Below are 144,179 nucleotides of genomic sequence, written 5' to 3'. Positions count from 1 at the left end.
CATTTACAGCCAACTGAACAGAATTAAGCAGGGCAACCCCATTATTTCCTCCTGATGAGCTGAAGAAGTTATTGGCATTTCCTTACAAGTCATCGAATGTCTTAAAGTACTCTAATGTGAAACACCTGGGTATCATATGGGCAAGGGATGGAAATTCATTTGATTCGGTAGCAATATATTACTGAGCTATTATGTTGGAAGAAGTGAAAGGTTTGCATAAAAAGCATTATAATAAAAAAAACAGTTTGGTTAAAAAAACTTCTATCCAAAGGGAAAAAACTGTACACTGAGCCAAGCTGACTGCAATTTAAAAGCGGGGTCATGAAAAAAGGTATATAGCCAGCAGAGAAAAAAATGCAAAAACAGTTACATAATGAGCTCAATACCATTGTTATCTTTCATTTATAACAAATAACTTCAAAAAAACGAAACAAAACTTGTGTTGACTCCAACAAGAACCTCGGCAGGCTGTCAGTGTGAGCTCTGCATGTGTCAAGGCACATACAAACAAGTTTCATTCATTCAGCCATTGCATCTGTGTTGACCGAAGGAAGCCTGAATACATTATAGAAAAGAGTACGATGAATGAAAATCCTGCTCTATGCGTCCCTGTGGTGACCCCTCGCCTGTACACTGTATAAACAGTCTATACTGTTCCCAGTCATTTGCCATAGCTTCGGTCTAAAACTAGACTATTACACGATTTTCTAAACACAGAGCATCCAGTCACAAGTGCCAGCATGAGTGAGAAAATGGGAACTTGTTTCCTCGGTGTTCCACAGAGGGAATTAGCATTAGCCTTGTCACAGGGTCAGGGTTCACATCAGAGCTCTGGTGGTAGAAGTCACATGACCATATCATCAGCAGCGATTGTTTGCTGCCAGGATCTGAGCTGGTAAACAAACAATTTACAACATATGCATACATCTCCGTTTCTGGGGAGCTGATGTTGTCATCACCTGGAAAACAGCTTTGGCTATTTTTGCATCTTGTCATAATAGGGGTTTTATTGTTAGTATGTGGACTTTCTTGCCCCAGTTGGGTTGTTTTTTGGGTTTTTTTTTGTGCATCTCATCTTGCATTTTTGTGGTTTTATATGTGTTTGAGATAACTGTTGTCTCTTCAACAAAACGAAAACGAAAATGGCAATTCTGCTGATGCACTTTTCACAACATATAATTACGATATTCTCAGCCTAATAATTGACTCACAACACATGTGTTTCGCCCAAAAGGGCTTTTGCCATGTGTTTGCCAGACATAGCTGGCATTTCCTCTGAATGGAGCACTCTAACCCAAAAAACACATGTTGCAGAACAAAAAATAAATAAGGACCAAGGGTGTATATAAAGTTTCAAAAAGTTTCTGTCTTCCAAGGCCTTGGTTTGTTTGTACTCTGTCCCAGGCTGCCTGAATTCATTAATACTCAGTGCTTGGCAGCACCCACTTTGGCAGAGGGTCGAGCTGGAAGATGACCACAGCTGTATTGCCTCGGCACATCATGAGATGAGGACATGTCTTCTCCAGCCACGCATACATACTGTACCCTAACCTCTCCCAACAGAGCAACCACCACTGGCATGCAACAATTTCACCAAATCACGCGCCAGTGTCTGGAGTCCTAAGTTACAAAAAATGTCATCTTTACGTCATCCACACTCACACTAAACAGCTTGAGCACTTGCAATGATGAACAATTCTATAAATTATCCCATCTTTGCTTCCTTGTAGATGCAGGCATATGCCAACTCTTTTTTTCAACAAAAAAAAAGAGGACAGGAGAACAGTAATCTCTTTACTTTAATGTCTGTTGCATTCTGCAGCATCAGACAAAGCTGCTCATTTCAGGTGTCATGTATTTATTTCCTTCAATTTATTTATACCCTTGATAGAATAGCAACTGGACGAAATACAATCATCCAAAACAGCGAAAATAGAACAGAACTGACAGGTTCCTCATTCAGTGATGTTTTCTGTTGATCTTAAATATAAAATACAGAACTATAGAAATCCAATTTCCACTAAATAGAACATGAAATCTTTGCAGGACTTGCAAACTGCTGACATTTCTTGAGTTTACCCGAAGCAAAATATCAAATAAACTCATGAATCATCCTACAGCCTGAAGAGAATATCTTGCGCATACTGCCCAGCTCGACTAAGGAGGCGGTCTTGTTATGTTATGTATTCCAGTCATTACTGCCTTGCTTTGTCTAAACCCCTGCCGCTCGCCAGGTACTCCCCCTCCACTCCTCACAACCCTCACTCTCACCCACAATGCACCTGGAGCAAGGCCAGGGCTGCTGTTAATTTGGCTTCATTATTAAGTTAAATGCAGCACGGGCGGCAGTGCTAGAGCTAATGAGCAGTGCAGAGCGGGCTGTGCTGCTCCAAGCCTCCTGTCCCAGCCATTAGAAAAATAAGAGTGGAAAATGAGTGAAGGGTTGTTGGAGACCTTAATTGAAGTCTTGAATGAAACTGTCTCTCAGCCCGAGATATGATGTTTAAACTAGTATGCTCTGCACAAATGTAGTGAGTGAGAACAAAAAAATGCATCACCAATAATAATCTTTTTAGTCCTCCAGCTACTGCATGTGCATGAATGTGTTCATTTGTACATGAGTGTATTCCAAAAGCCCTTTGTGTTTATCAACAACATGTGTTAATGTACAAGATGGTATCTAAGCTGTGTGGGTGGCAGGGTTTCTGTTTAGGTTGAGCTGTGGCCGTCCAGGAGGTCAGAACAGGGGTGCAAAGAAATACACATGCACGAAGCAAGTGGGACAAACAAAGTCTTTTTCTTTTTTTTTACATGAGTTTTAAAGGATGGAGTACAATGCTGATATGACACAAACTATTTTGATCTATCTGCTACTTGGTGGCAGTATCTAAAAGGCACTCTAACTTCTAACCCTAAATCAAGACCGTGAGAGAGTGAGAGGTTTAGGAGTCCCTTTGTTTAGATGACTTTGAGGATTTTTTCCCCCTGCTGCCTTGCTAAATTGTCCAAACACGACCACACTGGCATTCATTTGCACTCCTTCTCAACACAGCTTATCCTGACCACACAGTGACAATGTTTTTTCTGGGAGATACTGAGGAGATAGCTGGCCAACTCTTTGAAACCAAATCAGCAGCTTACGGAGATCTCCATTTCGATATTAAATGGGAGAAAAGATCAGTTCTCTGTTTAGGCTTGGCTCAACTCTTCTTGGAGGAACGAATGGCCCAAGGCTAGAGGAACATGGATGGCAGACGATGACAATAATAGAGTATGTATATATGTTTGTGCATGACCCCAAATTAAGATTTCACACCAGCGACATTAGTGCCACCATTGTAGGAGCACTCATTACAAATATTGTATTTCTACTTTGTCATTTCATATTGGAATGTGTCTTATCTTAGAAATATATTTACTACTTTTCAGCATTGCAAATGTTGATCTTTATGACTTTGGCAAAACCTTTATTGATGCATGTCATAAAAATAGTGGTCAACACAGCAAGGGTTGTTTGAATGTTGGAGGAACAGGAGCGCGGATGGTTCCAGATGAAGAAGACAAATGCATGTTTATAAGGTAGGCACACTTTCACTTCAATCATTGTTATAATAAACCAAGTAAAACCATGTGCAAATATTGCAGGAATCAAGTTGTTTTGAAGAGAAACAGAAGAATTGCTTTCAACATCTCAACCACAACCAAAAAGGATTTTAAACACAAGGAAAACTAAAAAAAAAAAAAAAAAAAAAGGCAACAGTAGGTCCTCTGGGTTTATGATATTCATCCAACTGAATGTGTGTGCGCGTGCAATCACTTCATTGTTTCTCGGTGATGGCACAATGAAGTACATAGATGCATGCTGGTAAATCTTCTCCACAACATTGCTTTCTCACTCTCCAGGCCAGTTCTATTGAGTTAAAACCAATAGAAAGCGATCAACTTTAAAGCAAAGCATACACATTTTGTGCATCTGCACATTTTCATTGGTCATTAAGCCTTAAAAAAATCTGTTTACCTCTGATAACACTGTGACCAGCAACTAGTATAGTATTACTAGTAGGTCAACATTGCTCACTTTCTGGAAACTTGTGTCTATCCAAACTATATCAGTTATGCTATAAACGAGGTTGCAATGTTTGTCATTTATCCAAAGATTTGCCTGAAGAATCAGAATTTGCAGTTCAGCTGTGTTAAACAGACTTATCCTGCCTCTCGTCGCCCTCTCTTCTCTGCAGCAGCGTGTGGAAATGGACAGTGTGAGTACATTCCTGTCACAGTATTGTCCTCCTGCAAGTCTGCTTCTGATGAAGAGCACTTAGCCATGTTTATAGCTGTACAGGTTCAAAGAGAGGCCAGCAGCACAATGGAGCAGGACAAGTTGGCTGCAGCACCACTATGTGGGAAATACCACCACACACCGAAGAATCAAAACAAAAAAAACGAAGAAGGGGAAAAACTCTGCAAGCAGTAAGGAAATTTGACAGTGTGTTTTTTCCACATGTAAAATCTGCTGTGAACGTGTCTTTGAGACACCAGACAAAGCCTAAAGGATCATGTGGTACGATAAAGGACATTCGGAAAAACTGACTACAAACATTCAGTTCATTAGTAAATAATCATGTGTTCTGTCAAAAGTGACACCGCCCCCCCCCCCCCCCCCCCCACACACCTCCCTCTTTTTTCTTTTTTTTTTTGTATCTTTCAGGAAAACTGATGCTCTGATTGGAGAATTCTGCTTCCTCTGTGAGCCAATTGTTGGGTAAGTGGGCGGGGCCATAAGGCCATCTATCGTACAAAGTTTTCAAAATTACTACATCAATGCACATGACACGGCTGACTCCGTGTGACAGTTGTTGCTTTATGCTGACTTCCTGTCATAAGAACAGCATGCATACTTGGCATCGGTGGAAGCGAAGGGCAAAGCATGAATGCCACATTAAAGGGATATAACTGGAGTTTGGGTTTTGAGTAAATGTTTAGCTAGCTCAGCTTCATCACACGTCCGGCATTTAAACCAAATAGTGCACCGACATTGACCATCACATATAATCAAGGCGGCCAGTCTTTTCATGGTGGCCTTCTCACCCTGACCAGCCCCTGTGACCTGTCCTTCAGCCCCCCCCCCCCCCAAAGCTTTAATCCAGCTAACCTTGTCAAAACCACCAGACCTCATTCAGAACAAGCAGATGACTCTCTGCACGCCAGTGGCCTCTATAAATAGAAATTTCATTGAAGAGCAGCGGCCTGATGGGGGGTATTGTAAACAGCGGGCCAGGCCAAAGCCTTGCACAGGGCTAACCTGGGAAAGTGATGGAAAATGACATGCAGCAGCCATAAGGCACGCAGTACAAAAACAAAACAGACGCTACTGTACTGCTGTCCTTCACTTCAGGTCTGCGTCTGCGATATTAGTAACTTTTTAAACTTCTTTCTCATCTCCTCAAACTATACTAAAATATAGATTTTTGGAGGACAAAGTGAACTGTTCACACTGATTGAAAAAACATGTATTTTCCGTGCCATCCTCAAATGATTGTGAAAGATATATCCACTCTGTACATATAGGACTGGCTCTACTAAACAGCCATGTTGGATACATTGGTGGATTATTTGGCCCTTTCAGACTAGAATCTAATACTAGTAGTCTGAATTTGTAGACTAATTCCTGTGGATTCACACACAAAAAGGAGGAAGATCGGTGCAGCCAAGCGCACACTTTATTTCTGGGTGTGCTTTATTGCCGGTGCAGCAGAGCAGCAGGGGTCTGACTAAACTGGTGTCTGGGGGGGAAAAAAAGCAAAGTGTTAGAAAACTCAGGAGGCACTCTTTTGGATTACAGATGGTTTTATCCACCTCTGGTTCTTTTTGTTCTTCAAATTTGTACCACATGGACATACAGCCTGTAAAGAAGGTGAAGCAGCCATTTACCATACTGCACAGAGACATAGAGACTGAAAGACGGTGAGAAAGTGTGTGAGAGAGAGTGAGAGAGAGAGAGAGAGAGAGAGAGAGAGAGAGAGAGAGAGAGAGAGAGAGAGAGAGAGAGAGAGAGAGAGCGAGAGAGAGAGAGAGACATACAAACGTTGAACCTTTTTTTAAAGCACTCATTTTATTCACAATCCACATCGAGATCCCAGCCAGGGGGAGGGATTTTGAGGCAGAGAGATCAGTATCCAGGCTTAACTTAAAATGTCAAATGTTTTACTTTGACTTCATGGAAGAAAGAGAAAAGAAAGACAGTTCAGAGGACTTGACAAACCACATCGTACCAAGCATTTCTGCCTCCTCACTTTAAAAACAGGTACAGACTGGCTCTTTCATGGAGCTGCAGCAAAACAACGAGGTGCTTCAGCCCTGGAGGCCAGTGATACTCGATCATCAAAACTGCCACCAATTAGAGCATTAGGAGAAGTCATTTATTTTGCCTATGTTAAAGAAGGTGCTAAACTCCATGAACCATTCCCTCATACCCTTGCTGAAATTTCATCCAGAGCTGCTCTGGCCCCACAGAGAGAAAGAGGGATATTGAGGGCTAAGTGAAACGAAGGCCCCGGAGACCAGGCTCACCAGAGCAGACCTTGCCAGGCCAGGGCCAGCCAGAGAAATGACAGCCCCCTTTCATCATCCCTCCCCCCTCCTCTCCTCACAGCCGGGCCGGGGAACCGGGTACTACAAATTCATTGTTCGCGACAGAAAAATTCTGCATGCTCCAAATGATCGGTCATGGAGGGGCAACCAGACACCCTCCCCCCTTTTCAGCCTATGACCTAATGCAGGTAAAGAGTGAGGCGCTACACTGCTCCCCTCTCTTTACGCCCACGTCTCCCCAGTTGGGTATTTGTTGAACCCCCTGCACTGAAACCAATGCCTGTATATGAACAAACTGAGTGCTGGGCAGCACACCAGTTTCCATGCATGGCAGGCAGTGAAATAGAGCACTCAATAAGCTGAGCGGCTTGATGCACAACTGTCGACACGAAAAGCAGCCAACCTAGTTTCATTATATTGTCCACCCTTAATGATATAATAATAATTTAAAAATAAATAAATAAATAAATAAATAAATAAATAAATAAATAAATAATAATAATAATAATAATAATAATAATAATAATAATAATAATAATAATAATAATAATAATAAAATAATAATAATAATAATAATACAGATGGGTTCAAAATGTTACTTGAATCAATAAAAATCTGTTTTAAAAATGTTCTTGTGTACTAACTTAAGAGTACAAGGTTTTCAAACATGAACTCTTCAGACAGACTATTTCACGGGATAGTTTGGACATTTATAGTGCAAAAGCTCTATCAGATTCATGTGAAACCCTGCAGAATAACCAACAGCGATGCATCAGAGTATCGTAGGTATCTTGAAATGGAATCTAAAAAGCGCAAGGTGGAGACTGTTGGTTGACTGAGATGAATTAATTGTCTTATTTAGAAATGTAGACACTGACATTCCAGTAAGTGAACCAAATTACACGATGGAACGACGTATTGCAGGATGCACTTTGACAGTCTGTCTTTCAGATGCGAAGAAAACATTATCATTGCCTGGTGTCTCCCCGCAGAGGGGTTCCCAGGTATTGCTTAAGTAGTTCCAACTGATTTAACCCCCTGAAGCCTTTCAGCTAACACCTAAGCTGTCATGGGTTTATCCGGTTTGATTTATTACATCAACCGTCACTGTGAACACCTTAAAGCTAAAGCTCGGTACAGAAGCTTGAAGACAGAAGTGTTTTGATTGATGGGCTGCATACATGAAGAAATATTGCTCGTGGCATTCGGAGAGTACAAGCCAAAAGTGTCTTGTTTTTCAACTTCTATAGAAGTAATGGCAGCCAAACTTACAGAATAACCTGTCTTATCATCACAGTAAATGCACAAACTTGTTACTCTACTGTACATGTGTCGAACTCCGGTCCTCGAGGGCCGCAGCCCTGCACGCTTTGCATGTCTCCCTGCTTCAACACGGCTGATCCATGATGAACCATCAGGAGAATCATGTGTGTTCAAGAAGGGAGACATGGAAAACCTGCACGGCTGAGTTTGACACCCTTGCCCTCCTGTATTTACTCTCCACAGGCATGAAGGGTTCACCCTGTCTGACGAGCAGCGCCCTCTGCTGCTCCACCCAATAAATACACCCAGTTTTTCTTTCTCCACAAGGCTTCTGCTTGTTACAATCCCATCAAGGGACCTCAGGCCAATCCCAGCATTGCACGAAGTGTGACCATGACATTACTTCAGTTTCAGATTTAATTTTACCTCGACACGACTTTTTGACAGTTAATAGGTTTCACATTTTAGTTAATGACTTCCACATTAAGAGGGGTGCTCTGCTCCAGAATAAAGTATATTTTCTCCAACTTAGCAGAGTAGACTCTAACTTACATTTCCATATATATTGAACATGCTGCTCATAATTTTCGAAATATATATTAAGTACATATTGAATGCATCATGAATTTACATGGGGAAAGGGGAACAGATACTAACAATAAACTGTAAAATAGCCTATCAATAACATCTGAGTCCAGCTGCAGATACATAAAAGAATTAGAAAACTGATCATGAGGAATCCCTATTTTGTCCTTGAAAGAAAAGAAAATCTACATACAATTTAGTGTTGGTTCAGCTTTGGTACATAGGATGTAAGCGCTTACATTTCCCATTTCAGAGAACAATTATTAAAACAGCTAAGCACTCGCTTATAAGAACAAAACCTTCTCTTGTCTTGACTGGAGCACACAGTTCTATTCATCCTACTACTCTGACAATGAGGTCATTTCACTACATTTTCCTTCTTTTTTAACATAGCAGCAATTAAAATTGTGGCATCTCTCAGTGACAGAAGCCTTACTTTGGAGGAAATATTGTCTGGAATATAACTTTTCTTGATAAAACAATCACAGATTTAAGGATTTCAGAAGAGGACACTGTGATCCCTGTGTAGTGGTTTCTGGAGCTGCAATTACAGGCTTCTGTTGTGGTGGGGGAGCGGGGAGAAAGCGCGATGAGCAATGGAACAGACAGAGATGTTGTTGAGAGCTGCGTCCTGCCAAAACCGACTCTGATCACTGCCCTGAAACCATCTGATCGCAGAAGCAGGCAGCCTGGACTTAAGTGGAGGTGACAGTGTGTCTGAGAGACACATTACAAGTCAGAGGAAATTGGAGATAAACAGATAAAAGAATGCAATCTCTGCTGGAAGTGGCGAGGCACAGGGGGCAGGAAATAAACCTGTATTTAAGCTGATTACCCGAACAGAGTCCCAGCCCCTTTCAGCAGCTCCGCACTGCCTGGCCTCACTACTGCCAATGTTGTTAATTAGAGATTTGCTGAGGGGAAAAAAGGCAGCCTTGTCAGACTTGCAGGAGTGTTAGTGATGGCTGGCTGGAGGGGGACATGCAGAGCTCTTAATTGGGTCTGTATGCTGTATCGGTGGCTGGCTGGAGCGCTGGTGATGATTGCTGTGAGCAGGTGGCCATGGTGGCAGCTCCATGCAGGCCGTCCCAGGCCGGCCTGTCCGTTCTTGTCAGGACCTGGAACACTGAGCAGACAGCTCCTGAGCCCCAAACTCATTACGCCAAGCTGCCCACCCTGTTACCTAGCAACACCCTCACAGCCCCTCCACAACACCCCCCCCCCCCCCCCCCCCCCCCCCCCCACAATGTGACCCGCAGTCATAAAGGACCGTTTCCTCACGGTCTGGCCACGGGGAAAAAAAAAAGAAATGCACATATTTCTCTACATATTTCATATATCCAAGTCATATTTTCCTTTTGGTTCCAACAATGGGAATTAAGTACTGCTGTGTCAGTGGGAAACCATGAAAGATGCTAAACTGGTCCTTGTGGTCTTCTTCTTCTTCTTCTTCTTCTTCTTCTTCTTCTTCTTCTTCTTCTTCTTCTTCTTCTTCTTCTTCTTCTTCTTCTTCTTCTTCTTCTTCTTCTTCTTCTTCTTCTTCTTCGTCTTCTTCCTCCTCCTCAAAGATATGAGTCTCTGCATGCAACAGCTGGTTGTACATAGTGCTTGAGATTACAATCTGTTTCCTAACACTTAAAGTACATGAGCTCAAAATTGCATAAGCATGCGCCCCCCCCCCCCCCACACACACACACACACACACACACAAGATCTTGAAAGCATTCCTGCTAATCCTGTGTGCAGCCGTTTTTTTCTGGTAGTAATCTTCATTTGCACCCAAGTGAAGCAAAAGCGGGAGAACAGGGGCAGGCGATTTTATGCAACAAACTTTGTTAGTGACTTTGATTTCAACCAGGAAGCTAATCCAAAGGCTGCAGAGAGATAGTCAGAAATGTAGAAGTCAGCTGTCCCAGATTGAATTTTTTTCCTCCTCAAGCCAATGTGAATACTGTTGGCACGTTATAGCAGTTCAAACCTTTGGGACGATGCAACTCCATGATGCAAACTTTACAGGAAAACTCTGGAATTCAAAACTGAAGGTTGGGGGATGGCTGATTTTCACTGCAGCATTTCAATTTTCTTTGTATTACGACATGCCACCTGTTCATTTGGGAAATCTGTGTCCCAGGAGGACCTGGCATTTCTTTTGCTGCAGTTGGATATCGATGGATGATAGTCATCCAAAGTTTCATGAGTCAATGGAATTTTGATGAATGCTACAAATGAAGTGTAAAAGAATCAATCATGTCGGGGTTTGACTGGAAAGATTTTGGAGAGGGGCACGGTGGACGCTGCCTGGCTGGAAAATGACAGGAAACAGCAGAATGACATCAGTTATGGCACAGTGCGAGGCCTGTTTAATGAAATGGAGAAATCAATGGGCTTCTATAACTACTTTTTAAAACATGGAGCACACTTCAAGACTCCAGTTGTGAATTAAAAAAGAACATATTTCATGCAACCACGAAAGAAATTGGAGTTGAGTTGGAGTGCAATCAAAACCAACATCACCCCTAATATGCAGTGACTAATCTGGCAGTAATAAATGTTATTTGCACTTCTCACTTCTAAAAGGGATATAGCCCGAAAATATATGAAGCCAACATCCAACTTTTTTTTTCTTTTTTTTTTTAGCTGGGTCTGGCATCTGGATTATTGAAGTTTATTTAATCCAGCCAATGGCACACTAAACAACACACAGGCCTGTCACTGTTCTGAATGACGGTTATCTAGGTTAAAGAAAGTGAAAAACAAAATCGCATTGCCGCCTTCAAGACTTTCTTCAGCTTAATAGTCTACATCGAGAACCCGTCCAGACTTAGAGGTACTGTCTGAGGAACTGAAACTGCAGAAAAGGAAAAACCAAGACCCACTTCAAGCATGCCAAGAAGCCCACAGCACGCAAAAGCTGAAAACCCAAAGTCTGATCATTTGTCAGGAGCGGTTCTCATGTCTGGAATGTCTCAGTTTGTGCACTCAGAATATCAAACAAGATGGGTGGTGTTGTCAGAGATCAGGGACGCTCACATGTCGGCCGATCAAAGTGCGCGGGACTGTCCCTACAATGTTCACATGCAGCTGTGTCCTTCCTGGGGTTGCATTTGGGCTGTGGGTGTTAGACCTCACTAGGGGAAGTGCCTGTAAATAAATGGTTTCGTCAATGTGTTCACACATTCCTCCAGCCACTCGGCCTGCTCAGCCTGATACCTCACCGGGTAGAATACTGAGTACTGAGTACTGCTGGCATTCCTACGACCTCACAAATGAAAATTGATACTTGCCAGCACTATCATTTGGGTGTCGTCAAAATGGTGGGTAACGGTAATACGAACTAAGGAAAAGAGAGAAATGATGAGGATCACTGTTTGGGAGCCAGACCACTTGTAGGACATCTGTAGCATCTAACATTTGATGATCCTTGCACTGGTGGGGGTTTGAAATCAACTATTTAATAGTTTAACTTGTTGTCACGTAGCAGGATACATACAATACAAATATATATGTGCACTGTGTTAATATCAGATGTTTGTTTTGTGTGGTGCAGGATTTTTCTGTTAGTTTTTTGGAAAAAAAAACAACAACAAAAAAAAAATTTCTCGATTCAACAAACAAGAATTAACATGTTGATGGATCAGTGTTGGAAGTACAACCAGGCTGACTTGTAAAGCTGTTTCCACTCTTCAAGGATGCGTGTCCTCTGGCTGTTTAAACCTTCCAACCAGCAGCTGTCAGCCATGAACTCCTGTGCAACAACATTTGAAATAGAATCAAACAGCATCCTGCAAATCACAGCGTCAATATGAACAAACATTGTGGAATCAGCAAATTGTAAGATACAGGGATTACATTTTTGAATCGTTCGTTTACCACTAAATAGAAATACCCTCGCATACTGACTCACATTACTATACTGCTGCTGACTTCATTCTCTATTTGAGTGTCGCGCTACCAGCTTCACTGCCAGTTCATGTTTTGTGTCGGCATGGTTTGTTTAGTTAGTGTAAGGTGAGTTTGTATTATGGTGCAACACTGAGTTACAAATCTGTGCACAAAGGTTTGGGTTGGCCTCCACATATCCTGAAACTATTCAGTTAAAATTTTGAGGAGGCATTTAAATGATCAACATCATACATCAGCTGGAGTCCAACAGCCTGTCAATAGCAGATACAGAACATATTCAGCTGTTTATTCAACTTCATTTCTCCCATAAGAACTTTTGTATTTAGAGTTGTTTTTGTTTGTTTTGTTGTTGTGTTGTCAATCAGATAATATTCCCCAACACAATTTCTTCTTTTGAGCAGTTGTGAATGTGTTGGCACACATTATTATTTTGGCCGGAGTGGTAACAGTGAGCAAGTAATGACCAGAAATGGAGAATGTGGAGAATGCTACACTCTTTATAGTCAATATTTGCTTTAGATAAAATGATAAGAATAGTTCAGTCTCTCACACAACAGGGACAGAAGCCAAATAAAAAAAAAACGGAGCCCCAGCCAACACATTCTAACCAGCAACATAACCAGTCAAACATTTCATTTCACCTTTAAAGCGTGACATATCTCCTGTTATGAACAAATGCTTTGACATGATCACGTGGTGTCGTTTAAGCTTCATCATCCTTGGTCATCAGTACTTTACTCCTTTGTTTGCTTGATACTGAAATGTAATGTATTTCACAAGATAATATCACCATCTTTGGTTCGGGTAGATTTCTGTTCATTATTTCATGATGTACCACAAAACATTGTTTAACACAACTGTAGCAAAGCTATTTGATATTTCAGATTGAGAAGACACACTGGGGGGGAAAAAATGGAAAAAAAAACAAGCCTTTCAACTTACTAATAAAGAAAAACTACAAAAACAAGGGGAAAAGGGACTGGAGAAAAGGAAAACACAGTGGGTTTCCTTTTGGCTGCTCTGACATTACAAGGATGTTTAACTTAGAGTACCAAGGGAGGTTAAATATTCACTCAGACCAACACACGAGACTCGGGAGATTGAGAGTGTGAGCGAGAGAGCCAAAAGAGAGAGAGAGGGGGGGAAAGGAAAATGTAATTAATCACACCATAGTCTATAGGTCTGGTAGAGGTGGTGTTGAAGTTCTGGGTTTGTTTGTCAGTCTCCAGAGAAAGGCCAGTGGAACAAGAATGCTGTGTATGGGTGGTCAATTAGTTCACAAACTTCAGCTGTGACACAGGCGTTCGCCTCAGCGCTGGCCCCAAAAACTCTCTCCCACCATCCCAGACCAAACCACATCATATCAGGGCCTGAGCTACATGTCGTGATCGGAGGAATTCCCCGGGCTACAACATTGAGAAGCTCCCTCCATTTAGCACCAATCTAAAGCAAGAGGTTTTGTTTTTCTTTTGTTTGTTTTTCCTGTTGTTGTTGCAGTGGATTGCCTTACATCCAGGGTCTGCCAACATGTTCAGACCCTTTTCAGTTCGATGTGTTCTACACTCTTCTGAGGAAACAAGCGTCCACTTCCTCGGATCACACAAATGTTGGACATCCTTTTATATTTTACTGAAAGTAGGTTTAGCACTCTGGAAAAATCTGCTTTGCGATTAAAAAAAATTTATGAAAAGAAAAGAAAACTCACATAGGGGAACTGACATCTAATCTACTTGTAGAATTAATTTGCTTTGCTGAGCGTGTCACGAATAAGGCCCAGAACCAACTGTCTCATGGAACATAAGTGCTTCAGACAATAAAATGCAATGATAACCAGCCTCTCCAGGAGGAAAAACAAGTAATGCTTGGCTCTATACTCTGCTTGGTTGATAAATGAAGACAGTGTCGGAGCTGTAGTTTGTGCCCAGCTACACACACACACACACACGGTGATAGACAAAAAACACATTGTGCATCATACCACAGTGCTGCGGTTCATCTGGTGATTAACAGTATTATCAATCATCCACTCAGATTCAGTGACAGGGTTTCCCACAGGGAGGTTCCTGACTTAGTTCAAAAGGTTTCAGTGGGCAAAGAACAAAGTGAAATGAGACCAATATTCCAAGTATTTTTTTCCCCACACATAGATGAAATTTTACAGAAATACGATATATTTTTCTTTGTACTCTTTGTAATACACATCGGGCAGGTCTGTGAATAGATAGTGCAACAATGCAAAGTATGTTTGGGCATGCATGGATCGGTATCAGAGCATAACTACATCCTCTTATTCACCACTAAAGCATGCGTCCATATCTTCAAGCTCTGTGTACGTGCAGGAGATTGTACTGATTACAGTGAATGCACTTTGATACATTGGCCCGGCTGCGTGTGCGTGACAATTTGCATGAATATGTGTGTGGGAATTCAGGAAAGGAAATGTAAAGGTTTAGGTAGCTCCTTACTAACAAAGGCTCCGGCATCCCCACACGCGTCCCTTCCTGCACGACTGTCCACCTCACTGTAAAGTTTTAAGAGGAAACATCCTGGGGCTGCCAACCCCCCCCTCCACCTTTCCCTTCACCTTCACCGAATACAAGGTCTTGACATTTTTGTGTAATTAGATCCCAGAGTTTGTGCATCGCAATCAAGTAACTTTGTCTTCCTTGAGCAATCTAAGCCACGAGCTGTCTCTCTTCTGATTGGGTGAATCTGTGGACTCTCAGTGACACACACAGTGTTGCTCTTTTACAATTTAACTTATCTGACCTTAACACACAATCTGTACAATCCCCTTCTCCTTCACAATTTTCCCCACTTCAAGTTCCATGGCCTTACTCTGGGGGGAAAACTGCTCTGTTTCAGGTTCACCACATGCAGATGTTCCGATGGCAACTTCAGTTTATAGTGTTTATTCAATCAAATTATTGACACTAAGAATCAGAAGTAAGACTAATATATAGATTTCGCATTACGCCACAAAGGAACGTGTAGTCAAATAACAGGAAAGCAGGCAGCATTTGGATTTTCTTTTTAAAGAAACAAACAAAGCAGTGAAAAACTGCATGAACAGATTTTGAACCTAAAAAGATAATTTAATTATCTGCTTATTATACTCCCATTTGCTTTGACATTGGACCTCTGCATTTTAGAATAAACACTATCATAAGTTTCAGATCAAATATATTACCATGCAATAAAAGTGAGTCTGTCTCTTAAAACAAGTCACCTGAAGCAAAAGCTGATGATCACTTATATAAATAACCAAACCTCAAGAGCCATCTGTCTTCACTCCTCACTCCCCAGAGGGGAAAACAAAAGCTTTGGAACTGTCTTCACGATGGGATGAGAATGATTTCCTGGTCAAGAAAACTCAGAATGGGAATCTAGTTGAAGTTGAAGGAGTTGACATTTGCTATTTCTGTTCTACTATACCTGAAGACAGCGTCATCATTTTGTGATGGTGCAGTTTAAAGGTGACCCCCCTCATTTTCTTTCAGGGATCCCCACCCGTTTCCCTCCTGTCCCTTTTGGATGGCCCCTCATCCAAAACGCCCGGCGCTGCATTCCACAGACGGTGGGAGCACCTTGGAGTGCAGCAGACCGTGACTGTGACAGTGACTGAGCCCCTGCCTCAGCTGCCACCAGGCCTCAGCACGAGCCGCGAGCCTCTGCCAAGGCGAGGTTTGACTGAGGAGAAACTGCAATGTCGCTGCAATACAGTCTGTGTGACGACAAGAAGAAAACAACTGTGTCTCCCAAGGAGCAGAGTGATAACTGTCCTGTATTAGCCACCTCCGAGCTGCTGAAACCAGCCCTGAGTGGAAACACCCCCCCCTCCATGCCGCAGTGGGGCCTCTCATGTCTGGACTGGGTGGCTGGCAGCTGCGATATCGGGGCACACGCCTCAGAGCACCTTTTCATCTGACCCCAAAATCCTCGAGGTCTTTACTACACTGACACACATCTCCAGTTTCAGCTTTCCCAAAGCTTCCCATGTGCTTGGCTCCCAGAGCAACAATGTTCTCGTCCACAGTCATGTGCCATCCCATGGCAAATTGACAATACTTTTAAGAACAGTCAACTCCTCCATCAGCTCGTCAATGCAACTTGGATATAGACCAACAGATCACTTTCTAGTAATATGACTTATTGAATAGAAACAAAGTCTATTTATGCGTATTGTCCATAAAAAAGGACATTTATTTGTTTGACAGTAACGACAAATGACAACTGATACAACAGTACACGATTTATGATTGTGCATATCATGCAACATGCATGACAAGATGTGCTCTTTCTTAATCTGAAGGACACTTTTTGCAATAATTTCCTCACTAAATATTGCATTGCAACTTGAACCTAAACTTTTGCAAATACAGAAGAACAAGTCCATAAAATGTGACTTGATTAAGTCTAATAATCGTTCAACAACACGGCCTTGTGAGTTTGTCTATCATTTTCAGTGTGTCGATGTCTACCATCGCCTTCAGGGGGCGCTGTGGGATGGCCTCTTATCTTTGGTGCTGCTGGTCTGTACAGTGTGGAGATGTCAATGGTTGAACAGGTTTCTCTGCTGCTGCTGCTGCTGCTGCTGCTGCTGTGTCAGGAAGCAAACGGCCATATTCTGCACGGTGTCTGTTTCCTCTGCTGTCCTGTTAAACCCTCCCTAAGATGCCCACGCGGCGACGTCTGAAATTGAAGATTAAAGAAGAGTCCCACCTAAGAAATGTATCGCTTCATTCATTCGCTGTGTGCATTCCCACGTCACAGCTTGAGAATGTGGAGAAAGATTTATTAAGAAAAAGGGCCAAGAAAATGGGGAACATTTGTGAACAGTATATCCCATCATACTCCGACTCTCGTGTGTATTAAAACAACCTGAAAAAGGTGGCCTCTACCTTTGGAGCTACTCAAGCCCACTTGCTGTGATTATCAAACGCACATCTGGAAAGACTTAGCAAAGAAATCCTATAAAGAACCTAATGGGCTCTTCAAACATTTCTGAAGACTGATTAAGAGCCGTTCCAGATCTTGTTCACGTCAATAAGTTCCACCTGTGATTTATTTATGACTTTGCTGAATTTTGTGTGTGCTTTCTAGTAATGCACATCTCAATATGGAGATAAGAGACCTCTTCTTTCACCAGGAGCATATCCACACATAACAAAGCTTGTTCTTTAAAAAAATTAACAAAAAACAAAAATCAACCATCTTTGTGATTAGTTGTTAAAGTGTCACTCAATTTCAGTCATTCTAACAGCACAATAAAACTATTATTTGTAGTCCCGCCAGCTTGAAAGGCTAATTTACACCGTGCACATTAGTCTCATGAAATCGCGAGCAGGCAGCTATTTTAGAGCCTGTCCGTCTTCCACTAGGATGACCCTCGTGTTTTATGGGGGAGACTAACACCGTGAACTACATTTGTTACAAATTAAGCTTCCTGGTGCAGTAAAGTTGACACCTGCCACTTCAAACCTTATTTTTCAGAGGGGAGGAGGACAGCCATTGTGAGACTGTTTCCACAGCTGCACTGATGGGCATTAATGAGCTCTGTCAGATAAGCCAGCCACTGCAGGTTATTTTACAATAATACTTACCTCGTTACAAATATTAAAATAACACTAAGATGTACCTTCGTCTTTTCACCCTCTGACACCAACATTTGGTTTATATTTTTAAGTTTGATGAAAAACCAGATTTTTTTTTTAACCGTACCAGAGGAAGCAAGTTAAGCAGCTTCACCACCAGATGGCGCCAAACCAGTTGATCCCGCTCCGTTTGATGCTGCATTCAAATCTTCATACTAAGCTCGTATTTCTTGATGTCTACTTCTCCTCCGACTACTACTACTACTACTACTACTAATAATAATAATAATTATTATTATTATTATTATTATTATTATTATTGTTGTTGTTGTTGTTATTATTATAATACTCATAATAATAATAATAATAACAATAATAATAATAATAATAATAATAATTTTTAAAAAAGCACAAGAAGCATATACATTCATTGGAATTTATTATATAAACAAAATAGAAAAAAATAAATCATTGTCACTTTTACTTCTGTTGCTCGGGTAAAAAATAAATAGATTCTTAAAGTAATCTTAAGGGTGAAAATACTAATTTTATCCAACACATCGACCAATCAGGACTGGTAATTGCGCAATTTCCGACAGCCCATGAAGGCACCCGTAGCCCGGAAGTGGAACCAAACTTTAGCTCGTAGCTGTAGCACAACAACAAAATAACGACCATCAGAGCCACGCTGACTCTCCATCACCAGTCTCCACGTTGGCATGGAGCTGTAGGCAGGCTTTTCAAACAGAGGTAACTATCTCCAGCTCAGTTTTGTGCTGCATGTAAAGAAATACACGTTTCATTTTGAGGCTATTCAGCGACATTGTTTTCCGCTAGCTCACAATAACAACACAGTTTATCGTTTTTCCTCTGCTGTGAAGATCATGTACTACTACTTGTAGTACTAGTCCTTTCTAAGGGGGTCCTGGTGGTTTTAAACACTGTAGTGTTTAAAAGTGTTTTATTTTAGGCGAATGTGAAGTGGTCAGCTTGTCACATGGAATCTTTATAGGCTAACGGGACAAATAAAAACATGGTCAATTATACCATTACGAGTGTCTTGTATTGTATCCACTCACTGTATTATCTACAGATTTAATTCTGCCTTTAAAAAGGTACTACATGACTGAAGAGGTGTTTACTTTGAGTATGCTCATTGTTGAACATGAAGTATAATCATTACCTTTCTATCTGTGTCAGGAAAGACAAATCAACTATAACTTAACCATTTAAAAAATAAAGTGCAGTGAATCTACAAAATGATAGCGCAAGTGATTTTCCCAAGGTGGACTGCTTGTGTAGACTGCAACTGTATTATACTCTGATCTCATCAATATTTGTATATTTTCTTTCTGTGGCTGTAGGGTGTAAGTCAGTCTGATCTTTCAGGGAGAATAGCCAGTGCTTAAGCTGGTTATAATGAGCTTCTTGATTTAAAAAAAAAAAAAAAAGAAGAAGAAAAGGAAAAAAAAATGTTTTGCCTTTTAAAATGTTTTATTTCTCTTTATTCTTCTCTACACACAACCATCTTTAAGCTCCTTAGCTTAACTACCTCTGGCCACATATGGTAGGTCTTATTTCGCACTTATTGCCTGTAGGCCACTTGGTCAGATTGGGGTTTTTCACAGTCTATGCATGTTGTTTCTAAACTATAGCTAATGAGAAAGTAAAGGTACTCGGCCAAGTGATACATTCTCAACCACACATGACATTTCCTGTAATAGCATCTCTATTCTTTTGTCTTCATAAATGCTTGAGCATCCTTTAAATATATACGTTTTAAAACTGACCGAGGGTCTGACCTGTGTGATCTGTTCTGCAGTGTTGAGGAATGGTCTGACAGCAGCAGTCAACATGCACAGTCGTCTGCAGGAGCTGAAGAAGGAAGAGGAGACTCTCCTCAAAATCAAAGTCATGTTACAAGACCAGCTAAACAGGTTGAAGGTGAGTGTGAAGCCCCCCCCAAAAAAAGGGTTTGTGTTGCTATACAACATGTGGTTTATGCTTCATGTGTCTGTTTTGCAGTTTGAAGAAGGAGCATTAAAGTCTATAATAAATGCACAAACAGAAGAAGGAGCCTCTCAGCGTTTGTCCCCAGAACCTGAGGTGAGTCTCTCTATTGTTGACGAGGTCAGTCAGGGCCGGACCCTGCAAAGGTTTGTTCCGGGTGGCCGCATGAAATCAGCTTATTCTAAGTAACGAAGTTTAGATGGGACATTTAGGATTTGGTTATGTGTGTATGTTGCAGTCAGGCTAATGAGTGAGTGAGTATAGTTTTTTAGTTTGTAATTATTTATTTCATTTAATCTTATTTTTTTGTTTGTTTTTTTAATTGATTATCATAAACACTTCTCTGGTGGTGCATCAGGTCAAGTCCAGTCCTATATAAGGATATAATGAGACACCTGGGGCTGAATCCAAGTTGTGTTCAAGAAGTGCATGTGGGGTAAAAACTCTGTCTGCAGTGTAAGTTGTAATGAGTTGCCATGGCGACACGGTGACATTTCCTGAGCATCTATCATCTTTGGCTTTGAATTGTATGTCAGAAAATATCTGCCTGGACACAAGTTATTTTAAAATGTAATTTATTCCTCTGAGGCATTTCCACGTGTGCAGTCGGCTACGAGCCTTTAACATTCGACATGTACTTTCAGGTTCACATTAATGTTGACGACGAGGGCGAGATCAATCGAACCAAACTGCTACTGAACGCCGCTGTAGATTGTGACATGGAGGAGGAGGACGAGGAGGAGGAAGAGGACGATGAAGAAGAAAATGAAGAGGACGAAGAGGAAGGTGACCAAGAGCTTGAGTTTATGCCTGAGGAGGACGATGACGACGACGATTACTGAGATTCACGAACAGCGGTTTGCTACGTGTTCTCCTGTTTCGCATCATTGGTCAGGAAGTTTAATTTATTTGGATGGATTGAGTTACAGTTACCGTGTAAGTATGTGTGGTGCTAGCAACACGCTCTCTTTTTTGTCTGTCGGGGTGAAGGCACATCGGCAGGATTTCAAAACATGTACAAATTGTCTGGAAATTGATGCGGTGAGACAGTGTTATGAAGTGCTTGTAGATCATTAGACATATTGTGCATCTTAGACAATAACGAAGAGAGCAGCAATTCACTCAAAAATCCCAAATCCAAAAGTGTTGGTATGTGTTTGTGGATGAAAATATATGGCTGGGCCATATGAGAACATAGTATGTATGCATTAAGTAAGAAATGATCATCGTAAGCACAAAATAAATGTTTTGCATATGTTTTGTATGACTGATTTTTTTTGGTTTTGTTTTTAATGTTCACTGACTTATATGTCCTCCATCGTACAGTGACGTGCGTCTACAGATACATTACCCGAGGAAGACAAATTAATTTTCTCGATATTGAATTTTAGTCATATCAGTTAAAAAAAATTCTGGGCCCGGCCGAGTGCAGGCCAATGGGTAGTGCAGTGCAAACACTTTCCCCCAGAAAACCATTCAGCATTTTCTAAACAGTTAAAACAATGCACGGTGCCTCACAATAACACCAGCTTTCACACTGACAGCAGGGGAGCTGGGTGGTGCTACAGTGGAGGAATGTACAATAGAGATTGCATCAATAGATATATACAGCTTTTCTACCTGATCCACTGTTGTAGGAGAGCACCCATCCACCCCACAGAATTGGCTTCAGCACGCAGGCCAGCTGCAAATGCATTCTGCATAAGGATTACAGGTAATTTGAACAAGAGGGTAATTGTTTTTTACAATATTGATTAAAACGCTAAAAGACAATTTTCCTGATTTTAAAAAGAAAGCAATGTACATTAAGTGGGAAAGTAGCGTGCATATTGTTAGAACCATTTGATTCTATAAGAATGTTTATGCTTTTTGCTGTGCCATTGATTTACGTCCTTCACTGACTATATTATGCAGTAGCATAATGTATGTCTGCATATTTACAGAATATCAACGCTGAAAATTCGCCATGACAACAGCAAGTAAATTGTATTCAAAAGTGGGGTATCAGTAAATAGATTTTCTGGAGCAAATGATGGCGATATATACGTATATGATAGATATAATATGAAGTAGATAACGTGACTTCACCGTTATTATTAAACGGTTGGTCCAGTGTCTACTACTGTACTGTGTGATACAACATTAATGGTTTTTCCAACAAAAGTGTTTAAACATTTTGTTTGCTCAGAAAATTATGCACATTTCGTCAAGACTGATTTCACAACAAGCAAAGCAGTTCTCACATTTTCTGAGTGAATTTGTTTAGAGTCTTTTATATTTGTGTGAAAAGCTTGCCCATTGTCCTGTGATTGCGCACCGTAATTATATCAACCACTCTGACATTAGCTTTGCTTACAGAGGTAAAACACACAGTTTGTATGGGATCTGCCTGCCTCAGCAAGTTGAGCTTCCACTCCATTGAGTTTGAAAAGCAGCATTTGGTATTGCATTAGGGACATGGGGACCCCCCGCAGTCCATCATCACGTTGGATGGTTCCAGACTGCTTGTGATTTCTAAAAGGAAAACTTTGTCCCTTCTGTAAATTAAGACTTTGTTATTAACAAATTTGATCGCAAACATCTGTTTGTTTTGGCTGGGATGCAACATGTTTGCTCCAGAGCGTGCACAGTGAATGGCTCTTGCTTGTGTTCAGACGTCAGAGAGGGCCTGGAGAACGAGACCGTGTCTGTGCTGCTGACCCCAGAGTACCATGCTGCCCCGCTGTGCACTCGGTGTGTGCCATGTGCTTGTGTTGGTGCTGTGTCTGTCTGCGGCTGAGGACTTCGACTGGGCAAAGAACGACCGCGGCTCCTTCTATTATGGCACTTTTCCAGCTGGTATGGACAATTTAGAAAGATGTAGTTTTTTATTTTTTTATTTTTTTATTCCAAAAAATAATACCTGCACTATTAGTACCCCAAGCTGCTTAAAACGTGTAAATGTGACCCATTTGTGTTTGTTAGGATTTTCGTGGGGTGCCGGAGGTTCAGCCTATCAAACAGAAGGAGCCTGGGACACAGATGGAAAAGGACTGAGCATTTGGGACGTGTTCAGTCACAAGAAAGGCAAAGTCCAACAAAATGACACTGGGGATTCGTCTTGTGAGGGCTACTACAAAGTCAAGGTGGAGTTATTTAAGAGCAGAATTGGCAAAAGTTCTCACGTCCTTTTCTCAAGTAGAAGTACAGATTCTTGCGCATATAAAGAAGTACCAATTCAAGTTCTTTATTAAAGTAGAAGTACAAAAGTCCAAGTTCTGAAAATGCACTGAAGCACATAATTAAAGAAAGGGATACTTATTTTGTGTGTTTTTATTGATACACAAGGACCTTTTAAGGCACATTAACCTTTTTTTTTCTTCCATTGTAGTGATGGTACATGCGTATATTGACACTCACATATATACGGTACTGTGGTTATTGAAGAAGTATACTATGTCAGCATGGATATACCAGTTTGATCACAATAACCTACATTAGAAACCTAATAATATAACTTTCTGCATTAAAGAAGAAAACTGGTCATAACATGACTGGACTGAATAAATAAAAGTCTTCTGTGAATTCACTTCAACAGTTTTAGTTTTGAAACAGGAAGTATTGGCATCAAATCATTTTTAATGGAACCTGATCATTTCTATAATTTCAGTTTTGATAACTGTTACCATCAGCTGCTTTGACCCTTTTGTTGTAACTGGGTCATTGAAGAAAGTTGTAAACCAGTTTTAAGAATTGAAGTGAAAGTGAAAAATACAAATACTTTGGTTCAAGCACACCAATGTTTATTTTTTTTGCAGGGATGAGGTAGTAGGACAAAACAAGTCTTTTCACTCAGCCTTCTGTGTATACTCTGTACAGGATGATGTTTCTCTGATGAAGGAGTTAAAGCTCAACCACTATCGTTTCTCCATCTCATGGCCCAGACTCATCCCCACTGGCATAAAGTGTAAGTTACCTGCTGTGAATTCCAGCCTTTTGGAAGTCATTTCACACATCAGCTATCCCCCTCCTAATAGTTATTTGAACTCCCAACTTAATTTGCAGCTGACCACATAAACGAAAAAGGAATACAGTACTACGATCACCTGATCGACCACCTGCTGGAGAACAAAATCACCCCCATTGTTACGCTGTATCACTGGGATCTTCCACAGGTCGGTGTGCAAATACTGGCGAGTTCACCAGTTGAACCTCAAGAACTTTGTTAAATGACTCTGTGGATTCTTTGATTTTCTAGGTCTTGCAGGAGAAATATGGTGGATGGCAAAACATAAGCATGGTTAATCATTTCAATGAATTTGCAAACCTGTGCTTTGAAAAATTTGGCAACCGGGTGAAATACTGGATCACGTTCAACAATCCCTGGGTATGTTCTCAGCCAATTCTTGAACGGTCTGCAACATTTTTCTTTGAAGATGTATATACGTACTAAAGAAAAGTGTTATTGCACTGATATACAACTGCAGTCTGTAGCAGTGGAAGGCTATGAGACGGGTGAACATGCTCCTGGCCTGAAGCTGAGAGGAACTGGAGCTTACAAAGCCGCACACCACATGATAAAGGTACGGACCCGACAACGCAAAAGATCCAAGTATCAAAGTCATTCAGCAATAAGCAAACTTTTAACCAAATTGTTCTTCTTTATAGGCACATGCTAAAGTTTGGCACACGTATGATTCTCAATGGAGAGCAAAGCAAAAAGGTAAACAAGGTCAAAAAAACTGATTAACCTGTATTGTGGCATGGAAATTCGATCTTGATTACAGTATCTATCTCCTGAAATATTGTAAAATATAAGCAAAGTAGCTTCATGTAGTCCAGTCATAAAATTGTGCACATAGCTCTTTTTTGTGTGTTCTTTGGTAAATCCGCTGAGCTGTCAGTACTGTACGGGCCAAACAAAGTTACGTTAGTCAGCTGGAGGAAGAAACAAAGTTACTCTCGTCGGAGGAAGATTCTGTTTAATCTTGCTGTTATAGAGCTTTGTGAAGAAATCATTTAGGAATGAAAGAAAAGCAGCAACAAAACAGCTGAGGTAAACGAGCATGTATACAGCGACTGGCTCTATAAAGCTATGTTAATATTATTTGCTGCGGCTAAGTCATTGGAGGCGTTAGGAGGACTCGCCTAGATAAACTTGGCCAGTCCAAAACTTAACAGGATAAACTTAATGACATGCTCCCGAAGTAAACATGAGTTTGATAAAGTAATAACCTCAAAGTCTGTAAAGCCAAAAGAAATATGCAAGTCGTGAGCGTATGAATCAGGTGATTTTACAGCTCGTTAAGCCCGACTCTGGTTCTGTACGTCCCTCGAAGTGAGGATCTCTGTTGAGAGCTGCTCTTCCTCTCTGCAGGTCTGATCGGCATCTCTCTGTCGGGGGACTGGGGGGAGCCAGTAGACATTACTAACCAGAAGGACATTGAAGCCGCTGAGAGATACGTCCAGTTCTACCTGGGCTGGTTTGCCACGCCTATCTTTCACGGAGACTATCCTCAAGTGATGAAAGACTTTATCGGTGAGTTGAACTGTTGATACTGATGTAGTCAGTCGTCAGTCGCCTGATGATTATTGCTGTGTGTGTGTGTGTGTGTGCGTATGTGTAGGAAGGAAAAGTGTCCAACAGGGTCTCGGAACATCTCGGCTGCCTGCGTTTTCTCCACAAGAGAAGAGCTATATGAAGGGCACCTGCGATTTCCTTGGCATTGGTCATTTCACCACACGCTACGTCACCCAGAAGAACAACCCGTCCGGCCGAAGCGGCAGCACTTACTTCACCGACAGGGACCTGGCTGAACTGGTTGACCCGCGGTGGCCTGACCCCGGTTCTGAGTGGCTCTACTCTGTGCCGTGGGGCTTCAGACGTCTGCTCAATTTCGTCAAGGTGACTCAAAGCAGACTTTTCAAAGTGTGCTCTGCACCCCGGCAGAATCGCCGCGCTAATTAAAGTGCAACTCACTGCATCTCGTATCGATTTGTTTCCTGTCTAGACTCAGTACGGAAACCCAATGATTTATGTGACTGAGAACGGGGTCTCTGAGAAGATGCTATGCACAGAGCTGTGTGACGACTGGAGGATACATTATTATAAAGACTACATCAACGAGATGCTGAAAGGTGAATGAGCGCCCAGATATTGTGCACACATTGTGAAAGTCGTGTCGACATCTCACACGCTCCGCTCGCCGTGTCCTTCAGCCATCAGGGATGGCGTGAATGTGAAGGGCTACACTGCGTGGTCCCTGCTGGACAAGTTTGAGTGGGACGAGGGCTACTCTGAAAGGTTCGGCCTGTACTACGTGGACTTCAGGAACAAAAACAAGCCTCGCTATCCCAAAGCATCTGTTCAGTTTTACAAACGCATCATCAGCTCCAACGGGTTTCCCAATCAGCGCGAGGTGAGACGACAGGACTTGCCTCTGCAAAAGGGAGATCAAAACTCTGCCGAGATGAGTCGCTGATCACCTGCGTTTGTCCTTTGAACCTCTGCAGGTTGAAAACTGGAGACGGAAGGCCGTTGAGACGTGTTCTTCGAGCAACCAGCTACTGGCTGCAGGTCAGTTTAAATTTGACATCCATGATGCTTTCCAGTGATAGGTGAACCACTAGCTGGGGTAAACAAAGACTGTGACCCAAATAATAATAAAAAATATATATATTTTAATCTCCAGTTAAGCAGGACAAGCCTATGAAGAAAAATTAGTTTGGAAATTTGATCTTAAATTGCATTTCAAGGATCTCAGAATACTAATTGTTTGAACAAAAAAGAACAGAAATAGTAAACCTGGTTTCAAGAACCTTTCGGAGTATCTGAGATATCTTCTTTGTTTGCCCCTACAGCTAGAAGAAAGTCCCAGGAACATGCAGAAATGCCAAAGGTTTGGCCAGTGCATGATGAAGTTTAGGGTACATGTCTAATTGTGATTTGTCGTTTTGTGCCTGTGTGGTTTTACTGACTGACAGCATTGGGCTTCCCGCAGTTTGACACTAACATGTTTTTTTGTTTTGTTTTTTAAAACAAGCACAAATTCCTCATTCGTGTTTTAATTTACACAGAACAAATGAAATCAGCAAAAAGAGCTCTCATGATTTCACCCGCAGCTCCTCAATAAGCTCACTGGTGGGATTGTGTCCAGAGCATTTTGAATTAGCAAGAGCGTCTTTGTGAACCTGCTGGCGCTGTGATTAAATCAAAATTAAATTAAAAAAAATATACTCAGCATTCAAGACATTTTCAAAAAACACTTTGCACCAGTTCAGATGCCGCTTTATGAAATATTTGCCACTGGCTGAATGCAGTTCTCAAAGGGTTAACATGTCGTTCGTCAACTCTGAGTACTTTTTCTTCTCTTGTTAGAGGAACAGCGGAGTACTGCTGCCAATATTCTAAGACTTATACATGGTAAGGAATCCCTCGTGCTCACAATGAATCGGATTAAATATGATTTCGTGTCGGGGGAGAACATTAACCCTTTGAGTGCTGTGCTTAAGCATCATTACCCGCTTCAAGAGTGTCCGCAATCTGCTGTGATGCGAGCCTGTTAATAATGTGTGTGTGTGCGTGTGTGCGTCTGTGTTTTTTGCAGACCCTTTGACGAGCCACATGGAGATGGTAACCGAGATCGTTGTTCCCACTGTGTGCACGCTATCCATTTTGCTCAGTGCCATCTTCCTCATGTTCCTGCTGCGGAGGCGGAACTAGAAAGTGTGCATGTTTACAACAATACACTCACACAAGATTTACCTTTGGTGCATAATTTCTTTATTGGAATATGTGTGAACAGGAACATATTATTTGAACTGAATTTACCAAGTGATTTCATTCATTTGATGTGCATTCAATATTTGCTGTAATGTATTTATTCAGTCTTCAGTGATGAGTTGAACAGAAGACGCTCGAGCAGTGTGGAAGGATATTCCCTCAAGTTGAATTTGTCATCATGAAAATACTGTAGTGAAACATTGCCATTGCAGGCAGTTCTCTTCTATTTTTTTTAATCAGAAGAGAAACAAACTGTTAAAGCTGAAATAATTTCCAAAGTTTTTATTATACGCTGCAAATGTAATAATAAAGATGCAAAAGTGACGACTCTGAATCTGTACTTGTAAATTCACGCAAAGCTGGCGAGGCTGCAGCACACCATGGTGGAGAAGAAAGCAGGATCCTCACAGTCCCCGTTCACCGTTTCATTTGGGTATTCTAAAAACACAAACGGTTAAGAAGTAAACATGTTATCTGTACTTTAATGAGGCGGCAAATACTCGATTCATCTGGAGACGAGGCATAAATATAAAAAGCACCTGCGTCAAAGATGACGTGATCAATCAGTGGTCTGTCGCTGAGCTGTAAGCACGTCCTGACCTCACGAGGGCCGTGGCCACTCGACACTTGAGCGCCCCACAGCACTGGATGATCTCTGTGAAACACAGGTGCGAGGCAATAGCAGCTGTGATCAGGAATATCTTGCAACGTTGATGTTCCAATGGAAAGATACCAGACGTGAACTCGATCAGCAAAAATATTCAGCCACCATCACTCCATCCCTCTAAATGTCAATTCATATTTTTCACTCAATGTCTTGTCTTTGCTCAAGAAATTAGACTGTAAGCCTAGAAACAGACCATCTGTCTCAATGATCACCCCGCCCCCAATTATGCTGCTTTATTGATTCCTTCATCGACCACAATCACAACTGCAAAACATCAGTAAAGGATCAATCAAGAACAGGAGTAGCATGACTTGAGAAGTGAATTTCTGTGAGAATGGATGCCAACACATAAAACACATGGGCTGACTATACATCAACGGATAAATCATACAAAGTGACGACAAGGCGGAACATTACCACACTAACAGAAAATAAGCCAAATGGGACGACACAAACTCTCCTGTGCCATCTGTACAGTCTGCACACACCAGTGAAAACCACTTAGAAAAGAGGCTTCTCCAAATAGTGTGTTGTGTTTTTGCTTTCACCTTTTTTCTATTCCTTTAGGTCCATATTCAAAGCAATTTCATCTTCTTTTAAATGTAATAATAATAAAGGAATGCTGTGTCCTTGACCGTTACCATGTCCGTCAGAATTCAATCAGTGACACTATGCCTTGATTATTTTATCTTCTCAAATCTGTTCTGATTTGCTTTGCTTTGATTTATTATTTTTAATGCACTTTTGTGACGACCCAAAAAAGAAAGGTCATCACAAAACTCCCACACCTGAACCGTTTTCTGTGTAACTGCACTGTCGGATCACAAGAGGGCAGTAACGAGGGCAGAAATATGGGCTCTTCAGTCATTTTTGCAATGAGTACAAGGAGGCAGCAATGTGTGACCACCTCGGGAACACCACAGAGGAGTTTCTCTCAAATGACATGCAAAACACAAGGTATGAATGTGTATTTCTCAGAACAACAATGAACCAGATTCCTTATTAAAAGTGGAAAAGAGCAGTGAATAGTAAAGCCAAACACAAATCTCCAACCTTCTGTTTTTTATCGTTGTGGTGTTTATGAACTACAGGCACGTCTCAAAGAACAAGTAGAATTATAAAGAATAAATCAAGCTTGAAATATCTCAGTTCATGCAAAACGGTTTGTGCTCCTTACTTCTCGTAAAAATGGCAGATCAAGGCAGGTTTGATTTGGAGTTTGAATTCATGCTCTTCATCCTCTGGTGATGTTTTGTAGTGCTGCAAACAGGATCTACGAGAAAGAAACAAAATGATGGGTAGATGTACTCTAATCCTACAATCAAAGCGAATCATTAAAAAGAGAAAAACTTGAGAGATTTACTGAGTAAGAAGGAAGAGGCGGTCGTATGGCAAAGCCAGGAAGGTGCTGCAGGTGACGACAATTTCCAGCAGATGGTGCAGTTTTCGCAGTCGGATCACTTGCTCCTGCAGGTCAACGTCTGTGCTCAGGTAGTAACTCTGTGGACAAAATGAATGAAAGTGTTCACTATGTGATTGAAAAATGTGAAGGGGGGGGGGGGGGGGGGGGATGAATGGAAGCTGCATTAAATCTCACCAAGTGGTTCAGAGTTGTCAGGTTTTCACCTGATGACCAAATAAACAGAAAAATAAATGTAGATACTTTAGGGCCAAGTATGACACTACAACAACCATGAACCAGCACATACAGAGCATTGGGGAAAAAAAGACAAATTTACCAAGGAGGTAATTGATGTAATCTTTCCTCATTTTGTCCAAACCCATCTCCAGGAGCATGCTGACGGGAGCGACGCCTGTTAAAGACACAGCATCGATCTGCTGGTGGTAACACTGCAGAATGAGTTTGCTGAGAGAGCTGCTGCTGTCTCCGTGAACCTGAGGAAAGGGAAATCAAACACACAAAACGCATTAAAAAAAACAACCCAAAAAACAACAACACGTCAGTCAACACTATGTCATCTTTGATCACTTTGTCAATGGCTGCATCATTTCATACCCAGGGTTTGAGGTCACTGCATCTCAGAGCTTCAATGACCAACTTCAGACAATCTCCAATGTCCTGACAGGAAGTAACACCTACGATATCAAGCACAATCAGGAAAAGATGTTCACACTGTTTGCTTTTAATGTTGAATCGGGTCATTCTAGGTTTTCTTATTACTAAAACCGACTCACTTTTTCTCATGCGAACCCACAGCTGCTCAACAAAATCCAAATTGCCTCTCTCCAGGAAAGAACTAAAAATAGGGGTGTCTGTCTCAGACTTTGGCTTTGTGTTCTTTGAGAAAAGAGAAGAAAAGTCAAAAAGAGTTACAAAATGTTCTCTGAAGTGAGCAAATCTTAAGAAAAAACCCTGATAATATGACTACCTCAGCTGTTTTGGTGGCCCGTTCCGGCAGCGCTTTTGAAAAACTCTGAAGCTCTGAAAGCAAAAAAAGAAAAGAAAAACAAACTATAAGTGGCTAATGCTTTATGTCACATTCGAAAGCAACGTACGTGATTTCGTATTTAACGTTCTGATGACATGTACCAGGACTGATCGATTCTGAGGCTGTGGAATTACCAAAAAGTGAGTGCTCGTGCTCTTTTTCACGCGACAAGTTCAGTTTTACACCACGAGAAGCTCAAGTTACAAGCTTAGCTGTGATTGGACAATTGTTCTGGGGAAGTGTGGTGAGAGCCACTGTATTGACTATTAGAAGGCTGTAAAGCTCTTTTCCTCTGCTACAGGTGGTAGTTCGTGTCGTCAGGAGAGACATGCCAAATTATGTCAGCAGAACCAGGATATGAATAAAACAGTTAATGAAAACAGGCTTGAGGCGATGACATTGTAAAGTAACAATAGATCAGGGGAGTTGTTGTCACAGCGTAGCTGACAGGAGAGCTAATATGAAGCATTATTTTGTGTTTGACAGGTCAAAGGCGTTACAGATGACGTAAATAGACATCTTTTAAAAAAAAGATTTGTCCAGCCCTTTGTATGCCTTTTCATTTGTGAAAACAAACAACAATGCAAATACCTTCTAAGTAAACTTTGATCAAACTAACAGCAGGTGTGCTTTCCAAAGGTTCCAGCCATTCAGTCTGACCAGTTCTCAAACCATCAGCAAGCGCCTGAAAGGACAGAATGCAGATATTTAGCTGTACGTTGGATTATTGTTGTTGCTTAGGTCATGTCAGTTGACAGAAAAGCACAGACCTGAAGAAACTCCAACTCCCTGTACAACTCGTACATTGGACTCCTCATGTCTCCGCTGGCAATTTTGATATTCTGTATAGGAAGATAAAGTAACAATTCACAAAGTGTTCAAACTTGTAAGTGTGTATTTCTTCATCAATTAATTGTGCACTCATTGTTTGGAAAAAAAAAAAATGAACACCGTGTTCAAATTCAATGTGAATTTTAAATGATGAATTACAGGGGAGGGAAAGTGTTAATGATGGCTGCTTACCAGTGTTGCCGTGGAGGACAGGGACGGGATCTCAAGGATGCTCTCCACACTGCTCCATTTCAAATCCACGGTCACACTGCTCTGGGACTCAATCATGGTGTTTTCAACCATGGCGGAGCCAAACAAGTTGAACCTGGCACTGCCTTTAATCTCCATCTGGAAGAATTAATGGATGAAGGTGAACAAACACTCTTTTAGACTGACATGAAAGAGGGATCGGAGCCTCACTTACCGAGGACGAGGGGTGACGTTTCTTATGCTCGAGTTTCACGTCCTCCAAACTCATTAAAGATTTCTTGTCCGCAGCTGAACCTAATGTGAAGGACATCAGAAAACAACCAAATGACAACAAGAGTACACGGTAGGACAAATGTAAGTTTGTGAATGTGTGAGGGATACACTACCTTTGCAGGTGACTGAGTACATCTTCACACCAGTCACTTTATTGGCCACGCAGACGGTTTCAGCTCCCAGCCAGGTTGTCCCGGAAGGGTCCGACATGTCACATCGCACCCACAAAGGAGGTAAGGCGGGCTTCTTGTCCACAGCCGACATATTAGGATTCTGAGATAACGTGTACCAGGAAAGCAACTGCCTATACATATTAAGAAATACACGTTTTTTTTTACTGTCATCTTTGTTTCCTGTATGTACAGAAAATGTGTACAATCCTGCCACCATGTCCTGTATTGAAATAAACATAAACGTATATTTCACATTGGTCACCTTGCTTTCTTAATCGTTAGAGGCTCTGGTCCCAGTTGTGTCTGAAGACTACTGTCAGCATCATCTCCATCACCATCATCATTATGAGAATCGGAATCAGCATCATCTTTATCATCATTATCATCATCATCATTATCACAATTTGATGATTCTTTCATTTGTTGAACATCTGGTTCAGTTATTTTGGGAACCTAGAGAGACAAAAATACAGTTCAGTGGTTAGTCCTATGGACAAGAGATGTTGGTGTATCTTAAGTTAGAAGTGATGTATACAAAGTTCAGTTTTTTTTTTTTTTTTTTTTTAACATAACTGAAGATTCAGCTCAGTGAGTATTGAATATAATGGAAAAGTTCATGTTTCTCAATTCAATTCAGCCAGAAAAACTTGAATTTCACATTTACTACATATGAACAGAATTATTTCAAGGCTGTTGTTTTTTTTTTTAATAATCTAATAACTTATGACAGTGTATCATGATTGACATTACTCACGGTTTTCTCACAGACAAAGATGGTCTGACTGGCACAGTATAGATTCACTGCAGTGAGTCTGTCTCCGTTCATCTTCACTATTTGGATGTCATCCTGTAATCCCAAAGATATTCACATCATAACAAGTATTTACACCAGTGTAGTGTATTGTAGAAGAGGATAAATGTATCAATGAGGCACCCTGAGTGGAAAGCCATAGACTTTAGTGTCACAAAATTGTTTTCTTATAATATAAATGTACAAATATTCTGCTGCAAACTGCCTCTGTTCTGGAGCAGTTTGATTATAAAAGATGAGGCTTCATCCCTATTCACAGCCCACGGTGTTTGACACATGGATTGTGAGGTGTCTCAAAAAGTGGTCCTCTACACATGTTTTTATAACCTTCGTAAAATATATATATTTTTTAAAACACATACGATTATCCACACCTCAAAAAAAAAAAGAATGAGACAATATGTAAAAAGTAAGCAACAGAAAAGTGGAATTTTCTTTTGAAGAAACTGAAAGTCATAGGCTTTATTTGCAATGTTCTGGAACAGAACTTCAAAAAATAAAAGTGGAATTACCTCGTATGTATGTGGATCACTGCTTCGCTCATCTTGGAGATTTCTAGAATCGAGACGAGACCAATAAAACAAACTAACTTTACCTTGAAAAAATTACATTTAGCCACTAAATGCTCCAAACGCTACTAAGTTTTAGTATAGTGGTATTTGGAGCAATGTTAAAACTTAAATAAAACAACTTTGATTGCCCTGTTTACTTCACAGAAATCAGTTAGCGACATTAAAATTGGAGAAATTTATGTGGACAAAACTTACCGGAGAGTGTTGGAAAACTCCTTTGCTTTGGATATCACCTTTGCAAGCATCGCAGAGTTTTGTCCCGGGTCTCCTTTAGATGGGAAAACGATTTATTCAAACCCAGATGGACAATTCCTGAGTTTTTCAGGCGAACCAAAGCTATTGAAATTTTGACACTCGCGCGCTCTGTCGCGAGTGGTGATGACGACACGAGGTCACAGGTTATTCCGTGTCTTAAGAAAATACGTAAAAAAGATTATTCATCACTCACAATTTTTTTCAAACGTTCAAAGGAGGACTGCGATACGAACACTGCTGTGGAAAATGATAAATACATCTTTATTTTTAAAAAACGTCGTCGTAAAAAAGTAGTTCGGTCCACATGTAAATCATCCGCTAACTTGAGACAGAGAAATAGTCCCAAGGGCTGCAAAGAACTTCACATTTTCTATCATTTGAGTACATTTGATCAGCTATGTTTGAGTAATTATTTTTCTCGGTACAGTCAAAATATATTGCACGTATTTCTATCAGGTTATTCAAATGTATTAGCGAGTTGATGTCCCTAGCGGAAGTGATGCGCTTTGAAGCGGAGGCATAAAACTTTCCGGATGGATCGCGGACTTCCTTTTCACTGTGGCCGCCATAGCGTGAGGAGCGTGGTGTCGGCGAGCCGAAAATAACTATCGAAAATGGTGAGAAATAGCACTTAAGTTACAGTTAATATACCAAGTTATCTGTAGGAGAGTAGGTCACCGACTGTTTGGGACAACCAATACTGCATTTTGTGTATGAATACAGGCAGGGTTGTGGTTAAGAGGAGCGATGTATCAGCGCTGCCGGCTAGCTAAGCTAACACGAGGAGCCATTTTGGGACGAAGTCAGTTACACGTGTGAGGCAATCATTGAGCGGTCGTTCAGTCGCATTCTAGGCACTTTCAAAGTGAGATTAGTATGGGTAACGAGCCTTAAACTGCATCGTCAAGCATATTAACACTCGAAATTGGTTTGAACCCAGAGTAAGTATACGGCAGCTTAAAGTCGGATGCTCAGTCGTGTTAGGCCTCTGTTCACTTTACCTGAATTATACTTTGTTCTTCTCGGTCACAGCAACATTATCCGCTTTTACAGAGTTCTTTATTTCACTGCTTGATCATTTCTATCTTTTCGTCCAGGCTTGTGCCCGACCTCTTATCTCGGTTTTCTCCGAGAAAGGAGAATCTGCAGGCAAAAATGTGGTCATGCCTGCTGTGTTCAAGGCCCCAATTCGCCCTGATGTTGTCAATTTTGTGCACACCAACATGCGCAAGAACAGTCGCCAGCCGTACGCTGTCAGCGAGCTGGCAGGTGAGTCATGAATTCCCTGAATTTGATCATTGTTTTAGGCATTACAACCCCATCACATGTTTTAGATATTGACAGTGATGTGACTGTACACTGTTTTTTTGTTTTTTTTTCATTTATAAGGTGGTACACCTGTGCTATTTTTGATTTTTAGGCCACCAGACCAGCGCAGAGTCCTGGGGAACTGGAAGAGCTGTGGCCCGTATCCCCCGTGTGAGAGGTGGCGGTACTCATCGATCTGGCCAGGGTGCTTTTGGAAATGTATCCCTTCCATAACAGAAAGCCCCCACAAATTGCACCCTTTAAAATTGTATGCTGAAAGAAAATGTGACTTGCTGTGATGGTGTAATTTGCGTCCGACTCTGTGTCCAGTGACAGATTGCCTGCTGTCGCATACTGGCATAGCTGGTTGATGAACTTTTGAGTCTGAGCAGGTACCCTTGATTACTATTGATGCACCATCAGTTGGTATTTGAGCCCCTTGACTCGTGTCTAGATGTGTCGTGGTGGACGCATGTTTGCCCCCACTAAAACCTGGCGCCGCTGGCACCGCAGGATCAACACACCCCAGAAGCGCTATGCCATCTGCTCTGCTCTGGCTGCTTCTGCCATCCCGGCACTTGTGATGTCAAAGGGTGAGTAAATTGAAAAGATACACTAGGTGTATGAAGCTTTTCTCAAGGTTCATTTGGGTTAAATTGTGACTTGTCATGATGGTGTAATTTGCGTCTGATCCTGTGCACAGTGACAGTTGCCTGCTGTCTCTATGCTGTCACGGGTTATTGATGTATGTTAAATTCTGAACAAGGCCCGGCTACGCTGAGCATAATGGTAAACAAAGGAGAGCACTTGTGTGAATGTGTTTTTGTCAATTAGGGCATCGCATTGAGGAGATCCCCGAGGTCCCACTGGTGGTTGAAGACAAAGTTGAGGGCTACAAGAAGACCAAGGAGGCTGTGCTGCTTCTGAAGAAGCTTAAAGCCTGGAATGACATTAAGAAGGTACATTTTGATTACAGCTGTATACTGGGAACAGAAGATTAAACTGTATTACCTGAATTACAAGTCTCCAGTTTTCCCTGTGCATACATTGTCCATAAACCACAAATATCAAGTTAATATGTTCGGATTTCTGTTAATTGTCACATTTATTAATTTAGATGGTTAAAAACCAAAATTTTAAAGCCTCAGCTCTGATGGAGCATAAAACGCATTACTTGTTTGGTGCAGTTCTGAAAGTTATCACAATTTATGTTTACTACTTGAATGTTAATGAGATATTTCTTTAATATGATCTGTGTTTCTAGGTCTACGCCTCTCAGCGCATGCGTGCTGGTAAGGGTAAGATGAGGAATCGCCGACGTATCCAGCGCAGAGGGCCATGCATCATCTACAACCAAGATGCCGGCCTCACTAAGGCCTTCAGAAATATCCCAGGTAAACTTTCATGTGGGGACCTTTATTGTAACTGCTCAAGAAAATGTTTAATATATTTTCATAGTTGCAGTACATCTTGAGTTCTGAGATTTTAAATTTAGATGAGATGAAAATTTTAGTCAAGTGGCTGGTGCCGCTTTACAGAATTCTTTATTTCTCTGCTTATGTATTAAATATTCTAACACAAACTATCATTTCTTGTAATTTAATGTACTCTTTAGCTTGCAGGTCATTAATTAATCTTGCTGTATTTTAAAGGCATCACTCTGCAGAACGTGAACAAGCTGAACCTCCTGCGTCTCGCTCCTGGTGGTCATGTTGGTCGCTTCTGCATCTGGACCGAGAGCGCCTTCCGCAAGCTGGACGAGCTGTACGGCACCTGGCGTAAACCCTCCTCCCTCAAGATCGACTACAAGTAAGTTGTGATCACGGCCACAAATCTACAGTATCTGTCACAATGATGAGCTTCTACTTCGGTCCGTGTTTTTGAACATAATGATATTTATTGAAGTTCTGAGTTTGAGCAGCACAAACTGTCAAAAGTTTGTTTACTTGTGTGTGAGAAAGTTAAATTCTTGATGGTTCTTGTTTCAGCCTGCCAATGCACAAGATGACAAACACAGACCTGAGCAGGATCCTGAAGAGTCAGGAGATCCAGAAGGCACTCCGTGCCCCTGAGTAAGAACTCCTTACTTAAAAAAAAAAAAAAGTTTTGTTGGCTAATTGACTATGATGATTTCCTACTTCGGTCCGTGTTGCTGAACCCTGATTATTTGGAAGTCCTGAGTAATTCAAGAAAGTTTTATCACTTAAGTTACGAGTTGATCCGTCTTTCACACTGTTGACACTGAGTCGTATCGTCACTGCAGCAAGAAGATCAACCGCAGAGTACTTAAGAAGAATCCTCTGAAGAACCTGCAGATCATGCTCAAACTGAACCCTTACGCCAAGACTGCAAGACGTCACGCCATCCTGAAGCATGACCCTGCGGTGAGAATCTTAGCTGGTAGAAGTGCAGGCAGAAGTTCTAAACCCGTTTACTGAAGGTGATGAGTTCCTCTTCTGGTCTCTCCATAGATCAAGGCCAAGATGCTGAAACCTAAGAAAAGGCCTGCAAAGAAGAAGGGAGCACCTGCAAAGCCTAAACCCACGGCGTAAATCTATTCATTCAGACTGGAGTTCAGTGATGAATAAATGAGTTGTTTAAAATAACAAGTCAGACCCCTCGTTTACTTTCACTTCACAAGACTCATTTATCTTCATGTAAGCTTACAAAGATTGAACTCTGGCACTGTAAAGACTTCAGGGTGTGGGGGGGGGGGTCAAGCACACAGGATGAGCAGCTTAATAGTTGCTCTTTAGAAAAAGATGGCTTTTCAAGCAGGCCTGCAAATGAGCCTAAATAATTTTACATATTTTCACTTGGCATGTAGGTTTGTACTCTATAGATAACGATCAATTACACAACTCTTCAAACACTTGAGTTTTCTGTATAAACACGTTTTTAATTGATACAAGTCTCATATGGTGGTACAGTGGGTCGGTGTGACAGTAGTGCTGCACAACCAACCAGCAAAGTCGACTTCCTCTGCCTCGCACTTTGACAAACTGGTGCACCTTAATGTACTTTTTAAAAAAAACTTACGGTGATGGTTTGCTTAAGAAAATTGTTCATTGTGTAATACCTACCATAAACTGCTGGTAAGTGCAAGATGAGTGGTAGAGGTATCCAGCGCAGACGGCCATATGTCTACAATCAAAACGCCAACTTCTGAGGCCTTCAGATATATCTCAGGTAAACATCAATGTGGAGCCTTTTACTGTGACTAACATTTTCTTAATCCTGCAGTGTAACAGCTCAGATTTAAGATTAAGATGGAAATGTTGACTGAAGTGGGCAAAAGTTCATTTATTTTAAGTAAACTTATTGTAACACATCTTGTAATTTAATGTACTCTTCAGCTTGCAGATCATTAATTAATCTTGCTGTATTTTAAAGGCATCACTGCAGAACGTGAACAAGCTGAACCTCCTGCGTCTTGCTCCTGGTGGTCATGTTGGTCGCTTCTGCATCTGGACCGAGAGCGCCTTCCGCAAGCTGGACGAGCTGTACGGCACCTGGCGTAAACCCTCCTCCCTCAAGATCGACTACAGGTAAGTTGTGATCACGGCCACAAATCTACAGTATCTGTCACAATGATGAGCTTCTACTTCGGTCCGTGTTTTTGAACATAATGATATTTATTGAAGTTCTGAGTTTGAGCAGCACAAACTGTCAAAAGGCACACGTTTGTTTACTTGCGTGTGAGAAACTTAAATTCTTGATGGTTCTTGTTTCAGCCTGCCAATGCACAAGATGAAACACAGACCTGAACAGGATCCTGAAGAGTCAGGAGATCCAGAAGGCACTCCGTGCCCCTGAGTAAGAACTCCTTACTTTAAAAAAAAGTATTGTTGGCTCATTGACTATGATGATTTCCTACTTCGGTCCGTGTTGCTGAACCCTGATTATTTGGAAGTCCTGAGTAATTCAAGAAAGTTTTATCACTTAAGTTACGAGTTGATCCGTCTTTCACACTGTTGACACTGAGTCGTATCGTCACTGCAGCAAGAAGATCAACCGCAGAGTACTTAAGAAGAATCCTCTGAAGAACCTGCAGATCATGCTCAAACTGAACCCTTACGCCAAGACTGCAAGACGTCACGCCATCCTGAAGCATGACCCTGCGGTGAGAATCTTAGCTGGTAGAAGTGCAGGCAGAAGTTCTAAACCCGTTTACTGAAGGTGACGAGTTCCTCTTCTGGTCTCTCCATAGATCAAGGCCAAGATGCTGAAACCTAAGAAAAGGCCTGCAAAGAAGAAGGGAACACCTGCAAAGCCTAAACCCACGGCGTAAATCTATTCATTCAGACTGGAGTTCAGTGATGAATAAATGAGTTGTTTAAAATAACAAGTCAGGTCCGTCGTTTACTGTCACTGCACAAGACTCATTTATTTTCATGTAAGCTTACAAAGATTGAACTCTGGCACTGTAAAGACTTCAGGGTGGGGTGGGGGGGGGGGGGGGGGGGGTCAAGCACACAGGATGAGCAGCTTAATAGTTGATCTTTAGAAAAAGATGGCTTTTCAAGCAGGCCTGCAAATGGGCCTAAACGATTATTTTACATATTGTCACTTGGCATGTAGGTTTGTACTCTAAAGATAACTTATCAATTACACAACTCGAAACACTGCGTTTTCTGTATAAATATGTTTTTTCTGACGATACAAAGTCTCACATGGTGGTACCGTGGGTCGGTGTGACAGGCTGACTGAGTCCGATGGTGCTGCACAACCAGCCAGCAAAGTCAACTTCCTCTGCCTCGGACTGTTTGATAAACTGGTGCACCTGAATATTTTGAAATTGAAAGAAGAAAAAAAAAGTTAGGTGGCAGTTCACACAAGAACATTCCTCACAGAGTAATACCTACCATCAACTGCTTCAAGTCTGCTCTTTCTGCAGGATTCTTGATCAAACTGAAAAGGAAAAGAAAACACGAGATGCAGTGTGAACACCATTAGATGGTTTAAAGCGGTTTTCATCCTTTTGGAAAGGGTTTCAATAAGATTTATTTTTAACCGAATTTAAATGGTATCTTCCTCCGTTGGGAAGGTCTAGTTGGTAGGTTAAGACAAATCAAATGGAGTATTGTGGAAACAGAAAATGTAAACAAAACAACTTTTTCATACCATTTATTCACAAAATCTTGAAAGTCGGTGCTAAATATGCCAGGAAGCTTTGGCGGAGGCTGGAAAAATAAACATCCAGTTAAAACTTTGAATGAATTTTCTGATGAAGACTTGATACAGTATTACAGTAAATTAACTCACCTCATTGACAATGTAATCAAGCAGCTCAAATATAGCCATAGGAGGTCTGCTGTCTGGGCCATATGCTGGAGAAAAGCAGTGAATGGAAACGTCTTACAACTCCGCTCATGTTTTGAGATTTGTGAATTTATTTCATGGAACTTTTGACCGGCAGCCGCTTCATCAAGCGCCACCAGTTCGAACTGTGGGACGATTCATATCGGACTCACAGCTGCCGGGTCGCCCAGGGGGCCGTGGTTTCGGAGAGGACTCGCCGGAGGCGGCCTCTCCTTCCATCGGGAAACCAAAGATCTGTTCCAGCTCCTTAGAATCGGGCGGCGGGATGGGGAAACGTCCGATGGCCATTTCAACCAGCGACAGGCCCATGCTCCAGATGTCTGACTGGACCGAGTAGTGGGTGCCCTGCAAACGCTCCGGCTGCACAATGCATACACCGCAATAGTAATATGAGAGCTGGTTATAATATGTGAATGAGAGCTCCAGGGACAGTGTGCATTTTTAACTGACCGACATGTAAGAGCGAGTGCCCACAAAGGAGTTGGCCATGGAGTCTATAAGCTGTCCGCTGACTCCAAAGTCGCACAGCTTGATCTCACCGCGGGAGTTCACCAGGATGTTAGAAGGTTTGACATCTGGGGAAGAAAAAGGGACATGCAAAATTCGGGAGGATTCAACAGGGGACTGAAAGTGGCACACAACAAAAGGGTTTTAACACAAAGGGAACTGCAGATTGAGGATTTACCTCTGGCTATTAACAAAATTGTCAAAAAAAAAGGGACTGCATAAGAATCTTTCATTCCTCTCTTTGAACAATAAATCCTGAACACTGGCATCTTTCGCTGACTGGAATCACTCCAGTTCTTGCCGGTATTAAATCCCATCCTGATGAGATTTCAGTCTAAGTGATGAGGCACACAATAACATTTCTGTTCGTACAAAGAAAATGCAGTCGGCAGCTCATCAGGGAAGAATACTGGCAGTCTGATTGAGACGAAGGGACGTTTTCTACAAATCTCTACAACATGTTACACTTTCTCAGGCAGGAGTGTAAAGCACACTGCTCTCACGGGGCTTTAAAAAAAAAAAAAAAAAAGATTCACATGTCACTAGAGTTATTTTAATCAGCCTTTTTAAATGTTGTTGCGCAGCAGACAATCTCCCAAAGGGAGACTATTTTATATTTTGTGAACTAAAATATGCATCACAGCCAATCATGTCACCTGCCCAGCAGCTTTCGCTGCAGGTTTATGTTCACAATTTAAAGGTGCAGTATATAAAATTTTAGGACAAGATTTGTACATTAGATGGCAGAAGTGAGCCACAGTAGCACACAGTTTGTATCTAGTCCACTTATTTTAAATTTCTTTTCAAGTTTTAGCAGTTTTCTTAGTAATCTCTAGCTTCTGTTGTTTACTCATCAATCTGCCATTTCTCAGATTCGACTGAGGACAAAACTCGATGCTGGTTTTACAGGATTGGACAGGCTGGAGGTCAACTGCCTTGCTAAATTACCTAAAATCACACAACACATAGACATCAATGAGCTGATGTCATTGTTTTAGTTTTCGTGAATTATTGCTTTAGATTTAATGGAAAAAGGAAAGTCATTGGGGCAGATATAGAGTTTAGTTTAATGAACTCTTTGTGGCTCCAGACAAATTCCATTTAGTCGGATGGAGGGGTAAAATACATGGCTAAATTTATCGTAAAGGACGTGATAATAAATACAAAAAGAAATCCACTCTACTAAGCTGACTGCCACATGCTGGAAATACACTTCTGTGTGAAAAAAGTGTGAAAACCTATTTTTGAATCAAGAAAGCATAATAAACATAGCATACATAGGAAAAAGTATCTCTATGTACCAAAGGTATGGTGAAAGGGACCGCGCTTTGTTATTCTAACATTTCAAAAAATGAAGTGACGGTCTGACCTCTGTGCATAATCTTGTGTTTCTCCCGTAGGTAGGAAAGCCCTTTAATGACCTGTGGAGATCAACATTGCACATCAGCACAATGCGCGTACGAACAATCTGTTCGTGCAACAGCAAAACCACCCGTACGAATTCACAAGTTACAAATGCTATTATATGTGCAATAAAAATAGATGCAATGTGAATATGTGGGAGAGGTGTTGAAGCTACTCACAGCGATGCTGACTTTGCCAAGTATCTGCTCGGGGATTTTGCCTGCTTTCTTTAGTGACTGGTCCAGCGAGCCGCCATCCTATGAAGAGAAGAGAATGAATTGAAGGAAAGCATTCACTGATCCCCAATCACTTCTATGAAACAAGAGGCAGAGAAAATTACTTTAATCTCATGCCAGATTACATGAAATTAAATTTAAAAAAAATAAATTTGCTGGACACTCGTGCAGTGCAGTCTCTGGAGGCGAGACTCAAAGTGAATACTATTGAAACACTACAGTAGGCACATCATTAAAGAAAAGTACCATATGCTCCATGCAGATGCTGATTTCTCCGTCGCTGTAGAAGGCCCCATAGAAGCCCACAATGTACGGGGAGTTACACTCATGCAGCACCTGCAGCTCCCTAATGATCTGGTTCCTGATGGCTGGTTTGATCTCCAAGTGGATTAGCTGCAACACAGGAGACCTCAGGTTTTTACTCATGCTCTTATATCTCTCCCTCTCACACATGCAGTTATGTTTCTCTCCCTGAAGGCAACATTACATTGACTGAGATTCCTTCTTTTTTTTCATTACTGTTATTCATATTTTTATTGGAGAGAAATATAGTGCAGTAATGGCAGGGCATTGCACATTCAACATTGGAACCTCTGAAGGGACATTTCCCTGCGTAAATGTTAAAACAAAGACAATAACAAGGCCGTGCTGTCGATGTCATCACAAACAATAAAGTAATACGAATTATATAAGTAATAAAGAAAATAATTTCCTTAAATAATGCATTCATTGACAAAGTAGGAGCTTGAGGAAGCGAGTCAAAATGGAAAATACAGACATTCAAACAACATACAAGTTGTTCCAATATGAGTATCGCTATTGCTACTGTTCAGCTTGAAAATGAAAAAAGCCTTTTCACAGTGTCCTCACTTCTAAAGAAGCAGCTCACCTTCCTCGCCATAATCAGACCAGAGGGTCGGTGGGAGACCTTGAAGACGACTCCTCCGTTGCCCGCTCCGAGCTCACATATCTTCTCAAAGTCGTCATCTTTCAGCTCCCCCACCTTTTGTTTCTGTGTCAGAAAGGCCTCCAGGCGTTTCCGCTGCTGCTCATCCAGCTCAAGCTCCTCGAGTTTTTTCTGCAGTGCCTCCAAGTTTGTTCTTGAATAGTCGAATAAGAGATAAAGATGTTTTAACAAAATGTATTCTTCCTTGAATAAACCTTAATTCAGACATAAATCTTTAAATAGGCTATACGTTTATCGTTTTTAAAGACGAGACAGAACTTCATGACAGTGACCTTTGCTTGATGCTACAAAGCAAACCAAGCATGGAGCCAACCAGACTGAAGGGATTGAAACGTGTTGGGCCTTGGCCCCATTCCCCATTGAAAAAGATGCACACAATAATACATTTGGAAAGCTTTAAAACTATTGTGTTCGATACTCCAGAAGTGCAGTTGTTAGCACTTGGTCTCACAGCAAAACCTAACATTAGTTGGAGTCTGAGCCCTTGTTGTGTGAAGTTTGCATGTCCTCCCCTAGCGCTGCTGACCACACTGTGTAATGTACCACTCTGCTTTTATTAAAAAAAACAAAAAAACAAAAAAAAAACCTGTCAAAAAATACTGGAGTCAATCAAAGCGTCTTGTTTACGTTTACAGAAGTTAGGCCTGCATTAAAATTTCCTTTTAATTTCTGTTGTTCTGTATTTCTCAAATCAGGCAGGAGATTGTTTTCAACAAGCCTTCTGTTTAATGCTGATCTTTTTTTCATTTAATACACTTGATCACGACTCAGTGGAGAGCAGCTATAAAGCAGGAAAGGATGCTCTTCCCTGCGTGCAGTAAAGAGAGGGTTAAGTGGTCTTATTTTTGACAGCAAGCCTGCATATCCATGGAGACGAGGAGCTGAGTTTGAGCTTGATGTGGGCGGTGTGGGCGTTTTGTCGACAAGAGCTGGAGGTGGAGGAGGTTGGAGAATCTGAGGAGAGAAGCAACCCAGAGCACACTCCACATAATGCGTGACGAGGACCACAGTGTTGACTGCAGAGCCCCCACCCTTCAGGTGCATTGGGCTTTTGTGCTCCGTCTATTAAACATCCAAGGACATAAGCTTGGATGTAAGAAACAAAGAGAAGATGACATGTCCTCTGAAAAACCCTTCTCAACCGCTACATCACATGATTTATGCCTGTAGATGCGGAAGTATTTGTTTTCTTTGATGTTAAAGATGCGCACAATTAAAATACTATGACGCCAAATCAGATTATGTAACTGCATTGCTGCGGTCAAGAATTTCTTCTTCTTTTTTTTTTAATTTGCAGCTTTTTACCCAAATGATTAAGAGAAACACATTTCAACAGATAAAAGCCTCCCTTCACAAAGCAGACCTCATTGTGGCCCCTCTAACTCGCACACTGCACTTAATTTGTGTCTGGACAAGAGGTAACACTTTATTGCAAGTACATCTTCATGAATTTCACATCATAAAATACAGTTAATGGCATGTTGGAACCCACAGGCAATTAATAGCATAGCTTTTCTCATGCTAATTTTTTATTTCACAAATCCGGTTAGTCCTAATATAACTGTTACACTTTTCACAAAAGTGTATTATTTCATTTCGTCTCTAATAGGAGCTTCTATTCAGCGGCTCACTTCACAGGAGTTGCCCCAATAGGTCATTGCAACTTAGCTACTTTCACACACTTGATGCCACTTGATTATAATGGATTTTATTTCCACAGATTTCCAAAGTCCACATGGGTCAACGTATTGGTTTACACTTCTAAGTTCATTTCAAATTCACACCATCATTGTGAGGACATGAACAAACATCTGCTGGCTGGACAGAGCAAACCCACATAAGGAGAATGAACAAAGATTCAAACAAGGCACACAGACACTGTAAATTGGACTGATGTCATGACAGGGACTTATCGATGCAGTCGGCAAACAGCAAATTGCAGAGAGGAGTCGGTCCAGAACAGGTTGTTTTTCTTTGTTCTCAGAGCTCCACTGATAATATCCCATGGCTGGCTGGCATTGTGCGGGCCATTCAGTACACTTCCCGCCATGGCTGTCAGCCATTTCATTCTCAGAAAGCATTTGGCGGGCTGGAATGGCATTTCTTTTTTTTACCAGAGTGCAATGGTCTGGTTTCAGTAAGAGGCTCATCGATTGGATTAAGCTCATCCACGACCATTATGCAACACATTTGCTCGCTTCTGTCAGCATCCCATCATCCTGTGTCATGGTACAAATTACCCACAATAATGTGATCATTTAAATGTGTTTGGAAACACGAGGCCTCTTCTTGCTTCCCATTCCAAACAACTGCCAGGCTTTCTTTGTTTCAGACTTGATGTTGAACCAATATCATAAGACTTTATAGCCGGAATTAAAGTTAACAGCCCTAAAAAAAAAAACTTGTATTGAAAATGGTTTATCACAGTAGATTAATCATAAATGTAGGGTTGGGTTTTTTTGGGGGATGAACAATGGTTGCCTGATTTCCTGGCTCTGATAACTGAGGGAGCAAGGGTATCTGATCATAAGGTCACCACTCATTAAGATGAAATATACTTCTCATCCTCTCAGGGACACTTTGATTTAAGAGTCAGCGCTACGACATGAAGCTTCTTGTTGAGAAAACAAATCACTAGCTGAGACAACCTTTATAACAGCGGGCCATAGATCACACATATTGGGCGTTATACATTAGACTATGCAAAGGTTTGAAGATGTATCAAACACGTCCACCTGGAATGACACTGAAATGAAGACAACATTGATGATGGCTGGATGTCTCCTATTGGCTTACCGGGATATATGAAAGTACTTGTTCATCATCAACATCTAACAGATCACCTGTTCTTTTCATTGTGTCAAAACAGCGACTGTGGAAAAGGTGCAAGCAGACAAGAGGTCCGATAAGCCTGAATTAAGAGACAGCTGAATAGTGAAACCAACACTTGTGTGGGCGGATTGAGAGGCTACGAGTGTTTTGTCACATCGACTCAAAAGGATGGATGTGTCCTCAGTGGGGTAACCCTTCTCAAATTGAATATTAGCGAGCTATAACAAATTGTGATTAGAGTTTGTGAAGGAGTTGCTGGGACTAATGAATGTGTCACTTTTAAACATGGTCAAGAAAATTCCCTCACATTCTTCTGGTCGTTGCAAATCTCAAGAGTTGGTTCCTTTTAGTTTCTGCTCATGAGAAAGTGATGAGAAGGTTAATTTAGAAAGACATGAGGATTTCTTTGTCAAGACTAATCTTCTGAATGTTTCATGCATCAACATTGGGCAAAGTATTAATCCGCTGTACTTTATAAAATTGGAAATGGGCACATTTATTGTTTCCAAGTTATTGAAAGCTGTGGCAACTTAACTTAAACTGATATAAACACGTATGTACATGATGTTAAAGACTTTCTGCTTTGAGATTTGCACTACCAAATAACTGTGCTCTTTCTCTTGTCTGGCCCACTTTAACGAGAGTTAAAAAAAAACTTCTATATTAGTTTTCTTTAAATCACATGGGCAACTGTAGCGTTTCATACTTCTTAGACACTTTTCCTGGTTCCTATTGACATCTGCAATAGGAAGAGATTGGCCAAACATGTTAACATGTAGAGCATGAATGCACGGCGCACTGAAGAATAATTAATAAATGATGAAGTTGTGATATATTGCAGGTCTAACACACGGCACCCTTCAAACCTCATTATGAGGTGCAAATGAAAAGCTCATTATAGAACACTGATGTCCATTGTGGTCCTGAGAACCACAGTCCTTCATAATTTCCCTGCTACAACACATCTGAATCTAATAAATGAATCATATTCAGAATGAACTTATAAAGTACGATAACAAGTGATTCACTGCAAGACGACACGTTGGAGCTTTGGAGCATCCAAACAAGCAGCGCAGTAACGAGCAACTCCGAGCTCCAGCTCACCTAATTTAAACAAAAGCTGTATAATCAGACTTCCGCTGAATTTCAATCTGTATGTAGGGAGGGGAAGAGAGAGAGAGAGAGAGTGTGATGTAAAACCTGACATTGGTGTGATGAGGTGGGAGCCTCAACGTCAAGGTCCCAGCCTCACTGCTGACGGCACATGGTCTTCCATTTGATCTGTTAAATTTCTGTCGATGAACAACATTGTGGACTTCACAAATTGATGTAAAATAGATGGTGGACTCGCTCTCTTCAGCAACATTCGATTGTGGAGCACTCCAGGAGCAAAGCTTCCTTGATCATGAAAAACAATCATGGTCTGTAATGTCTACGGCACGTTATAAACGTACATGTGCAACACTGATCAAAAGTTCAGATAATCCACCTTTGGTTAAAAGTCATGCAATAAAAGAAGGTATGGCGCTGGGGAATGGATGGAGCTGCTGCAGTAGGAGTGGAAAAATTAAGCGTTAAAAGGAAAAGCCAGGCAGCCAGATGTAATAAAGAGGCAGGAGACTGAAACCAGACAGAATGCAAAACACACAAAGGGACCAGCTGATAGGAAGCAGCAGGGATTGTATTGTACACTAGCATGAGGAAACAGGTGAGCAGGTGCATATCAAGAATCAGACGACGACGAAAGGACACACTGGAACTGAAGTGAAATGATAATTTGGCGGTGAATTTAAACTAAATCCCTGGGAAAGGGTGACTCAACCCTGTTACCGTCTGTGGAGCAATAAAAACCCAATTAGAGTCCATCAAATATAATCGTTTCCTTTACTGAACTGTAAGGATTTCACAAATCTGCAGGTTTCCACAAGCAAATCACACATTACAAGGACATGGTGGTGCTGTGGCAGAGGGTTGGCTTTGTGAATAGGGACTCAAGGTTCCTTCAAATCTGAAATGAACACTGAAGAGAGTTAATGACAGAGGGAAATTTCACTGTTAAATCATGTAAAACAAGAAATTTATCTTAATGACATTCAGAGTTTTAGCTTTTTAAGAATCTAAAGTAACATTACAAGGAAATAATAAAGATAGGGACTGGCATATATAAAAAAAAGTCTCTTTCACCCACTTTACCCTCACCAGTTCAGAGGAGCGTCGGTTCTTATCCAAAGCTTACAAGAGTGAATATTCAGTTTTTGATAAATCTGATAAAACACTTTAATATGAGGGCTGCGTCCCTGGAGAAACTCAAAATATACAGAGTTTAAATGAAATGAACCTTCAAAAAAATAAAAAAAACCTCTTCAAATGTTATCAAGGTGACAAGAAACAATGAAAGTTTTCAATGTTTGGTTAATTTACCACAAATATGAATGTAATGTCGTTATTTCTGATGCTTTTAAGTTATGTTGAATTTCTAGCTATTATTTCTTACCTCACTGACAGAAATATTTGAATAATAAAATGACAACAACAACCATACAAACATTTTAATACTACAAAAGGTGCACCCGTATCCTAGCAACTGCGTGTAGACATGTAACAGTGGAAGCATGGCTTTTAGGGTTCCGATTACATAATGTATTCATACCGAGGTAAATAAAGCTGAGCTTCCACTTAAAATTAAAATGTGTGTATGTTTCATAGGGTAAGAGAGTATATTGAAATACGAGCGTATTCTTGCATCGCAAATATTTTGTTAATGACCCATTCAATGAAATCATGTGTGTTCATCACAATTTGATAAACTCAAAGAGTATTCAAGTATATCTTAAGGTGCTGCATTCCTTCCATCCCTTCCTTGGTTAGAATAAAAACATCCCCCACATCGTTCGTCAGTTCGTATCCTCTCCGAACTGTTGTTGACATAAATACAATCTCAATGCAATACAGAATTATATAAAAGAAGTGTATTGCAGTGTTGGGTTTTTGGAGTAACTCCTTGCCAAAGACACAGATGGGCCTCAGATGTGTGATCCAAGAATGAAACATTGATATATTGTGCCTCTTCAACACATTAGAAAAGGAGGCATCATAATGGGAGAAAATGTTATGTAATTCTCATCTCCACTGACGGAGCTCCTTGCAGGACTGACAGGAGATTTTCTGCGTGTGAACTGAGAACTGGAGCACCGTGTCACAACAACTTTATATCTCCATTACTTTGTTTTTATCAAATGGCGATGGGAGCAGGCCAACACACAGAAATATCATTCTACACGCCGCCTCGGCGTAAAGGGCAAACTCCGACTAATGAGTCTCCATACAAAGTGGGCTGCGAGTCACAGAACACAAAGCAGAGCTGCAGATTATAGACAGGATGGAGAAGCACAATAACAATGCCAACCTGTGAGAAGTGCGTATCAATCCTGCATCTGTACAATCTTGCAATTTTGACACATGCTTTATCCAAACTAAGGATAAAGACCATGTTACAACAGAAAGATCAGTTTTTAAACATATTGCACCAAATAAAATGTGTCTGAATCTTCAAAATGAATGCGAAACAACTTACGAACTTGTATGTATAGACTTATGCTATATTTACCAAAGTTCTAGCTCACCTTGCATGTATACATTTAACAACTGCAGCTCTACATAACTACAAACGTATCTATTCTAATAAAACATCTGTCATATTTATGTCATCTTTTAAGAGACATATAAGAAGATAGAAACGTAGAGCAGCTTTAGCTCTGTGCTGCAGAAATCTCACGCAGGCACATGGAGAACATGCAAACTCTACACACAGCAATTCTGTGCAAGTTTAAACCAGGGAACTTCTTCCAATTCTATCCGCTGATCTAGGTGCTTGATTTAAGTTCGGTTCCATTACAGGGCAAACACAGAGAAATGGATAACCACACACACATTCAGACTTATTATTATCATATCCCAAAGTTTTCTTAAACTAATTGCAGTTGTGCAGTTTGCATGTTCTCCCTTTCCATGCATAGGTTTTCTTCCACAGTCCAACAATATGCACTTTGAGGTTAATTCGGCTACGTTCACACAGCAGGTCTTGATTCTTATCCGACTCCCAAAGTGACAGGAATGCGCAGAAAGCGCCACGCCGATCACGCTGCTTATGGACGTAAATATGGATACGACAACCACAGCCCGTGTTTATCCAATTTCAAGTGGTTGTGCGATAGGAGCTGAAAAAAAAAAATCTCGACAAAATGACAAGGGAAAGAAGGAGATCGGGGAAAAGAAAAGAAAAAAAGAGCACAGCTTTTAACATTTTGGCGGTGCCGCTTCCTCTGGCACAGTCATGACTCAGCATCACGTCACAGACGTGGAAGGCGGATACAGGACAGCGGTTGCAAAGAAAGACACGAGATACAAATCTGATTCGTTACCTGGCTTTGGTGTGCAAACATCGGAATGGCAACATTCACACTGTCACAAAAACCGATGGGATATGGGTGACTTGTGAGCAGGAAATCAGAGTTGGGTCACGTTTCCCTGGAGTATGAACGTGGCCTAAGTGACTCTAAGTTGCTTGTTGGTGTGATTGTGTCTCAGTCGCTGTTTCTCTGCTTGAGGGAAAATGTATGGATTGATGGATCACTGCTGGCTCGTACCAATAGCGACTGACGCTGACAACAAATTAATCACCAACTATTTTGATGACAGCATCAATCAAGCATATGTGATGCATGTAGATTGTCTTTAAAACGCCAGATTAATATTACTGCTTATGTGTGTAAACATGTTTCTTCATAGTTGTCCTACAGTCTGTATTCCATAAAAAAATCCATCTTCTATACCAGTTTGTCCAATGGAGTGTCAACAACCAGTCAACAATGGGAAAAAGGCAGAGTATACCTGTCCATTAAAGGGTAATCACTTAATAATAGTATTTCTATTCTATTCTATTTTATACACCCATGAGCAATTTTAGATTCACCAGTTATTATCAAATGTGTGTGTTTGGATTGGGGCAGGAAACTGGAGTACCTGGAGGGAGAACATGCAAACCACACACTGAAACCCTTGCAAAACCAACCTGGACTCAAACCAGGGTTAACAGTGCTAACCACTGCACCACTATGGAGGTCTTGTCTTATGGATCATACGTTTCAATTATTGATCAACACACACACACACACACACACACACACACACACACACACACACACACACACACACACACACACACACACACACACACACACACACACACACACACACACACAGGTATCGGCTGCAGTCAGGAATCGGACTTAATTGGATTACAGATCTGCAGCAGGTGGTTAGGGACACTCACTCGGTGGCTCCGGTGCCGTTGATCGCGTTTCCATCGGGGATCGGGTTGAGTTGGATGGGCTCTGGCTTCCTTCTCTTCTGCATGTTCTGCTCAACCAGCTGGTGCAGCCGCAGCGGGGTGGATGGAGGCAGGGAGGTGCAGGTGGAGGATCCGCGGTGTGGAGAGGACTCGGAGGGTCTGAGGACACTGACAGGAGGAAACACAGCAGTGGCGCGAGGAGCTGCGGGGCTGCAGAGGATCCGATTCTTCTTAATGTGTGGACGTGAATGAAACGTCACGAAAATATTTACATTGGTCTTCCGGACAGCGTGACTGAGGCTGTGGCAGCACGCCCCCTGCTGGTGATAAGTGGTAAAAACTTTGTGTGACACCAGCAAGCTGTTTCATTCAAAGAGTTCATTCAGCCTGGACCGATAATTAACAGCTTCTCGAAAATACATACATACATACATACATACATACATACATACATACATACTATTATTATTATTATTATTGGATCAGTGGCAAGCATATCTACAGAATATTTATTTTATTATTTTTTTTTTTTGAGGGGCTCACAGGGGGGTCCAAGGTCTTTCACTTGAGGCACTGCATATTATATAAGGGAAGCTATTGCATCTAATCTAAACCGGTCCAACTGGTTATATACACCAATTGGCTGGATAATTTGAGTATTGAATGTGTTTGCAACATAATTAATGTTGTTAAAATATTTAGAAATTACATTGACTAGCTTTGGACAAGAGTACTTTGTAGATATACTTGAGGACACTTTGACAATCTTCCCTGTAATTGGTGAACAGTGTATAATTGGACAAAATGGTGTGGAGGCTGTTGGGTTGAAGGTGTAGTTATAAAATATAAAAAAGGTGAAAGAAACTGGCAAAAGAAAGATTCCATAAACCAAAAAAGCTTAATTTCACGAAAACCATTAAAAGTATTTTAATTCAGGGGAATTTGTGAACTCATGTGAAGTCTCTTGATGCAATGTATCTAATTAGCTTCATTGTTTAATTGTAGTTTGATTAGAACAATGTAAAATTACTCCACATATTTAAAAAAAATATATAAGCATGTCAAATTTGTGATCTTAGAGTGGTAAACCTTGACGACATACTCCGTTTGTTGACAGTTCCCATTAAATTAAAATTATTTTGGTTTTGTCTTAATATTGTCTGTGATGTTACAAATGGCCTTGTTTGAAGTGTCGCTCAAAATGACTTCATTATATTGGATCATTATCATACAACCAGGATAATTTTGTTCCGTTTCTTCTTCTCTTTTTTGTTTTGAACCAAAACCACCAAGGACTCAGTGTGATGTGATTTCATCCACAGCAATACCCTCCCCCATCTCACACTTCCCTTTGTAAATTAGGTTTCTCATATGATTGTTGACACTTTCTGTGGCTGTTCAGAGCATTAAAAAGCTGCGGATGATTTCAACAGCTGCTAGTGTGACTTTAATGACTCTTTAGTCCTATTTTTACACAAATTCTGTTGGGTGAAGAAAAAGTTGTACAAAGTTAAAATGATTCCAAATCTTGTCCATTAATTCTAATATTTTTAGGGGTCTGATAAAAAATAGTAAAATATTGAGGAAAAGGTTTTAATTTCTGTAGATTAGTAGCTAAAGAAATAATTTCAAGCATGTTGCAGACTAATAATGCTTGAAACCCATGTGGTCTGTATATAACTATAACTAACTAACTAACTAACTAACTAACAAACCACAACAACTACAACAACAATAATAATTGACCAATACACCTTTGGTAGACCCCTTCGTTAATGAAAATATGGAGTTTATTGCCAACAAATAGAATTTGTCCTCATATTTGATGCGGGAGTATCCAACATGATGCCTCAGGGACTCTGTGAGTAGCATGTAGGGCATGATCTAAAAATAATGGTCAGAATAAACAATATGATTTGAAAGTAATAATTCGTATAAAGTGTGCTATGTGTGATTCTGAACCGAATTCTACAGATGTGCTTATTCATTCAAAACCATTGAGAAAGATATCTATTTGTCCTTAATTAGTCTGATAATGAATAATCTGTATTGCCATGATGTTGTTGCTTTAATGTGTGTTTCCTAGATTGTAAATAACTGACATTAACGGCCTCTTCACATATTTATTGCCAATAAGGGAAAACTATGCAATTTTCAGAGGTTAACATTTGTATTTAGGAGATTTGAAGTAGGTTAGGGCTCTTTTGTGTATTTGATAGTTATTGGTATTATAGAAGTGTTCAGTGTTGTACGATGTTAATGTGCATGTGAGGATTGCATGTCAAAGTACGGTATTAATGGTTGCTTGATGACTTTCAGTCATTCATCTTAATCCAGAAAAGAAAGTGTGAAATGGTTACTGTCAGATTAAGTTTTAAGCAGCACAAGCTACTGAGATTCATAAAAGGATCATAAACGCAAGTTACAGCAAGTCAAGACTGGCTTTTACTTTCATCCAGCAGCCTCTTCGATGGAGGCCGTGGTGAGTCCTCCCGACCAGCTCCCCATGTGAACCCTGTCACTCTTCATAACCCCACTGGTCCTGGGCTTTCACACACCTGCACACGCCCGTGTCATCAGTTGTATTGAACACATTGGCTTTGATACAGCTCTCAGCAGAGAGCCTCACATCTGCAGCAGACGGACGAGGACAGACGCGACAGGGGCGACGACTTCCTGTTTAATTTAAAAGTCTCGCTCATCTTTCTAAATTAAAATTGTAAACCGCTGACTATGGCATTATGCAATCTTTTTTACAGAACTAAACTACTCTTTCCAGATGGGTTGGGAGAGGGGTGGCGAGGACGTGAATAATTTTCACCTATAAAAAGGGGTCACTCCCAACCTTCAAAAATTACCTCTGGTGTAGATTAAAAAAAAAAGAAAAAGAAGTTTTTGATCTATTCTTTCAGTTTATTAGGGGTGAGAGTGGTTGTGGGGCACACACTGTATTACTCAGACTTTTTGACCTCTGTGGAAAGAATTAATCAGAACTACCAATGAATGGTTCAATTTGACAGGGGACCTTCCCTCGTGAATGATATATCAGCTGTCAGCCTAACTGCACCATGTAGATTAGATATCAAGCAGAACTTGAAACTCCCTGCCATTTCTATAATCTACTCCGAAGTCTCTACACATTGTCCCGACAGACACAAGGCCGGCGCATCGTGTCTGGTTTACCAAAAGCTTATTGTTGCCAAAATCAGCTTTTTCTTCATAAACCGAGCCTGACAGAGAGGAGAGATTGGTCATGTTCTATCTCGAGCTCCACGAACAGGAACCCTTTGAATTGTAAGTTGCTTTTTTGACAAATTGGATTGTGGCTATTTGTGCATATCAGACGTGACTGCATGTCTCCCACATCGACCATTAAACATCTACACCCGTTTTTTTTTTTTCAACATCTGATGTCCCACATTTTCACAGGATTATCATTTGAAGAGTGACAACACAAGTCTCTTCATATCTTCTGTTGCTCTGCTTAGCCTGAGTGGCAATTTTCAGAGTCATCAATTAATCTCACATGGTTACTTTATTTTGCACCGTGGGAGGGAACCAGAGTATCTGGAGAAAATCCACGCACACACAGCGAGAATGGTTATGAGCGTTAACCACCACCGTGGAGCTCTCACACTATATCTAGATTTAGAAAAAGGACACTTCGCATCTTCTTGAATTAACCTTCTTGAGTTTATGTAAGATGCCATATAATTATTCAAGCTCTTCAGTGTTGATTGAAAATTCACGTATCTAACAAATATAACTGTAACTGTAGTAACCAGACGGAAATTCAAGTCGACTTCTTAGAGGCAAGCAATCAATATGCCTAAAATTGTTTGACATTCAGAGGTACAAAAATAACTTGAACATTTCTGGAATTAAAAAACGATGGTTTCTTCTTCTTCTTCTTCTTCTTCTTCTTCTTCTTCTTCTTCTTCTTCTTCTTCTTCTTCTTCTTCTTCTTCTTCTTCTTCTTCTTCTTCTTCTTCTTCTTCTTCTTCTTCTTCTTCTTCTTCTTCTTCTTCTTCTTCTTCTTCTTCTTCTTCTTCTTCTTCTTCTTCTTCTTCTTCTTCTTCTGCTTCTTCTTCTTCTTCTTCTTCTTCTTCTTCTTCTTCTTCTTCTTCTTCTTCTTCTTCTTCTCGGTTTAAAGGCAGTTTGCATCCGTGAATATTGCATTACCGCCATCTGCTGGTTCTATCGCTGATAGAAGTTAGTTCCCACCGCTCTTTATCGAAAAGCTCTCCTTTCAATTCTCCCCGAAAATAAATGAAAAATGTCAAACTATGTTATGAACAACTCTTCTGTTTTAGGCAAGTCAGCTTTAACGAAAATATTTCTTTTCACTGCAATAATAAAAACAATAAAATAACCTTAAAATAACCACAAGAGCTATAGTTTAATCAGCAAATTGAGTCTTTTTTCCTTCAGTTGTTTAAAGAAGCAGGATATTGGCATTTTTTTGGCAAAATACCACCAGTAGTTCATTGTGCAATTTTTTTTCTTCATAAACACATTTTCTTTTCCCCACACGCTCCTGTATTTATTAGAAGGAATGCTGCACCCGGGAGCCATCGATCCATCAACCATCTATGCCGCTTTGTCCAGGTCAGGGCTGCTGCTGGATCGCTGCCAATTATGGACAAAGGCAGGACAAACCCTGGACATGTCACCAGTCACTAGTTAGAGTCAAATCCATGACCTTCTCTCAATGAGGAAGAACCTGCTGCAAGACCCATCAGGAATCAATTAAATCCTGTCATCCATGCTGTGTTGTTGTTGTTATCATCACCATCATTGGTCATTATGATAAACTGTCACACAAATCATCCTTTCATTCATGATTCCATCGACATGTTATAGCCTATAATCAATTCTCATTGACAACCCATATTTTTGGTGTCTATTTACAATGAAGAATCGTGTTCTTACAAGTTAGCTGCACTTTTAACACCATGTGGGTCAGTCTAATGATGAGGTTACATCATATAATTGGAAGAAAAATAATTATGCACGTTTGGTAATTTGGTCTGCTTGAGTTAATCCATCATTATAAGAGCCTTTTTTTTTTTTGAAGATGATACAAATTGGTATAATATGTTTCTGGGAGAAAATTGATTGATACACTAATGAATGCATGAAAACCAGCATCCGAGGAGCAGAGAGACACTCGCAGCATGAAGACGGCCGCAGACGGTGAAGGTGAGTTCATATTTATTTAGGAAATGTGAATAGTGTCTGACTCTGTGGAAGCAGGCAAACAGAATGCTCAGAGAGACAGCAGCTGCGTTGGCAGTTTGTAGCTGCATTATTTAAGCTGCATTTAAGTCATCAGTTAACCCCCCCCCCCAGGAAATTTCCTGGTTAGTGGCTTTTGGGTGTGGAGTTGGCATGTTCTCCCTGCACATGCATGAGCTTACTCCCAGTACCCAAGATTGGGTCCTGGGTGGATCCTGTTGTTGATGCACACTGGAAAGTGAAGAAAAAAGGGAAAAAAAGTGTGCAATAAAGAAACAATCAGCGTTTTGGGCTTATGATGGATATGATCTTCTTCAACAGTGCCAACAAATAAAGACAATTTTGCCTTTTCAATTATAGATTTTCAAAAAACTATCAATCGATGCCCTAAAATTCTGTGGAAACCCTGTATTTCAGCACAAATGCAGCTTTGGCACCAGGAGCTATAGTACTACCCCCCCCCCCCCCCCTTTAGCAGAAATAACTTCTGTTGGGCGTCAAGCCTAATTGCCCACAAGTCTCTGATATCGACCAGCTGAAAACGTCTGACCACTCTTCCATGCAAAGATTTTTTTTTTCTTCTTTTTCATCTGAAATAAATCTGAGGGCATTCATGCATGCACAGCTCACGTCAAATCCCACCCACAGTGTTTCATGGGTGTCGTATGGTGGCCCAGGAGGATCAACTGCAACTATAAAAGCCACAGCGGAAGTGCACGGTGGTCGAAACGACAGGCCTTGTTTCTCGGAGGACAATAATTTCTGACGGACGACATTTCCGGGCTACTTTTGAAAAGGACTGTTTTGATTACAGGAGAGTTTAAAAGAGTTTGAAATGTAAGTAAAACTGAAATTAATTAGTTTAAAAGTGTTATATTTACCTTCATCTTTCGTTTTTTTGTATGGACAATATCCTCAAATCCCTGGAAGGCGTAGTTTAAAAAATGTATCATCAATTCATCTTTCTCAAGACAGTGTCTCTGAAAGTCTGGTACAACCACAGAGACTTCAACAAAAACTTTTTTTAAAGACAGTTTCATCTTTGTCAGGATGGAGCGAAAATGAAAAACTTTGGACTGTGTGTGTTCAGAATTGTGCAGTTTCTATCTTGTATAGGATCATATGTGGGTTTTCTCCAGCCACTGAGGTTTCCTCCCACAATCCAAAAGCGTCATGTGAAATTAACTTGTGTCTCTAAATTGCCCGAAGGCACGAATGCGTTTCCCAGAGTGTCTGTCTCTTTAGATTTGCACTATGACGGAAACCTGTGTGCTGTTCCCTGCCACGGCTCATTCTATCCTGAGATTGGCATCCAAAGTTTGATGAGAAACTCTGGAAGATGGATGGAGAAGACTGTTAAAGAGACTGTGGTAATTCACTTCTTCTTTTTAACTCAAACTAAATGTGTAGATTTAGTATGACGAGGACTGAGAATTTTTGCCTGTAGCACAAGACGAGCCAGGAATCAACGCTGAACAAACACAATGGAGGAAAATGAAAATCGGATATTAAAATAATTTCAGAGACCACCAAGCCCCAATCCTGTGGAGCTCTTTTCGCAGTGCGATGGTATATTCACTGTACTCTCCAAACACACTGTGTCACCAGGAGACAGCCGGGGAGACATGAAAGCGGAGAGCCGAGTCTCACTGATGGAGGACAAGCAGCAGGGTGGGGAAAACCAGAACACGCTATGCCTTGTTTGATACTCTGGATTTGTTGCCTCATCCACCACTACTTTGTTTGGGGACTTGGGGATTTGTGGTCAGGGATTACAGCGGGCCACAAAGACGGCTTGTGAAGCAGCCGATAACCGCAGCCACTTGCTCCGACCGAGAAGAAAGGCCAGTGGTTGGGGTCCCAAACATGCAAATCTGTCCAGCAACAGGACGAGGAGCCAGTGGCAGGACGAGTGGGTCCTCAAGTGGTATTAGCATTTTATTTGATGTGTTGCTTTTGATTTTTTTTTTTTTAGGGATTTAAAAAAAAAAAAAAATTTCTGTGATGTTTATTTGATGATTCTTATGTCGAGTTTTTGAAATTCTTACCTCAATCCACAATCGACAAAATACACACTGATCCAAATATTTGATTTTTTTTGATAAAATTAAATTCTTTGCATTACTTCTTTGACCTTAACTGAGATTTCCGCGTGAATAGAATGCAAGTTTGCAATGGGAATAAAGCTAGCTCCTTAATTTGGGTCTCTTAACTTCGTTTGCTATCTTGAATGTTTAAAATCTGCCTCAGGTAGAATGTTTTCTTGAGTAAAGGTTATAAAGAGGGAGACGGAATTCAAAAAAGATGAATAATTTATTTGCTGAAAAGGAATGGACAGAAAACAAAGGAGAAACCGAGGGCATATAAAACAAATCACTGCTGGACTGGATTTTTTTTTTTTTCCCCCCTGCAAATAATTAGCTTGCAGATTCTTCAGTAGTATAATGGATTTTCATGTTTCATACACAACAAAATGTCCCTAAGCCCGTGGCAATGGGAAGGTGGAGCTGTCCCCTTCTGTTTGGGTGAGATAACTCAGCCAGCTCATACAGAGGCAAAAGCAACTTTCACTTTTTGAGCAGATGTAGTTCATCTGGCGCCTGGCCAGAGATGATACACTGAGGACTTCATACGCTGAATGCGACCGAGAGCACATTTCTGATAAAGTCAGGAAACAAAAAGTCCAGCGCTCAGCTGGACTCAGCCAGAACAAGTGCTGGTAAATTACTTAACACGCACAGTCACGCACTCACGGCTTGGTTGAACTTTGTTGACCTGCACAGGTTGGAGCGAGCATTGGTAACATCAGGCTGTTATCTGATTGGAATGTGAGTTGCATGTATGAGACACTACACAGTAAATTACACTCCTATTACATTTATTTAGTGGGCTTCATGACTTTACAACACTTCAACATACCGAACACGAAGAGCGCATGTAAAGGAGGCGGATGCGCTTAAAGAGTATAAAGATTAACGTGCATGTATTATAAGGGGTGTTTTAACTGTGTAGTATTTCCAAGAGACGGGACGTCAGTATCAGTTTCAATGCTTCATTATATAAAGTAAAAGAAAGTCTCACAGGCTGGTTGCGAGCTTAACAAGCGGAGGGGTAACAGGCAACACAAGGAAAAAAAACACTAATCACTTCCTTGAGAATCAAGATAAAACCTGGTTTAATTGACTGGAAACAAAGGAAACATGGCCCTTCTGATAATGACTCGTCTGCATGATTTCCTGATGGCCGGGAACAGAGTTCAGCAACTCATCATCATCATCACCTTTATAAGAATAAAGCGGTTGTTGTTACATGTGGATGTGTTGATTGGTGGCGTTTTAGGCTGAAGATCTATACTCCTACAGAAATCTGTTCTCAGACAGCTCCAATTATAATTCCACTTCATTTCTCACTACTTTGTTTCAGTTGCAGAATAAAACACAGGTTGTTGTTTAGGGACTAGTCTCTTCAAAACAAATAAAAGTGCTTGCGATCAGTTTTTCCGTGGGATATATAGACAGTAAGAGACACTTAAATACTTAAATTACTAAACATTTGTGAAGACAATCCTTTTGCTGTTAACTCATATGGAAAATGAAGCAAAGAGAAAGCAAAGAAACTTTTGTGGTGAGGACTTACTCTGTTAAACTTCTTTTTGAAACTCAACGAGGTTACATCAGTAAGCGTGGACATCAGACAATCATCTTAATAGTTGGGAGGGAAAAAAAAGGACACTTCTTTCCATCTGATGTGATTTCGTCTTTTCCTTTTGGTTCGCTGGAGATGTGAAGTGTGCACCCTTGCGGAAATATATAGTATCTAATTATAATGATTACACCATTCCAGGCAATTTGTACACTCATGTAATTTTGAACATTGCAGCCCTGTATGGAGTGCAGACCAGTGAATCTCTATAGAATTAGAGGGGAGATCACGTTTCATCCTACAGGTTGTGTGCCTGCACCAAGTCGAGAGACTCACAAGTTGTGTACTAATGATACTGTGTGTGTGTGGGGGGGGGGGTGAAGAAGTTCATGGCTGGGTGATGGGGAGGGAGGGAGGGAGGGAGGGAGGAAAGGAAGGAGGAGGGGGAGGAGAGGGAGGAGGAGGGGGGTGGGGGGGGGGGGGGTCAGCATCAGCATCAGCGCCCATGACGTCATGAGAGTTTAAAGTGGGCCGCGCTTCGCCCAGAGGAGAGGAGAGGAGAGGAGAGAGGAGCGCGACGGAGCTGCCACGGCTCCTCTCACCTGAGTGTGTACGCGTGTGTGTGCATGTGCGCGTGAGAGGAAGAGGAAGAAGAAGAAGAAAAAAAGCAATTACTCCCGAAACTCCACCTGCACCGCCTTTACCCCGAGTTCCAGTCCCACTAAAGATGGGAGACGTTTTGGCAGAGTGGACCCGCTGAATTATTATTTCATTATCTTCACGGCGATAACTTTGAACCGCAGGTTTTCCTCTGAAAAGGTGAGTTCAAATGCATTTTACTTCCTCTGGGGAATTTTATAATAATAAATAAATAAATAATAAAAAAAAACAACAAAAGAAAGCGGGTCTTGATTTTAATCGGCAGAGGAGGCTAATGATGCTGCAGCAGGCGTGTCACCTCCACCGACCGTATCAGTGGTGATAAACAGCTTTGCAGATGTTTGTGAAAAGAGATGAATGGCTATAGTTAGGTGTTGTTCTGTTCCTCTTGTTGAGGCGACCCGCAGTAACTTGCCGTGCAGTGTTTGTTTTTTTCTTTTTTTTCTTTTCTGGCGTCTGCTGTTAGTTGATGTGACAAAGTGTGCTTTCTATTTAATTAGGCTATTGGCGAGTCTATCCCGGGTATAAAGTGCGCGCGCCGTGCCAAAGAAAAAGGGCTGTATCATCCCGGAGAGTTTGAGAATCGACTGCAGACATGTAGCCTGTTATCTCCACACCAATGTGCTCCAATAAAGAACATTGGTTTGAAGACACGGTGATTTAATTTTTTTTTTTTTAAAGCGTCAACTGGTGCAATGAATATTAATTGTTGTGAAGAGTCTTACAGGATGCACAAGTAGCCCGTTATAATTGTACTACTTCAGGGCACGTTTTCAATATTTATGGTAATGCTTTTAGTGTTTCTGATAAGTTCTGTGGGCAGATTGTCATTTTTCATTTTTTGGAGCCAGCTATTAGATATTACATTTTGGAGATTAACAGGAGTTTAAGATGCGTCTGTGCGACTCCACTGCCACGGCGTTAGTCTTCGTCCAAGATTAATTCCTCCAACTATGATTTAATGTGATATTTTGTCCTTCAAAGTCAAAGATTAGGAGCGAGTCTGTCAGCGGTAATGAACATTTTGATTGTGCTGAGAGAGAGGAGGGGGGGGGGGGGCGAAAAACTCACACTCAAGCGTTATATCAGTTTTTATCCACTAGATGGCAACCGAGTGCAGTCAAAAGCAGCTTATTAAAGTTGCATTAATCTATTAGTCAATGGGCCGATCTGCACCATGGTTTAATAATGAAATCATTAAAGCTGCTGATTTCTTTGTGGAAGGATAAACAGACCAGAAAGTTATTTTTGTAAAAGCGTTTCCTCTCGTCAAGTCACTGAAGGGCACGTCCAACACATGCCCCCAGTCTTTTTGAAAACAACTACAGTCGCTCCCGTTGTGTCAGAGCTGCATACATTGTGGCACATGGCTCCGCATGGCTTCTCCGCATTATAGCAATTTGTCATGGAAGTCATTTATCATAAATGCACCTTGGCACTGCAGCAATGCAGGTTTCGTTTTGACCTCTCACACTGACACTTGACATGTAAAGTTGTCAGGTCATGTTTTGAAAGTAAGATTTCTCCCTCCCTGTCTGCACATGTTATTGAATTCCTTTTTTTTTTTTTATCTTTATTTTTGAGGAACTGGTGCCTCCATTTTTGCAGTATTTAGTCACTTCACGGTTTTAATCTTCTCTGGTGTTTGTTTCTCAAGAGAACTGCACAAACAACACATCCATATTCACCAATAAATAATTCATACCGTCCAAACTCATGTTTAACTTACAAATACTGTTTGCTTTGTGTGAAGAAGTTAGATGATCAGTTTCATTTTCTAACTAGTTTTTAATCCACTGAAGTAACAAAGTCAGCAGCTGTTTTGAACTATGTTTGGACAAATACCCGTCTCAATTTGTTGGGTTTATCATTTCCTTGCAGCTGTAATTAAGCCTGTCAAAGAAATAAAAAAAAAAAAAAACACCCCCATTTTCTTTTTGCTTGCATTGTCTTGTGAAAACTGATCATCTTGAATATTTGCTAACTAATGTTCACGGTCACCTTCAAATGATAATTAGTCTACAACGTCCCTGGTTTGCAGAGTTTCAGTTGAATTTGTTAACAAATCAGTGAATTGATCTGATGAGTGAGTTCATTTGATGGTACATGGTTTCCTTGAGGAGGATACGGCCAGTAGCTTTTAAGTCGCCTCATCCTATTAAGGGGTACATTTGGTCTATCTCCTGACCTGCGTTCTATATTTAAAGAAAACCAAAGCATTCTAAACAAAAACAACAGTAATATCTGTCAAATAATAAATTCAGTGAGTGCAATATTTCTAGAATTTCTCTTAAAATTGGATTCATATGGTTTTTTTTTCTATTTTCAATTTTTTGGGGATCCACACACCGTCTGCTCGGGCACGTATGCATTTTGAAGTACTGTCGATGATTTCCCCCTCCAAATGAAGCAGTTTTTCATTAAAACATTTGATCTGTAGCTTTCCGTCGTTTACCGTGCCGTGGACCTCTGGGGTCAGGACTGGTTTAAAGCTGTGTTTTCTCGCAACTTTTCTCTATCGTTGAGAGGTCATGCTGCCAGGAAACAAATTGATACTCAGTTCAGCCCCAGTGGCTTCAGCTCTCTGCAGATCCAAGGACGGCATTTGCCTCTGAGAAGCCTTGGACTCTGGCGTTATTTAATGAGAAGTGAGCAGACACATTGTTGTCTTATTTTCTGGGCTCTTCCAAAGCCTCCGAATCCTTGGAGGGCACATAAGTAGCTCATGGTTGGGTGGAGTGCTTTTTTTTTTTTTTTTTTTTTTCTCTCTCTTTTCTTGTTTTTTTTCTTTCGGCTAGTGTTGTTTTTATTCATGTGTGCACTTGACAGCCTAGTCAAGCCTTTCCCTTTCAACTGGAAATCCTGATGTTTGGCTCAATCAATACATTTAATTAGTGCTGATTAATGAAAGAGTGTGGCGGTAGAGGGCTCACAGCTTTCTCACTCCACAAGGACACATTCTATCGGCAAAGGAGGGAACAAAAAATGCTGTCCGTGTTGCAAATTTGATTTAACATTGATGTCCACTATGTAGATTTGACCTCACAAAAAAAGAATGAATCCAATGATCACGTGGACAGTTTTCTCTCCTGTTTGATTCAGATGACACATTGATTATTTTTTTCCCCCAATAAGTGCAATTAGAGAAGCTTCTGGACCCATGCAGCCACAGTAATCTCCTAATCACACGTGAATTAAAGGATTTGTAAACACTTGTCAGCTCATATGTTTTGAAATAGTTTCCTCCACAGGCCAGATATGCTGTCGGATGGTTGTTGGCAGCGCAAAATGTCTGGAGCAGCCTGAGCAGTGTCAGGATTTGGGGAACCAAAGTCTTTAGCAGTGAGGGATAATGAGCAGACCGGATCCAGTTCATAAGGGCAAAGCAAGACGGTTCAGCATTATAATGTTGACTTTGATTTTAAAAAGTATACATACCCCGGTGAGCTGTAATGTGTTTCTGGACGGAGTTTCTTGGAGAATTTGCTTGTAATGTGTTAGAGCACAGTTTTCTGTCAGAGTCCGTCAAAAGCAACAGCTAGAATGACCTTTATTCTGCAAATTAAGCTGTTTTTGCTTTGCCATGACTGATAGATCTTATTATTTCAGCAAAAGTGCATTGAGCATTCAGCAAATACCCTGGAGCCATAGCAACTACATTAACAAAAGTTAATGAAATATATGGTGGCAGGACCTGGACTTTGCTTTACTTTTGAAAGCTGTGGCATTTACATTCTATAATGTGGAGTAGGATTGAAAACAACGTACACCGTTGCATACACCCACATCTTATCTATCCCGTCTGTGTAAATACACTGGTGCTGCAGCCTCCACTGTAGTGCTGGAGTGTAAAAGCAAACACATTGATTTTTGTCAATGAATATATCTGGTGAGTATAGGTCATAAAGAAAACTCTTAGTCGTGACTGTTTCACATCCCAGTAAAAGTTGATTAAGTGCAACGGGATGCAAATTTTTTTTAAAGGCCACAGGCTTTTATTTTCTAAAACAGCATCGCTTGCTGGCATTGAAAAACAAGAAGGCATCTGCAATTTAGATCCAGCTTCAATTCTATGTTAGCTGTCCCAGAGGTCTGACCATGTCTGCATCTGATTATGCCTGCATACATCTAATTAATAATTCGACAATGCACAGCATTGATGCCGGACAGCCGGGGCTCTGCAGGAGAATAGATTGCCTGAGCTTGATATCCAGCCACAGCCTCTTAGCAAGGAGCAGAAACGATGAGCTCAGGCAGATTTCAGATACAAGGAGCTCCACCGTGGAGCTGCGATAATCCCCCCTCCCTCAGGTGCAATCCTGGGGAGGAGCGGCACGGACTACAGCTCACCACCGACGCTTGGCCGGCTCTGATTAATGCACTCATCAGTTCTTTTCTTGTTTGTTTTAATGACAGGCATGTCCCTGGTGGGAATTTTGGTGACTTTTTGCAAATACTGCTGATGCATCTGCTTACATCTGCCACTTTTTTCTTTCTTGTGTCGCGAAAAGACCTCTGCCAGGAAGCCCAAGTATTTTGACATGACTAGGCTGTCAGTCATAGCGCGAGGGGGACCATACAACACATTTTCCAGCAGAGATACAGGATACACAAGCCGAGGAAATGAGCAGTGATAAGATCTCAGCATGTTGGGATGTGTTGTGCTTTGTTGATAAGGCTATTATTCATCATTATGCCTTAGACAGCAAAAATCCACCCTCTGTCTCAGGCATATGCTTTTTATTCATAGCTTACCCACCGCTCTGCATTTGCAGATGAGTTATGCTGGCTTTTATTACTAATTACTGTGGAGTTTCTTAACGATTTCATCACTTATTTAGACTGTAAAGAAACCAGACGTCCTCCGAGCCGCTTTAGTTGTTCCTTATTTCTTCTGAAAGCTGTGTCTGTTAAGCTGAAGTAGAAAACTGAAAGGTGGCCTTGTCAAAAACCGGTTGAAATTTAATATTTAATGTTAATTTGTCAGAATTGAACTGTTACTGAGAGTCACGAAGGGTGTTTTAAAAGGCTGTGGAAACGAGCTAAAATCGGTGTGATTCATTTTATAAAAGAAAATGCAGGGAGTGATTCATCACTCTGAGCAAAGAACAAGACATTTTTTATTACTTGGTAAATAGGAAATCCCAACATGCCCATTTCTGTTGAACCGAGGTTAAACAAAGTTATTATCATCCAGCCTTTTGTGCTGTGAACTCTGCACAGGTCCTTTTTTAAAATGGTGTCTTCAATCAAACTGTAACTTTAACCAGAAGTCTAAAAACAAAAGAACAATTCAAGGTTTAACAGGTCAAATGTATTTGCCAAACTCTCCTGAGGCCACGAACAGCCTCATCGGTTACACAGTTGAAGTCTCAGCAGGATAACTGATATGGTAATTATTATTCACATTTCATATTATACAGTAATACTGCGACACAATCAATGATGGATGGTCATCATCCTGACAAATGCAGATGGGGAAGAGTTGCGGTCGTGCCACTTTTGGTTGCCCATACGTGATTGATGATGAAAGTAGACAAATGAGTCACCGTGCTCAACTGTCCATTAATAGCATGATGCCTATTAGAGTGTGATACCTTGCCTCTGGCACCTTTCACGGAGGGACCTTGTCATAGTATTTTTTCCTCCGCTCATTCCAGTGGTGTGTGTGTGTGTGTGTGTGTGTGTGTGTGTGTGTGTGTGTGTGTGTGTGTGTGTGTGTGTGTGCGCGTGTGTTTGCGGCCACATGTTTTTCCAGGTATCGAAATAGTAAGATTGAGTTTAAAAACAGAAATGAATCCATTCTGTATCCTGACATTGAAAATATCTGCTGCACTGAGCCTGTTTACCAAACGTTATATAGATGCATCTTCTCCCAGCTCGTCTGATCACTCCTCGTGAGAAAACCCTGGCTTGTTTCCAATGTCTGGTGATGGATCTTTGTGCTATCAGTGAGGCGCTTTGAGCCCTGTAACATAAAGCCCCAGCGCTTATTCAGCACCCGGGTACCTTGCTTGTGATCAATGGCCAGCAGTCAGGACACTGAATGGAGCACAGATTGAACCACATCTGGGATTTGGATGCTGAATAACAGCCCACTCAACAGCGGTGACTCATGAATAATACAGCAGCCGGCCGAGTGGCCCATCTCTGTTGGCACCTCGCAGGCCTTGCCTTCGCTCTCAGACCCAGAGAGCAGCGGGTCAGGGCACCGATACTTGGCACCCCTGCCCCCACCTCCGCCCGAACCGGCAGCATCACGCAGGAGTCCTGCCCGCTAAAAGCCATATGACGGAGTGACGGAGGGAACAATTTAATTGTGGCTCAAGGAAACAAATGATCCACCGAGTTTATAAAGATGTAGCAACGTTTCAGAACACTTGGGCATAATTTATGTCAGGGCTGCACAATAACCCTCATGTTTACCACCGTTCCGAAATCAACTTTTGCAGTCGAAAGACTGACTGAAATGCAATACATAAGGTGTTTCCATGCACAGCACATTCCTGCCCTGCTCGAGGTTGTGTTGACAATGGATCGTTTTTCACTTTCTTATTTCAACATCAAATTATACCTTTTGGCAAAAGGCCAGAAGTCGGAAATACAAAAGCAGAAAAATCTAAGAAAAATAACTAAAAACAACTAATCCAACAAATGTTCCACTTCTGAAATGTAAAAAAAAAAAAAAAAAAGACGAGAAAAGCAAACACAGCTCAGATGGCCTCCCCTGGGGTTCACATGAGAGCTTTATATTTATTGGGTGTGCAGTGGATCTGGGGGGGGGTCAGGGGCCTACTGATGCCTTTTCCCAGCATGATTTTTTTCACCCGCCCTTTTGATGTGTGAGAACAAATCTTGAAAAGTGGAGGGTGAAACAATGTAATCCCCCCTCCAATCGAAACCTAGAATTTATAACTGACATTGTTGTCAGAGTTACAGAGAAAAAATACAATAAAAATAAATTGATGAACATACACTTTAGTGTAACAGACATGTAAGCTGCAGACTATATATAATATATAGCACATACAGTATTTCAGGTTATATCTAACTGGCATAAAAAGATATATATATTTTTTTTTAATAGATCCTATAGATCCCAACAGCCATTAACAATGATATCTTATAATGTGAATAACATTAGGAAATCGACTCAACCTATAAGTACTACTTAGAATGTGATGAAGCATGTACGCCTTCAAAATGGGGGAGGAGTGGGAGGGAGCTCAGACTCTGTGAGCCGTGTCCCTGGTGTATTGTGTTTACATTGTTGGATCAGAGGAGAACGAAAATACAGAAAAACTATTTTATCTGACATATATTATTTTAAAAGATGTGCAGCTCTTGTAACATGATGTATGTATTGCCGCAATATTGTTTGTAGTACGTGACATTTTTATTTGCGTTACGCTGATATTTTCATAAAAATTTTATATATGACATAATTATATCCTTGTGTGATACAGTGCAGGATAAGTTTTAACAATGTGGACCTCTAATGAAGCGGATGATTTATAGAGAATACATTTCAGTGCATCGTGTCTTCAGTGCAGTGCGCAGTCATGTAAACTTTATGAGCAAAAGAGCAGTTTTTGCCCACTTTCCACCGTATAAAATACTTCTGGAGGCGCAAAACACACTTAACGTTCAAAATGAAGATAAAAAAGCCTCTAAACTTTAATTTAGAGTTACAGTTAAGATCACAGACATTTATAACCGTACCTACTTTCGCTGTTTCACCCTGATAAACTTTTGTTTTTAGAAATTTATTTTTCATGGCTTTAGCCAATTTACTTTTGTTTTAGTTGTAACTCCATTTATCAGTTTGTACACTTATTTATTTATTTAGTTATTTTTTTTAATCTATTTAAAAAAATCACCTGTTTTAGCTGCATTGGGCTCTTTTAATGTTTTGACGCTTTCTACATTCTTTTGTGGTTTGGTCATATTTCCAGCATAGACATATACTAGCATCATGGGCAGTAAATGCAAATTCGCTATTTAACATTAAATTTCACTCGAAAACTTTTTCTTCCTTTGGCTCTATTTATCATCAGCTCACTGTGATATTGGTCTGAAATTCAACATTTACCACCTGCTGTGACGGACAGCGGTCAGTTGGCATAGTGGGACGTGACACATATTTCAGTTCACAAAGTATCGGACCATTCTGTTCTCACATTTGTTACGAGATGAGAGCGCTTGAAAGATCGTCCACTGTGCTACAAAATCAAAAAAATTATTCTTACATTTAAATATTTACATATTGATTTTGTCAAATCTACAGGGAGCCTCTCCAGAAGAGCTAAAGAGCTGCATGTGGCTCCAGACCCGCTGGTTGCAGAGCCCTGAACTAGTGTTTATAGTCTGGATCTTAATTATTGAATCAACAAACTTTTATCACAATCATGGGCTTTTCTTTTCTTTTTTTCTTTTTTCATTTTAATCAGTCAGCCTACATTTTGGTTTCATTTTTTTGTCTGTCATGTCAGTGATGAAAGCAGACGTGTTCTTCTTGTATTCATCAGGCAGGCCGAGCAGAGCCTCTCTTTTGTTCATCTTTTTTAATGTATTCACCCTAAGTAGGCGTATTTTGCTCAAGTGGATTCAAGGACATTTAAAAGGTCACGGTGGCAAAAATTGGGCATACATCTTTAATGCAAATCCAGCTGATGGAGCTCTCATTTCACCAAATTGAGATCACCTGGTTGCATCGTACATGCTGCCCGAGTATATTTTCAGATTTAATAATCATGATGGTAAGTCATTCCTCTTCCATTCATTGACAAGTGATCCGGAAGGTTAATGTGCTACACTATCAGAGGGAGTGCACCTCCGATATGGAGAGCAATGGAGGAGATGTAGCTTTTAGCTCAACATAAATAGTCTGGATTTAATTTAATTTGTTATTTTTAGATAATAAATTCCCCCTACACCTACACGGACTCTTGTTGTGAGGAATCCCACCGGCACTTTCATGTCTGTGAAGTTTGCTGCAGACTGGACTGATTCGCTGATTGCAATGTAGTAACACACATTGTTGTAAAGAACGTTTCGTACAGCTTTAAAGATAACATTTGAGAATTGTAATGAATTGTAATGTCTTTTTCTTTTACTTCTCTCTAAATGTGATTTAGCATAATGTGATTATTTGAGTCACCTTGTCCATTAGGATCCTTCCATCTTCTATAATGTTTAATTCCCAGTTGACTCTGGTCGGAGGGAAAGTACATCGCCGGTCCGTCACCGGACAAACACAGACGGTCACTCACACTCACATACACACATATAGCCATTTTAAAACCACCAATTAACCCCACACGTTTTTGGGAGTATCCCAGAAAAAGAACCATTTAAAGTCCGCACGTAAAGGACGCCTTAGACTCCAACCAGTGACTCTTCTCACTGTGAGGTCAGAGTGCTGTCCGCCACACCACAGACTGACGTCTTCCCTAAATCTCTACCCCCACCTGCGGTAGCTCCTTCAGGTTACACAATAGTTCACGACCAAACAAAGAACACAGGAAACAGTAACACAATTCTAAAACCAGCTGATTTCTACATTTCATTTTCTTACATTTCAACAGTCTCTCTTATTAGTCCCGTGATCATTGCGACGACTACGACCCTTCAGGTGTATGTTATCTATTAAATCATCCGACTGGGTGCTCCAGTTTCACTGAAGCAGCTGTGAAATGCTGCGTGACACATCAGTTTTAGTGAGCTAATAATGTCAATAAGGCAGGGGTGGGGAATCCTGCTCCTCGAGGGGCCGCAGTCCTGCACGTTTTCAATGTGCCCCCACATCAACACAGCTGACAGCAATTAGTGGCTCGTCATCCAGCTTTCTGCGGAGCCTCATCATGAGAACTCAGGTGTGTTTGAGCAGGGAAACATCTAAAACATGCAGGGCCGCGGCTCTCGAGGACCAGGGTTCCCTACCCCTGCAATAAGGGCTCAGCTGCAGACACAGTACTCGTGTGGGTGCTCTTTTATTTACTGTTACTATGACACTTTGTGTACACGTTCTGATAACAGGTGTGTACTCTCAGGGCACTTGTCATCGAGTGAGCATCGTTGGAAGGACTTCTTCTGTAAGAAGAGTACCCCGAGTCATCCTTCTGCCGAAGCGCGCACATCAGTATAGCATTTTATGCTCTCTGTTTTTTAAGTGTAACGTGAAGTCCTCCGAGATCTCGGGGAGATTGTGTGCACAGAAAGCAAAGCGCATCCACGCACGGTGGCTTCTCTCTTCTTTGCGCTCTCCTGTCTGCGTCACACACCGCTTACCCCGTGACATTTGGGACGAGTTTCTCACTGCATGGCTTCTCACATCTTGGACACTGACACAAAATAAATGAAGACACAAAGAAGACACAAGGTTCAGAGTTGGAAGGGGATGGTGGCTGAGGTGTGAAACTATCGGGGTGTAAAATTGCTCTGGCAGCTGCGCTGTTGTTTCAGCATTTCATGGCGAGCTGCTCTGCTTTGCTCTGCTCGCCTGTTCGGCGCCTCTTTCCCTCTACCGCTGTTCTTTTTTTTTTTTTTTTTCTGTCCACACCACACCTCTACTGAGTTTGGCCCTTGCTCTGCAGAAGCTGTACAGCCTAAGAACAGTAATAACCATCTTGACCACTAAGCATACGTGATTTGTGTGCCCTTTCCCCCCACCAGACGACCGCTGACTAACAGAGAGGTTCGGTCTGGGTTTGTGCTAAAAATGATCATGGCAGGAGGGAGCAGAAGGTTCAACAAGCTAATATTCACAAGATCATTTGTCCAAATGTGTCCAACTGTTCTCCAGCAGCTCTCATTACATGCAATCAGTCACAGGGTGGCTAATTGTCTGTGCGAGGAGGGGAAGCGCAGCCTTGCTGGTGCATGGAGGAGCTGGCTGGTGCCTCCTCCTGGTGGCAGCAGGAGGCCGTAGCTTGGCCGGGCGGAGAGGACAGACGTAGAGCAGAGGGCACCACAACACATTTGGCCGTCAGTGTGAAGCCTGGGGTTTCGTATTAAAAGCGTGCGGCGAAGCACAGCGACTGTTCTGAGTGGCAGGCAGAACTATGTGACATCAAGCACATTGTTATTTTGGTTCATTAAGTGTTGTTTCACTAATTAGTTTTTCCTGCAAAAAAAAAAAAAGAAAAAGTATGCTTAGAGGTTGTAATTGGTGACATGTTTATGGCTGTTGATTGTGTAATGTAAGGTGCTAAAACACAATTAATTACACAAAAATGTGGTCATGTTTGACAGAGAAGAAAATGAGGGCAACATTGCTGTTTTCTCTATTTTATTATCTATATTTGATGATCATGTTTACTCACATTAATTTCACAATTTCGGCTCTTTCTTTGAACCTCTTCTGAACAGATGGCTGGACCGGCTCGGCTGCTGTCCTCCCTTGTGTGTCTGATTCTACATTCATAAAGCTAACGTTAGACTAGATTAGTTTCTCTGATGTCCATGAAGCAATTTCTCATTATTGCCCGCGGTTAAGAGTGGGCAGACTCCTGCCTGGTCGTGCACAGGACAGTGTTTGTCTGCTCTGACAGGCTGCACAAAGTCTTTGTGCCCAGATTGAAAGAAATAAAAGTATGAGGAAGCTTCCCTCCACTGGGCTGTGTCTGGTGTTGGCCTGCCCTGCAGTAAGGCAAGGTTATTCAGATGAAAGATGGTGTTGAGATTAGTGAGCCCTGCCCGGGCGCGTGGACGTCCAGCATGCCGCACTGCGTGATTTATGAGAGTCGTGATATCGGTGGTCGCCACATGAATAAACCATGTGGGCAGAATTAAGCTCCTGTTAAACGACGCACAGCAGTTTCCCAGGTGCCACAACAACCCAGCAGAAATCACAGTCATGAAAGTTGTGTGGCGGCGGTTTCTCAGCCGTGAGAGGTACCTGATGAACACACACTTTTAAATTCTTCTCTGAGGAAATTTGTGGCCCTTGATGAAGCTCATGATGTTATCCTCACTTAATGTTTTAAGGTCATTCTAACAGTTTTAGTTTTTAGGGTCACATATATTCTAAAACTGCAATATAGCTGACACCAAAGCACAAACGGACAAACTTTGAAGTGTTGGTGTACGAGGGTGTGGCTTTGGCACTGGATTGTCTCTTAATAACGATGATGTGGGTTCGATTTGATTCCCCATATTTCCCTGATCTGGTGTTAAAGTGTCCTTTAGCAAGACAGGACAATATTAGAGTTTGTTTTATCCATCTCATGGTTATTTAATCATCTATTTATTTCTGGTGTACATTTAATAATTATAGAATTGTATAATAATAATATTAATAATAATAATAATAATAATACTCAAAATCTAGGCTGAGTGCCTTGCATGACTGTGTGTGTGTGTGTGCGTGTGTGTGCGCGCGCGTGTGTGCGTGTGTGTGTGTGTGTGTGTGTGTGTGTGTGTCTCTGTCTTACATTGTAAAACTGCTGAAGCAGTAGAAAAAGTGCTGTCAGAGTGAAATTTAACATTCATTACTTCACTCTTTATCAGGCAAGTGACCATAATTGGTAACCTCCGGTTTTCTCCAAACTCACCGTGACAAATTGACGACAGCCACACGATACATGATTAAATAATTGTGCTATACATTGAGATAGGTGCTGCTTACTCTCTGTACACGGATGGTACATATACTCAAAAATACAATAATCTAAAGTGATCGTTGGCTCTAATCATTTACCTGTGTCTTACAATATGTTGAATTTTACACATGTGCTTAATGTGTATTTTAAGTCCAATTTATTTTAATATTCACGTTGAGTGTTGTAAGGTTTCACTTTCCAACTAATTTTATTGTATTTGATTTGGATACAATGATGCTTGTTATGAAGCATCAACTTTTGGTTATGTTGGCTATTATAATGGGTGTAATGTAAAGAGTTAAATAGAAGGGCAGATATTTGCGCAAAAACTTAACTGACTTAACTTGTTTAATATTTCAGCGCAAAAGTTATAAACGCATCATCCTTCACCCTAATTACAGGGCTGAAACTATGTTAAGTCACCATGGGTTTACCAGTTTAATCAGTAGCAATGACCCAGATTACAGTCTCTAATTGAACAAGTTTCTCAATAATAAAAAAAGATTTGACCAGTTGGACTTTTATTAATATCTTTCAAGTTCATGCTGGTGCTCTCTGCAGTTGATTTTCTCCCTGTCTTGTTGAGTCTCTCGAGGATGTAAGGAGTAAAAAGTACAGATATGCGTGTTGAGTTTTAGGGTGTAAAGTACTGATACCTGAATTCACTATTTAAGTACAGTAATAATGTATCTGTGGTATGCAACTTCGTACCTCTATGTATCTCTTTGACACAATGTTCTAAATCAATGCAAACCTTTTAAGATTGGGAAATCATATACTAAGTTTTCCAAAGAGAGAGTTTATTTGGAAACAAATTGCTGCAACCTCGTAGTTCAATCTCTGAGTGGATTATTTGTTCAATGAAATTGTTCAAATCTGCCCAATTGACTTTCAAACGAAGATTTGGCCATGGAATTGATGAATAAGAATTGACATATTACTGAGAGTGTGGGGATATTTGTCTGCCGTGCAGCTTGGTTGCCTCTCACACAATTACTGAGGTGCCATCAGATAGGGCTCAGAGAACACGTTTAAAGCCAATTGCAAACCGGGGATGTCAAGTGTACAAGATGTGGACATATAGCAATCACAAAAGGCTGAATAAAAAGATTGTTCTTGGTTGCATTGTGGGATATGTTGTAACAATGAAATCAGCATCAGGATCTCCATCCCACATAGGTTTACTGGGCAAAATTATATTTAAAAAGAAAGAAAGAAAGAAATTAAAAATACTATTATTTTGTGTCACTGAAATATCGATCCCCTGTTGTATTGTTTTTGTTATTTCTCTCATCTGTTTCTGTACTCGATAAAAGCATAAACAAGTTTGACCTAAAGTAGGAAAAAAAAAAAGAAGCAGAAAGCATAACTCAGTTGATTTGAATAAAAATAAGATATTTTATATTCTCCCATATATTTCAGCAGAGACACGTTGTACTGTGCTCTGCTGTTGTGGCCAAGTATCAGGACTTTCTCTAGCAAAACTGTGAACTGCATGCATAAGAATGTTGTGCATGCTGATAATCTGAATATTGCACATCTTTTCTCTCTCCCTTATGTCCATCTTTACTCCGCCTGAATGCAAAAACTGAAACAGGCTGGCGTCACAGGCCTGTCTAAGATCTTCTAAGCCCAGTTGAGTTGATCTGCTAATGTCCGTAACCATAACTAAGCAGCATTGTGGCTGGAGGGTCCAGTTTGAGATTGGTAGATTGTGAAATGAATCCGGAGCTAGATCATGTCAAGCTGGTATTCCTAATCATTGAAGTGTAATAAAAAGTAAAGTACCCAGGAGAGAGATCAGGTATAAGACATTGCCGCCTTGGCTCCACTTCATGCTGTCAGCATTACTGAAACTCCCATAAAAGCAATGACAAACACCCTCTTGAGCTTTATGTCTTCTGCACACTCGCCATACCAGTGCATGTATTTGGACTGTCTGAAGAGACGTGCATATAGAGAGGAAAAATACAGAAGAGCTAGGTAAATACTGAAAAAAGAGCAATTTCAGTAATTCACAACAGCCATATTGCAGAGATGTTCATACAGTGCTTATATAGATTATAATATCCATTCAATGAAATGCAATCAATACCATCTTCTCTTCCAGTAAGTAGTCTTGAATTATTCAAAATGAACCATCTTTATTAGGTAGATTCCATTCGTTATGAATGAACCCTTTTGTCATGAAATATTTAATTAGAAACATTCTACTATAGTACAGGTGTAGTCAAAAAGTAGAATACAGTGAAAATCTTATTTGTCCTTGAATCAAATTCAAACAAGTGGGATATAAATTTCATCACATATAAAAGGAATGATTTCATGCCCTTTTTATTTTGAGATTTATAACTGCATCATGATAATAACAATTACAGGGTCTCAAAAATAATGAAACATTTTACATTACAATGGTTTTTCAACTGGAGTCTCTCATTTCACAGTTGAAATAATACTTTTTTTCTTTTACCAGTATGTAATAAATAAAGCTTGATTTAATAATACCTCATTAAAGCTGTAACGGGTATGAAACAGCAGATGCTTTTTAAAAAACCGAATCAACTATTTGTCTTCACTGTTGGAGATATTAAAATGCACAGTACTGAATACTGCACATTCAGGAGTGGGACTTTTCTTTTATCAGTCCCCTTGAATTGTATTTTATCATAAAAGCATATGTGTGCACATAAAAGTATATTTCTATGAAGCACAGGAGTATATATTTGTTTAGACTTGCGAACAGGTCAGATGGAGTTTTCTTTGGGTTTCAACTGTGCTTGTCAGAAAACCAGCACGTCCCCTGGCATGTTGATGTTCTCTCCTTGTGGCCTTTAACACATCAGACACTCAGGTATGTGGCTGAAAGCAGGGGAACTGGTGTCTATGAAGCGCCACACCATCGCCTCTCTAATGAGGCCTGACTCTTAATGACTCGCAGCCCTCAGCAAGAGACAGGGGATGGCCGGCAGTGGGGCTTATCTCATTGGCACTCTGTGCGGTGCGGTTACACCCGTAACCTTTAGATCACTCCAAATTAGGTTGCTGCGGGAATCCTTCAGTAGTGATTACAAAACAGATTGAATAGCTGGAAGAATCCTCATAAAAATTGTATGTGAGCTCTTCTTGAATTTAGAGGTGGGATAATGGGGTGATTGTGCAAAGGCATGTAACACACTGAAGCTCGCAACTGATCAGGCATTCTCTCGTGCCGCCTCAGACAAGATTGCAATACCAAGCGATGTTTCCGTTGGCTGATTTCGATTATGTAGATGTAAATGAACACAGCCAAGACAAAAAAAAAAAAAAACAACACAAAAAAAAAGAAACCGAGGATTGTTATAAACAGAGCTATGAAATGAGCTGGAGAAGCAGCCGGGGTCCAGAGATGGGAGGTGAGTTAACTCGCCGCAGACAGTCATGCCTGCTGAGCATCACTCATGGAAGAGTGCGGGAGCTGGTCAGCCAGGGGACAGGGTGGTTAATTGCATTGCTCTTTAATAAGTCACACATGCTGAAGACACATGACTTTAATCATGCAGATGTCTCTGCTGATAGGCAGTCCAAGGGACAGAGGTGGCGCCGTCTCATCAACGTCAATGTTTCTGCAGGCAGGTGTCTCATGTTAACTGTAGGTGTCCATGTCAAGATTCACAAAGTCCTTATCATCACATACCCTTCGTTCTACACACACAACGTGACTCCATACTCCCGGTCCTATACTGTGCACTGATGTCTTTATCCGCTCCCTGATAGATGTTGCTATTCCAGCCTTTTGTCAGCAGGATCAGATGGAGCAGCACAACAATGGGACGGGTTTCATACTCTCAGTAATCAAAGTGGTGACGAGCAGGAGAGAAATTCATTTAGGACGAATGAGGTCCCCGGAGAACATTTTGTTTGGTGTAAAGTGAAAAAACATGTTCCGAGTGAAAACAGAAGGAAGCTGTTTTCATGGATTTCAGGAGGGAGGAGGTATGCGAGCCCCAAGTGATAAGCATCAGATTGATGTAGCTTGTCTGTCTTGTGCTCTGCTCTTTGCTCACACACGCTGTATGCAGAATCAACAATGAACCGGCGTTATTTAGACATAGTGTAATGGTATTAAAAGTGAGTTTTATTTGTTCCGAAATAATTCAAGCAAGAGAAAAAGACAGGGCTTTGTCCAGACTTGACAAAATATCAAGTAGTTTCTTGTCCTTGACATTTTGAGTCACTAAGCTGTTACTAACACATGCTGTGCCGCACACAAATGTCTCACTGAAGGCATTGTGATCACAAATGACAACATGACCTGGCAATAAACTGGATTTAATCTGGATCATTGTGACAGTACATTAAGTAAAAAAAATCTTGCTTGTATTTATCTTAGTGCAATGAACCAAAATTAACCATGATATAATTGATGATATATGTTCGTATTTTATAATGTGTAATTTTTTGATTTCAGTGTTGAAGTCATTGTATTGATGAATTATAATAACAACAGGCGCGCATTGTGGTGTATGTGTTAACCAGCTGTGTGACTGTGCTTCTGCACATTGAAATTCCATTGTGATTCTCTAAATGAACATATTTGTAAGCACAATAGATAAAATGAGTCTACCAATAATTTGTCCGTCTTCTATCTCATTGTCCAGATGGGCCTTGAAAACTGTTGATACACACACAAAAATTAATTGTTGAATTATTTATTCAGCCAAGAACAAAAGCAGACATATAGTTTTGTTGTTCTCATGTTTACATCCTAACACAGGATTCGCAGCAAATTGAGGGAAGAAGAAGCTCAAACCCGCCCTCTGACCCTTTTGTGGTCGTCATAAGGGGCAGTGTAGTGACAGGGATGAAAAGCACATCAATACTCTCTTAAAGCCTACATTATCATTGCAATAGCGCTTGTGTAGGCCTCGTTAATGAGCGCAGATAAAGTAATCTTGTCACACTGTGAACAAGCCTCTCGTATTGTTTGAAGTGTGAACAGAGTTCATTGTATCAGGCCCTCTTGAGTTAATGCAGGCTTTTATTCCTCTGGGTGAGTTAGTGTGTCTGTGGATATCAGGTAGGTGGGAAACTGGAAAAAAAAAAATAGAATGAGGACTGTGTGGTCGGATGTGGAGGCTGCATGCAAGTAAACTGGCCTTTCAAGAGCGGCTTTTGTGAACTATATGCCTGTTGAGATTCTTGATCCCATAAGAAATTTATGAGTTTGTGTGCGTGCGTCCGTGCAAGAGCGAGCAGGGAAGCATGTGTCTTCTGTGTGTCATCATAAGCTCATTATTTTTCTTCTCTCCCACAGATCTGTGACCTGTCATCACCTCTCCCAGTGACTGTGTGTATCTGAGCTCAGCGGCACTTCTGTCACTTTGTGCTCCCAGATCTCCCTCAGCAGCCACAAAAAAAAGAAGAAGAAGAAGGAAAAAAAAAAAAACCCACACCGGGAGACTACAGGCTGCAAGATTAGGTGAGCTTAAGGCCGCATGCCTCCGGCTATTAGATCTGTCACTGTCTCTTCCTTCAAGAGGCTCTGTGGCACTTAATTTGCTTGTGGCCATCACTCTAACAGCTACTAAAAAGCCATTGATTCATTTCATTTCGCCACGTATTAAGGATAATCCTAATTTTATCACCTCTTGGGTGGATGCCGCAAGCTCGTGACAGAGAACAGAGAGGTTTGAAAAATGTGATGAGCTACGGAGCATTGTGCTTGTCCGGAGCCATTCAGAGAAATGACTGAGGGTGGTGGTCTAATCATCGAAACAATAAAAGCTTTCTAGTCCATCAACCACAGAGCCTGTACAATTTAACAGGATTGTTTCAGAGAAGTGCCTGAATATGAAAGGAGCCAGACCCTTTAACATGTGTGTATCTTGATTAATCGTCCTGTTAAGGAAATGAACATGACTTTAACCTCTGCCTGCTCAGATGAACTGCTACTTAGAGGAAGTGGAGGTCTGATTGATTTTCTTTCACATGTGAGTGAACTACATGCAGCTATCAATGGAGAAGATTAGCTGAACATGTGAATGCGTGTGTTATTGGATACCGTCACTCAGAAATATTGAACACATCCTTATAACACACCAAAGCACACTCAGAGAACACATGATGCTTACACTTGAAGTAAAGCAGAGACACAATGGCGATTCTTTGGGATTTTTTTTGTGATTCTTATCAGGTGTTATTCTTATCTTTTTTAATACGATGCACAAGTTATTTCTATGCTCAGAGGGCCACGGTACCACATGTAATTCTCTGTACAGTTACTTTACTGCATGCGACTTTCAGGCAGTAACACTATGTGTGTCTGTCAAACATATGCTATCTGTGCACTTGTCTTCCGTATCGATTTCCTAAGGTAAGGCCTGCACATGTGGAGAATCCATCACTGTCATTTCACTGATCATATGTTCCTGTGTTGCCTATATGTCTAATAAATATATCAAAAAAAACAAAACCTGCTGGGCTAAACAACTCAACATACTGTATGTGTTGCTGTCACAGGTAGATTTCAGGCAGATGTCTATGTGCCTTTCTTAAAGTCATGGCTGAGGTACATCCAGTGATATGAACACATTATTCTGCTGCTTTAAAAGCTACATTTAAATAGTTTTATATTTTGTGAGATGAAGTTAAATGTGTACCTGGTAAGAAACTGTAATTTTTTTTTTGGAATGTATTTTTTTGTGTGAAGGCTGTGGCTTGCAGCCAGACAGCTTAGCATGAAGACAGGAGACGTGAGAAATAGTTAACCTCGCTCTGTACAAAATCCTCCAATCAGCACTTTAAAATGAGTTTTTTGATTGAATTTTATTTGGGTCATTCCAACTTCCTGACTTTCCCGGGATTTGTAAGTGAACTATAGCATAAGGTAGCACATCTAAATTTGGATTATATTAAATTTGAACACAAAGGAAAGCTTATAATTTGACTATTTAATATTTTTAAATATAAGTTTTACAATTTTGAGAAATTTCTGTACATATCAAAGCAACATCACATACACACTGAGCTGTTTCTTTGCTGTAATTTGATTTTTTCTTGTTTTTTGCACACCTGGGCCATATTTAAGCTTTGTCTTCATGCTAAGTGAACCAAATTTCTCCTTGTTGTTGTGTATGAATACAAGAGTGGGTTAATCTAAACAGTGACGTTAAATATTGAAATTAGCAGATGTGCTTTTCCAAAAAGGAAGACTATCATGATTATTTTTTAAAGCACAAATGCAACTGTTGGTCCATTACTTTTTTTTTTTTTTTAAACTTTAATTGTTTGTTTTTCTTTCCCATGTTTCCCTCTCCAAGGGAAGGATGGGGTCACCAGTTGCCCTGCTGTCCCTGCTCCTCCTCCTGGGCTTCTTTGATATTGCATTCAGTCTGAACCCAGACGATCCCAATGTGTGCAGCCACTGGGAGAGGTGAGGACGTTCTCATTTGTCTAACACAGTAGATAAAATATTTAGAATGTTGGACTGCCCGACATCGTCTGTCCTGAAACTTTTTTAGTGTTTCTCCTCTCGACCAAAGTTCCAGATCTATTGTCAAAGTCCATACAGCCGTATTGATTGTGCACAGCTCAAGTCGCCAAGCACTGAGAGATGGGAGGAGTTGCAGCTTCAAATGAAATACGGAGGCAGATTGATCAATGTACTCTCATCCCAATCAATCGTGACAGCCATAGAGCCTGAATAATTATTAGCTGTGCTGGGCAGTGTCACTTATGAGAAATAAGCAGGAATAATTTCTGTCCTCGATGCAAAGGGGAGGAAAGAAAGCTGTGAAGATATATTATCTGGATTATTGCCTGACCAAGGTGAGGGTACTTAGGAATGGTGGTTCCACCTTGTTGGCATCTAAATGAATTTCTTAAGTGGGCTGTGTTCTTGGCTTTAAGGTCCTCCAATATCCTCAGAGTCCTCTGGCTATATATATCATAAACATGTACTTTCTTTGCATATCACTGTTAATCTATCATTTTTATTGGAACTATATCTACTTTGTCACCCCCCTCCCCCCCCTTTTTTTTTTCTTCAGGAAAATATTATATTTTCTCAAAGCATTATTCGCTGTCCGTACAACTGCAGCAGTGTTTGGTGAAAATTTCTGGAAGTACAAATTCAGAAATATAAAAAACAAATACATGTGATGGCTGTGAGCCAAATAATATGCATGACTGCACAATAATATTGCAATTATTTGTTGCTACTGGTCAATATTGGCTGTGAACAAATAGATACAGACAGAACGAACAGCAACATTTACTAATGACAGGTGAGGCCAATATAACTGAATTTTCTGAATTTAACTTGATGAAAATGAAAGCGTCATCCAAGCTTGAATAAGTAAGATGACGAGAAAAATATGTTTAAAAAAATAAAGCCTGCTTGCTTAATACACTTTTTAAATGCAAATATTAAACGTATACTTGGGGTGATTCATGATGAAAGCCGATGAAGGGGAATTTTTTGATGATGTTAAGTGGCGGCGAGTGTAGTCAAAGACAAGAGGAAAAGAGATACAAAATATATTTTTGTTTGATCAAAGTACAAAAGTTCAAAACACACACAGCGTTCTCTTTCAAGGCCTTCAAACACACATCAAATTATTGCTTAACCTTTTATACAGTATGTAACTCATTGAATGTGTTCATATATATATATATATATATATATATATATATATATATATATATATATATATATATATATATATATATATATATATATATATATATATATATATATATATATATATATATATATATATATATATCAATCAGACTGTTGGTAAACAATTTTCGCCAAATCTGACTTTTCATAAGGTCTTAAATTGATCAACAGGACATTGAATTTCACAATTTGTACTTACAAACAGCATGTTAATAGGTTAAAATACTAAGTGGATGTTTAAAAAAAAAAAAGCTTTCAGCATCCTGCTGTCTCATCATACAGTAGCCTGTAGCATTCACGTGAAAAAATGTAAATTGACTCAGTTTTTTCAAATTAATGAGATCATTTTCTCATAGCCATGAGAATTTTTTTTTACTGTTTTTATGAATTAATGAGATAATGGTTTCCTGAAAAAATAAAAAATCGGCTCTGTTTTTCTTCTTTAATGGGACAGTGCTGTCTCATTCCAAGCAGAAGCTCCACTAGACCATTGTAGGAAACAGGCATGCCCCGACTCTTAAGTTCAATCCAATCCAGTTTTATTTCTGCTTGGGTTTGAGACTATTGGGAGATACTCTTGTATTCAAGTAGTGTTGATGGTATTGTTGTTACAAACCGCTGCAACAGTGAAGACAGGTACTTCAAAAATATTTATTAGCATCACTGGTATTCACTGCAGTGTCACAAGAAGTGTCACAGCCTTCACTCGTCTTCTGCAGATCATACAATACTGGTTTATTTTTCTTTTTTCTCAGAAAACTATTATCTCATCAATTTAGAAAAACAGCAGATTTTTTTTATTTCTTCAGAAAACTATTTTCTTATTAATTTGGAAAAAAAGAGCTTATTTGTTTTTGAGTTTTTTTTTTGTTTTTTTTGTTTTTTCAGAAAACCATCATCAGATTAATTTAGAAAAAAGGAGTCATTTACTTTTGTATAAGATGACTGCTGTACCTAGACCAGAGGGTGGGTTGCCATCTTTTCCCCCATGGGGTTAGACAGCTTGTGTACAGTCCTTCTTTGTGCCGCTGGTGTCTTTATATGTTTGCCTTTCAGCTACGCCGTGACTGTCCAGGAATCTTATGCTCACCCGTTTGACCAGATCTATTACACCAGATGCACAGACATCCTCAACTGGTTTAAATGCACAAGGCACAGGTGAGTTTGCATGCGTACCTTCAAATCGTCCTCATATTTGCTTAATTTTTTTTTCAGTGGCGCGACCTTTGCCGTCCCCCAAAATCAGAGACAAATCTATAAAGGCCACAGTAAATGTCCTTGTTAAAGAAGTTGATGGAGAAGTGGTCAGAGCCAGGATGCCTCTACCTGTAATCATCTTGTTCTGAAGATGCTGTTATGTTTTAATTACTCGATTAAGGTTTATAGTGAGCATCCAAGTAAATAAGCAAACGGAGACTCATCTCTCAAATCCGGGCTTTTATGTAAGGCGCAGAGCTCCTGGAGCTTTTAATGTTTTTATTTCACTTTATTTCCCAGACCAATATTACCAAAATATCAACTCGTTTATGGCGTCTCTATGTTTTGCTGCCCTTCGGAAAGGGTCACTCTTTACATCACGGAGCTCTCTCTGTGTGTCTGTTTCCCCAGGATCAGTTATAAGACGGCTTACCGGCGGGGAGTCAGGACCATGTATAGGCGCCGCTCGCAGTGTTGCCCTGGTTACTTTGAGAGCGGAGACTTGTGTGTTCGTGAGTATCTTTTTTCTTCTTTTTTTTTTTATACGTCTTTGTCCTCGCTGATGACATTTTAAGTTATGTCTGGGAGACATTTTGAGAAAAAAGAAATATAAAGAACATAAAGATATATAAAGAAAAATGTGAGGATTGATTGTGACTGTGGGTGGCTTGCAGATAATGCCACAACTCCCCACCAGGCTGCCCCTCCCCTACTCCCCTCTTGCCCTCTCCCTGCTTCAGTCTCTCTGATCCTCATGACCACCCTGTTGGCACGCCGACATGCACATTATTTGATTTTGATTTAACAAGGTGGCACGTTTTTTTAACACCACAACCTGCCCTGGACTGTCCTCTTCCAGCAAGAATAGTTTAATTGAAGTTGTATAACAATGAGAAAAATTAACGAGCCGAGGGGGTGCAGGTTACAGAGTGAGGAGGTAGAACACCCGCTATAAAACCACACCAGTGTTCAATAACTTAAAAAGTACAGAAACCCTGAAAATTGGACAGTAGCATTAGGCTGACAACAATCCTTCACTGTCATTTTTATAGTTTCATTAACAGTCATTGATTTCTATTTTTACATGCTAACATCAAACTGAATATTTCTGCATGTTGGTCAAATAAAGACAGACCATATAATGTGTGAGTTATATTTTCTTGATAATCTTGCCGTACCTAATGTTTTATTCTCTTTAGATGGAAGAAAAATTGCAGTTTAATACATCTACCGACATCTTTTGCAACATGAGGGAGTTTTTCTGATACAATGACTGCAGCCTTGTGGGTTTGCTCTTTGACCACCGCTGAGCTTGTCCTTGTCTAGGCTTTACTAGCCTCAGGGTAACAGATCCCCAGGAAGCCAGCCAGCAAAGAGCAAGAGCCGATGTGATTATATGGAGGTCTTGAGGAGTGAGGCGCAGCCTGATCAATAATGAATTCATTAACCATTTAACTGACAATAGGGGGATGTGGTCATTAATAGCCTTTTTAGGGCGCTAACTAGGTGAAACTGCCTCTGGAATCTGTTCTATTTTTATCACATTAATGGCTTTTTTTTTTTTTTTTCATACAACAACATGCTGAGCAGGAAGGCAGCGGGCCTCCCCTTTAACCCGGCCCGTTTCAGGTGAAGTGGAGAGGCCGGCTTGATAGGGGCCGAGAGGGCAGTTTTTGCTTTCTGCTGCCTTTGCAAACTGTTTCCTTTTAATCCCAGCACTCTCACTACCAGGATTAAGAGATTTGTACTCCCTGAGCTGTTTTGCATGCAGTGACAAAAGGGGGCATTATAGAGTAAATCGACCCAAAATTAACTCAAGTCGTCTATTTCAGGACATTTCGTTGTTTACTGAATGTAAAATATGCCTCCCTTGTGTATTGTTAGTTTAGTGTAGCATTCTCCATGAAGTCTGTTTCATTAACAGTCAGAAATGTTTTCCTTTTAATCCTTCCTGCTTCCTTTTGCAGTATCTTTTTTTTCTTCTTCGTCAAATGGCACAACATCAGCACTCACATTAGCTCCAATAAAAGGCGGCTAAAAGAATCTGAGGAAGCAGAAACCTTGGATGAACTGAAATTATCACACAAACACGAACAGTGAGAAAATGCTGCTGACACAAAATCAGTCACAATATCCTAAATGCTGTTTTTTTTTGGGGGGGGGGGTTCTCCTTCTGTTTTGTTTATTCTGTCGTTTGGAGATTCTGTTTAATTTTCTCAAGACGCTCCATGATAAGTTGAACTTTGGTCCGCTTCTTCTTAATTAGTGCTTGAAGTTTCCAACTCGAGGTCTTTATTATTTCTGTGACCTTTGATCTGTCGTAAGTCATTACCTTAATATGTGGCCTATGTTGAGGATGTGAGAAACTCATTTCCCTCCTAATAAGCATGATTATTACAGTTGTGCATGAGGAAGTGAGAGGAACTCGCTAATGACAACAGCTCATAATATCTTCAGAGGCTGACAGGCTCTGTAGGGCTATGAGTCCCTACTTTTTTGCAGAGCATTTAGACCCGATGACTCCTGCCTGACTTTCGGCCGTCCAGTGCTGCAGACTAATTTTAAAATGACTTTGGTTGCAGAATTAGTCTGGTTTTGATAAGTTTCTCGTTTGTGTTTTGATGATCGGGAAGATGATGAGATTTTTTCTTCAGACAGAGATCCTCTGCCTTTGATTTCTTTTTCATTTGGGCTTTGTTGAGGGATTTCTTACATGCTTCAAAGGCACATTTTTAAAATAAATCATCTCTCTGTGAGATGGAGGCATGAAGGAGAAGCTTTGCAGGAAGTTATTTGATATGTTCTATAGGCACCTTTCTTAGACTGATTGAACTACGAGTGACATCTCAATGTTTTACACATTTGTCAATGAAAACCAAAAACAAGCAGGTCCCTGTATGCAGCAGTGCTCTCCAAAAACAGAGCGAGACTACAGAGATCTATTTTATCAGACATTTTGAAAGATTGTGGCTTGACTGAGAAAAAATATTAAATTTATTAACACTGTGCGACAATCACCAATTAACTCCATTGTTCCCTGTTCTGATAACACCTCTGCATAATGAGATAGATTAGCCTTTTATCTAGATGAAAGACTCAATTTTCCAACAGATTCCTTAGACATGAGTTAGGCAGAGTGATTCATGAATTTCAATTAAAATGAAAGACCTACCTCCTACTTTATTATGCCATCCCTTCAGTACACCGGTTCAGATCTCAGGAGAAGGGTGCGCTTTATCCTTTCTCCCATATTCAAAACTTAATTTCCATATTTCTTTTTTTCTTTTTTTTTTTTGGAAAGGATGTGACACATTTGCATTTCCCTGTTCTTGCTGATCAGAATTTGCTGATTGAAACTAAACGAAATCAACTCATCGTGGTGACATTGAATTCGTCTCCTCTTCTCTTTGAATACTCTGCATACTGTGGACTCATTGATTACAGGTAGTCGATCTCGCTGCCTCCGTCAGCACAAATGTTCGAGCTCTTCCCCCTGTTTCTCCTCAGCTACTGTAATTAGACTGTTCTCTGCCAGAGTACTGATGCTCAGAAATCTGCCCCGAATTATCTTTCAATCTCTGGTTTACCATTTTTGCCTCGGGAGCATTTCTGCGATTAGCACCGGCTTGTGGGTGTTTGGGATTCACTCCTGTTTCTCCCCTCCTGCTGCATCCCTCCCATTGGTGGTGGATCCTAATCGAAGCCTGATTGAGTGATAATCTATAGTAGCTCTGTTCGCGCCTGCAGCCAGCTCCTGCTGACCTCCCTGCCTGCAGGATGGGTGCCATATTGTTGCGCACAGAACTGCAATATCACCTCAGGTGTTCTGTTGTGTAAAAAAAAAAAAAAAAAAAGAAAATCCTCATAATTGCTGGCGTCCTGCCCTTGTTCAGTTTTTAGCCAAGTGTCAAAACAAAAGTAGAGAACAAAAAGAAGCAGAACTTGGTTGAAGTGTTGGATGAGGTCTGATCAGTTAAGGGGACGGATTGTCTGCTCGGCTGCCCTTGGACTGTGTATCATCTCTCCACAGGCCATGTTAGTGAACTGCTGATTCCCATCAGGCGGGGGCTTCTCTCTTGTTGTATTGGCCCGACTGTCTCCTTCCTCAGATAAGAACCTGCCTGTCTTAACCCTGCTGGTCAGATGACCTTGGCGGGAATATATTTATTCATACCAAGTTCTTTGTTTTGTGATCCTTTTCCTTTTTGGTTCAAAACAGTATTGCAAACAAAAAACTCCATGTAGGTCACTTTATCATCCGGCGAAAAGAAAAAAAAAACTTCCAACTCTTGTGAACATGCTCCCAGGAATACTAATGCCGGGCCAATCAATTGGGTGCTGTGTTACTCGATATGAATGATCAAGAAAACTGCACACTTAGTAAACACTGCAGTGCCTGGAACTGCGACGTTAAAGCATCACTATATGACAAAGCGTTGGCTGATCAAATTAGAGACGATTTACAACTTGTCCCTTCATGGCTCAGCCTGCTGGTAACAACTCATTGTGGAAAGTGATGCTATGTTATAAACCACGATGTTGACCAAGGACCCGGTCTCCTAAGAAATCATTTAGCTCGGTGTCAAGTAGTGGAGATGGATGTTGAATATGAGTGCCATAGCTAAGATTTAGTCGCTTGATGATATTAGGCAGATATTGAGTGTTCAATTTTATGGCCCATTTTCTTTCAGCTGTTATCTTGGTGGTTTTCATTATGCTGTTTATTGGTGGTTTAATGATGTTTTACACTCTGCTTGTGTGTGTGCGTGTGTGTGTGTGTGTATGTGTGTTAATGCAATTATAAATTGCCCTGATGAGGCTCTGTCTGTGTGTGTGTCGCAGCTCTGTGTACAGAGGAGTGCGTCCACGGTCGCTGCGTGTCTCCTGATACATGCCAGTGCGAGCCTGGATGGGGAGGCCTGGACTGCTCCAGTGGTGAGTGTGCACTTTACTTCTAAACTTACAATTAGAAACATTTATTCCTAAATGGCTTTCACAGCCAGTTAGTCCATAAGACTTTGCTGTGAATCTTTTTTTTTGCCTGAACATCCGTCTATCTCAAAGCTGCTTAGCTTTGTATCCTCTCTTCTTAGCAAACACAGCCAATGGAACAGGTAAGTCCCAATGAATTCATTTTCATTTGCTGGAAGTGGAAGTGATTTGCTTGATGAATATAGCGGATGGATGGATGGTTGCAACCCCCTGTGTCTACTAAACTCTCTGTTATGGACTTAATCATGATTAGACGTGTGCCTTTGACTTGTTCAGTGAAGTGATGAATCGGTGCCAAGCTGAAACAAACCATTGCTCTGGCCTTTCTGTTTACTGGGGTTACCTCAGCTCCCAGAACTGGATTGGAGGGTGGAGCTAGGCATATTCATCCTGCAATCAGCTAAATGCTGGAGCATCGCTGAGGCCAGACAGGAAAGAATCTATTTACTCTTTTGTGAAATTTATGCCTAGAGAGAATTGTGCAGGACTAAAAACACTACCCATGACCCAGTGGTCATTTCCTACGTCAACACTTCTGACCCCTAATTCTTAATTTTTGCTGTTTACCCCCGGTGGCATTTAACTGTTGTTGCATATTTAGAAATGAGTAATGGCCGATAAAATCATATCAGTAGTGTTACTGTATAGATCTATGATTTTCATTAGCAAGAGAGCCATTCCCTGATTAGTAACTGAGTGTAAATCAGCTGCTGGTGCTGCAGCTCCAGCCTGGTGGAGGTGGAGTCATGGGGATAAATGACAAGCCTGAGCTGTTTGCTGCTGCTCACGCCTACTGAGTGGTGCAGGTTCCAACAGGGGAGGAAGTAAGGTCCAGGCCCTCGGGGACTCTTGTCCCACTCATGGTTAGGAGTGCAGTCTTGTGTACCTTTCAGCCTGCAGGTGCTCTGCTAATCTACCTTGTTGAAACAGACTTGATGATTGAGACACAGGCATTATTCATAACTTTAGATTTCCATACCAGGCATGATTCCAGGCCTTTTCATTTACGAGCTTTCATCTGTAGAAATGAGAAATGCGTGCCAATTTTTAAATTAAATCTGCCCTCTTTTTCCCTTCGTATAAATGGTTGAGCATGTTTTTTTTTTGTTTTTTTTGGTCTTCCACTGTAAATTTTACTTTCCACCAGCACAGATAGTCACTATGTTTCAGTGAAAGTCTTTCTGTGAGTGGAGGCAGGCATCATATTGTATATTTTATGGGCTGAAAGACACACGTTAACACCTAATCAGTTTCAACACAATCGATGCCCCAGTTTATTTGCTCTTTATTTCCCCACTATTGTGTATGAGTTGAGGTATTTGTGTTCACATGAAAGCCAACCCCCTGGTGCAGGAGCTGCTGAGAGGGCAGAATGAGCTGGTCACATGACAAAGGATGTGTGAATGTGATAAAAAAAAAAAAAAAGAAGTGTGTCGCCGAGGCTTGGAGATGAGGAGCTGCCGTGGGATGCTGTGCGGCCTAAAGCTGAAGTGACAGTCTTTGAGCCTGTGATCTGGAGCTGGATCAAAGGCTTGGACCTCGTTTCTGGAGCAGCACCCACCAGGAAGCAGTTTTGTATGTGGGTCAGGTGGTGAAAATAAAGAGTTGAACTGCTTGTAGCCAGAGAAGAGAAGGCAGTAAGGTGGGAGAGATTCGGTGAATTGTACTTGGAGTGGTGGTGAAGGGCTGAAGCGTGATATCGGCAATTTTTCTTCTCCTGCTGGTGTCCACCCGCTGTAGCCAGAAAACATTTCATCCTATTCCTCGGCCTGAAGCCATAGTCCCACTGAGACCAGACCTGCCCCGTGACCTGCTTGGCGTCCTAGGGTGTCTCATACTCATCTCAAGGACACACGGTTAGATGTGTAGTGGACCACACATAAAAGCAGTGAAACTGGATGTTTGCCGTTGACTGTGTTTTGCAGACGCTGCCTCGTTTCCACATCATGCACATGTGGATTCAGAGTAGAAATTGTGTTTTTCCCACAAGTGTGATGAAAGATTAATTGCTGCTTTTGGTTGCTGTGATTGCTTTGATGTTTGTGTATTGTGCTTGTTGAATGCGGTTTTGAACATGTTTGAATTGATTGAATGTTATTTTTTTCTTCACTCTAACATTTTAGGGCATTAAAATGGTGCCCTGCACCTGTTAATTTTTGTTTTGGTGTTTTTTATTTTCTTTTTTCTTTTTTTGTAGCTTTGCCTTCCTGTAGTGTTATATTGAAATGCACTTTGTTTGTCCTCTCCTCCACAGTGTATACTTTATGTTGGTAGGTTTTGTTTTGGAAAACAACAATGTTCTCAAAAGGATTCCCACCATGTAAATAAAAAAAAAACTGGTGAAAAAATATTAGGATCAATAAAACAGGGACAGCAGCAATTTTTGCAAAAGCAATTCAGATAGATGGAGCTCTTCCTGTGGGACTGAGCAGTATGTCTTTAGTCATTTCTGTCTGCTCATGTATAGTGCTTGGCTTTGCGAATCTACTATATTATTGGCTGTAGTTTTCAACCGAAAGAGTATATATTGCTCCCAAAAACACACGGGCTGAGATAAAAATCAAATCGTTGTTGAATATTATGAGTTTATTGAGTCAAAACTATATAAAGCTGTTTTTTTCTTTTTCCTGGAGTGTTATGAGTTTCTTGGGTTGAGAAATTGACTGGCTCCTTCTGAAGAAACAAATGACCCAGTGATTTTTTTTTCTTCATCGCCATTCACTCCGCCACACATATGATTTAATGTTCGGTGATGAGTCTGTTTCACAGGGTCACTATATGCTTGAATAATAACAGCTTTCAGGTAAAGAGAATGATAAAGATAGATGTTGTATGTACAAGGTGTATTTAGCTATGACTGCCATCACTTGTAAAATATTAGGTGCAATGAAGCACTATCATTGATTTCATGTGCTTCAGTTGGATAATGATACGTTCTAAGCACTGAAGGACAAGAAGCGTACATAAATATGGAGCTTTTACTGTTTCTTCTGTCTTCAGTTTTCTCTTTCCTGTTCATGGTGGAAAACGTTTGCCTACTTGTGCAGAGATTCTACAAAATCAATGCTACTCAGATAAGTATCAGGAAAGTCTGCGGAGTAGTTTAGCTTTGTTAACCACAAAGCATCCTTTGTGTTCTAAGAAGAAATCTATCACACTTAATAGCCAAATCTAATGTGGTTGGTCAGCCATGGTCCACGAGGTAACATATTCCTCCCCGATGTATTCAGATGGTAAAGTAGCCTTTGCTCTGGCTGTAGTACACATGATTAATTGATGAATGTGTCCCATGAATGCTTTTTTTCATGGGATACTGCACCAGAAAAGATGCTACACATTGCTTACTTTATGTTAATTACACGCTTAAAAAAAAAGTGAGGGTATTTATTTTAAGGTTATAAATCAGTGCTTTATTTCATTAGATCTAACACTGTGATATGTGTTCACAGTGCTGAGGGTCAACCAGAAATGGCAGATAATTATACTTCAGTTGCTTTAGCTCATTTCTTTGTGGATGCCGCTGCACCAGCCAGTCCGGCTGCAGTATGAAAGAGTAACCCAACTAGAACTGTGCTGCTGAACTTCAGTTTGGCTTAAAGAAACACTGGTGAGGACTCCCTCTGGCCGGTGTCGACAGTATTTACACATTATTCTCAGAAGATCTTCAGAGCCAGATGGTTCTCTTCCAATCCCACAGCAGTAGGACACAGACACGCGTCGCTGTCAAAGACCAAAAGGCTGCAGTACATCGAATATGACAGAGGCACACACTGCTTTACTCTCATTGCCACATCACTCCAAATGTCACTTTATTTTGCTTTCAAAACTTCTCTTTTCATTATTCCTGCACATGGGGACTATAAAAAAAAATGTGTCTGTGCACACATGTGCACAAGGTTCCACACAGGATAAAAGCAACGCATCACTTTTGTTTGAGAAGATGGCATCAACATCAACAACAACAAAACAAAAAGGAAACATAAGGCGACATCCCCACATCAAGTTTTAAATTCTACTGAATTCCTCATTTCACAAGCATGTAAAAACATTTTTGGAGGATTTAAATATTCCAACTGTATCATTCTGAAGGGAGTTGCTTGCTGCTTGTTACGGTCGATGCCAACTGCCTCGTTCGTGTTGATAGATCAAAGCTCCCAGGCAACGGTATTTCTCGAGGGGACAGAAGATGGACCGATCTATAGTGCCTCGTGCCTCTGTGCATGTTTCAGTGTGTCTGCGTATCAATGAAGTTTAGCCCCACTGCACTGACAGACCTTTGTTTTGGCATATAGCACTGTTCACCAGGAGCGTTTATGGACTGTCAAAACCGCGTTACTGACGACAGCATGCACCGAACAAGTACCTATAGCATCGCTTCTCCCCAAGTTTTGTCTTAGTCCGCAACTCACTCTAACTTTTACAGTTACAAGCTGTCGATATCTGTGAATATCACCACTATGCAGTTATTTCACAGCTTCTTTGTTTGTATCGAACACAAACGTGTTGCTGGTTTCAAGCTATTCCTTTCACTGAATGAATGACAGCTCGAACCAAGAAAAGGAGGCATGTGTTAAACAAAAATACTGAAAACGATAGCTAGTTATTAAATGTGGATGCAGGCTGTGCATGATTTAAAATATTTAAGAAGTCGGTTTTGTAAAAGATTTATCAGGGAGGACATCTATGTGACACATTGTTAGATGTTAAGGATACACACAGTGTGATTTGGTGAGTAATAATGAATTATTTCTGCTTGCTGGCAGAAAACTCCACATGGTAGCTTTAAATACAAATGCTTTTTTTTGGAAGTCATGTCGCAGCCTATGGTGCTGCAGTGTTGCTTTGGAAGGGACCTCACTATCACAATTATTATCATCACCATGGTTTGTACCGTGACTTAGCTAAGACAACATATGCCTTTCCCTTTTACAACGGACTCATAATTGCCTGTGTTTTATGACAGTTTTGCAATTTATGAAAATACTTGGTAGCCTCGTCATTTCACAATTAAATTAACAACAATAGATTGATAACAATCACTAAAATAAATATTAAAGTGTAGTCTGCCTTACCCTGATAGTGTACCTAAATTTCGAAAATCTTAAAAATCGTCACGCTATTATTAGTGTAAATGACAGTTTGTACATTTTGCCTTAAGAAAGTAAAAGTATTGGTACTTTTTGCAAAAAACACAAGGTCCTGGCTGCAGGTCTGTGCCTGTGTGGAGTTTGCATATTCCCTCTGTTCATTCATGGATTTTCTCTGGAAACTTTATCTGTAGAGTGCAAATCATTTACGGTATATGAGGTTAATTGGTGACCCTAAATTGCCTGTGTGAAAGTGGTGTGAGTGTGGAGTTGCCTTTTAAGACTCAGAAAAAAGCAAACAAACAAAACAATTATGTTATTTATCCCCAGGGTGGAAATTAAGTGTGCAAGAGTAGCTCAATAAAAAGAGTAAGAAAAGAAATGAGAATATGGACAGATTATGTACAGTAGCAGGCCTGCTGCCAGACACAGTGTGAGTAGTTTCTGTGGCGGTAGTTAAGGTACATATAAAAGAGCGGTATATTAAAGCCGCAGTTAACGCGGCAGAAAGAACAGCAGAATATGCAGAGTCGTAAGATAGCAAATCTGCAAATGTGTAAAGCAAAGGTAAGTGTCTAAGCAAAAATTCACAGTCTAAGTAAAGTAAATGTGAGGACATGTGATATTGCACATGAGACTTTCTCTCTATTTGCCTTGTGATGAACTGGTGGCCTGACCTGGGTGGACCAATCCCATTGTTTTTGCTGGGATTGCCTCCTGCACTTTTGAACCCTGGCTGGTATTCAAGATAGGTTGGAATTTCTTCAAGAAGTTATAAATAAATAGCTGGTGTCTTTCAAATTAAAACATTGATTGTGACAAAAAATAAAAAAGTTATGAAGTCTTACAATTTGAGTCACGCGCTGTTTGAGCGAGTGCCCTATAAAGGGTTAAAAACAGGAAGAGTCCCATTTTGTAAACAGAATACATTAAACTTTGTGGATATGGCTGCACCGGCTCTGCCTGCCCTGTATGTGGCTCGGACAGCCTGCCTCTCAGACCTTTCCCTGCGTGTCTCCTATAGTGACTCATGTGACTTATGTATGGCATAAATCACTGTGCTGAGACTTCAGCTGACGGATATTGAGTCCATCAAATGAATTGTGGCACACTCACTGTAGCTGACAGCATTCTTTACTGCTGACTACAAACACACACACACACACACTGGCAAAACACACACGCAAATAAACATGCACACATGCGCACGCTTATAAGAAAGTAAATCATTTTGTAAAACCTCAAGCTGCAAACACAATTCTTTCCAATACTGTTATTGTATACACATATAGTATTTGTATTAGTATTAGAATTAGCATTGGTATTAGTATATACACACACACACTCATGTGCAGCTCCCCCTCCCCCGTGGTGTGTGATGGCTGGATTTCCTGCATGTTGTATTCTTAACCATCACTATAATGTGCTGTGATATCCACCGGCCTTTTGTGCAAAGGATGTATTCAAATGCAAATGAATCTCACACACACACACACACACGCACACACACACACACACACACACACACACACACACACACACACACACACACACACACACACACACACACACACACACACACACACACACACACAATAGGTTTTTATTGTACATATAAGCCTCATTGGCCAAGTATGCAGATTGACTTTGCCTTGCTCTGAAGTTTTTTTTGTACTATCCCATTAAGCAGGATTTATATTCTCCGAGAGTTCACTGGTCCATTACCTTTGGGAGAATGCCGAAAGTGTGTGTGCGTGTGTGTGTGCGTGTGCGTGCGTGCGTGCGTGCGTGCGTGCACATGATTCATTTGCATAGAACCTGTGTACAAAAAGCCAGTGGGTATCATGGCACATGGTGGCGATGGTTGAGGATGATACAACATGCATCACCACCGTGATGCTCGTCATTAGTCAGTGAGCGAGAGAGAGAGAGAGAGAGAGAGTTAAGAGCTCATAGAGCGCACTACGCAGCTCTGAGAGGCTGCGTAGATGGCTTGATTTAATAAGGACATCAAAAAGCCTTATCTCCTGTCCTTAAGAGAAGGTCAGTGTGTCTAAAATAGCCGAAATGCTATGATAACAGTTTAGAGAGATAACATATCCCCCGAATACTAATGTAGAACAAAGCTGTTTTAGGCTCATTTCACACTACATAAGTCACACTTGATTTTGTGGTCCATTGTCATGTTTATGAAGTTTGTTTCCAAAGATTCAGGAGATTTTTTTTATTTTTTTATTATTATTAATCGTTGCTTTTAATGACCTTTTTACAGTTCAGTGTGTGGTAGACATAATTTCACACACCTGTTATTGCTCCAAAGGGTGTCACAGTGATGTGTGCTTAAGGCTCCCCAGCACAGACAAATCATCTCCTCTTCAGTCTTCATCATTTTCCTTCTCTGTCCAGTTTAGTGCCCTGAAGGGAAACAATTACTCACTACTGTGCAATAAAAAAAGGAAAGATCAAAAAAGTCACTGTTTTCTTGAATATTAGTATTTTTTCCCCACCTCATTGCATTGCTACTTATTCTTCTGGATTTCCCCAGTGCGCCCTTCCTTGAATGTGAGCATTCAGGCCCCATAAAAAAGTCAGTACTTTCAACTCCCTTAGTTGGTTTGAATATTTATCTGTTGTGGTAAGTACAACCACAATGTGATTACTTTTATTGTTTTGTTGAGTGATTAAAAAAATTTTTTTTTTTTAATGACAGAATGTCCTAAAAACTACCCAGCAAAGCCGATATTATAGAAACACATAGGGTAATGAGTACAATGAGATATTTCTGCTTTAATCATTTCATAACCCTCAGACTGAAGTTCTGACACTGGGATGAGGAATCACGGACTTTGTTATGTCGTATTCTTTCAGTACCCTCCTCCATTATTTCCCTGGACCTTCGACGTGATCTCTGTGATGTTGGTCAGAATACCAGCTGGAGGCAGCTCTGTTGTCAGGGATCACCACAGTCCATTGGGTGCTGTGTTGCAGTGTCCTTGGTTTGCTTTGGGAAAGGGAGCATATTAGCAGTCTTTCTCAGATCCTCCGGTGCACCTGCAATCTCCTGATGTTTAACCCTGGACTTCATTGGAGTGTTGCAGTGATTACAGGCCGTCCTGAGGGACATCGATTGTCCTGCTCCTCCTAGGCAAGCCCCACACAATGCTGACGAATGAACTCGTGGCCCTGCCAAGTCCAATTAACTGTCAGTGCCGCATCGACGAGCTCCTCCGTTTGTTGAGAGTGAAGAAAAACAAACTTTTAATCAAATTTGCCTCCAGGCCCCAGGGTATTTGGGGATGTATTTTGCATTCCACTATGTTCTGCCTCGCCTGCAGTCGTGCCACCCTCTCAGAAGGTTATATCGCATGTTGTTTCTGTGAGAAAGCAGAATTCCCTGCACCTTACCTTAATGGAGGCTCTATCTCTCCACTGTCGGTGACAGACGAATCATCCAGTGTGAGGATCTCGAGATTACACACCCACAAGGGAATGACAAAAAACTGGGGAGCTTGGTCAACTCATATAAAATGTAGCCACCACACTGGTATTGTTTTTGTAAAAAAAAAAAAAAAAAGAAATCCACAATGTTTGATCTCTGCAGAAGCACCACAGTCATCCATTGTGTGTGTTTGGTGTGAGTTTACTGCAGTTTGTCACCAGAAATACCCCCCCCCAGTGCCTGAGTGCACACCAGTGTCAGGAATATCTATAAGCACCTTTGACTAGTTGATCAATACAAGCTCAGGTTACGATCTCGCAGAATAGTTTGTGCATTAACATCTCCACAAATACCCTCTGCTAATTCTGCCAAGGTCGAGATAAACAACTCTACTCGTCTCCTCTCTGATTAGAGCAATGCAGACATTAAAAGCCCAGAAATTCAATTAAATTGGTGGCTTTTGCCACAGAGGAAAAAAGGAAAGGACAAAACGCAAAGAGACGCTATCGCATAGCTGGGGCTTACTAAGTGGAACAAAGCGATGTAGCCTGGGATCTAAACATTGACAAAAGGGCATCTGGATGATAAGGATCAAAGGAATAATTTTTTTAGAGGAAATGTAATCATTACCAGACACGAGGATGCATTCATGAGAGTCCAATCTGTGTCTTACAGAAACTGATTCAAAATTAGTTAACAAAGCTGAAATAAAATCACACACACACACACACTCAAAAAACCAAAAAAAAAAACAACCAAAAAAAACCAAGGTCAGAGGCACCAGATGTGTCGTTTCCACCAATCGGCTGAACTCGCATCACCACCTATTACAGCGTTATGTTTGAGCTGCAGACATGCAGCCCTACAGGAGTTCATCTTGTCCCGTAGTGTGCGCTTCATTAAGACCTTTGAATTGAGTTTAGATGGATAAAAGACAGAAAATGCTGACTTACTGGTTCAGGCGCCCGCATCCTCAAAGTGATGAATCCCCCGTGAGGAATTAGGTTTGCAAAGAAACTTGACACCATGTGATTCTCCCAGTCTTACACTTTAAACATCAGCATGTATTATAATTCTGGGACTCACTTCCATTTCAGGCTCAGGCAGCCGTACTGTTGCATGAATGACAAACTTGCCCTCCGCATCAGAACAAAAAGAGGGTTAAGGTCTGTGGATCAATATCACTGGTCCTTCCACTGACTCTGAAATAAGGTTTTTAAATGGATTTTTTTTTCTTTCTCATGTGCCAATTGTTTGTCCTGAACTTTTAATCAAAATTGACCAGTGATTAGATCTGTGTTTTAGATATTTCAAACTTTGTTTCTTCACTCATAGTAAATGTCATGTGGTCAGAGATTCGGGATTTATGCTCCACATTGACCCAGAGTCCCCCAGATAGCGCAATTCCTTTCTTGGCGGCCTCTTAAATGTAACTCTCTCTCCCTCTCTCTCTCTCTCTCTCTCTCTCTCTGTCACTCGCTCACACAATACTCTCTAAGTTGCTGTTGTATATACTTCACTTTGACTTTGAGAATCGGAGGGAATAATTCATGGACCCAGAGAGTTTCACAGACTAGGATAACAACGTTGCTTTCAGAGCCAGCGGTTCATTTGAGATGAACTCCAGGATTTCCTTTTTTTTTTTTTTGGGTGAAATCTCCAAAGGGTTCATATTATCTCGGCGAGAGGGTAGAAAAAACGAAAAAACATCCCAATCTAAATTTTTTTCCCCTACGTTAATCAAAGGCTGGAGATGTTTTTCCTGTCCCTGTCCCTTTATATTGCACCAGCTATCCATCCATCCAGTCCCGCTACTCTACTTACCTAATTGAGCATAATGCACTGCTGTACTTCTCAACCTTCTATTTTTCTGATATATTTAAATATTTCACAGGAGTTACTGCCAATGTAGTTGGTTTAAACAGGCTCTTATAACACATTTTGTGCATTTTTAGACAAATATCAATGAGACTAAAGGAGTTTGCCTAATAATGGATATATCTCATTTTTCTGGCATCATAATGAAAAGAAAAACACATGGCTGCATGGATGGACGCCCATTAAAGTATCTGCTTCACAACTTTTCACATCTATTGGATGCCAGTCTTTTGGCATCAGTGATGGTCAAGCAGGTAGAAACTCCCTCAACGATTAATGGCTTCATGATGAGCATTTGCATAATGTGAGATCATTAAAAAGCAATTATCCTTGTGTTTCCGCGAGCGTATGTGTTTCTGTATTGTCGCGATTAATGTGGTAGGTGGATGGACGCGCTGATTGTCTGTCTTTAAGCTAAATCACGTTTGCGTTTACCGTGAGGGACGTATCCATATGCTGGGACATGTCAGACGCATAAAATAGCTGTTTTGTCAGACACATAAAATAGCTGTTTTGAGTAAAGACCTGACAGGCACTGTTTGCTTACGCAACACACCACCAGAGGGAAAATAGCCAACGGTTGATAGATGGAAAAAAAACCCTAATAATTTTCACTGCATTTGCATTCATCCACCTCTCTGAGCTGGTCGATGGGTTTTCGGTGCTCTTTGACTCCACTTTGATTACTTCTCTGTGCAGGTACTGTTTTGAAAAAAAATAATAATAATAAATAAATAAATGATCAAGCACACAGATGGGGAAACATTTGGGGAAACATTTTTCTGCACCTGGTGTGTTTTAGATGTGTACTAAAAAAAAGTACTTGGATGTTTGTAAATGTAGCTGCTCGTGTTGACTTTGTACATATTCTGTCAGTGCAGGATACTTTAGATCGTATCTTATAGCGTTGACTCCTTTAGTTTGTTTGCATTGCACATTTATAGGGTTTGTTTTGTTTGATTGTTTTTTTCTAAATTATCATCCGCCGATTTTAAACAGTTTTGAATCTTGAGTTTTCATAATATGATATATTATGTGTTTTTATAGATTACTATGTTTACGATCTACAGCTTTATGATTTCTTCTCAATATAAAAAAAAAAATCATGTTTTGAAAAGGGCGTCTTGCTGACCTCTGGATCTTTCATACTGACCCAGTCGAATGCTTTGAAATCCAATCCTCTCAGACACTGTTTTGGTTAGATTGGTGTTTTTCTGAAGACATTCTCGAGATCCTTGCCATATTACTGATACCAAGAATGAAACCCATAAAGCTTGCATGTTTGAGTCAGAGCAAAGATGTTTGGGCTCTGTCAGGGCTGAGCTGCAGGCATGAGGACAGATGTTTTGTTTTTATTAAAAACCAACAAAGCGAACTACAATTAAAAAAAATTCTGATCCCATAAAAACAAGTCACAATTTTATAACTATAAGCCTATAGGCCAAAAACTAAACATATACAACTGACCGGCAGATAAAGACAACTGAAGACAAGGAGACACAAAAGATTATAGTGAAAAATCAACCTATTACTGTAACTGGAACACACTTTCACACTACACTGGAGGCTTAAATAGTAATACTAAATTATGGCATTGCATTTAAACCCATACTTCTACAACATGGTGAGACAATCTTCTTGTTAAAGGCCAATTGATCCTTCAATTGTAGATTTTTATTTCTAACATGTACTCCAGAAAATAACCAAAATTTTAAATAATGAAATACATACATACATACATATATACATACATACATGTACATGTTAAAAATGTCCACTAACATACTCTAATATTCAAACTGAAAATAGTGGAGCAAAAATGTGTTTGTGGTCTATTTTATAACTAAATCAACCAAAGTCACACAGTGGTTAGCTCAGCAGCCTTTCTGTGCGGAGATTATATGTTAATCCGGTGTAAATTTTCCTTTGGGAATTCTGTTTTTTTTCACACTTATATAAGAAGCATGCATTAGAGGTAATTGTTGGCCTTCTGTCCATAGGTGTGAATACTAGTGTCTGTGAGGTTGCATGACTTTCAGTATTTGAAATGTTGAGTTTAATTACAGACTCTGACAATCAATTTCTCACTTACTATTACAGTTATGGTTGGCGTAGCGCATAATCTTCTCATCGTTGTTCCACTTTCCCAATCCTGCATTTCTCAGGTCCTGCAGGAGACGCGGCTTGCATGTTTTTTTATATCTCCGCGCTAAAACATCTATTTCCATAAGATATTAATACATGCTATTAATACATTGCTACCAAGTTCTGGGTATGTCCTGCTGACAACAGACTGTGATGCTCTGTGTCATCTCACACCATCATGTCAGAATCAGCATTATTTCTGCATCAGTTTGAGCTACAGCTCTTCTGTATGACCAGGCTCAGTGGGCCAGCCGTCACTCCCCACATGTATCAGTGAGCCTGAGCAGCCTGTCATGTCACCGGTTCATTACTTTACCTTCCTTGGACCACTTTTGACAGAGACTGATTCCAGCAGTTTATGAGATGCTCTGACCCTGCCATTAGACCGTCACAATTATTAGCTTTGCTGAAATCCTTATGCTTGTCCATTGTAATTCATCTCCTCGATTAGGAAATGTGCAATAATAAGGATAGTCAGTGATACTCACTATACCCTTACCATTAGTTGTAATGTCATTGTGATTGTGCTTTTGACAGGACAAGGCCTGAAAAAACACAATTCCGATCACTGCTAAGTTTTAGTCAGGATCAAGTCTGACAGGATGTTACCCGAACACATTTCAGCCAGTTTCAAACTTTGCACCATTTGCCCTGTGTCTTTAACTTTGCAGGAGAAAGTTTTCGGCATCCATCTGTAAAACTTCATCATCCAACATCCTTAAGAGGAGCAACATTGCTCACTTCCCAAACATCCTTCTTTCTTCGGGTATCTGTGCTCCTTCCGATCTTCTTGAAGTTTGAGAGGTAGCGGCGTGATGTTTCCAATTTCACAGGTTGCAGCTTATGGCTGTGGAAGTTTGGATTCTCCTCATTTATAATGGAAAAAGTTATCCGCAGAAACATCCCAGATCTCTCCTTTACTGTCTTCTCCTGACCAAAGTGTTTCGTTTGAGGTTGATGTATTTCTGCAACAAACCAGTCAATCTGGCCAGTCAGCTGTGAACTGAATTATGCTGGTGGAGTGATTTTAGACATTTCACTGGATGTCCTGAAGCCTTTTCCACAGTGAAACACTCAAGTGTTACATATTTGTTTCAACCTGTTACATTTTATTTTTTTAACTTTTCAATTAAGTTCTTTTGTGGGTGAGTGAGTGTGCCTGCATGGTTACGTGCTTCTGTGGGCCAAATGGAGCCACTCTACAGGTTTGTTGTAGGTTGAACATACGGTCATAATTATACAATTCTCCACGATTATGACTATTAATGAGACTTTAAAAATAGGCAGAGTAGATGTCAGGAGGGAGATAGGCAGTATAAAAATGAAATGACATATAACAAAAGAGCATTAAGCATAATGCAGAAATAATATAAATAATAGAAGTATGCAGCTTTATGCCATGTTTTTGGAGAAATTATTATTATTTTAAAAGGAATTATGTGATGTTGATTAGTTGCAAGGCAATATTAAAAACAATTTAGTTTTCACTTTCAAAATACAAACCTTTTTCTGCCATTGACAACAATGCAAGAAATGTGGCATTTAACCAGAATGTGGTATTTGTTGAGTCAAACTGGCGTGCAGTGTGAGCCTGAACCTTCTCTCCTAAAGTGTGAAGGGTCAGTCCTGCTGTAGTTCAATTTTAAAATGCTCCCCACCACTCCTCGTATATACTCGCTAGCCCCTTTGTCTCACAGCGAGAAGACGGTTACTGATATTTTTCTCTGTAGAATTTGTGTGTTGTCCTTGTATGTTCCTGGGTTATCTCTGGGTCCTATGGGTTTGCTCCCATAGTCATGCGTTTTAGGTGAATTGGAGTTTCTAAACTGTCCTGGGGTCTGCATGTGAGCGCGTGTGGCCACCTGTCTCTGTATTTACCTTGTGATGGACCTGTGAACAAGTGCTGTATTCTTTTGACAGAAACAATTCATCATTTCAGGTCATAGTTACAGTATATACAGGTGCTTCTCAAAAGATTTTGATATAATAAAATCAAGTTAATTTTGTCTAATAACTTAAGTCAAACTGTGAAAGGTACATATTTTAGAGATAGTATAGTTCAACTGAAAAGTTTCAAGTCTTTGTTTTTTCATATCAGCTGTTTTTTCATATCAGCTATATTTAATCTCAAAGCAAATTTTATCAGATCAATTTGACTTGATCATATGTCTTGTACAGTAACAACATGAATTGATAAAGCCAAGTCTTGCATAGACAAAAGTGTGTCTTAAAATCTTAGAATAGTTTAGGTAATCAGATGTTTTTCCATTAAAAAAAAAAGTATTTTTTTCTTACAATAAAAGTCATAACTTTAACAATCATAATTTAACGACACCTCAAAGTTTTTGGTTTATTTGTTGTGAATACAGAAATAACTGCCCACCCAAAATTATTATTTTTTGGAATTATATTCACATTTTTAGACACGACTGTTCACCAGGCAACAATTGTGGCAAATAAATATTTACTACAATTATTTTTCATCTAATCACACAAAATATTCTGTAGCAGCTGCGCCTTGATCATGATCATTTTCATCAACACTAAACTGCTTTTAGAGAATTTCAGACACTTCGATATTCAGCAAGCGGTTTCATGTCACATCCACTATTAACATTGATGTCACTGATGGATGATTTTCAGAATTGCCTAAAATTGCTAGACCAAATGAATAGCAGAGTAGTAATTGGCAGATGGTAATCAGGAAATTAATAAGGAACATGATCATTAATTGTTGCCGCGCTTTGAAGGATGATACCAAAATGCTCTTTTTTGTTTTGCTTCATTACAGATCGCTCTCCACTTTTCATGTCATTTTGAAAAACAAACATGCCGCAACTGGTTATTATATTTGGGTTTTAACAGAGCAATCACTAAAATTGAAAATGTGAAATCAATGAAACGATGAGGACTATTTTTAAACAGTAACATGTATCTGCTACATTGACTACTTAGGGTTGATAATGTGTGCATAACGGCCAGTTGTGTCCAATACAGTGTAAAATGAAAGCTTTTGTGTTCGGCTAAATGCGCAGTGTGGTGGATCTCAGAGGGGCTCGCCCTTATCGCTGCAGGCTGTGGGATGTTATGTTTGTATAGAGTGGTGTGCTGCGCTAGTGATTTTTGTGGAGGGTCTTTTTTTTTTTTTGTTCCACGATGCAACAAACACAAGCTGCTTTTACAACCCTTTCCCCCCCAGTACAGCAGCCTGGAATATACATCGATAATTGATGTCATGTAGATTGTGAAACTGACTGGCTTAAAAAAAACTCTTTCAAGCATTCACCCCCTGATAGCAAGTCCTAAATTCACCTACAACTGGCTCTACCTTCTCTGATGCAAACTTGTCTTCCGTGCCATATAAAATACTGCACACTGATATTTGGAGTAAGTCATAATCTGCTGCTGGATGAACTACAGAAGCCCCACTATGTACACATACTGTGCCCTAATTAGTTGCATGTACACACATTTATCAGCTGCAGCTTTCTGGAGTTTAGCACCTTGTTTATTACGACCACTTATGCAAATCGGACCAGTCACATTTGTTTAATTAAAATACACAACGTCTTCTCACTTCACTGCACGCAAAGTGAAAAACTATATGATTTACAAAATATGATCTTATCATTTTAGCCAAGACCCTCAGAAAATTATATGATATATATCAGTCTGTAATGCAAACAGCATTTTCATCCTTTTATTCTGTTAAAATTTTATCTTATAATTTTGTTTCATTTTAATGCTACTTTAGTTGCTCATTGTGGCATCTGTTGTCTTTGTAAGCAAGTCGAACTGTGACTTGACTCCCCCAAGGTTAGTGTTTTCTTTGCTCTCTTTAAGGAAAAATTAGGTTACTCTCACCTGTTCCACTGTCACTGGTACTGAATAGTCAGACCACATTCTATCATATTGAGAATTCATGCAAATGTTGACTCATATTTGGTGAAACACACATGTAATCTCGCACATATAAATACATATGAGACTATTAACTTATACCTACTGATGCATACATATTTACACAGTACTCTTTTCCTTATCAATTGTGAAAAATTCCATCTGGTTTCGGCGACGTAAGCCGCTACATTCAATTTAATAGTTGAGGGTATTCCTCTGATATGTCAGCATATGTAGGGGAAGTGGGTGTGGTGGTATCGGGCGGGGTTGGAGGGGGGAGTGTTGTCTGTATTGGCATTATATGAACGTAAATTAGTCTCCACTCCGTGACTTTGTGCCTGCACCCCTTTACATTGGCTGCTGTTGCCCTATGGCAGATTCTACTTCATTCTAATTAGAATTAATAATTGAAAATAGGAAATCAATGTGTGCAAATTAAGTGTGGCAACAGTTGGTTTTATTGGTTTGACACTGTTTTTGAGCAGCCGAATCACTTCCAGTGACTGACTGCTGTGTGTGTTGTGTCTGTGGGTTAGCGCCACAATCAGGTCTTTATTTATACTCCAGGCACTGTGTGAAGCTGTGCACAAAGAAAGAAAAAAAAACATCTCCTCTCAGACTGATTTTTTTTGTTGTTGTTCTTGTCCTGTAGAAAGAGAACACAGAGTTTGTTTTCTGTGGGACAGGGTGAAGGGTAAATTATTAATTGGAAGAAGCAGTGAGCTGTGTAACAATTTGCTGATCCAGAAGCTTTCATGAGCTGTGTCAGGTTGTGTTGAACAAGTGAGTGGTTTACTGCACTGGGCAGAAGCTTCTCTCGCGGGCTGCTTGCATTACTGCTCAATGTCCCCATCTTTATTAGAGAGACCGAGAGCGAGAGAGAGCGAGCGAGAGGGTATCACTTCTAAGTGCTTGTTTAGAATAAAGTGTTGGGTGACTTGGCCTTGTCTGTCTTCGTCCACCACTGAAGACCTGTTAACCCTGTTAGAGCTGTGCTGCAGAGGAGCCGGTTGGCACCTGCAAAGCTCTTATTGATCCCGGTTCACATCCTGAGCACAACTCAGACAAATGATCAGGTCCTTCTTGGGATAAACAACCGAGCCAGACTTTTTAATCAGTAATGCATAGTCCTAAAAGAATTAACTAATTTGGTCATTAGTTTTTCTGGTTCCAAACATGCAAGAGTCAGATCTTGTTACTTGGTATCCGCATGTGAGGTGGGTTCAGGAGGGAGCATATGGTGCATTATAGTGAACTGTGTGAGCAGCAAACTGCTTCGAGAGTCGCTGTGTTGTCGCTCGGTCCATTGCTGCTCTCCCCCCTGGGGGAAATGTGGACGCACAGGGGTTCAGCGAAGATGAATTAGGGCAGGACAAAAGACACGCCCCAACAGCAGAAGCTGCAGCACGCTGTTATTCCAATTCAGCAGAACGTGCCCCATGACTATTGGCAGTTTCTTCTGTATATTTAGAAATTCATTTGTCAAGCTCTCATGGCTGTATTTAAACCTTTTTTTCCCCCTTCCTTGTTGTGTCTGTGTTTTCTGGGATCTAATAAATAACAGCATTATAGGTGTCAGCAGAACATGGGGGAGGCAGTAGGCCCTGTCTTGTAGCATATTGACAGCTTTTACTGCCCCAAGTTTAAGAAAGCTGAGAGACATTCATCACTCAGTACAAATTTACCACTATACACAATCATCACTTTCACTCAAGACTCTGGTACCCATTCTGTCTGCTTTTCACTCTATTCCTCTGTGTCTGTGAGTCGGAGAGCTTTGATGAATAGCTGCCTGTTGAGTTGTTTAAAAAAAAAAGAAAAAACGTTATTGAATAACGCCAATTACAAAATAGCTCATATTGGTTGAATAGGATAATATTCCATATTCTTGTGTCAGCTAAATTTCTAAAAGTCTTATTTCATTGTTCCTTTAAAAAAAAAAAAAAGATTTCAATACCTAAAATGTCCAATAAAAGCTTGTCTTTTTATGCCATTTTTAAGTGGTGACTTGTCATTAATTCTGACCATGATGTGCAATTTGAAAATTCAGATTTGTCAAAAAAAAAAAAAAAAGAACGCAAGAAAGAGAACAAAGCCGGCGGTGCACAATCTGAATCAGACAATATGGACTCGGAGGTGCATTCGTCTCATGAGGAAGTGCAGGAGACTCATCAAGACAATGAGTCACGCTGATTTGCTTTGCAACAAGCACTGCTAAAAAGTAAGTAAAGACGAAAAAGGTTCTCTGGAGTCTGAGCATTTTCCCTCCTAATGTCTTTAGTTAAGTAATTTCTCAAGTGTCAACAGTGTGTGTTAATAATAGTTATGTGACAGTGAGTGACTCAGGCGGCTGGAAGTGAAGTCGACTTTCATGCCAAATATTCCAGCCGCAATAAAATGGTTTTTCCCAGTTAGAGCTGGCAAAGCAGCAAGCAGCCGTCTGCACCGACCACCTCAAGTGGCCAGCGTTCATACCAGACGTGATTGTAATTTAAGTTTTTTGTTTTTTTTTCGTTTGCCTTGCATCCAACTGAATAAATGAAGTATGAAACTCTGTTGCTGTTTGAATGGGGAGAGATATTCTGTGTTTAAAGAGATTGACTCAGGCTCTCATTTTGCATTTAGCTCTGAGGAGCTTATGGCAGCTTTCTGTGGCACACACTTCTCATAGAAACACAGTGACAAACATTTTGCGGCAGAGGCCAAGTTCAGGAGAAGTTCTGAATGAAGTCAGCTGCTGAAAGCTGTTTGGTTTTAATCCTGTTGCAGTTAGCCTCTGATTATACAATCACTTGAGCACACTTCAAAGCTCAGCACCACCATGATGGCTCTCTCAGCACCTTCTTTCTTGGACATCACCTTCAGAAGTTTGCTACCTGCCGGTACCCGTTGCCGTGATCTCTTTTGTTCCAGCCAAGGGATTTTACTCAGCATCTTGGGATTGGACCTTTCCCCGTGTGTGAGGTTATCCACATTCTCACCGTTATGCATTATGAGCTCTGAGAGCCTGGGCTGCCGAGTGTATGGTTAGGTACAGTGACCCGGGCCAGACCAGTTAATGGGTTGGACGGCAACTTCTCTAGCTGCCGACTTGTGTGGGATTCGTTGCCTACACACCACAACCCACAGGGGTCCTCATCACTGCACGCAATTTAGCTGTGCTCTCCAGAAGCTGGAGCCTTGAATGCTACATGCTACTCTCCTCAGCTGTTTCTCTCTGTTTTTGCCCGCAGCTCATCATGAACTCTGACTCCTTAATCACAGTTAAATGCTGTCAGAGCTGGGAAGTGAGAGGCTACTGGGTAAAGTTTGAGAACCTCTGTGCAGGAGAGAGACAGCGAGATAATGGGCTTTGCTCTCAATGTGCTGAGGCCTCCGACTGCAAGCTAAAGAAGGTTTAAAACTTCAAATGGCAACATTGGTTGAGTTCCTAAGCACCAGAAAAGTCTGCAAATTAAGCGCTGGATAGATTTTAGTTCATTTCTGTTTTCTCTGCATCCCCAGGTTTTTAGTTTTTTTTTTCTTAAATTTTCCTGACATATTTTGAGTTATACACACAAGGCACTTTGTAATAATGTGGTCAAGATTTGTGCGGAAACCAGAGATGATGATACCTCGACTTATGTAGACACTGCCTATTTTTCAGTTGTGCTGAGGGAGCTCTGACGAGTGCTTATGGAGTGCAAAACCAAGTTGCAGCTAAACTGCTCATCCATTACCACAGCCGCCCGCACACTCCTCAGGTTTAATGTGCCTGGGTCGTTTGCGTGGCAGCAGTCTGAACCTTCAGGGAGCTCATTCATGCCAGAGAAGAGGCCAGCAGCAGATTAGATCAAATCAGTGTGAGCCCTGTAATGTGGCTTCCAGTCAGTCCAACCACAAAGCTAATACTGTTCTAACCCAGTGTTTCAGGACCCCCTTCGGGGCAGACCTGTCTCTATCAGGGAAGAGCTGATCATCTTCCTGCCGTGCATCTGGAAAAACAGGCTTCAGTGCCGAGCACGAAACAGGGTTCATTAAGCTCTGGCCCTGTCTGATCATAGCTCTGCCAAAGTGAGCGTACAAGGAAAGGGGCGTAGTGTCTTTATATTTACAACTGAGATTGCAGTGATGGGGGAATCAATAGTGGAATATTCACCCTCCTGGCTGTTGTGCCAGCCTGGATCTCAAGCTGGGCATTTGTTTGAGAAAATACAGCTGCTGTTGCTGATGACAGGGAGACATAAGGCATTACCAGTCGCTTTAATCATCACTAAACCCCGACAACAATTACTCTGGTGGAAGTGAAGACTGCGCTCTCCCAGTCAGTGCTGATTGTTCATCACATAGAAGCTTGTTGTTCATTTAACCCCGGAAATTAACTGTTTCCCTGCACTTTGTGAGATTCATTGAGCTCTTCGAAACCGACCGCTTTCCTTAGGTATGTGGGATTTTCCTCATCTCCGCAGGCATCACCTCGTCACGTCGCATAACGATGCGAAGCTTGTACTTTTTCCAAACCTTTTTCTTTTTAATACTTTGATTTCCATGCAGATCAAACACATAGCCCAATAGAAGGTTTTGTAGTTCATCAGGATGACACCTGTGGGATTTTTGTGTGCCTTTCATGTCTCTAACCCTCCAACTCATTTCACATGTGCTTCATCTCACACCAAGTAGCAGTTTTTTGTTTGAAAAGCAAGACTTCCTCATGTTTTTCACATTAAAATATCTTGTTGCTACAGGCAGTAAGAAGAATAGCTTGTCTCTTGCATGTTAGATGCATGAAGTATCTTGTGTTTATATTGAATTAATTCTGCAACTGCAACTGCAGCTATTTTGAAATCTGTCTTTTTTTTTTTAAATTTATTTTCAATTTTGTTTACTGAATATATGTCTTTAAATAAGTATTCCTTTTCATTACCGGTATGTTTGTTTGTATTTTCTTGGAAATAAAAAATCATGCAGGGACAGTTATCCCTCTCACCCCAAGGTCGTTGCTACTGCTTGTTGCTACTGCTGATTCTCTGTGGTGTCTCATAGCAGAGAATTTCATATATTACTCCTATTTAAATATTTCTGCAGTACTACTTCCGTTACCAAAAGTCACAGCGTTTAAGAAAGTTTGAAAAGTGGGGGTTTTATAGACTGAATCACAGCAGTTTTATAATTTCACTCTCTCCAGGATTTTCTTTCCCTTACTGCCCATTCTGACAGCTTGCTGCCAAAGTTGCACCTGATGAAGGTGCTAAAAAAAATTAAAGTACCAAACTGTTGTACATGAAAAATGACTCGTTCCATGTTTGTCTTTGAGGCTTCCTTTTGCTTTTTCCTGTCGTCCCCAAGAGGTGTGAACAGCCTGCACATGTGCTTCCCTGCTTTGCAGATTAAAATCAGGGTGTTATGAATACTTCTCCCAGTGAATGCTGTGATACATCACCATCACATATCCTCAGTTTGCTCTGTCTATTTCACTACTAATTTCTTAGTAACGCAACTGTGATCAACACCTGTTTGATGGTCTCATTTAGTGTGCTGGTAGTAAAGGAGTTTAACAAGAGATGAACCAGGAATTACATTAAATATCAGAGAGGTTTGCATGTATTTAATACAAGTCTCATGATATGTTACTTTTCATGATTTATGAACAGGGTTGTTTATAGTAACAAAGATTAAAGGGGGTATTCACATATACACATTATAGTGTGGATGACCAAAAGAGCTGTTTTTTTTGTTTGGTTTTTTGGGAACATTTTATTGTATTTTGCATCAGAACATATCTTTAAAATGTTGGTGGTAAATTTTGCATTTGTGTAAATTTCCATCATGTATACTTTACTGCGCCACAACAAAGAAAAACTTTAAAGTTATAATTTGGAGCCTATTATAGCACTATTTTACCAGTCTGGCCCATTCTAGATGATATTGGGATGGATGTGGCCCCTGAACTAAAGTGTGTTTGACACCCCTGACCGAAAGCATCTTACTGTTATCAAGCCTGACTTGATAACACAATTCAGCTTCTTTTTTTTTTTTTGCATGATCCTCCTATTTAATGTTTTTCCATAGTTTAAATGTGTTTTAATATATTTCTTTCATTTCTTTGTAATGCACTGTGAATTGCCCTGTGTCTGAATGGTGCTGTATAAATACATTTGCCTTGCAATGCCTTATGCACCAACTTTCTATAGTAGCTTCAATCCTGAAAGTGATGTGATCTTATCATTTCAGTGTGGTTGTTTTTTTTAATGGAAAAATCTGACAGAAAAACTTACACCATGTGATTGTGGACAATGCTTTAACTGGTGAACAGCTACTGTACTGAAGTAGACATCAAAAAACAATGTAACCAAGAGGACATGTCCAACTTAATATTATTTACATTGAAAAATATATCACTCAATTCATTCAGCTATCTTAGACACCTTCATTAAGTACAGGTTGCAAGTCACCAGCCCATCAATTTAAACCATATGAATTTATATTATATATTTATTTGAATAAAACACGTTAACTTCCCAAGTCAGAGACAATAATAAATACAATTCATTAACAATTAGAGTTGATTTTCTCTTAGGAATCTTTAAATTAAAGTGACACATCAGAGGCAGCTTTAATTTTTGGAGAAGATATAGTTTCTGCAGGTTAAAATGATTCTTTTGAAAACCTTTTAGTAACTTTTTTTTTTTGTGTGGATACAAACATAGAGGTCAGTGCCTTGCTCAGTAGCAGTTTGACAAGTGAAAAGGGTGAAGCCTCCAATTGACCTGCTGACTCCACTGTTACAGGATGAACTTAGTCCCACATGTATATACCATACGCCACAAATCACCTTTTAAAAAGCTGGATATGGCAATTTCTCAATGGAGTGACTCGCAAAAATGTGTTTATGAATCCTGAACTCAGGAATACATCACATGCATCACATCATTAAATGTTATTTTTACTCAAACAGACGCTGAACAATTTATTCATATCAAATTCTTGTGAAAATCTCATCATCAGCCAAACAATGTTCAGGTAATCTATTTAGTCAGGTAAATAAATACAGTTAAACATTTTGTTATTTGATTATGTTATCTAGAAAGTAAAAGTATTATTTGTGTGCTGTTTATCAAGCCGGGAGCTTTTTTTAGTCCCTTGTTTGATCTGCCATGTGGTTAGTGTTTGATTAATGCCATGTAACACTCTTATTGACAGGAGACATGAAGTTTCGTTTGTGCATGTTTGGCAGTTTTGTATTTGTATAAAACAAGTTTTGCAATCATTACAGTGTTTGTCAGTGGGAAGCTGAGCATTAGGCTTTGATTCGTGAACTTCACATTATCTGTGTGGAACTTGTATGTTTCTTCTGTATTTCAATGTACGTTTCTCTTAATCTATAATGTTTGATCATACATATCTCTCAGAAGCCTAGATTTGACCTCTGAATCCCATTGATGGGTATCAACCCCACATTCCGTGTGAAGATGGAAATTAAAATAAGACATGAGAAAAGCCTATAAATACATTTACATACTCCTTTAACAAACACTAAAATGATCTTGTGCCATTGTTTGTATGCTGTGTATCACGCTGCAGCAGCTGGCTGATGTATGTGGTATCAGATCATAAACTTCAGTGCCAGTGTGATGTTTCTGGTAATGAAGACCCATGTTTTTCTTAGGCTCACTGATGTGTTTTTAATCGATGCCTGTGGCACAAAGGAATAGGTTAGATCAGCCCGTGGCTGCACAGATAATATTTTGGCTTCAGTTTACAGCAGGTTTTGATCTTTTTCTGCAGTCTGTTGACAGTTTAAAAAAGAAAATAACAGCCCAAATTTGTAAGACAGTAAGGTTAAAAAAAAAAAAAAAAAAGGAACCCTTTCAAACACATCGAAACTATGACTCTTTATTGCATTCAGAGAAAATTGACAATGGAGGCACTCAGTAAGCCAGTGGCGCATTAAGCAATGTTCACACTATAACAAGAAGTAATTAGTAAGAAACAGTAATTCTGTTAACATTTATTATTAATCAAGAGCTATTGCATGCACCATAGAAATTCAATTACAAGTAAGTATTATGACTTATTTATTAATTTATTTTGTTCTTAAATGATCATAATCAATTCCATTTTTTTTCCCAAGAGAGAATGTTGTTACATAACTGGCAAAGTGCCTGAGACTTTGGACCACAATCCATGGATGGATGAATGGATGGATAGACGGGTGGATGGGTGGATGGTGGATGGGTGGGTGGGTCCTTGTGCATGTTGTGTTACTTGTTGTTGTCACTCTGAATTGTTAGATGCCACTTATCTGTGTGCCTGCAGGCTGTGAGAGTGACTTCTGGGGACCACACTGCAGTAATCGATGCCAGTGCCAAAACGGGGCAAAGTGTAACCCAATCACAGGTGCCTGTGTCTGCACTGATGGGTACCAGGGATGGCGTTGTGAAGAGCCCTGTGAGCACGGTTACTATGGCAAGCTGTGCCATTTAACCTGCCAGTGTCTCAATGGTGCCACCTGCAACCACGAGACGGGGGAGTGCATCTGCGCACCGGGGTACACGGGGGCTTTGTGAGTACAAGAAGCATGTTCACTCTTTAGTTTTCCCTGTTAATGTCTGAAAATGTGTGCGAAACAATTTGACTGTTGACGTATGTGGCGACAGCTGCGGACAGCGCTGCCCCTCCGGTAGTCACGGGCCTCAGTGTGAGCAACGCTGCCCCTGTCAGAACGGAGGAACATGCCACCACATCAACGGAGACTGTTCCTGCCCTTCTGGCTGGACGGTAGGTAACACGAGCAAAACTGAGAACACAATGAGAAAGAAACGTCTGGGGGAACAAAAAAGTCTGAATGTCATAGGTGTTCCGGGAAAACACAAAAAAAGTCCCATAGGTAGTCTTAAAGCAGTCAAACACAATGAGAACATTAAGCTGAGGCTCAATACGTCACTCAGTTTTGAATACAAGTGGGAGATTTTTTTTGCTGCCTGGGAGAAAGAAAAAGTAGTTCAGAGAGAGAAAAAAAAAGACTGACAACTTTGGACGTTGCTTCTGAATTCAACTTTGAAACAACGACTTTCTTTAGTTGATGTGTGAACAATTTGTATAACAACATTATGTTCTAATCACGAGTATTTAGTGTGAGTTGACATTATTTCCCACAACTCTCCCACTTCACACTCTGTCTCCAGCCAAGTAGTAATTTTAGGATGAACACCAGCCTTCTTGACGTCTTTCATATTATAACATTAAAATAATTTGCCATATTATTGTTGACAGCTGTTGGGATCCATAGACTATCTCGGTCGCCACACTTTGATAACCACAGTCTCACATAGCTTCTCGTGAGCCGTCTAAACATCAGTAGCATGTGCAAAGAGTTTATTTTCAGGCATTTCAGCACTGATGAGGTTTAATCGCGAGCGATGTGTCTCATGTGGTGCTTTTGTTGGCTGCTTTTCAAAGGGTTCGGTTTGTGCTCACCCCTGCCCTCCTGGCAAGTACGGCATCAACTGCAGCAAAGACTGTTCCTGTCGTAACGGCGGACTCTGCGACCACGTCACGGGGCAGTGCCAGTGCGCAGCTGGCTTCAGCGGCCGCAGGTACGCGGTTGACACTCCTGGCAGAGAGGCCACTCGATTATTATGCATAAAAGCCTTTTGTGAAGTACTTGGTGCAAACTTTTGTCCTCCTACTTTGAAAATGGGTCAGACAATGGCATGATTTATTGATATTAGTATTTAATGCAAAAGAATGGTTTCATGCAGACAGCTACACATTAAACATTGACCTATTCTCTTTGTTGACTTCTAAATGAGCCACAAACCTGGCTGTTCTCTGAAAGATGAAGGAAATACTCGAATAATCTCACGCTCAAGAGAAATAAGCATGTATAAATGCCCATTAGACCATCTGAAGGTGGATTGGAAGCTTGTAATAGGGGTGTGTATGTTTAATTAATCTTGTACTTCATGCCGGCCAGCAAGGTTTCATGTCTTCAGCCTTCATGCTCATCCACTCCCAGCCTGTCCATTGATCTCACCATAGGCTACACGCTGTTTGGATTCTGCTCATTAATTATAAGTAATGGGCTTATATTAAGGTCTCATTGAAATCCACAGATCTTTTCAGTTCCCTGTGCCTGCCAGAGCAGCCCAGAGCAGCCGGGGTTTATTAGCTCGGCTAAAGCAATTGTCTCTTGGATGGAAACACTTCCTTTACAAGACCTTTCCTTTCCTTTATTATTTTGCAAAATTGCCCTCATTCATTTTGTCAGTGGCAGGTGAATTAACCTGCCAGGAATAATCTCAGATTGCGTAAGCCCCCACCCTCTCCTGTCTGGTATAATAATACCATTGTCCCCTGATAAAACTAAAGCTGGTGTAATTTAAACATGAAACATAACATAGCCACTTTATAATGTAATTGAGCTATTTGTAATAGCTTTGTTGGACTCCTGAGACCAAAACTCCACCAGGATCAAAAAGTAAAGTCAGTATATTTTATTGAAGGAAAAAAAAAAATGTTTGGGTGGGGGGGTCTAGTTTAGTGTTCTATCTGAAGAAAGTCTTCAGCAATATTAATTTCTGTGGATGACGACGATTAGCAAGTCTGCATTCAACCCCTGCAGAGATACTGAAGTGCTCGCAGTCGGAGGTGCTCTCGGGGCTTCCCTAACATGCACTTTCTCAACGCATTGGCCTGGGCTTTCAGAAAATATTTCCAAAGCTAATATTGAAACATACAATATTAATGATACATAGATTGTATACATTCAATTGTATTGGAGTTGGATTTTCAGTGCTGATTTTATTCAAATATAGAATAGCCACTCTGCCTAAATTGTTACTCAAAGTTTCCCCTGTGCAAACTTAACTCATATTGTTTTTGTGCTACATTTTCACGCTTTATAAAAGTAATCTCATAAGAATATTCAATATTGCTGTTTACCACAGATTATAATCTAGGCGCATACTAAGTCTGTCTAAATAGCTTTAAGTACTTTCTCAGGGAAAACACGTCTATAAATGGGAACATACAAGAAAATTAGACAATAGAAAATGTACTTGTTTTGTAATTTTTTTGCTCCCATAACATATAATATAAAAAGCTAAATGTTATATATTTTAATAGTGATTATTATAGCCTCTGGTGAATAAAAAACAGAATTGTGATGTGAATTTTCAATTTTGATGACTCATAAATCACACGTATCAACAATGAAAGAGATCGCCCTTAAATATTTCAGTTTATCGAATGAATGGGGAATTTTCTTCTTTTTTTTTTTCAACGCCTTCATATTTTAAAACATCTGTCTCATTAGTAAAAACAATTATTGAATGTTTTTATCATGTGTCGTCAGCTAAATTGAGAAGTTAAAGCAGAGGGGATATAGGTATGCTTCACATAAATAATTACAAAAAATATATTTTTTAGTTTCTATGACAATGCTATTGGCAGGGGCAATAATACGGGCGTAACAAGTATAAGCTGGGCACCGTCTTCTCATCCTCATCTATGCTTTGGTGCATGTTTTGTATGTGTCCCTGCTCCAAAACACCTGTTTCTACTGAATGGCTGGTCGTTAAGATGTACAGATGCCAAATAATTATCCATTCACACGAATCAGTTTGATAGATGAACATAGATGCAGCACAGTGTGTCATTATAACCAGAACACAGGAACACTGACTTAAACTGAATACAGCTTGCAACGTTTACAAAGACTTTAGCATGCGAAATATCTGTCAATCACATAGTTTGTTGTTTATAATGAAACATTGCTAATATAGCTCATAAAAACTGAAAGGGATGTTCAGAAATGTCTGTTTTTGTCTGAGAAGAGGTTTAAAATCCAAAGATATTCAACTTATTACATATGACAGAAAACAACAAACTGGAGTAAAAAAAAACATTTCAGAGGTGTGGTTAAAAATATCAATGTTCCTTTTTAACAAATCTACATTTTTGTTGATTTGTTGCAGCTATAATATGTACAGCGCTTCTACTCCTGGGTTTCATGTTTCTTCGCTCAGCTAAAATTTTTCAACATGTACCTGACATTTTTATAGCACCAATTTAAAAGAGTGTGTCATTCATGTGTAATTTTCCTGCAGATGTCAGGAAGACTGTCCTGTAGGCACCTACGGTCCGCAGTGTAACCAGAGGTGTGAGTGTCAGAATGGAGCCAAGTGTCACCATATCAATGGAGCCTGTCTATGTGAAACAGGGTTTAAAGGTCCTAATTGCCAAGAGAGATTCTGTCCTCCAGGCCTGTACGGCCTCATCTGTGACAAGTACTGCCCCTGTAATACCACCAACACTGTGAGGTAAGTGAGACATCAGTGCAAGGCCACACACAGCTTTACTCCGACCAAGCCCTGAAGCAAAAGCCCCCCCCTGTAGCTCCATATGAATAAAGACTTCTGCAGCTCAATTTTGTCTCTTCTTAGCTCTAAGCCAGTGCTCATTCCGAAGTCTGGACACCCTTCAGCCGTGTCATCCAGTTAGCTTTTAATCGCGACCTTTGCTTCATTCATAATTTCTCAGCAGCATTCATAGTTAATGCAGTGTTAATGCTCTGATTCCGGCAGGAGTTGGGTATCGGCCATAGAAGTCATTACAGAAAGAAGGAGAAAAGGGACACCTCATCTATCCTGAAACAAGCACGTAGACACATAGATGGATGAATTGCTGTTGGCGCAGACTTCTCACTTTGATCCAACTCAGGAATGAAGTGTTGATACTCGCAGAGCAAAAACTTCACCGCACTCCTTTTCTTCCCGTTGTTGTCCCATATTTCTCTCTCATTATACCGTAGCTGCCATCCTCTTTCTGGTGAATGCACCTGCTCTGCGGGATGGACAGGGCTTTACTGTAATGAGACCTGCCCGCCTGGGTTCTACGGAGAGGGATGCATGCTGTCTTGCAGCTGTGCCAATGGAGCCGACTGTCATCCTGTCACAGGTGCCTGTGTATGTGCCCCTGGGTTTATGGTGAGTATCATGTTACCTCACTGCTATTTAATATAGTACTCACACCAGGAGCCACGTCTATGGCAGTGTTGCACTATTATTTTGGATTTAATTGTATATGTTTTACTATTATTCTTTTTTTTATGTTTAATTTGACCTTTACTTAGTCTCATGAAATGTAAATCTCCGTTCTGAGCACCATAATGTCAAGTGGACCGGATAATTATATTACACAAGCCAACATTTACCAGAGCAACTGAGATAAAATGAGGCTAATAAAGAAAGTGCTTTAAGAGTCAAGATGCAACAAACTTAAAAATTGTCAAACAATGCAAACATTTCCGACACATTAAATTGTTTTTGTGTTTCAATTTGTAATTTGCCAATTAATTTCTGTAATTATAAAATACTGGGTGATTCACCTTTGAATTGCACAAAGACATACTATAAAATAAAAAGGATGTGAACAACGCTTTATGGTATTTCCATATAATCAAATGTATTGAAAAGAACAAAACACCAAAATCTATATCTTATAAATGATACTTAATTGGAAAAATGTCTCAGCAAATATCTGGAAAAGGTTCTACCAGCCTGTTGTCACAATTTTCAGACAACTGAGTCCTACTGTCCTCCAAATGTATGTGTTATGAACATATATCTGAACAATTACGCAAAATGATTTACTAGTCCAAACACATGACCTTGAACTCTGTCACTGTCATTAAGATGTAATTGCTGTTGTTAATGTGAAATCATGTGAAAGTTGCCAAATGTGGTCATTTGCCTCAACAAATGTTTATCATTGTAACTTTTCTCCTTGTATCCTTTGTTATTTTCTCGATAAAAGTGTAGTTTTGCATGATAAAACAATAACATACTTCATGTTTCCCCTGTGAGAAATTTAGATAGGAAGGTTACAGCTTTGATTTATGGGTCAAGTTATTTCCAAGTGTTGCCACATGTTTGTGTCATTGTGGTTGTAATGTTTTGGAAGTGGTCCCACTTTTACTCTTAAAGCTGTTTGTACACAGACACTCAAGACCAAGGTGAGACATTTTATTATTGCCTTTTTATGAACGTGGGCTCTGGCACTCGAAGAAATTCTCCTCTAAATGATTCATTCTGTGGTAACAACCCTGCCACCAGTTGTGTGTATTCCAGATACATGGTTCATCAGTCCTGACTGGCAGCATTGCGCACAAGTGGAGAGCGAGCTTAGATCTCTATTCCTCGGCCAATTTGGAGAAAATTGAATCTTTGACCTATATGTGTTTCCATTTTGGTCGCTTTTCGTGCAGCCCCATTGTCCCCTTTTACAACTGTCAAATTAGTTGGGTAACTTCAATCAGTTTTCCCATTGTATTTCTTGTCGGGCAATCTGAAGTTACAGAGCAACAGAGACCAAGAGGGTACATTTCTGCCAACATTACATTTCAGTGGAAATTGCTTGTGTCTTACAGCGGGCCACTGTGGTGAATTGAGCTACCGAGCGGGGCCGCAGACTGTGTCTTAATTTGCTCCACCTGTTCTCTTTGGCGGCTGCTGGGAAGGGCTGCCAGATCCATTAAACAGACCTAGAGGGCAGGAGCTGGATAGAAAAGGAGGCAGTCAGATGGGAACAGACACGCCTCATATGGAGGATTGGTGTGTTTGTGTGCGTGTGGATGAGGGTGGGTGTGAGTGTTCACGGTAGCTTTCTTTTTCTTTTTTTTGTTGTAGTTTTAACAAAGCTGCTGCTGCCGTGCAGATAACACAGACACTTTGTTAGAAGGTAGAGCTGCGTAGCCGCTACCTGCAAGTGTGTCACATGCATAGCTCATGATTATTATCAAGTGAAGCTTTTAAAATGTGGCTGATGATGGTGTTGAAGCTATGATTGCAAGTGAAGTCCCTTCCCCAGGGAACAGCTGATAAGACTAAGCCTTCTTACTGCATCTTTGTTCTGGAGTCCCATCGGGGGGCAAACCAAGCAAAGTGTTGGAGCAGACTGAGCACCTGCACGCTTGATTTAGCTCGAGTAATTGGACATGCTCTTTTTGACTGGGACAAAGTGATTACATGTTACCTATTCAGGCTTTGTCCCTTGCAATCTGCAGCATGTACGTATACAGGGAAACACTTCTCCCCTATGTCGACTGTTCCTACAGATTCTGTTGATACTGCTGTATCTGAAATATGAATGCATTAGTAATGGATTCCGGCCTGCCTTTGTAGGTGGTGAAAACAAATCATTTTGCTTTCTCTCAGGGCTTTCTTGCCTCATCAAAAGGTTCACGGGTTCATTTTCTGTCGTGCTGCATGAATTTTAAACTGCAGTCACTCATCCAGCAGTTAGATGAACTGTTAAGGAGTGAGACTGATTGGTAATTAGTGGTGCCATTTGCATCTAGTCTCAATGGGTACCAGCCTGATCAATGTTGTGTCAGCCATTGCCTTTCTGGGAAAAAAAAAGCACTCCAATTACATTAAGATACTAATAGATATGAATTTAGTGCCTTGGCCAAGGACGACCTGGCTACCTCTCAGTGGCTCAGGTCTGGTTGTTTCCTCCGTCGGCTGTGTAGTTATGTAAGGTCCTGCTGCTCCCGTGCAATGGACTGACAGTCCGTGTATTAATAATGATTCTCCACATACAGACTTCTATCCTTCCAAGCTCAGAAGGAACATGAATCAGTCGACTAATGAGAGAGCCGCCTTTCCCCTCTCGAGAGCAGACCAACCACTGGTTTCCTCACCATGAGGGTGAAGCCAAGTGGAATTCAACGCAGCCATGGATGCAGTAAAATCCATGTGGTCATTTGTGGCTGCATGACGTTTTATCCATGGGTCCAGTCACCAGTAAATTGCCTGTGCTCTGTGCTAAAGAAAGCTCAAGCCCCTCCACCCCCAAGTCGCCCCTACCTTCCCGGCTCATATTTGCCTGTCCATCCTCCTGGCTGGTCGAACTTCTCTCCACATTTAACAACTGTAACTGAACTGCTATTGTTAGCAGTCTTGAAGCTGTCATTTCCAGCAGAACAAAGGTTATTGCAACCGATTGATAAAAATTTCATTCACAGACAGCCGCTTTTATGTGGCGTACGGGGAGAGGAGATGTTTTAAGATGTGTGTTCTGCCCCTGGCGTCCACTGGCACATCTCCTCCTGCCTCTGTTTAAACTGAGTTCAAAATGATAATGAGAGCAGTGAGCAGCCAGTGGTCCCCCAGCTCTCTGGCGAGCGAAGCAGGAGCCACTCAGGACTCCTCTGGGCCTCTAATTGGAACTCTAAATCATTGTGTCACCTGTCACTCAAGACGGGGTTTGAACGGGAGGGTGTGAGAACCCGTAGACTCGCTGTGATCTCCGGCTGAAGGAGGGACGAGACTCGTGGAGGTGGGCTGTGCTCAGCCTTTAAAGCAGAGAAATTCTAATGACAGCGGGCTGTAGAGGACAAGGAAGGAGTACTCCATGTCCTTTGCCAGATAGTTCACTCTCAGCCTGCACCAGCATGGTGGCTGCCACGCTCTTGTTGGTGTTGTCATAAATGCTGAAACGGGGCTTGTAAGCAGTTTGTCAGCAATGCCTGTGGGATCCTGTTTTCACTCGTCCATCCATCTCACTGTGGTATTTATTAGTGTTTACCCCATTGAGCCCAGTTTGTATTGCCATGCATGTCACCACCAACTGAGTGTTCTCTGAGCGAAAGGTTCAGATAGTTGTTATGCACATCATGTTTTCACCATGAGCTTTAAGACATATGGGTCACAGTCCACCCATCTTTTATGCAGGTAGGATCAGTAGCAGTTGCTGCTTAGTGGACGGAGCACCGTAGGTTGTTAGAATATAACAGATGATTGATAGTGGGTGAGACTTTTAAGACCTAACCGATTCCATCCTGAAATTTTAATCATTTTTAGTCATACTGATCCGACTTGCTTCTGTCTACAAAATCACTGTAGCTCACTGAAGGTTTTAAAATTCAGAGGTTTGCCTCCCCAGAGAGCTGCTGAGAAAGACACTTCAGGCAAAGATCCTGCCGCGTTACAAACACAATGAGAAGCCAGTTATTGTCGTCCAGCATGCTGATTTTATCATGTAAAGCTGCATCAGGTGTTGTTACAGGCAGCTCATGAAAGCAAGGAAATGACACATTTTGCATCAAAAAATATTCTTCAATCATTTTCAGTCATACATCAGACACATCTGCACACAGTAAGTCGTATACTTTTATCATTTTCTTATATTCCCACTGCACAGATTTATATATCAGACATGGAAGAAGTAAAATCACTTGACAAAAAGACACTTCTCAAAGCTTCATGCTGGTTTAGCTATGAATCTTTTATTTCAGATAGTAAATGTAACTCAAAATGCATGGACAAAATCTTGAAAAACAAAAAGAAATTAGAAACAATTAGACACTTAAACTACTCAACTATTTTGAATAAAAGTTTAATGTTTGTATAATTTATTTAAGGAATTTATGAAATCGAGTACATGTAAGCTGATGGTCTTTGTCTTTCTGACAAAGACCATCAGACCATTTTCTTTATGATTTTATCCTATAAATCGAAAAATGCTTGATATTGAGGATTTTACCAGCTCTTGCACATATATGTTGATATAAAGGAAAACAGGGAGACACAGTGGAAAAAAGCTGTGTAAACATCAAGGTTGTAAATGATTATATTATATGAAGACACTATTAAAACAATGGCAAGAATGCAAATCTACATCAATGTTTTTGTCAAGCTAACGCATGTTTCCAAAAGAGGAATTATAAATCTGAACTCTATTGTTGCAGTTATATACTGCATATTAATATACTAACATATTACAATGTGCTATATGCGTTCTACTGTGATTGATTGATCTTTTTTTGGGTTGAACCCTCATTGTCAGCCTTTTAGCATCCAGTTTAAAAAGGTGCATCAATACCTGCTGACATCTCAAGGCAAAGTCCAGGATTTAATGTTTCTTTAGTTTACTGAGATAGTTTTAAAAATGAAGTGAGGATGGTTAGACGGAAGGCCAGATTTAGTCATTGCTTGGTTGGTGAAAGATGGGTGAAGGACCTGGATTCCTCAGCTTTGGAGGTCTGCCAGTCTTTCTGCTGAAAAGGGGTGAGACTCTCCCTAATGGGAGAAAGGGAGAAAGTAATGTAGAGAGAAGTTGAGAGATGAGGAAGCAATGCTGCTGCTCCAAAAAAACAAAAAAAACAAACCCCAAAGCATGGCTGCAAGTAAGTGCTTTCAGAATATATAGAGTATATAATTGGAGGCAAGGAAGGGATAGCTTTGGTTGATCAAGTGTGGGTCTTCCTTTGAACTTCAGTCACAATAATGAATCCATTCAATTTTACAGTTCCGCTGCTCCTTTTTGTGCACAAGTACAGTATGAAGGCTCTAAGTAAACAGTTCAGTAAGCGATGGAAAGGTGCAGTGAACCTTAACTGTCTTCCTGTCTGCTCCTGTTCAGACTGTATTATTCCTATTTCTGGTCTGGCAGAATCAGCATTCATTGCCACGTTGATTTGTAGCTTCATGACTTTGTGTTTCTTCCTGTACAGGGTGAGGATTGTGCCACACTATGTCCTCCTGGTCTGTTTGGACCGAGCTGCATGTCCACATGTTCCTGCCATAATCATGCGTCCTGCTCTCCTATCGATGGCTCCTGCATCTGCAGGGAAGGTACAGCATAATTGACTCGTGGTGGATGTTCACAGCAAGTTCCCCACATATGAGTTCTGCTACACTGACTCCACCGTATACTGTATGATCTAACAAGCTAGATTCTAAATGGATGAAGATTTGTAGCCTGCATACTGGAACCCACTGCCAGAAAACCCCTGCCCTTCATTTATTTTATGGCCAATTTTCAGTTTAATCAATGATACACCCCCTTAAGCTATTTTTCTATAAATTATTTTCACAACCAGCAATTCTGTGCCAGCAGAGTGTCATAACCATAAATGTGTGATTGCCCTGACCTTTTGGCCTATGCTTGAGACCCCTGATCTCAGGTTATGAGCACCTCATTCTTTTCCCTGAGATTTTTATTTGAGGTGCACAAAACGGGGGAGAAAGCACTTGAGAAGAAAAAAAAAGGTAAAATAAAGAGGGAGTGCCTAAAGGTCTTGAAATCAAGGTGCCTGACTTCCCCCAGTTTAGATGGTAAATTAATTTCACTTGCACAGCATGTTTGGTGGTCACAAGTGTGCTTTTATTTTTCATTTTTAACGAAAACAATGTTAACAAAGTTGTGTGCAGGGTGTTTCCAGACTAAGCTGGACCACAGTGATTTTGACATTTCATCACTAGAAAAGTCTATAAATAGGCAGCATAATGATCACAATGAACAATACTTTTAAAATGGCCTTTGAGACATTTTACTCAAGAGCATAAAGTCAGCACTGTTCCACAGGAGAAAAATGTTAGAATCCTGCCACAATGATGTAATGAAATGATGTATAATGCATGTAATAAACAATGTAAATAGAAGTATTGGATTTGATCTTATTGTATACATTTTTATAGTGTTCAGAGACTAAAACTTTGTCAATAAGATACATTTTTTCTTTAAGATCCACCCAGATTTATAATAATGTCTCCTTGTAGATCAGGACTTTGTAGCGTATTTGTATTGTACTGTCAGACCTCCTAGTATTTTGGATATTGTGAGATATTATTCTTAGCATGTGTTTATGACCATGGTAATGAAAAAGCACAGCTCTTCATGTGTTAGATTTGTTGAGTTAGATGGTTTTAAATAAGTACTGTATTGTTGTTTTTTTATGTGTGTTTTATAAAGTGTTGGCCAATACAAATGGCTGCTGATCTGCTCTGAGTGTGTGAAGTGTTGTGTGTTTTCTCATTGAAGGCTGGCAGGGTGTGGACTGCTCCCTCCTCTGTTCCAGCGGTACGTGGGGTCTGGGCTGTAACCAGACATGCTTATGTAGCAATGGAGCCGCCTGTGACCCCATAGACGGCACCTGTACCTGTTCTCCAGGGTGGAGGGGGGAGCACTGCCAAGAGTCCTGTCACGTAAGTCCTTGTTTTATTGGCAACATATCGCCATCGAACTTTTGGACAACTTGTAACAATTCATGGCGCCCTGGTGTGACGCTTTAAAGGTGTGACTGTTGAGTTTTTATCGTTGCCAGGATGGCACGTATGGGTTGGAGTGTCGGGAACGCTGTGACTGCAGCCATGCTGATGGCTGTGACCCTGTGAGCGGCTACTGTCGCTGCTACCCCGGCTGGACAGGTAAATACTGCTTCTTATTATCTCAACTGACGGTAACAGGATAAAAAAAAATCTCTTCGACATGAACAGGATTTATTTGTTATGCTCGTCAACGCAAAGTCAAAGATACCGCATGCTAGTCAGAGACATTCATCTGCTAAAATTGGAAAATATGCTGCAGCGTTCATGATTTGTGTTGTACAGTATGTTTACAGAATGTCTCAGCAGTGTTTTGTTAATTAAATGTTCAATTTGTTTTGCCACTGAGCCGGTGGCGTCGCCGAATGAGCGATGTTGAGAAATGAGCTCTAAATTAATTCTTCTGCCTGACACAGTGGATGCTGCTATGCAATCATGCTTATATTGCATCTATTATTGGTTGTACCCAACAACTGAACTGACTCATCATATGAATATTTGGAGTCGGAATCAAATAATTGGCTCAGAAAGCTCTCATGATTATTAGACAAAGTCTATGATATTTTCTTTCATATTTTTGGGTCTGGTAGTTATTATATAAAGTCTCAGTTTGTTTCTATTTATTTGAGCATTCACTCTTTCCGACCCAAAGCAGTCTCCCCATTTGAACTCTGATCCCATCTCGATGCTCATTTTTACTTTAACTCAAACATATGTCCACTTTCCTTTCCCTGTCATTTTAAGCTTTTGCTTACAGGGGGGAAAAAAAAGCTGGAGGTGGGAAAGTGTGAATGTCACAGCGAGGGTGAGAGTCATTATGCTCAAAAATGAAGTGCCACATCTGAATGTCAAATTCAGGGTGGCCAGCCGAGGACCTGGTCTCTGAGCTTTGGGTAGAGAGGTGCATTCGGAGAGGGAAAAAATTCAGTAGGAAAGGTCAAGCCTGTGGGCTCTCAGCAGCCCACTCCATTCAGCCTCCTGAGCTTAGGGCATTTATTCTGGGAAACAATGTGGGTTTTATTATCTGCAAGAACGGAGCCGGCAAAATGGGCCTCTCATGCTCTGAATCCTGCACAGGTCGGGACCATCTGTCAGCCTTAATTGAGTCACCAGGGTGCAGGGCTGGGGGCAGTGTGCAGCCCAATGGGTCGAACAAACACACATACATACATACTTGAATCGTGGAGACTTGACAATAGTCTCTCTGAAGGAAGAAGCACCTCGAGAGGGGACTACTTCGAATTCGTCACAGAAATAAGTCAGGCATCCAACAAAATGGCTATTTACACACTCTCCAGAGCAGTTTTATACTGTCAACACTCCATCGCCAACCGTGATCTGGTGTTGCCGAGGCGTTTATTTAGCTGTCAGCTCGTTGTTGGCATTATTGTGTAGTTTGTGTAAATTGTCAAGAAGCTTGACTCGCAGAGCATGTGCATCTAAGTGGTTAAACTGCCTGTGACCCACACAGCTGTTGCCTCGCTGTCGTAATCCTGACATCAGCCAACAGAGGTTTTAAAGAGGGCCCCGGCGATCCATTTGATGTGGTAGCGCCATGCTAGTACATGTTAAACAGGACTTTGCCTTTCATATTTGAAGAGCTTCTTGTCCATGTCATAGAGCAGGTAATGTGAGTGTGTGTTTACATGCACTGAGAGCGTTGAAAAGGGAGAGAGAGGTTTGCATTGCTCTGCTCGCTATGTACAAATTGGATGGTGAGACCTCTGGCACTTCTCAGCGAAAAGGCTCCTTTGAAGAGACTTCAGTTCTGGCTTCTCTGACTTTTTCTTCTTCTCCTTCAGTAGTCATCCAAAGCCCCTCTGTTTGTCACCATTAGACTGAAAAATGTGATGCTCTGTCCGCATTCATTTTCTGACAGTAAAGGCAGTCACTGTTTTTTTTTTTTTTTTTTCTTCCTGCCTGGCCTAGCAGAACCTCAAACACACTTGCACAAGCCTTGCCTTCCTTTTGAAGTCCATGGCCTGGCTTCTGACTAAATCACGGGTACCGAGCTGCCCTATCTCATCAGCACCAACGTTTCCTCTCCTCAATGCTGCCACGCCAGCCATACGATGCTTTGCTTATTGTATGACATTAGTCCCAAGAGTTTAGCCCAGGTTTAATTCAAAGGTACTGCAGTAATGCTGCTTTAATGGCTGTACTATTCTCAGATATTCTCATTCAAAGAAAATTTCAAATGAGGCTTCAAAGTAAGGGCTGGAGCTTGAAAGGTGGCGGAGTTTTGCATGTAAGTGTGTGAGAGTGTGACTCTTAAGTGTGTGCATGTGCCATCACAGTGATGTACAGTGTATTTCCTTTTACAAAACTGTGTGTAAGTATTACAGCACATATGTGACTTCTTTACCCTTCCTTTCCACTTTTTGAAATTGCCTTGATGTGCGGGTGAAGCAAAATGTGATCGCCCTAATGCGTTCATAAGCACAGTGAGATCTATGTATGGATGCAATGTTTTACATTTGTTTGTTTGAGTTGCACAAAATACACTGTGACACTTCCAGACTGTGCTCTTGTAGCCTGAGTACTTCCCTTCAGCCCTGCACACTAACCCGCCTCTGCTGAAAGAGAATGGGAGACAAGCTCGGCCTCTCTGGAGACCCAACCCTGTTAATCAACACAGTGCACTGGCAGGGAGCCTCAGTCAGATCAAAAATAAAATACATTTGGAAAGGAGAAACAGAGTGCAAAAGATGGGCTGAACTAAAAAAAAATAATAATAAAATAAAGGCAGGAAAACAGACTCCAAACAGCAGTTATGTTTATTCAATAGAAGATCCATGCTGGCTGAATAACCCTGCATAGATGTGCTATGATCAGGCCTTCTGAACGCTGTCCTTTAATGATGTGTTTATTACAGATGGCATGCTATTTAGAATATTTTGGCATACCAGTCTTTAGCCTTCTTAGTGTGGATTCACTGAATATTCGTGATGGTAATGTGCCTGCAGGAATCCACTGTGATAATGTGTGCCCACAAGGCTTCTGGGGACCCAACTGTTCAGTCAGCTGTTCCTGTCAGAACGGAGGATCCTGCTCTCCTGAGGACGGCACATGTGTCTGTGCACCTGGATACAGAGGGACCTCCTGCAAAAGAAGTGAGCCTCCATCGCTTCCTCAAAGATACATTTCTTTAAGCAAAACCTTTACGAATAAAACTGCGCTGACCCCGAGAGTGACACAGTGGCAAACTCCACAACGGCACTGACCTCGCTTTGCTCTTGGAAGAATTGTTAAAGGGTGAGCGGGTTCAGGAGAGGCACTTAGCCGTCGGTCATAACTGCTTGAGTGTAAACCCTTCATCACTGTGATCACTTAATCACAGTGTCTTTACCCCGCTGGTATTCCGATAGACATACACACACACACACACATATACACAGGCATGCTCCCCGGCCCCTCTGACAACAAGCTCCCAGTGGGAGACTCATAGTTCTCGCCTAAGGCTCATCAAAGGGCACACTCACTGGGAGTGCCGGCTGTGACTTTTGAATGGAGGTCCGTCTGAAGCTGCTCTCAAGTGATCAGCTCACTGATTGGGAGTGAGATTCACAATCATAAACCTGTAAACATCAATATGAGTGGCAGGTAAGAGAGTTGTTTGAAACAAGCACGTTTGTGTGCGTTAGAGCGAGAGGAAAAGGAGCAAGAGAGAGGAAAATGATTACTCCCCAATTCAATATTTACACAGATAATTTGAGCGTCAGGTGAAAACCTCAGAACTGCGGTTTTCCTATTTTTGTCTCTGAGATTTTAATTGAAGGATTACATGCTTCTTCAGTGGTTGATAAAAATGTATTACACCAGGTGCTTAAAATAAAATCAGAACCTACGGGGTAAACTTAGCGTTACATGTCTGTCAAACTAAAACTAAGGCTGTTTTTCAGTTCCTAAAAGGTTTCTATTTGGGAAAAATACCTGATCGTCCCATGAGAAACGAGGGATTGGAACAGAAATTTTATCCAAATCACTGTCTACAAAAATAGAAACGAGACATGAATCTCTAAGTCTCTCACTATACTAACATGGAAATATCTCTCATTGTGGATGCACTGTTAGTTTGTGTATAAAATGTAAGTATGGTAATCTTTATTCTAGCTTTTGAAAATCTTCCCTGTATTATTAACACAACTGTGCACGTCCTTGCCATATATAGATCACTAAGTTACTTTTAAGACTTGACATTAAACAGATTTTCATGACTCACTTAACTCTTTGACTATTCCATCACTGGCAGCAGATGAAATGGCAGTGATTTGAATAAAGGCTGACTTTTTCTGCAGTCTCCCTCCATTTGCTGTCTCTTAACTGTCTTTACTGCTTTAATTCATTTGGCCTTGATTTTTTTTTCTTTTTCTGTGCTCCGTTGATTGCTCTTGATGTGCTTTGTTTCATTATGATATAGCTTTTGTTCCCATTTCCTCTGTGTTCCCTGCTTTGCAGGCTGCTCTCCGGGGTTCTACGGGCACCGCTGCAGCCAGTCGTGTCCGCAGTGCGTGCACAGCACCGGGCCGTGCCATCACATCACGGGTCACTGTGAGTGCCTGTCCGGATTCTCTGGGTCCCTGTGTAACCAAGGCAAGTCGCTTTTCATGTCTTTTTTTTTTTTTATTTTAATCTAAAAATCAGATTAAGGTGATAAAAAAGACACAACAAACACACACAAAATACAAAGCTGCTAAACAATATAGAAGCAGGAAAGAAAATGACAAGCGATCTTCAGGTCTGATAACCAAAAAAGCTGCTTTTTTCCTTCCTGCCACCAAATAAAATTTGTCTGAAGCTGCAAAACAAACTCAGCCTTGAACATAAAGTTAACACAGCTTATAAACTTCACCAACTTTTTTTTCCATGTATCCCAGAAATGTAATTTATGTTGTATTTATGATCACAAATAACTCCAATTAAGTGTAATCGGTATCTTTGTGACTATCTTTTATCATTGCCTTCCACATTTTTTTATGTTTGTTTTTTTGGTAATTTCTCACCGCATATAAAACATATAGGTGTAGTAAAAGTAAGTGGGTCTGTCCACATCGAATTAAACTCCTGTCTTTTTTTGATTCATCTATGATGAGCCTACTCAACTTAAATCACCTACACTTAAAGGTGTCAAACAGGTGACAGAGAAGAATGTGACACATATTTAATAGGTATTATATAGGAAAAGTCTTTTATCTAAGGGTCTCATTTGTCATCTCAAACTGTAAGACCAGAGCCAGACTCCCCTGCCAGGATTTAAATGTGTGTCCTGTCGGTAACACGGGTCCTCCCAGGTCAGTGTGCAATCAGGCCAATGTGCCCAAAAGTATGAAAAAAAAGAATACACACACACACGCACACACACACACACACACACACACACACACACACACACACACACACACACACACACACACACACACACACACACACACACACACACACACACACACACACACACACACACACACACACACACAATTACCGTCATAAAATATATTTAACCTTAAAAATAAAGACAGGGCATGCAGCTTAAATGCTCCCATGTATACAGTAGTTTTGCTGTGTTTACCACATCACAGGACAAATACAGCAAGAAACCCAGAAACATGCTGCGTTCATAAAATCAACCAGTCACAATTAAGGGGAGGCACTGTGGGTTTGTGGTTGGCATTTTGGCCTCACAGCAAGAATATCTCCAATTAGGAAGGTTACGTTTTCCTCCTGTGTCTAAGTGGATTTTTTTCAAGGTACTCTGGTTGTCTTTCACAGTTCAAAATGTGAATTTGAGTTCAACCAGTCACTTGCAAACAGGGGTGTAAAACATAACGCCTGCAAGGCTAAAACTGGCCTGCAAGTGGCTCCAATCTAGCCTAGGAAATGAGAGCATAATTCCAAAAATGTGAATATTGACAACACAGAGAACCAAATAGCATTAGCCTCAAAGCCAACATGTTAAATGTAAATGGATTTCACCTATATTAATGCCTTTCAGCTGCATGAGCAGCCCCAAAGGGCTTTACATCATTCATCAAATTCACCCATTCCCTCGCAAACACACCAATGGAGGCTGCTGCCATGCAAGACGCTGTCACTCAACTGGGTGCAGTTTTGGGGTTCAGTCTCTTGCCCAAGGACACTTCAGCATGTAGACAGGTGAAGATGGGAATCGAACCTGCAACCTTTTTGGAAATGAACACCCCACCAAATGAGCCATGCCGAGTCAAATGTAGCAAACTATTGATTGATGGACATGTTTTTTTTTTGGTACATTACACTGTGTTTCATACCAGTGTACACCAGGAAATTCAAATGTATTGAGATTATTTTCATTTTCCGTAAAAATTATTCGGTTTTGGGGAAAAAATAAAAGGTTATTAAGTTAGTATTTTATCAGTCCAGCCCACTGGAGACTAAATTTGGCTGTACGTGGCCCCTGAACTTAAACGAGTTTGACACCACTGATTTATATTGTCTGCAGGTGTGAATGTGAGTGTGTGTGACTGCCTGTCTCGCTATGTTTGCCCTGTGATGGATTGATGGCTTGTCCATGATTTATTCCACCTTCAATCAGTCAGCTTGGATGGACTCTGGTGCTCTGTGATCCTAAGGAGTACATAATGAGCTTGAGGATGGATGGATGGAAAACCATAATTAAGATCACTGACATTTCATGACTGTTTTTAGCTTTTACAGCAAAGAAAACACCAGATGGATTTAGCAATTGTTGGCTCACCGAGGTCTGTGATCAGAAACATGAATCACTTGTTGTCGGTGGCCTCGTCAAATATATACATTTTTGTTGCCAAAATAATGAATTTCATTTAAGTGTGACATTTGCCACCTTGACCTGCATGTGTGTGTGTGTGTGTGTGTGTGTGTGTGTGTGTGTGTGTGTGTGTGTGTGTGTGTGTGTGTGTGTGTGTGTGTGTGTGTGTGTGTGTGTGTGTGTGTGTGTGTGTATAGATATATATGTTCTATGAAACCTAATGTGCTTTCGATTAGCATAGGCACAGATGCTCCAGTTGTGTAACACTAACAGAAGTCATTTCTTTCAACCAGTGCGCATAGCTTGATAAAGTGAAAGAGATTTCTAGTTCAACAAAAAGTTCTTTTGTGTTTTTTGTTGTTTTTGTTCTTTAGTTTTCTCGCAACCACCAACTCTAAATGCTGTGCAGTCTCTGCAGTTCATCCCAAGATAGACAGGTTATGATCCGGCTTAATGTCTATGAGTAGAGTTTTTGAGAACCAATCAAATTGCGCAGTCTTCTGTGACCTCTTTGACATCTTCCTTCTGTTTCACTCACTGTCAAATTGGTTCAATGTGAAGTTTCAGTTTCTCTCGTTAAACACTAAGTACAGCTTATGTTTGTAAAGGTCCTCTCACTTTACCCCAGTGTAAAACACTACTGTGTCTAAATGGGAATAGAAACATTTGTTGTTATGAAACAGGCCTGTTATTTTGTTGGTATTTAGTGAGCACACTTGTATACATGTTCTTGCCGTCCTTGCTTTGCGCATTGACTCTAATGCGACTAACGGATGACCTGCTGCCACTCCTCGTGGCATCGCTGCCTTGAAACTTTGAATAATAGCTTTTATCAGTGCACTCCAGACTAAAAAAAAAAAAAAAAATCAACCTTCAACAGAAGCTTGAAAATTGCTGAGACCCACTTTTTCACACAAAGAATACGTGAGGTAAACGCTGCTATCCCTCTGCCTAATTCTCCAGAAAGAGCTGCATGTAAATTGCTTCTTGTGAATGCACAGACAGAAAGAAACAACGTGTGTACACATCTGTGCTTCTCGTTAAACTTAATATCAAGGCGACCTGTCTTTTGCGTATTGCCTTGACAATATTTTAATCACATAGGAGGACCTTGTTGACAATGTTGCCCGAAAACATCTGAAGCGATTTCTCACTCAGGGCCTTACTTCCACACGAAGTCTCGCTTTTGCTCTGGGAAGAGTTTTATGGCGTTACATTTTTAGATCTGATAATTGAATTTGATGTGTCTGTGCATTTATGTACATTAACAACAAAATACGTCAATGAAAAAACTAGTTAAGTCTTAACATATCTTAATTCACTCATAATATAGTGTATAAATGTCAGAAGAGAGTTCTTGTAGTTATTTTGTTAGTTACTGTATATCACACAAAGGGCATCTACCGGGAAAGTGACCATAACTGGAGCATCTGTTTGTTGTCTTCCAATCTAACTGTGGTAAACTGAAGGAAATATGTCAATATTTGAAACACAGTTGTGCTAATAATTGAGATGTGAGTCATTTTTGTAATATCTTGTATTAGTATAAACATTTTTGACCCCTTTATTTCAGCAAAGCGTCTCCTAATTCCAGCTCGTTGCACCTGATTGATGTATTAATTATCACAAAAAAAATTTAAAATGTGAAAAAAACGTTGCTTTAAAATTCCACAGTAAACAAAAATATAATATATGAGACTATATTTTTTTTTTCTTTTTTAAAGATACATCCACTAAGTATAAGTGATGATAATGTATCTGAAGTCCTTTGTAAGGGCTTAAGCTTATTGAGAAATATTAAAAATATGTGATTTTCATTGGTTTCATGCCACTTTGCAAGAGATTGTATTTGATTGTATCTTTATATTTCTTTACACTTTGAAGTCTTGAAGTATAGAAATATCCTTCAATAGCATCTTAGAATTAGGATCTCCCTATTTACATATACCTATCCTAAAAAGGGTGAAAAACAGATGACACTGAATTGTTTTATTTTCTGTGCACTGTGTTGGATTTTGCTAGCTCACTGTTCTTCTCTTGAGCTGAATATTAAATATCAGGTAATATTAAACCATGAATATTCCATATTCATTTTTTAACATGATGTGTTGCAAAAGGTGTCGTTTCTCAAACATCAGATACTCTGTGGCCATTGCAGCGCAGTGAAAAGTCCGCTTTCCATCAAAGTGATGAGAGAAGAAACCTACATGCAAATGTACTGTAGATTTTTTACTTCTAATAATTTACAATTTTTTTTATAAATTACAGAAAGACGATGGGGAATTTTTGAATTCTCTTTCATGGCTTTGAGCAATGTCTTAAAAATAAAAGTTTAATAGCTTAGCAGAAAGAAGAGGGAAAAGTATAAACGAGAGCCGTTCCTAATTTGTCTGGACTGCAATTACTGGTGAGCAGGCGATGGGCAATGAGTAACGAAGGTGGCCGGCAACATGCACACTCGTCTTGCTGAGCCCCATTGGCGTCCTCACTTGTCCTCTGTCCAGCGTACAAAGTCCCAGCCTAATGAAGCTCTCCTGGTGAGTAGAGGCTTGAATCCCCATAAGCATCGGAATGGGGGAGCCAACCTCATGGCTTAATGACAACCTGCTTGAAGGAGCTTGAAAGAGCTCTCAAGAAAAGGGGAAAGCCAGTTGAAATGTAATCATTAAAATCACTCCTCATAAAAATAAGTCAGACCCATCTCTTTCACAGCGAGCCCCCTTATCAGATACTTCCAACACTGGGCTATTCTCTTTACGTGAGACCTTTAATGTATCTGTTGGCTCTGCAGCTCCCTGATCCTTGATGGTTAGATACACCTTGGTACAATTTGTCCCACGGTCTGACAAGAAAACACAATGAAGGTTTCATTGGAAAATTATATCTTTTATTGAAGAGTGCCAGAGTGCATTGAAATATTAATTTCATTAAAAATGTATACGGTGGTCTGTGTACATGGTCTATTTTAATTCTGTGGCACATCAGTCATTCCACCCCAGTGAGTGGAAATAGGGCAGCTGGGCCACAGGAGGCAGTGATTGACTCCTCCTTTTGTCTAAACAGATCACTTCACTTCATGTCCACTCAAATAGAACAATATCATCCATTAGAGGAATATGTTTAGACAACCTTTCACTGAATTAGTTTGTTTGCATAAACGTGCTCACAGTAATGTGCTGTGCCCAAGTTTGATGTCATTAATGTTAATGGATTTTCACCAGTCTTTGCAAGTGAGTGATAATACGCAGATCAGGCTTGTTTATGTGTTGAAGGGTTTTGATTTGTGTTGTTTTTTTTGTTTTTTTTCGCAGTGTGCCCAAGCGGCAGGTACGGGAGGGCTTGTGCTGAGATCTGCCTCTGTACCAACAACGGCACCTGCAACCCCATCGATGGCTCTTGCCAGTGCTTCCCCGGCTGGATTGGAGAGGACTGCTCTCAGGGTAGGACTTCTCTCCTCCTACGTGCATTTAATTTACCAATTTTCCCAATTCCCCCCCCACCCCCTCCTTCTCATTGTCTGTCTCCACTCCTGGTTTCTCCCTCGCACTTACCTTCATACACATTAATCATTTTCATGACCCCACACACTCCAAGAACTACCCTCAGCCCCAGCTGATGTAAAACACATTGCTTGCCTAAATGATTGTTGTAATACATTATGCTCTTTGATTTAAAGCAATGCAGGCCAAAGATCATTAGCGCTATTTTGACCTGGCCTGCCATGGAAAATTGATGTGTGTTTTTTCTATTACATTAATTAGCTACTTAAATTTAAAAAATCAAATAAAAAAAATAAAAAAAACTTATGTTGCTTGATGGATAGTCACTTGGCATCAAAGTCTGCACCTATAACACAAGGTATGTGCCCAAGAAGGGTTATGATCCTATTGGATCTAAACAAGGATTTTTAATTTTATGTGTCATACTGTACGAATCTGCAGTGAATGTCTACATGTGCTCGCGCATAAGTGCGTTTTGTTTCACAGATGCATGTCTAAAAGTTGGGAGAATGTTTGTCAGAGTGTGTGATGATGAGCTTGACTGTGTCTCTGGCGTCTGCAGCCTGTCCCTCTGGGCACTGGGGCCCTGATTGTCTCAACTCGTGTAACTGTCACAACGGAGCCCAGTGCAGTGCCTATGATGGGGAGTGCAGGTGCAGCCCAGGCTGGACCGGTCTCTACTGCACACAGCGTGAGTTTTTTTTTTTTCCCACCAGTTAATAGACTCACAGTGTCATCTACTGGCAGCCGTGTAACACTGCAGCAGATGACGACTGAGAAATTCTCCCATTTATTTAGAAAGCAGCATAATGAGATAATATTAAGTTTTCATTCAGCACACTGTTGTTGTTTAGTTTAGTTTAGTTGTTTGTTTTTTTTTAAGCCGGAGAAGCTTTAAAATCATACTAATGGTCACTTCAATAATGTGCTCATATCACATTCTAGTCACTCATTCAGGGACAGTGCAGATCATCAACATCAGTCCGCTAATTTGAATTCCATTATCTTTCACCCCGAGGGTTTTTCAGCATTGTTTGTAGCGTTGTGCTCTTGCTATTGTGCATGAAAATTACAATTATTTGAACAGTTTTCCTCTCTCTCAGAGACTTCCTCTTGCCAGCTGTCTACCTTTTTTTTTTTTTTAATTCCACCTTAAGGTTATGTTAACAGCATAACTGCATTTTCTGCTGAAGCAGGAAATGTTTCATTGCCATTCATTCACATTGTCCCCTATTGAGTATGCAGTGGAGACACTGAATGGTATTGATTTTCCTGTTCCCTTGCAATATAACCTTGACTCTTTACGTTGTCTTCCACTCTCTTTGTTTTCTCCACCCCTCCCGCCACCATAATTTTGTACATCTCTGTCCCAGGCTGTCCTTCAGGGTTTTACGGCAGGGACTGCGCCGAGGTCTGCCGCTGCCAAAACGGCGCCGACTGCGACCACATCTCTGGCCAGTGCGCTTGCCGAACCGGCTTCATCGGGACGAGCTGTGAGCAGAGTTGAGTGGTTCCATCCACATTTTAGCTGTGTACAAAATTACCCTGTGGATGAGTGTGGTTGTATGCATGTGTTGTGCAAACACTTTGCCCCCCCCCCCGTTGTAAGTGCTTTAATTTTGATGGATGCACTAATGTGGCTCTCTGTCATGCAGAGTGTCCTGCTGGTACATTTGGGTACGGCTGCCAGCAGCTGTGTGAGTGTCTGAACAATGCTACCTGCGACTATGTGACTGGAACCTGCTACTGCAGCTCGGGATATAAAGGCATCCGTTGTGATCAAGGTGAGAGGTGATTGAGTCAGTTGAGGTGGTGCAGGGTTTTGTCACTTTAACGCAGATGTGTACACATTGTTTAAACAATTCTCTTCCTGTGGTTTCTCTGTAGCAGCTCTCATGATGGAGGAGCTGAACCCATACACCAAGATCAGTCCGGCTCGAGGCTCAGAGCGCCAGTCAGCGGGGGCTGTCATGGGCATTATCTTTCTCCTCCTCATCATCATGGCCATGCTTAGTCTGTTCGTATGGTACAGACAACGGCAGAGGGACAAGGGGCACGAGATACAACCCAGTGTGTCCTACTCACAAGCAATGCACATCACCAACACTGACTATTCTCTGTCTGGTAAGTTATCCTGGTGTCTGTCTGTTATGATTGAATAACTGTATATTAATATTTCAGTAGAAGCATATAATCTAACTGAATACACCCCATGCAATAATGTGATTATTAATAACAACTGTGTAGTGAAAGAACTGGAGGGCATTTGATCTCATGTATGATGACACATGATGCAACAGTCCCTTCTTGTCACTCACACTGTTTAAAACAAGTGAAGCTGCACAAATAAAAAAGTGAATTCACATTTTATTGTTACCTAATGGCTGCTCCTGCTGCTTTCCAGTTGCCTTAGGTTGTTGGAAATTCCAAGCGTAGAAAAATGTCACTTTCAATGACTTTCGGTTGAGTTGTAGAGGTTAATTGACAATAAACCAGCAGTATATCTCCATATTATAATATGCACAAGAACCACAGCTGTATTATTTGTACAAGTTATTGAAACAGTAGAAAAATGTCCAGTCCTTTCTTTCATTACTTCAGTAAGTCCTACAACAACGGGAAGACAGCAGCAGGTTTGTATTTTCATGGCGATAGATAAAACTGTCTGAGCTTGAATCATTGTGTGCAAAGAAATAACAGACAGCAAAATAACAAGTATCTTGTGAACCCTCAGAGTGTGGCAGCACTGTAGCGATGAGGACCAGCGCCCCTGAGGTCAATCAGAGCCAGAACAGCAGCAGCAGCAGTGGACAGTGCTTCTCGAACCCCAGTTACCACACTGTGGCACAATGCAATGTTGTCTCCACCATTTCCAGTAACCTGGAAGGCACTCTGACCCTCAAAGTATGTTTGTTTTTTTTCCATGCCTGTGTTGACATTTTACATGTCAGTCACTTCCAACACATTGAAGCAACAACATACTGTTTTTCTTGTTGCAGTCGAGCACTCTGAAAAGCAGGAACGGCTCTGACTGGAGAGCCTACTGCAACCTCAATGACCTAGGTCAGTTTTTGTCTCTGTTGTCACCCCACCACACACAAACTAAATCTGAGCTTTGCAGAATTGTCAAGTTAAGTCCAAGGATGCATGTGTTATTAGTGCAGACCTTTCATCGGCATTAGTCTGCTGTGAATGACGATGAATGAGGGGTCTCTTGTTTGACACAACCTTTGCTCTGATTTTGATAAGATATGCGGGTTGGACAGAGAAAACGGAGGTGCAAAGATGAATAGAGGTCATTGTGAACTCATTAGTTCTCTTTCAATTCTCCCAGTGGCACATTTTTCTATGATGGCTTACATCAGGTCAGCTATTTCACCCTTAGACTGAATTATAGAAATCATTTTTGAGTGCCGTATTCTGATTCAAAATGACTTAAAATATGATATGCTTTGGTTCTAATCAGTGAAAAATAATGATTTGTGTTCAAAATGAGAGTTATGTGGAGACTAGTCATGTATGTATAATACAATCTAGAAGACAGAATTGTAACAATATAAACAGATTGTCTTTCCCAACCCTGACAGTCAGTGGACACTCTGCCCTGCACCTTTTAGACACCTCCTTGTTCCAGCATCCGAATTCACATGACTGACTCATCATCGAGCTCTGCAGAAGCCAGTTAATGATCCATTCATTTAAATCAGGTGTAATGCAGTAAAACATCTCAAATGTGCAGGGCAAAAAGTCTAGGAGAACCGGGATTGGCAAGCAATTTGCAGGGAAAAGCAATGGATATTATAAACAAATACCGGTAAACACACTGTAATATTCTTCTTGCTACTTACAACTATATAGTGGTTTGGTGTAGTGATGGACAGTATGTTTAAATTGATGTTTTGAGGAGAAATTAAAAATTTCACACTGCTGACAGAGACTCAAATAGAGGTTGAAGTAAAGGGTTATGTAAACAAAATGCAACTACTGGATAAATAAGAATTTTTATTGAAGTGGGAATAACAAAGAGTTCACTGTGAAAACTTTTACAATGATCAAATATATTCTGTTCAAATATGTAATTTATCTTCACAATGCCAGTGCAAGGTTAAGAATACTTAATACTGGACTGCTGATATGAAAACAGGAAGTGTTCTCTGATTAAAGACTCAATCAGTGAGTTTGTAAGCCTGAGAAGAAAGTGAGAGCAAGCAGGTGAACTGTTAAATAACCCCTCATCATTATTTACTGCATTGTACTTTAATGGCACACCAACTGTCAATCTTGACACAATGGGGGGAATCTGAATGTGATGTTTGGCTTTTATGTTGTGACATTTGTTGCAGATGTTCAGCAGGGTGAGACACAGACACAAAGAGGCTCCAGAAAAGGTAAATAATTAACAAGTGGAACTGTGTGTGTACGTGTATGTGTGTGTGTGTGTGTGTGTGTCTGTTCTTGTTCCTTTTTAGTTTTGGGCACATTGGCCTGATTGCACACTGACCTGTGAGGACCCGTGTCACCGAAGGGACACACTTTTTAATCCTTGCAGGGGAGTCATTGAATATTGTTTGGAGACTGAGGTCAGGATAAAGGTTACGTCAGGCCTTACAGCTGAGGTCAGTCTGCAGGATATCAATGCAAGTCTATACAAAGATCCTATAAAGCTATTATAATGCGTGCATGCGTGCGAGCGCGCATGTCCGCTGGCTCATCCACCCTTTATATCTTATTATGAGAGCCTGAATACAGGTAGGCAAACTGCAACAAGCCTCAACGATTTAAATGTACCTAAGAGTTAAGAAGTGACTAAGACAATACACTTAAGTTAGGAGTGGTGTTAGAGTGCAGGGTTAAACATTTACTTGTGAAGGTTAGGGTAAAGGACAGGTAATGCATCTGTAAGTAAGTCTGTGAGTCTGCTTGTGTGAGTTGTATACGTATAACGTATGTGTATGTGTGTGGGTGCAGACATGTACTGCTTGTAGCATCCTGTTCAGCTTCATTGGCACCAAAATGACAAAATCCTTTTTTTTTGCTCAATACCAATTTTCCCATCTGGATTTTTGTTCCCCTCTGAGATCGTTATTTCTCTGACCCCAAATTCCCACATGCTTATAGTCGCCATGATTTATGTGAAAACTGCCCACACTTTGGACAAGATCGTGGTGGGCTGAGGTTTTATTCCAACAGTAATTGCTCTCTGTGGCTCAGTGCCTGATACGTCATTTCGTCTCTCACACTGTGCAGTTGGTGGTGAATGTGAGGGACCCAAGGGTGTAAAGAGTGGTTTGAAGGAGCTTTGCTGCGGTCTCTAATGAGGCCTCTTATCAGCCTGATGAGACTGTTATGGATGAGATGAGTCTTCCTCTCTCTCCTTTGTACTCTATTGCTATGTGCCACCATTCACCTGTCAGAGACAAGAAGTTCAACTTCTTCTGAATGGCAAGAACTTTCATTACCATTCTGCTGGCCTCGCCTTGAAACTGGTTTAAATTTTAGGGATTCTATATTGAAGCCCAGTATTCACACCACTGTTGTAAGTCAGTCACAATCGCTTCTTTGTTGATACTGAATATGTCCTTGTCTTGCGGTTACTGCAGATTACATCAAGGGCTCCATGTGCAGCAACAGCTCATGCTCCCTGAATAGTGAGAATCCATACGCCACCATTAGAGACCCACCAGGGCTGGCTTGCAAGCACACAGAGAGCAGCTATGTGGAGATGAAATCCCCCTCCCATCGTGAAGTGCCCTTTGGAGGCACTGCCACCCTCCTGGGCAGTGTGAGCAGGAATGTCTATGATGTTGGTGAGTCCGTTGTTGTTGCTCTGGTGTGTGGAGCTCAGCAGGGTCCTGCAGCTTATGGTTTCTCTGCTCGTGTGTCACGCTGTGAGCCTGTACAGACTTTGTAAGCCTTGATAAGAGGAAATCTGAGCTGCTTTTCTACTGCATGCACTTCTCCTTTCTCTTTGTTCCTTAGCCTTTGCCTGCCGCTTTTCATCTTCAGTCTTTCTCATGTACCTCTCCCCCCCCCCCCCCCCCCAACCCCCTTTCCTTCTTTTCCTTAACTATCACAGAACCAACGGTGAGCATCCTGCAGGGACCCAATGGGATGGCCACTGGCTTCTCCCAGAACCCCTATGACCTTCCCCGCAACACCCACATCCCCAACCACTATGACATACTGCCCATGCGTCACAGCCCCACGCACACACCTCCGCCACCCCCAGAAAGCCCCAGCTCCCTTCTGTAGAGAGCACACCCTCCACCTGGCCCCTGACAGCGTGCCGGCATCCAGGAAAAGTTCAGACAACTTTCAACCAGGCCCTCCCTTTGTCTCAGTATGTGTTTGATACTGAGATCTTGTTGAGATGGAGGGACAGCCGCTGCTCGTCTGGCCTCTCAGCCTCCCAAACTTACACTCTTTCTGTGGCACCCCCAAGGAGGGAGGGGAGAGAGGAGTGCCCCACACACCAGCGACCATTCACCCCTTTTATTTACTTCTACAACAGCTCACTCAGCCTGCTGCCCGGACTCTTTACGGACCTCCTGAACTGGAACGAAATGGTTCCTAACAGTGCTGAAGGCAGTATACATGGATTGAGTAGACAGTTTATTCACAAGGATGGAGCGATCCTCACACTCATTTTTATCCCACAAGATAGGTTTACTATTCAAGAGCAGCCAAGTGTTTGTAATATCCCACCGACGGAAGTGATTTTCCCCGGAGGAAGGAAGGTATTGCAGCCTTGACCATGTCAAAGTGAAGATTTACTATGTATAGACATCAGCGTGTGCAGCTGCTGCAGATCATCTGCTCTGAGGTAATGAAATGATGAGTCAAAGTGGAAAATTACTTCTCACTGGGATATGAACCAGGAAATCTGGGTTGGGAGTGAACTGAGGACGCATGGATAAATAGTAAAATATTATATTGGTTGTTTATCCACTGTTATCCAGTAATGGCCACATAGTTTATACTAATGTGAGATCCGTCTGTACTTAAGAGCCTCTTTAAGTTTCAGTGTTAATGAGGTCCAGAATATCTGGACATGTATTCAGGTCACCAGTGTTACATACATTTATTGCAGTAACAAGAGTTACACGCATACAGGAAAGTTTGGACCCCCCCTCCTCCCACACACTGATAAAGTGATTTAATCTTGTGTTGATTTTTTTATGTGAAAGGGTTTTTTTCTTGCCAATGTTACTTTACATTTTTAAATTATTGGGTGTTAAAATTAATTGCTTTCAACATTTATGTTTTGTATTTATGAAGCTATTTGCTTTTATTAATATTTATTTATATGAGTGATGGTGTTTTTTTGTTGTTTTATTTTTTAAATCAATGTGATTCTATTTAAAAAAAAAAAAAAAGATGAGCATGATCAGATAATGGATACCCACTGATGTAGATAACACAATTTATCTTCTTGTGAGATTATCAGTGTCATTTTGTGAAGTTTCTGAAGTCACTTAAAAACTCTCTCTCTCTGTCTCTCTCTCTCTCTCTCTCTCTCTCTCTCTCTCTCTCTCTCTCTCTCTCTCTCTCTCTCTCCTCTCTCTCTGTCCCTCTCTCTCTCTCTCTCTCTCTCTGTCAAATTGTAAATTGAAAATAATATTTCATCTGACCAATTTATGACCCACAAATACCCTGTGCAGTATTGACAAAGGGAATCATATGTAAAAAGATCATTTATAAAAGATTTTATGTTTGTATCAGGCTAAATAACCTCTTTATTTATTGAACTGAATTTGCTCATTCACTATGTGAATCCCATTTCACCCTCTGTAGAAGCAATAACATGTTGACAATCGATGCACAGACAGTGTTTCATTAGTGCTGGACATTATGCCATCTTTGAGCAGTGTGGTGACAGTGGATCATACTTTCCATGACTGTTTCTCCTCTAAGGGAGGTTTTTCTAGTTGCTGTCATATCAAAGCTGGTTGTTGTTTTGGTACATACGTTTCAAATTAAATGCCTATTCTGCCATCAGACATCTGTTTCATCAGGTTAATACAACAGTTAACAGAAGATGGACTTAATAATTAGTGTTGTAGTCGAGCAGGCAAGTATTGTTAATATTATTACTATTTTTATGGTTGTTTTACATCACATTTTTTCAAGGCCACATGTTATTCAAAAATTCCCAGATGGGGGACATTTATTTCCTCGTGATAATGAGTAGAGTAAGTACAGAGGTGAGAATGACATAACTGACAGTGCACATCCTGTGATTACCTTCCACTTGATTACAGAGGACTATAATTAGTCTTTAACCAACCACGTTCACATTTTATTTTGTGGTGGTGGATTTCAAACCTTGTACTAACTTTGATTTGAAGATTTATTCAATCATATCAGACAGAAAGATTTTATTTATGAACCCACACTTTACATGTAGGAAGGGTATTTTTAGTACTTTGACATACTGTATATCACACAAGGTTCTGCAATGAAAGTACAGTTATGATGCAAGAGGTCATCTGAAACTGCAGA

At 40.7% G+C, this 144,179-nt stretch overlaps 6 protein-coding genes and 1 long non-coding RNA gene across 7 annotated transcripts; 5 read left to right on the top strand and 2 right to left on the bottom strand.

Moving 5' to 3' along the window:
• The first annotated feature begins 18,545 nt into the window (after nt 1-18,545).
• On the top strand, nt 18,546-21,175 carry snapc5 (small nuclear RNA activating complex, polypeptide 5). The gene is made up of 4 exons (XM_080505417.1): nt 18,546-18,686; nt 19,759-19,880; nt 19,962-20,042; nt 20,591-21,175. The coding sequence occupies exons 2-4, from the start codon at nt 19,791-19,793 to the stop codon at nt 20,786-20,788; spliced, it is 369 nt and encodes a 122-aa protein (XP_080361543.1). The 5' UTR covers nt 18,546-18,686; nt 19,759-19,790; the 3' UTR covers nt 20,789-21,175.
• Nucleotides 21,176-21,592: 417 nt separating this feature from the next.
• lctlb (lactase-like b) lies at nt 21,593-27,664 on the top strand. The gene is made up of 14 exons (XM_080504202.1): nt 21,593-21,660; nt 22,601-22,784; nt 22,911-23,071; nt 23,805-23,892; nt 23,991-24,100; nt 24,184-24,312; nt 24,413-24,508; nt 24,594-24,648; nt 25,303-25,464; nt 25,553-25,830; nt 25,937-26,063; nt 26,145-26,344; nt 26,439-26,502; nt 27,533-27,664. The coding sequence occupies exons 2-14, from the start codon at nt 22,658-22,660 to the stop codon at nt 27,646-27,648; spliced, it is 1,713 nt and encodes a 570-aa protein (XP_080360328.1). The 5' UTR covers nt 21,593-21,660; nt 22,601-22,657; the 3' UTR covers nt 27,649-27,664.
• A 366-nt stretch (nt 27,665-28,030) lies between these two features.
• Nucleotides 28,031-34,519, bottom strand: zwilch (zwilch kinetochore protein; the record flags this gene model as incomplete). The annotated part of the gene is made up of 17 exons (XM_080504746.1): nt 28,031-28,146; nt 28,248-28,363; nt 29,553-29,648; nt 29,739-29,875; nt 29,973-30,001; nt 30,115-30,271; nt 30,393-30,472; nt 30,572-30,674; nt 30,766-30,818; nt 31,417-31,510; nt 31,596-31,667; nt 31,849-32,004; nt 32,081-32,160; nt 32,253-32,443; nt 32,575-32,765; nt 33,067-33,159; nt 34,508-34,519. 17 exons carry the CDS (start codon nt 34,517-34,519, stop codon nt 28,058-28,060), a joined length of 1,749 nt encoding a protein of 582 aa, XP_080360872.1. The 3' UTR covers nt 28,031-28,057.
• Nucleotides 34,490-37,867, top strand: rpl4 (ribosomal protein L4). The gene is made up of 10 exons (XM_080504658.1): nt 34,490-34,567; nt 35,048-35,219; nt 35,371-35,477; nt 35,713-35,851; nt 36,093-36,217; nt 36,523-36,652; nt 36,911-37,067; nt 37,247-37,330; nt 37,522-37,642; nt 37,730-37,867. The coding sequence occupies exons 1-10, from the start codon at nt 34,565-34,567 to the stop codon at nt 37,808-37,810; spliced, it is 1,119 nt and encodes a 372-aa protein (XP_080360784.1). The 5' UTR covers nt 34,490-34,564; the 3' UTR covers nt 37,811-37,867.
• A 236-nt stretch (nt 37,868-38,103) lies between these two features.
• Nucleotides 38,104-39,318, top strand: LOC308136342. The gene is made up of 3 exons (XR_013936828.1): nt 38,104-38,806; nt 38,993-39,074; nt 39,261-39,318. It is a non-coding gene; the product is annotated as an uncharacterized lncRNA (long non-coding RNA).
• A 609-nt stretch (nt 39,319-39,927) lies between these two features.
• On the bottom strand, nt 39,928-51,941 carry map2k1 (mitogen-activated protein kinase kinase 1; the record flags this gene model as incomplete). Its single annotated transcript, XM_080505587.1, has 11 exons — nt 39,928-40,041; nt 40,124-40,169; nt 40,383-40,441; nt 40,524-40,588; nt 40,733-40,940; nt 41,031-41,155; nt 42,457-42,508; nt 42,671-42,748; nt 42,974-43,120; nt 43,617-43,827; nt 51,859-51,941. 11 exons carry the CDS (start codon nt 51,939-51,941, stop codon nt 39,928-39,930), a joined length of 1,188 nt encoding a protein of 395 aa, XP_080361713.1.
• Nucleotides 51,942-81,322: 29,381 nt separating this feature from the next.
• megf11 (multiple EGF-like-domains 11) lies at nt 81,323-141,929 on the top strand (the record flags this gene model as incomplete). The annotated part of the gene is made up of 25 exons (XM_080504561.1): nt 81,323-81,429; nt 83,737-83,838; nt 84,289-84,389; nt 88,720-88,812; nt 88,971-88,991; nt 113,614-113,860; nt 113,955-114,075; nt 114,757-114,893; nt 117,408-117,620; nt 118,112-118,286; nt 123,818-123,938; nt 125,128-125,291; nt 125,411-125,513; nt 128,378-128,524; nt 129,870-130,004; nt 135,489-135,617; nt 136,240-136,368; nt 137,051-137,179; nt 137,333-137,461; nt 137,565-137,801; nt 138,412-138,581; nt 138,677-138,740; nt 140,021-140,065; nt 141,278-141,484; nt 141,754-141,929. The coding sequence occupies 25 exons, from the start codon at nt 81,323-81,325 to the stop codon at nt 141,927-141,929; spliced, it is 3,402 nt and encodes a 1,133-aa protein (XP_080360687.1).
• Nucleotides 141,930-144,179: the final 2,250 nt, after the last annotated feature.

This window comes from Blennius ocellaris (assembly GCF_963422515.1).
Source record: "Blennius ocellaris genome assembly, chromosome: 11".
In the NCBI taxonomy this organism is placed as follows: domain Eukaryota; kingdom Metazoa; phylum Chordata; class Actinopteri; order Blenniiformes; family Blenniidae; genus Blennius; species Blennius ocellaris.
Note: the sequence above shows the minus strand (reverse complement) of the source record. Positions and strands in the feature narration are given on the sequence as shown.

What these genes read in the sequence shown, in the direction of transcription:
- snapc5 (XM_080505417.1), top strand. Translation starts at nt 19,791, where the DNA reads ATGCACAGTCGTCTGCAGGAGCTGAAGAAGGAAGAGGAGACTCTCCTC. An exon ending in ACCAGCTAAACAGGTTGAAG is followed by an intron (nt 19,881 to 19,961) that starts GTGAGTGTGAAG and finishes TCTGTTTTGCAG; the next exon opens with TTTGAAGAAGGAGCATTAAA. An exon ending in GTTTGTCCCCAGAACCTGAG is followed by an intron (nt 20,043 to 20,590) that starts GTGAGTCTCTCT and finishes ATGTACTTTCAG; the next exon opens with GTTCACATTAATGTTGACGA.
- lctlb (XM_080504202.1), top strand. Translation starts at nt 22,658, where the DNA reads ATGCTGCCCCGCTGTGCACTCGGTGTGTGCCATGTGCTTGTGTTGGTG. An exon ending in TCACGTTCAACAATCCCTGG is followed by an intron (nt 24,313 to 24,412) that starts GTATGTTCTCAG and finishes ATACAACTGCAG; the next exon opens with TCTGTAGCAGTGGAAGGCTA. An exon ending in CATCAACGAGATGCTGAAAG is followed by an intron (nt 26,064 to 26,144) that starts GTGAATGAGCGC and finishes CGTGTCCTTCAG; the next exon opens with CCATCAGGGATGGCGTGAAT.
- rpl4 (XM_080504658.1), top strand. An exon ending in GCCAGGGTGCTTTTGGAAAT is followed by an intron (nt 35,478 to 35,712) that starts GTATCCCTTCCA and finishes ACTCGTGTCTAG; the next exon opens with ATGTGTCGTGGTGGACGCAT. An exon ending in CCTGGAATGACATTAAGAAG is followed by an intron (nt 36,218 to 36,522) that starts GTACATTTTGAT and finishes CTGTGTTTCTAG; the next exon opens with GTCTACGCCTCTCAGCGCAT.